Source organism: Delphinus delphis, chromosome 5 (assembly GCF_949987515.2).
Source record: "Delphinus delphis chromosome 5, mDelDel1.2, whole genome shotgun sequence".
Taxonomy (NCBI): Eukaryota; Metazoa; Chordata; class Mammalia; order Artiodactyla; family Delphinidae; genus Delphinus; species Delphinus delphis.
In genome coordinates this window covers 54,049,248-54,193,426 of record NC_082687.1, presented here as the reverse complement: position 1 = coordinate 54,193,426, position 144,179 = coordinate 54,049,248, and the positions used below count along the sequence as shown (strand labels likewise).

The 144,179-nt window shown below is 36.7% G+C and overlaps 2 protein-coding genes and 3 pseudogenes across 5 annotated transcripts; 2 read left to right on the top strand and 3 right to left on the bottom strand.

Annotated features, from left to right (window-relative positions):
• Positions 1 to 22,322: 22,322 nt before the first annotated feature.
• LOC132426266 (N-acylneuraminate-9-phosphatase pseudogene) lies at positions 22,323 to 23,077 on the bottom strand (annotated as a pseudogene).
• Positions 23,078 to 27,012: 3,935 nt separating this feature from the next.
• Positions 27,013 to 27,849, bottom strand: LOC132425431 (large ribosomal subunit protein uL1 pseudogene; annotated as a pseudogene).
• A 180-nt stretch (positions 27,850 to 28,029) lies between these two features.
• On the bottom strand, positions 28,030 to 117,996 carry CENPC (centromere protein C). Of its 4 annotated transcripts, none has more exons than XM_060012451.1 (19): positions 117,751 to 117,996; positions 112,879 to 112,925; positions 111,656 to 111,726; positions 110,639 to 110,733; positions 96,980 to 97,085; positions 86,129 to 86,414; positions 84,667 to 84,882; positions 80,816 to 81,306; positions 68,757 to 68,948; positions 62,943 to 63,204; positions 57,517 to 57,660; positions 56,293 to 56,375; positions 48,851 to 48,910; positions 38,770 to 38,874; positions 37,856 to 37,984; positions 37,181 to 37,276; positions 35,055 to 35,209; positions 29,589 to 29,679; positions 28,030 to 28,413 (listed from the first exon to the last, which is right to left on the bottom strand). In XM_060012451.1, exons 1-19 carry the CDS (start codon positions 117,766 to 117,768, stop codon positions 28,343 to 28,345), a joined length of 2,718 nt encoding a protein of 905 aa, XP_059868434.1. In that variant the 5' UTR covers positions 117,769 to 117,996; the 3' UTR covers positions 28,030 to 28,342. The 4 variants fall into 4 exon arrangements, 3 of the variants coding, with proteins under 3 accessions (XP_059868434.1, XP_059868433.1, XP_059868431.1); XM_060012448.1 differs by having other exon boundaries at positions 28,036 to 28,413; positions 80,696 to 81,306; XM_060012450.1 differs by lacking the exon at positions 48,851 to 48,910 and having other exon boundaries at positions 28,035 to 28,413; positions 80,696 to 81,306.
• On the top strand, positions 115,423 to 115,652 carry LOC138414084 (large ribosomal subunit protein eL39-like; annotated as a pseudogene).
• A 4,609-nt stretch (positions 117,997 to 122,605) lies between the features above and the next one.
• STAP1 (signal transducing adaptor family member 1) lies at positions 122,606 to 142,955 on the top strand. Its single transcript, XM_069540709.1, is given in 9 exon segments — positions 122,606 to 122,664; positions 127,452 to 127,588; positions 128,942 to 128,994; positions 131,030 to 131,090; positions 131,093 to 131,198; positions 136,848 to 136,949; positions 139,083 to 139,152; positions 141,401 to 141,497; positions 142,921 to 142,955. Coding segments are annotated over 9 exon segments (720 nt in total).
• Positions 142,956 to 144,179: the final 1,224 nt, after the last annotated feature.

The following is a 144,179-nucleotide window of genomic DNA, read 5'->3' as shown; positions in this document are numbered from 1 at the left end:
GCTCTAATCCAATATAACTGGTATCCTCATAAAAAGAAAAAATTTGGACACAGACACACACAGAGTAAAGACCACATGAAGACACAAGGAGAAGACAGCCATCTACAAGCCAAGAAATCAACCCTGCCAACACATTGATCTTGGACTTTTAGACTCCAGAACCATGAGAAAATAAATTCATCTTGTTTAGGTCACCCAGTCTTGGTACTTGGTTACGACAGCCCTAGCAAACTAATACATTTATCATTCACTTCTTGTACGTCACAGTGAAATCTGATCATATTCAGAATTTTCCCTTTCCTTTTTGTTTTTTATAAATTTATTTTTACATTTGTTTTTATTTTTGGCTGCATTGGGTCTTCGTTGCTGCGTGCGGGCTTTCTCTGATTGCCATGAGCAGGGGCTACTCTTTGTTGCAGTGTGCGGGCTTCTTATTGCGGTGGCTTCTCTTTGTTGGGAAGCATGGGTTCTAGGTGCGTGGGCTTCAGTAATTGTGGCATGCGGGCTCAGTAGTTGTACCTTATGGGCTCTAGAGAGCAGGCTCAGTAGTTGTGGTGCACGGGCTTAGTTGCTCCACGGCATATGGGATCTTCCCAGACCAGGGATCGAACCCGTGTCCCCTGCACTGGCAGGTGGATTCTTAACCACTGTGCCACCAGGGAAGTCATCTTTTTCCTTAAGATCAAGAAAAAGCGTATCATTGTCCACCAACTACTTTCTGTGAATAAGCATTGTGTGGATTATAATGTAAACACAATCTGCTGGTACTTCATTGAGCCCAATTTCATTTCCAAAACAAAGGGAAATTTGCTGTAAAGAAAAATATACACCTCTGCCTTTCAGGATATAAAACACTAGCTTTGACTTTTTTTCCCCCTCAGTCTTTGTTCACTAAGATTAAAAAAATTCTTAGGTCTAATCTCATGCAGGGTCACCCTATTACATTACTTTGGGGGTTCAGAGAAAGGAGAGTTCACATCTGGCCAGGGAATGGGGAGTTTTAGGCGTGGCATTCAAATCAGGCCCCTAAAGGTGAGAAAGACAGGAAGGAATTAACAGGCAGTGTACTCTAGCTCAAAATATAAGATTAAGAAACTCAATGAAGGGACTTCCCTGGTGGTGCAGTGGTTAAGAATCCACCTCCCAAGGTAGGGGACATGGGTTCGATTTAGGGTTTCAACATATGAATTTGCGGGAGGTTCCCACATGCCGTGGAGCAGCTAGCCCATGCACCACAGCTGCTGAGCCTGCACTCTAGAGGCCCCGAGCACAACTACTGAGCCCGCGTGCCTAGAGCCTGTGCTCCACAAGAGAAGCCACCGCATTCAGAAGCCGGCACACTGCAACGAATAGTAGCCCCTGCTCTCTGCAACTAGAGAAAGTCCACACGTAGCAACAAAGACCCAACGCAGCCGAAAATAAATAAATTAAATAAATAAATTCTTTTTTTTAAAAAGAATATCAATGAAATCTGGAAAGTTTAGTGTCTAAACCAATGAACATTTCATTAAAGCATGTATATGTGTAGGGAAGTGGTGAGTAAAGGCTTAAAAAAAGTATTCTAGAAACCAGTCACTGAAGATTATTATAGAGCTAAAGAATTTGGATATTAGCCCAAAAGGCAAGTACATTTCCACAACCCACTTGGGTCATTTGTTAAAAATACAGTTTCCTGAGCCCTATTCACAAATAAATAAATCAGGATCTCTGCCAAATAAGCCTCCAGAATGCACACTTGCAGCTAGCTCCCCATGTATTGTTTGCCACACTAAAATTTGAGAACCACTGCATAAGTGGTTGGAAACTATTAAATGGTCCTGAAAATTTTTGAGCAAGGGAATCACCAAATTATGTCTATACTTTAGGATGACTAATCTAATGACAAAAGGTGGTATACATATAATAAAGGAAACATTATAGACAAGGCAGGAGATAGGTTTAGGAGGCTGAATCAAGAAACAATGAAGGCTGGGATAAGGGTGGATATAAAGGGCTCTATCTTGTCATATAAAACACAGGACAAAAGTAGAAATCTAGGATTTTATAACAATAATATCTAAGAGGATGAAAGAAAGGACACATCTAGGAAGACTAAGGTTGTAAGCCTAAGTAGCTTAGGTACTTAGAGGTAAGGTAGTCATAAGGAAAATCTTGCTGGGCATTTAACAATGGATTCAGACTGGGACATGTTGAGTTTGAGATCCTGGTAGGACACCCAGAGCAAGATATTCAACAGTTGGTCTGAACTATAGACTGGAGTCCAAGAGTGAAGTAAGAGCTCAAAACACAGATTCAATATTTTTCTGGATAGAGATGATAGTTGAAGCAATGTGGGTGGGTAACACTTGGCTGTTGTCTAGCCAACACAGGCCCTAGGGGAAAGTCACACAGAATCAGTGAACTTAATGAGAATAGAGAAGTTAGAAATTGAAATTGTATTACTAATGATATCGTTTCTTGCATTGTTAAGTTTATGATAGTTTATATTATGATCTGTAACTAAAATTACACCTCTGGGCCTTTTATATAGATTTATTTTAAAACTAAAAACAAACAGCCCTTAAAATGTAATTATAATGAATACCATAATTTTCAGTGTAGAATCAAGTAGCATAATAGCCAAAGAAATGTGTGACTTGAGGCATATTGATCCTTACTATCCCCAGTATCTTCTGTGTTCATCTTTGCAATTTTTTTTTTCAGGAGTACATTCTCAGTTTTCTTCATATGATGTCCATTGCTCATAAACTTTTTGAGTGTTTTCATCTTGACAGTCTATCTTACCTTCACTTGATTGTGTGGCTGGATATAGATTTTAAGTTCAAAAATCCTTTTATCTCAGACTTGGAAGGAATTCCCTTTGTCTTACACTTCCCAGTATTGCTGATGAACTGTCTGAAGCTGATTCTTGTTCTTTTGTAAGGATCTTTTTTTAATTTCTCTCTGAAAGCTTTTAGGATTTCCTTTTTATCCTTAAGAGTTCAGAAAGTGTTATCAAAATGTTCCTAGATGTTATCTTTAAAAATTTCTTTCTCCTTGGCTCTTAGAGGATTCTTTCAATCTGAAGACTCTTCAGCTCAAGAAAATTGTCTTTATTGTTGTTTTTCTCCTTTCCACTGGTCTGTTCCTTCCTTACGGAATTTCTATTAATGCTGTACTTTCTGAATCTATCTACTATGTCCCTTAACTTGTCAATCATATTTCTCATCTCTTTATTTTATTATTTATCTCTATCTTTCAAATTGCCACTTGCTTTTTCAACCATGTCCTTTCTAGTATTTATCACATCTACTGAATGTTTAAATTTCTAGTAACTGTCTTATCCTCTGATTGCTTCTTTTTTTTTTTCTTTCACTGATAGCCATGTTTTTGTTTTATGGATTGAATTTCTTCTTTTGTACTTCTAAAGACACTAACTGGATTTTTTTTTTTTTTTACTTTTAAAAATATTTTCTTCTCTTATCTGAATTGTTTGTCTCTTCCAAGATGGTTGTTGTGTTAGTTCATCCTGATCTATCTTTTTCAGGCTATATTTTTTTCCTCCTTGTACAGGTTTCTTCTGCAGTTTGGTTCTTCTATCTCCCTAAAAATCCTTTCATTTGAAGATGAGGGTGGGTTTCACATAAGGGCATGGCATTTGTCAATAGGCAGGCTTCTCTGTAGGGTGGATACCCTGGGAACCAACCAACAGGGAGACAGGGCTGCCATTTGACAAAATAAGTACATAAAGTATTCTAGCATTTTATACCCATGGATGCAGCTGCCTGTCCTTTAAACTTTCCTCTGTATCTATTTTTGAGGACCTGAGCTCTGTTCTACTTCTTTCTCAGGGTACAGTACCCAAACCAGGAACCTGTTCAAGAATTTGCTCCATAATATTGATATACTGTACCTGGCATTTAATAGAAACAATGAAATTACCTTGCTGATTATTATTACTATTATTATTACTATGACAATTTTTAGAGTAGTTATAGATTTACAGAAAAATGAAATGGAAAGTACAGAGAATTTCCATATGCCCCCTTCCCTCCTAATACACCAGCGTTTCCTCTATTATTAACATTTTGCATTAGTGAGGTATTTTTGTTACCATTGATGAACCATTACCTTGCTTTTCTTTCTTTTTTTATAAATTTATTTATTTTATTTATTTATTTTTGGCTGTGTTGGGTCTTCACTGCTGCATGCGGGCTTTCTCCAGTTGTGGTGAGCGGGGACTACTCTTCGTTGCAGTGCGTGGGCTTCTCATTGCAGTGGCTTCTCATTGCAGAGCACGGGCTCTAGGCACACAGGCTTCAGTAGTTGTGGCACGCGGGCTCAGTAGTTGTGGCTCACGGGCTCTAGAGCACAGGCTCAGTAGTTGCGGCGCACGGGCTTAGTTGCTCCACAGCATGTAGGATCTTCCTGGACCAGGGATCAAACCTGTGTCCCCTGCATTGGCAGGCGGATTCTCAACCACTGCACCACCAGGGAAGCCCCAACCTTGCATTTTTTTATTGAGGTATAATTGACATGTAACAATATATTAGTTTCAGGTGTACAATATAATGATTTGATATTTGTATATATTGCAAAATGATCTCCACGATAAGTCTGGTAAACATCTCTGTCACCATACATAGTTACAATTTTCTTTTCTTGTGTTGAGAACTTTAAGATTTACTCTCTTAGAAACTTTCAAATGTACAATACAGTATTATTAACTATAGTCACCATTCTGCACATTAGCTCCCCAGGACTTATTTATTTTATAACTGGAAGTTTTTACCTTTTGACCCCCTTCACCCATTTCACCCGCCCCCACACGCCCCACCTCTGGCAACTACCAATCTATTCTCTGTATCTATGGGCTTTGTTTTTGTTTTAGATTTGTTTTTGATTCCACATATTAATTATTCCCTGCTTTGCATATAGGCATCATGTCTTCTCTGATTCAGACCTTCAATACATAATGATTATGTATATTATAATATATACATAGAGATTATATCTATATTATATATTATGTATATTAGATTATATATTATATAGATACATACATTCTTTAAAAATTATAAATAATATATATACTGAATTTATTTTGCTTTATTATAAATGTAAATTTAGCATAAAATAATATTGATATTATAACAATAATTAATAATGTGTCCTTGAGCTTACACATTCTAATGTCCTTTCTGCTCACAATAAAAGTTAGTAAATCATTAAGTCCTTTGGATCCAGGGGCATGATAAGTACCAACTTAAGCCAAGAGAATGGGTCTAATAGGTCAAATCAAAGATAATTTTACTGAGAAAGTAGCTGTTGTGCACTTACTAGATGCCTAGGCATAAGATGGACATTATTGGAAGATACAAAGAATTGTAAAGAATCATCCTTATTTTGGCACATGTATGGGCTATTTTCCTAATCAAATGTAAGCTTCTTATAGGAGGTTACTGGGTCTTATATATCATTTGTATTTCACAGTTCTAAGCATTAGGCAATAAACCACTAAGCACCTGTTTGTACACAGTTTTCCATTAGAAATGGCATATTCTACCAGTCCTTAGAATGGCTTTCCTTAGTTGTGAATCAACTGCAAATAATCACAAAACATTTGAAATTTAAACTAATTAGAACTACTAATTAGGAAAGAAAGTAAACTGAAAGAACATTTGGATTGCACTTTATAATGTGCAAAATTCAAATCAAAGTAAGTAGAAAAAAAGAATCTGTTACTTTTTTGACATTGTCTTGGCAATGACTTCTTGGATATGACACCAAAAGCATACATAATAAAAGCAAAAATAAACAAGCTGGACTACCTCAAACTAAAAATCTTCTGCATAGCAAACAAAACAATCAACAGAATGAAAAGGTAATCTACAGAATGGGAGAAAATATTTTCAAACCATATGCCTGATAAGAGGTTAAGATTCAAAATATCTAAAGAACTCATACAGCTCAATAGCAAAAAAAAGGGCAAAGGACTTGAGAAGACAAATGGCCAACAAGTATATGAAGATCCTCAATGTCACTAATCATCAGGAAAATACAAATCAAAATCACAATGAACTAGCACCTCTCACCTCTTAGAATGGCTGTTATCAAAAAACAAAAGACGACAAGTGTTGACAACAACGTGGAGAAATTGGAACCCTTCTACACTATTGGTAGGAATGTAAGATGGTGCAGCTGCTATGGAAAACGATATAAACTCTCCTCTCATCCAAATTAACCTGGAGTGTCCTATCAACTTATGGTGGTTTAAACTTAAGAAGCAAGGCACTGCAACACCTGATAAGTCATAGGTATTTTAAAGAGGCTCAGATTAATGAATTTATCTAATCTATTGTTATGTGGCAGAAAAAAATGCTGAGGAAAAAGAAAATAATAAATGTAAAAGGCTGTAAAGGATGTAAAAGACAGAGCCAAAGGAGAATATATTTCGCATGGGTTGCCAATAGTAAAAGCAACATTGAGACAAAGGGGTTGAGAAAATAAAGGGAAAAATAAGGACAAGTTGTTTTTACATTGCGAACTAGGGAATGGTTTTATAAAACAGCATTTGGCAGTTTTACAAAGTAAGCATAGTTATAACATACAACCCTGGCATCACATTCCTAGGTATTTGACCAACTGAGTTGAAAACTTATGTTCACACAAAACCTGCACACAAATGTTTATATTAGCTTTATTCATAATTGCCAAAAATTGGCAGCAACCAAATGCCCTTCAGTATGTGAATGGATAAACAAACATGGATGCATCCATACAATGGAGTTTTGTTTACAAGTAAAAAAAAATGTATCTATCAAGCCACCAAAAGGCATGTAGGATTCTTAAATGCCTATTTCTAAGTGAAATGAGCCAGTCTAAAAAGTGCTAAAAAAGTGCTAAAAAATAAAAACAAACCAACAACAAAAAAACCCATAAAATAAAACTCACAAAGATGTCAAAGAGACACAGGAACAACCTGAAGGATCTCCAAGAGCTGAAGCTAGAGTAATTTGAGCAATAAAATAAAGTAATATTTGGTTATAACCTAAAGTATAAAATAAATATCCATTGAGTCCATACAGATATATTTGAATAAATGAATAAACATGAGAGAAGGGACAAATCTCCCATGAAGAGGAATTCCAAGTAATTTATGTAGGTATTCCACCCTCAAGGAAGGGAGCATTAACTCCCCACTTCTTAAGTACGGGCAGCCTAGTTACATCACTCCAGAGATTACAGTATGGAAAGGGAAAAAAGGAACTTCATCTCAGAGAAACACGACATAGGCTACCTCAGCCTGGTGATTAGGTCAACATCAACAGTGGTAAGTCATGTTGAGAGTATGACTTGAAATTATATGATGAAAATGGCATTTTACCTCTGTGTTCTTCCTCCCAAAAACCCATAACTTCAGTATAACCATGAGAAAAATATCAGAGAAACTTCAAGAGGCATTCTACAAAATGTCTTACTAGTACTCCTCAAAACTGTCAGGTTCATCAAAAACAAGGAATGTCTGAGAAACTATCACTGTCATGAGGAGCTTTAAGAAAATCTTACAACTAAATGTAATGTGATACCCTAGAAGGGACCTTTGAAAACAAAAAGGACATTAGGTTAAAATTAAGGAAATCTTAATAAAATTTAGATATTAGTTAATAATAATGCATCAACATTGTTTCATTAATTGTAACAAATACACCAAAATAATAAAGGAAACTCAGTGTGAAGTGAGCACAGAGAACTCTCTGTACTATCTTCATAACTTTCCTGTAAACTGAAAACTTCTAAAATTTTAAAAGTTTATTGAAAAACAGTTAATAAAAGACTATTTCAAATTCCATTGGGCTGTAATACAAAGGGCTCACATTCTTCTCACATGGAAGTTTGATTACTTACACTAAACAAAGAACTATCAGCTTTTGAGACACTGGAGGCAAAGGGAATATGGAATGGCTATTGGAGGAGGAAAGTCAAAAAAAATCAGTCATATCCTAATCTCCAGTTGCAGAATCAAGGACAGAATATTTCTTCCTTAATGTATCATTCATGAATTTCATATTAACTGTCATCCCCTCTCTCTGCACTTTTTACCTTCAAAGTACATATATTTGATGCCCTGTTGGTAATTAACATTACCACTTAATCCTTGAATTGCAGAATATTGAGATAGGGTCACTATAGCACTGAAGGAAGAATTGAGATCACCTAATTAGACTGTGTTCCTTTGGAGAGGAAGAGTGTACTTATATTATGAACAATTACATTGATTGGAATAACTTTGGAAGTTTACATCTAGGAAGATGGATATACTTGCCTATTAGGAGCCAAAAATTAGGTTGTAGTGCACATATATTTGAGTTTTAGCTATTTCCTTGATTTCCAAAAGCCCAAGTAATTGTGGTCTCTCTGCCACTGGGTGTGGTCTTGGCAGTTTTGAGCATTCAATGGAAGCTTATGAGAGAGTTGAAGGTAAGATGGATGGAGTAGCAGCAATGGTGGCAGTGGTGGTGGGAGCAGTAGAAGCATCAGTAGTGGAAGAGATTTTATTTAGCTCCATGCTTAGTCCAGGTATTATCCTTTACTGACCCTAGTTCACCAACTCTATTATTTCCAAGCACTATCATCTACCGCTACCCTTCTAATCAATTCCTCTTCTGTTTTATGAGAGTTTCCATTTCTTTTTTTTATTATTATTATTTTTTTATTTTTTTGGCTGTGTCGGATCTTAGTTATGGCACGCGGGCTCTTCGTTGCCGCGCACAGGCTTCTCTCTAGTTGTGGCACACAGGCTTCTCTCTAGTGTGGCATGTGGGTTTCCTCTCCTCTAGTTGTGGCGCATGGGCTCCAGAGCACATGGGCTCTGTAGTTTGCGGCACACGGGCTCTCTAGTTGAGGTTCGCGAGCTCAGTAGTTGTGGTGCACAGGCTAAGATGCCCTGTGGCATGTGGGATCTTAGTTCCCCGACTAGGGATCAAATCTGTGACCCCTGCATTGGAAGGCGGATTCTTTACCACTAGACCACCAGCAAAGTCCCTCCATTTCTTTTAACAAAAAATATATTTTCTATGTTGTTGTAAAATAAATAAAGATGAATGATATATATAGATGTAATTATATGTACATCATATACACATGTATGAATATATATGGAAAAAAAGAAGGCACAAGAAACATCAAGGAAAGTTATTTAGCTGCAATATGAGTTTTGCATGCGAGTATATTGCATTTTTTTCTAAACCCTAAATATATGTGCTTGTTACATAGCAGATCCTTCTTCTTTTTCCCTTTATCCATCCAGTATCACTTGTCTGTCTGGATTGTGTGCCAGTGTTCCACAGCCCATCCCTGCCAGAAAGGCATTTGCAGAGATATAAGTTGTCAGCTCTGGGTGCCTCTAAGTATGTGCCTTTCCTCTAAAAATTCTATTTTCAGTTGACAGTATAGCACTTTCATCTTGTTTCCTTTCTGAATTAAAGGGGAAAAGAAGACCTAGATAATCTCAGTTGACATAACCTGTGCTGCTTAACAAATTAGTTCTCAGGAAAATTAATGATGCATCCAGCCATAGGCAAGCTATTTGGATTCCTCCTTTTCCTACAGTGATAAAATAAATGAACAATGGATGTTTTCTAAGCAGCAGCTGACAAATTTATTTGTTTGCAGAACACAGACTTTAAAACACTTACTCATGAGGTCCCATTTCCAACATTAGTATCCATATCAACATAGGTTGGTCAAGGTTCAACTAAGTTTAATATTCAGAAGAGATGGCTCATTCACACACATCCATGATAGCTGTTAACACCAAGGAACTATTACTATCTTATGTCTAAAACTAGCATAATGTCCTCTCAAGTAAAGCACTGGTGGTAATGTCTTTCACAGACTGATCCAATAAAAATAGAAGAAAAAAAAAAGTTAAAATCAAGAATCAGAATTCTTTTCTAATATTTCTTTCCTTTTCTTTCTACTTTATGTTATAGTTAAGGTACTGCATTTTAAAATTATGTATATTATAGACTATATTATAAATTTTGTTTCAAGGTATTAAAGGAGCAAAACAAAATATTTGTTATGGAAATGGGGCTTTCGGTCTTTACAGTTTTTTTTCAGATTTACTGAGGTATAATTGACAAATAAAAATGGTATACATTTAAAATATACAACTTGATGTTTTGATAGACTTAATACATTGTGAAATGATCTCTGTAATTAACTAACAAACATATCTATCATCTCATATAGTTACCATTATCTTTTTTGTGAGAACACTTAAAATCTACCCGCTTAGCAAATTTCCAGTATACAATACAGTATTGTTAACTATAGTCACCATACTGTACATTATCTCTTTAGAAGGAAGGAGGAAGGATGGAGAGAGGCTGGGGGAGGGGAGGAGAAGTGACAGAGACTGTGTGTGCCCCACAAAGCCTAAAATATTTACCATCTGACCCTTTACAGAAAAAGTCTGCCTATACTCTCCTTGTTATAAAGTTTCTGATTTCCTTCAATAAAGTTGTTTCTAGACTACTTCATTTACTCCTACTCAGCAGTTTCAGTTTACAATCCTGGAATTTCTTGAAGCTATTTATTTTCATTAATTTGGTTCATATCATAAAAATTATGAGTAAGAATTGCTAGAACATACTCTAACATCAGAGAGGTGATACTTTTACTAATGTAAAATTCTCTTAAAGAGAAGAAAAAGCTAAATGTTGAAGAAATAAAGAACAGAACACATGTAAAAAATAACATCATTACCAGTTGCTCAAAAAAATGAAATGCTTACATGAAAATCTAACACAACATGTACATGACTTGTATGCTGAACATACACAATGCTAATAAAATAAATAAAAAACATCTAAATAGATGGAGATACAGTGTTCATGGACTGAAAGACTCAACATAGTAAAGATGTCATATTTCCCCCAAACGATGTAAGGTTTAATACAATTGGCATCAAAATCTCAGAAAAATTATTTGTTGATATAGACACTTTTATTCCAAATATATATATGAAAAGGCAAAGGAACTAGAATAGCTAAAATCATTCTGAGAAAGAAGAACAAAATGGGAAGAGCCACTCTATCTGATTTCAAGACTTATTATGTAGATATATTAACAAAGACCATGTGGTATTAACAGAGGGGTAGATACAATGGATCAATGACACAGAATACAGAACCCAGATCCATACAAATATGCTGAACTGATCTTTGACAAAGGTGCAAAAGCAATCCAATGGAAGAAGGATAGCCCTTTCAAAAATGGTGCTGGAGCAATTGGATATCTACAGTCAAAAAAATGAATTTTGACCTAAACCTTAAACGTAAAATGTAAAACTATAAAACTTTTAGAAGATAACATAGGAGAAAATCTTTCGGAGCTAAGGATTGGTCAAGAGTTTGTGTGAGGAGTGACATTAGCATACAGTGTGATAAAATAGGAAGTCCCCATTCATAGTCTCTCTCAGCAACAATATTTTGGCAGCCATCCATAGGAAAAAATAAGTGGCTTTGTGGGAGCTTTGAGATCTGGGTAGGAGATTATGAAACCCCAATGGAATCCAAGACCAAAGACGGCTGTCTTGCGAAGTCACACCCAGGTCCAGGTGGTAGACTTGCTCACCATGGTCCTGGCTACAGCCAAAACTGCCCTGACCCCTGCAGACCCAGCTACAGCCCTGTTTGGACTTGTTCCTGACACCAACCCATGCCCACGATAAGAGGCCCACCAATCTTGGTCCCGGCTGTGGACCCTGAAGCAAGTGGACACTGAAACAGTCAGTGACCAGGCTCCAGCACCTCTTAGCCATGGTCCTGCCTAGGGACCAAGTGGGAGACAAGAGTATCAATGCCCCAAGGCAGGTCCTCCAACACTGGTTCAACTGAAAATCCTGAAACAGCCCTGTAACTCAGCTTCAGCCTTTCTCAGCCACAGGACTAAAGAAATTGAGGAAGATACAAATAAATGGAAAGATATCCCTTGTTCATGGATTGGAAGAATTAATATTGTTAAGATGTCCATACTACCCGAAGCTATCGACAGATACAATGAAATCCCTCTCAAAATTTCAATGGCATTTTTCACAGAAATAGAAAAAATGCTAAAATTCATATGAAACCACAAAAGTCCCCAAGTACCCAAAACAATCTGGAAAAAGATGATCAAATCTGGAGGCATCATACTTCCTGATTTTAAACTGTCTTACAAAGCTATACTAATCAAAAGAGTATGGTATTGGCATAAAATAGACACATAATCCAATACAACAGAATAGAGAGCCATGCATATACACTAAACTAATCTTTAACAAGGACCCCAAAAATGCACAATGGGAAAAAAGTAGTCTGTCCAATAAAGGGTGTTGGGAAAGCTGGATATCCATATGCAGAAGAATGAAGTTGGAACCTTATCTTACATCATACACAAACATTAATTCAAAATGAATTAAAGACTTAAGTGTAAGACCTGAAACTCTAAACTTTTAGAAGAAACATAGGGGAAAAGCTCCTTGACATTGGTTTTAGTAATGATTTTTTTGGATTTGACAGCAAAAGCACAGGAAAAAAGCAAAAATAATTAAGTGTGATTACACCAACCTAAAAAGCTTCTGTACCATAGAGGAAAAATTCAACAAAATAAAAAGGTAACCTATGGAAAGGGAAAAAATAAATCTTATACTTGAAAAGAGATTTATGTCCAAAATATATAAAGCACTCATACAATTCAATAGCAAAACAAAAAGAAAAGAAAATTTAAATTAAAAAATAACCCAATTAAAAAATGGGCAAAGCACTACAATGGACATCTTTCCAAAGAAGACATACAAATGGCCAACAGATATATGAAAATGTTTTCAACATCACTAATCATCTGGGAAATGCAAATCAAAACCACAATGAGTTATTACCTCACATCTGTTAGGAGAGCTATTATCAAAATGATAAAAGGTAACAAGTGTTGGCAAGGGTGTGGAGAAAAGGCAATCCTTGTGCACTGTTGGCGGGAATGTGAAGAGGTACTGCCTTTATGGAAAACAGAATGGAGCGTTCAAATAATTAAAAATAGAATTACCATATGATCCAGCAATCCCTCTTCTGAGTATATATCCAAAGGAAATGAAATCAGGATCTCAAAGTGAAATCTGCATTCCGATGGTCTTTGCAGCATATTTCCCAATAACCAAGATAAGAACCTAAGGATCCTTGCTGGATTAATGGACAAAAAAATTATAAATTGAGAAATAAATATATATATGTGTGTATATATATATATATGAATATTATTCAGCCATAAAAAAGAATAAAATCCTGCTATCTGCAACAACATGAATGAACCTTGGGGACATTATGCTAAGAGAAATAAACCAGACACAGAAAGACAAATACTGTATGATCTCAGTTACAAGTTGAATCTTTAAAAAAAAAAAAGTTAAATTCATAGAACTATAGAATGGTTGTTGCCAGGAGCTGGGGGTGGGGTAAAGAGGGAGATGATGGTCAAAGTGTTACAAACTGTCAGTAATAAGATGAGTAAATTCTGGGGATCTAATGTATAGCATGGTGATTATAGCTAATAATATGGTATTGTATACTTGAAATTTGCTAAGAGAGTAGATCTTAAGTGTTCTCACCACATACAGGCAAAATATTAACTGTGTGAGGTAATGGATGTGTTAATTAACTTAATTGCGGTAATCATTTCACAATGTATGCTTATATTAAATTATCATGTTGTATACCTTAAAAAATAAAATAGTTTGCTTGACACTGAAAGCATGATCTATAAAGAAAAAAATCCATAAATCAGACTTTATCAAGATTTAAAACCGTGCTCTTCAAAAGACCCTGTTAGATGATGAAAAAGCATGCCAGAGACTAGGAGAATATATTTGCAAACCATATATCCAAAAATGATTCATATCCAAAATAAACTTTTTATTCTTTTCCAGTTTTATTGAGATATAATTGACATACAACATTGTATTAGTTTTAGGTGGATATATTTTTTAAATAATCAAAACTCAACATTTAAAAAAATCCAAATAGAAAATGGTCAAAAGACAAGAAGAGACATTTCACTGAAAAGGATACATGGGTGGCAAATAACATATGAAAAGATTTTCAACATCACTAGTGAAATGCAAATAAAGATTATGATGAGATATCCCCACTTATCTATTAGAAGAACTGAAAAAAAACTGACAATAGCAAATGCTGGTAAGGATGCGAAGAAATGGATATTTCATATGTTGATTGTGAGAATGTAAAACAGTAAACCAATCTAGAAAACAGTTTAGCAGATTGACGTGGTAGAAATACCATATGTATTTCTGTGCATTTACCCCAAAGAAATGAAAACCTACATTTACAGAACAACCTATACATAATGTTCATATTATCTTTATTTGTGGTACATCCATACCAAGGAATACTACTAAGCAATAAAAAGAAATGAGCTAATGATATACACAACTTGAATGGATTTCAAGGGCATTATGCTAAGTAAGAAAAAGCCAAAGGTCATATACTATATGATTCCATTGATATAACGGTCTCTAAGTGACAAAATTGTAGAGATGGAGAATAAAGTAGTGCAGGAGGTTAAGATTAGGGGAGTGAAGGGAAGGGGAATCTATGTGATTATAAAGAGGCAGCATGCAGGAAAGCTTTGTGGTGATAGTTCTATATCTTGACTGCAGTGGTGCTTACACAAATTTACACATGATAAAATGACATGCAACCACACACATACACATTATACCCAGGCAAATTTCCTATTTTGGGCATTGTACTATAGTTACATAATATGTAACCATTGAGGGAAACTGGATGAAAGGTACATCCATTCATCAAGTAAATGGATAAAACTTGGAATACTACTTGACAATTAAAATGAACTATTACAAGCATCATCAAACTTTTGTGGTGATTGCCATGATGGATGTCTATTGAATTTGCTCTCCCTCACCAAATATAAACTAGCGAAATATAAAAAGTAACTATGTGCGGGCCTTGGAGAACAGTGCAGGGCTGTGATTCTTGAAAGGCATAAGGTTAGCTCCAAAGTCACCTAGTTTTATGTGCTTTTCAAAACTGGATACAGGATAGAGTTCAAACAGAGCAGAAGTCTCGCTGGGCAGAAAAAACAGATTATAATTTGGGGCTGTTGAGACAGCTGGAATTGTGGAGCAGGATATCAGAGAAGAGAAACCTGTATTGAAAACAGAGCTCCAGAAATATGCATGGGGTACCCAAGAGCAATGCTGTGCAATAGAACTTTCTGCAATGATGGAAATACATATATCTGTGCTGTCCATTATGGTAGCCACCAGCACTGTGTGGCTATTGAGCCACTGTAATGTGGCAAGTACATCTAAGGAACTAAATATTTTATTTTGTTTAAATTTAAATGTCTACAGCATGTGGTTTCTGGCTATTGTATTAGCCATCACAGACCCAGAGTTTGGATGAGTAACTGGCTGCAAATGTGCAGAGCAAAGTTCTGTGAGGCCTTTCTGTGCCTGGCTTATTTTACTTAGCATAACATAGTCCAGGTTCACCTACATTATCACAAATGGCAGCATCTTCTTTTTAAAGACTGAGTAATATTCTATTGTATATACTGTATAGGACATCTCTTTGTCAGAAGAGATCTGATTAATATGTCCATTCATTAAAAAATCTTTTCTAAATATTAGAGTCATTAATCAAAATAATTCAACAGAGAACTACGGTAAAAGGTACATCTATATTACTTTCCTTGGGCTATGGTAACAAAATAGTACAAACTAAGTGGCTTAAAACAAGAAAAATGTATTGTCTCACAATTCTGGAGGCTCACAGTCTGAAGTCAAAGTGTAGGCAGGGCCATGCCCTCTCTGAAACCTGTAGGTTTCACAGTAATGCTTCTGCTTAGAACCCATCATTCTTAAAAGGAGAGTCAGTGTGAAAGATCATTAGAGAATAACTAAGGCTTTCTTCTTAATGTTACCAGATGTACTAAAAATATGTAGAACACTAAAGAGTTTTAGGGGAGAAAATAGTTAAATATCAGAAACGAACTGCTGGCAGCTATTCCTGAAGTTATTTTAAATATCCTCATATGAACCAGAAAATTTTCATTCCATTTGTCAGAATTATAATTCAACAGTGTGCTTTAAATTTTGCTCTTATTTTAAAAATCAATGCAAATGTATTACTTTTCATGTGAAACTTCCTAGGCCATTTTCCACTATATTCCTCAATGTCTCCAAAAGAAGTTATAGAGCTTGGTATATGAATAAATTTTTTAATCATTAGAGAAACTGGTATACTTACTTTCCCAAGTTAAGAGTTATATGACTGGATGTATTTCCATCTTTACTTAGACTGGACAGAATTTTGCTCAGTCATCTGCAATGGCTTGATATTTTTTTAAGTGAAGCATTTATTTTATTGATATAATTTACAGTCAAATGCATAAGTACAGTTCAATGAGTTTTGGACAAGTACATCTTACCTAAGTACTTACCTAAGTAACCCACAGAATTTTTGTCACTCCTATTCTGTTCAAGTCTTTTCCTATCAACCCCACTTCCATCCCTTGGGCCACTATTCTATTTATCGCTGTAGATAGGTTTTATTTGTTCTAGAACTTTATACATATGGACTCATAAAATCTTTCACTCAGCACAATGGCTAATATTCATGCACCATGGTATGTCTATCAGTTGTTCATTCATGTTTTATTGTTGAGTGGTATTCCATATGAATATATCACTTTATTTTCCTCTGGATGGACATTTGGGTTGTTTTCTGTTTTGAGCTATTATGAATAGCTGCTGTGAATACTCTTGTCAAGTTTATAAATGGACATATGCTTTTATTTCTCTTGGGTTGATACCAATGATGGAATCGCTAGGTTAAAGTATATGGTTAATGTTATGATAAACTGCCAAACACTTTTCCAAAGTCATTTTATCATTTTACACTCCCACCAGCAAATTGTGTGAATTGCATTTGCTTCACACCCTTGTTGACATTTGGTGTTATCAGTCTTTAATTTTAGCCATTCCAAGTAGGTTTGAAATATCTGTTTATGAAGATAAGCTTTATTTTATGTTATGTTTAGCTCTTTTGTTTTATGTTATATGATCCATCTCGAATTAGTTTCTTTTTTATAGTGTCAGGTTGGGGTCAAGATCAATTTTTATCCTATATGGACATCCAGTTGTCTTTATTAAAAAGACTCTGTGAGTCTTCTAATTTTGTTCAAGATTTTCAAGACTGTTTTGCCAATTGTATTGTAGGTTCTTTGAATTTGCATAAAAATTTTAGAATTAGCTTCTCAATATCTACTATATAAATAGCCTGCTGGGATGTTGATTGGGATTGCATTGATCTTTAGGTCAATTTAGGAAGAATTCTCATCTAAACCAGCATTATGTACACTTCAGTGAACATGATATATCTCTTCATTTATTTAGGTCTTATATTTCTCTTGGTCTTATTTTATAATTTCAAAATAGAGATGTTGTTCATCTTTTGTTAAATTTATTGGTAAGCACTGCATGTTTTTGATGCTATGGTAAATTATATTATTTCTCTAATTTCATTTTTCAAGGGTTTTTTTTGCTGATATCTAGAAGTACAAGTGATTTTTATATATTTAACTTTTATTCTATGACCTTGCTAAATTCACTAGTTATCACTTTTTTTTAAGATTGCTTAAGATTTTCTATGAATGTATTCTATATATACCATCACACCTGTGAATACAGACATTTCGACTTTTCCTTTCAATCTTTATGCTTTATATTTCTTTTTCTTGACTTACTGTACTGGCTAGGACATCCTGCAAAGTATTGAATAGAAACAGTAAGAATAGCCATCCTGCTTTGTGGCCAACGTTAATGGCATTCATTTCACCTTAAAGTACAATGTTGGCTGTAAACTTAAAAAAAAATTCCTTTATTAGACTGAGGAAGTTCTTTGCATTTCTGGTTTGCTGAGTTCTCTTTTTAAAATCAAGAATCTATTTATCTGTGTCTATTAAAACGATCATATGGTTTTCTCACTTATAATTCACCACTTGGTGAAGTACATTTTTTTCAAATTTTGATCTCCCTTGCATTTCTGGAATAAAGCCCACTTTGTCATGATGTACTATTCTATTTATATATTGCTGTATTCAATCTCTTGATATTTTAAGGATTTTTTGTGTATCTAGGTCTCTGAGGGAATATTTATGTTTTCTTTTTTTTTTTATTACAACATTGTCAAGTGGTGGTATCAAGGTATACACGCCTTATAAAATGAGTTCAAAACTATCCATTCTTCTGGTAATCTCTGGAAGAGTTTATAAAACATTGATAGTACTTCCTTCTCAAATGGTAGAAAGACATACCAGTAACATCATCCAGGCCTGGAGTTTGCTTTATGGGAAGATTTTTAATTATGGTTTTAACTTCTTTAATAAGTATCACAGTATTCAGATTTCTTATCTCTTTAGTTTTGATAAATTTAGTTTTGAATTTGCCTATATCTAAATGTTCAACTTGATTTGCATAAAGTTTATAATATTTTCTCCTTCAACAATTTTCTTGAGATTTGACATAAAACATGCTTAAGTTAATACAAAAATGTTTAGTACAGTATCTGGAGCACAAATTATGCTATATAATAATTTTTCTTGTTCATTCTTGCTAAGCTTTTATCAGTTTTGTTGTTCTTTCAAAATGATTAACTTTTGGTTTCACTTATTTTTCTCTATTGTCTTTTTGTTTCTAATATTTCACTGATTTTTGATCTGGTCTTTATAATTTACTCTGTTCTGCATACTTTGGTGTTATTTGCTCTTCTTTATCTAGCTTCTTAAGCTGGATGCTTAGATTATTGTAAAATTTCTTCCTTTCTAATTCAACCATTTAAAGCTGCACCTTAATAAGCCATTTTTGTTTTTGCCTAATTTAAGCCATTTTCTAATGTCTTAAATAACCCATTGGTTATTTTGAAGTGTCTCATAAACTCCAACTATTTGAGGGTTCCCCAAATTTGTTTCTCTGTGTTGATTACTAATTCAGAGATTTGCTAAGTTTTTCCACAATTTTAGCCTTTGACAGCCGTGTGGTTTCTATTGCAATTTCTCAGTTCTGCTGTTGAAACATGAAAGCAGCCATAGACAATAGGTAAATGAATAAGTGTGGTTATGTTTCAGTAAAACTTTATATACAAAATGCAGTGAGCTGGATTCAGCCTGTAGGTGTTGTCATCCCCCTATGTGGACACTTTGTACACTTCAATACTTTAACATTTATCTAGATTGTTTGATAATCCACAGTATGATCTTGGAGAATGTTCCATGTGTATTAGAAACAAATATGTTGTCTGTTGTTGGGTAGAATATTCTATATCTATTAGAAAGAGCTGGTTGATTGTATTGTTTAAGTCTTCTATATTCTTACTGATTTTCTGTGTAGTTTTTCTTTCCATTATTGATAGAAATATTGATAAGTCATTCTGTTGAATATCTATTTCTTTTTTAAATCTGCCAATTTTGACTTCATGTATTTTGAGACTGTATTGTTAGGTTCATATTCATTTACTGTTGTTATATTTTATTGCTGTATTGACCCTTTTATCATTATGAAATATCACGTTGTAATATTTTCATATTAATGTCTATTTCTCTGATATTACTATAGCCACTTAAGCTGTCTTTTATTTACTGTTTGTCTGGTACAGGCATACCGCAGAGATATGGTAGGTTCAGTTCCAGACCACCACAATGAAGCAAATTTACAATAAAGCGAGAATGTAAGTCACATGAAATTTTTGGTTTCCCAGTGCATATAAAAGTCATGTTTTCACCATACTATAGTATATTAAGTGTGCAATAAATAGCATTATGTTTCTTAAAAATGTACATACCTTAGTTTAAAAACAAATCTGTTGGGAAAATAATGCTGGTAGACTTACTCAACAAAAGGTTGTCACGAACCTTCAATTTGTAAAAAAATGTAACATGCAAAGCACAGTAAAGTGAAGTGCAATAAAACACGGTACACCAGTAGATCTTTTTCTGTCATGTTGCATTCAACCTATTGTGTCTTTGAATTAAAAATGGCTATTATACATACTTGGATCTTGAATTTTAAAAATCCAGTCTAACAATCATTGCCTTTTGATTGGAGTGTTTAATCCAGTCGCATTTAATGTAAATATTGGTAAGATTGGATTCATATCTCCCATTTTCCTTTTTCTTTTCTATATGTCTCATGGGGTTTTGTTGTTATTCCTTTATTCTTCCCTGCCTTATTTTGGGTTAGACAATCTTTTTAGTGTACCATTTTAAATATTCTGAATTTGTATCTTTTTTTTCCTGTTACATCATTTTTTTTAAGAAATATTATTCTAAAAAAATTAATAGTAGGTCTATTCCAAGGTTTCTTAATATCTTCTGTGACAACCCACTCAGAAGGCAGAAAACCACAAAGTTCTTCACTAAGAAACGGTGCAAATGGAATGTAATATTGCATTACTGCACTGTCTAGAATACAAACTGAAGACAAGGAAACTCAATTCTTTCATTCCTCCCCAGATCACTTTTGCTGAAGAACTGCTCACTTAACATCCTAGGTGTTCTTGTGTTGAGATCTGCTCCTATTATCTTGGAGCAATGAACCTTCTCAGGGAGCATAATGAATATGCCATGCCTAGACCTGTCCTGTGGGAGAGCTGAAAGGACAAGCCCTCAGCATCACACATCAGTCCACTAGAGAAATCATGCACAAAACTATTTTTCTGCAAGATTCTCTGACTCAACAATTTTAAAAACAGCTACAATATAATTGAGATCACATGGGCACTGCACCTAGTAGAGCTATACACAAACATTCCCTGTTCACACACATTCAGCTTCAGAGTGACAACACCCTAGACAGTCAAAGGCACAATCACATTTTTAAAAATTAAGAATGAGAAGTAAGCACAACAGGCATATGCACAATGGCAGAGAATCCTGTTCTTGGTAGGATACTTGAAGGAACCATAGCTATCTCAACAATCTAACATTTTACATTAGTAGTTTCCCATACAACAGTTAAAAAAAACAAAAACCCTACCAAAAAACAATCCAAACATTATTTCTTTTTTCTTTAATTAACCATAGTACTCTAAGTTTCGTTGGTGATATCATGAGACTTTCTAGCTAATGTTCTTGAGAAATTTTTCTAATTGCAAGATGCCTCACTATGGAGTCATTAATTAGTAAGCTCAAAGCAAACCCTGAAATGGATATAGAAATTTGTGAAACAATCACATAGTTCCCAAAATTTGAAAAACAGATTTAAGGCAGATGGTAACACCAAAAAGAGCCAGTCAAGTATTAAAAGGCACTCTGGAAATGGTTCATAGCAAAACCTAATTTTCTATTGGTTTTCATCATATGGGTGAAACTATTCAGTCAGTAGGCAACAGATGGGGTGCAGCATGATTAGGCCTCACCAAGGCAATTCCCCTCTGATGTGGCCACAGAAGGAAAATGACTTCTGGTGCCATGTGGCTTGTACTCATCCACAGCAAGACAGACTAGTCCCTCAAACCGCTTGTGTACCTGGGAAAAGATAGTAACAGTACTACCATAAAAGGTAAAGACTAACAGGAACCTATAAGCTCACTCTGGAAAAATGGGAAAATGTAATGGAAAAGGAGCACCATATGCTGATTTTTACTGGAGGAATTTATTGGTCATGTACACACCATAGGAAAATTACACTACCCCAAAGGTAATGTAGAAAAATTAAATTCATAAGTATACATTCGAAGTAGGCAAAAATATGGTACATGTTTTAAAAACAGAAAATACAAAAATAATTTCACTATGAAATATGTTTTGATTTGCATGTGACTTGGTACTTCATATTAACCAGGTCCAACTGCTCTAATAAATCTCTATTATACATATTTTAGAATATCTATTTTTAAAAAATATCTTTTTAAGCCAAAACATAAAATCTACATTTGTGCATCCATATATGTTATCCTCCTTAGTATCTTCATAGATCCAAGATGCTAAAAGATTAATAACATAACTTTTTAAAAAAAATTTCAAGCCACAGATTAACAAATATACTTCAAGTTTTCTGGATTACACTACTAAAAGCAACTTGTATTAATGTACACTGGATTTTCAGATATAAATACCAGTCAATGGTTGGTTGGTCATTACACGACAAGTATAACTATTCTTAGAACTGGGTCATAGTATACAGAATGCCTTAACTTTTCTTAGTTCAAACCCTGTAATTTGACGCTAAAATTCATAAGCATAACCCTTTCTGTGCTTTAAGCTGACACACTGACTTTGTAGTCTACACTTTGTAAGAGAGCAGGTAACTCTAGCACAGAAGAAACTATATAATGTGGCATGGGGGATGACTTCAATGGCTCCATTCCATTTTTATCTTTCCAGACTGTTGCCTTCAGCCCTGCATTGAGGTCTTCTTGAATATCAGTTTCTAGTGTGTCACCAACCATCACACAGTCCCCAGGCTCTACTCCAAGGAGATCACAGGAGTAATAAAATATGGAAGGTGCTGGCTTCTCCACTTTCTGCTCTCCATCTACAACATTAGCATCAAAATAGGACAGACAGGCACAAGCCTCGATCTCCCTCTGGGTCTGTCTCCATTTGTTAATAAAAGTAGGCAGACATCCTTTTGAAGTTCAGTAAACATGGCTTTGACATCTGCTAGTGTCATATGCTGTAAATATGTAGATTTCCACAGAAAATAACATCCTTCAGTCAGTTTCCTATTGGCTGCACCACCTTTGGTTTCCTGGATTGCTTCCACCCAGTGTAAAGTCCTGAGGTCAGTAATGCATGTATTAGAAGGATGAAAACATTCCTTGCTGAGTTTAATTTGAACTTTGTCACAGATGACTTCAGCCTCTTCTTTGAAATGGTATTTTGATTGTAAGAGCTTTATCACCTCCAACATGCCCTTCCGACTCACCCTGGGCATGTTGATGAGTATGCTGTCCAGGTCGAAGAAGACAGCTCACACCTGGCTCAGCCCCCATGCCACTGTTGCCTGCATGGCGCACCAACTCCTGAATTTGTATCTTTTATTACTTTAATGGCTGCTGTAGATATTTCTATATTCATGTTAAATTTATCCTAGTTTCTGTCAGGTCACCGCTAACTTCATTTTGGTAAAAATATAGCAACTTTGCATCTATGTAGCTTCATTTCTTTTCCCCTTTTAATCTGTGCTATTGTTGTGTAGATTATAATATGCATATATTTGACTGTGTATTTATATATCCCAACAAGTTGGTGTTACAATTATTGCTTTGAATTATCTTCTTTTCAATTAAGAGAAAACATATAACCAATCTTTTATATTTAATACCTTTGGTACTCTTCATTCCGCCCTGTGTATCTAACTTATCATCGGGTGTGTTTCTTTTCAGCCTTAAGAACTTCAGTGTTTCTTACAGGTTAGGTCTATTAGCAACAAATTCTTTCAATTTTTTTTATACCTGAGAATATTTTCATTTTAACTTCATTTCTGAATGAATGTTCCACCTGATATACAATTCTGGGTTTAGTTTCTTTTGTTCCAGCACTTTGACTGTGTCATTCTGTTATCTTCTATCCTCCACCATTTCTGATAAGAAGTCCATTGTTAAACATATTATTGTTCCCTTCTATGTGATGAGTCATTTTCTCTGGCTCCTTTGACGAGTTGTCTTTTATCATTTTGACTATGTTGTTTCTAGTTATGGTGCTCTTTTTACTTACCCTACTAGTGATTTGGTGAGCTATTTGCATCTAAATGTTAATGTTTTTAATCAACTTTCAGAAGTTTGGAGATATTGTTCAAAAATTTTGTCTCCTCTTCTCTTTCTCTCCTCTCCTTTGCCAACTCCCTTTATACATGTTGGAATGCTTGTCATTGTATCACAGGTCTTTAGGGTTCTTCTGCTCATTTTTTCAATCTTTTAAAATTCTTTGTATACTTTCTATTGATATATCTTCAAATAAATGATCTCTGCTACCTCAAATTTGCTGTTGAGTCCATCTAATAATTTTTATTTTTAATTCAGTCACACTTTTTAACTCTAGAATTCAAATTTGGTTATTTTTTATAGTCTATATTTCTCTATAGATTATATATATATATTTTTTTTCTGCTCATTTTTAACATTTTTACCTTTAATTCTTTGAGCTTGTCTATTAATTCCTGGCTGGTCTTTGCTAATCTAACATCTAGGCCCATACAGACTCAGTTTCCATTAGCTGCTGATTTTTTCCTTAGTACATTTCACACTTTTCTATTTCTTTGCATGTGTAATAATTTTTGGCTGAAAACTGGACATTTTAGGTAATTTATTATAGCAACTCTAGACTGTGTTTTACATCTAAGGAGTGTTTTTTATTTTATCATCTTGCCCATACTCAAACTGTGGAATCTATTGGCCTGTGATGTAGAGCTATTGGCTGTCTCTGCTCATTTTTTCAAATTCTTTATTTCAATTTTTATCCTGGCTCCCCAGGGGTAGCCTCTGTCTCTGAATAGCTTAATAGTCAGCTAATGACTTGGACAGAAGTTAACATCACACACTTTGAGTCTATAAGACTTCTACCCTCTGCTAACTGTTCTCTGTGTGAGATGGGAGATATATTCAACATTGCAGCCAGTTCTCAAGTCTCCCTTGGCTTTCACTTTTTGCCATGCTCTCTCAAGTCCACCCTGTGCATGCATCATTTCTGAGTTAGACTGGGATGCTTGGTGTACAGCATGTTTTGATATACTTAGTGGAATGATTACTACAGTCAAGCTAATTAGCATACCCATCTCCTCACAGTTTTCCGTGTGTGTGTGTGTGTGTGTGTGTGTGTGTGTGTGTGTGTGTGTGTTGTATGTGGTGCAAGCACTTGAAATCTACTCTTAGCAAATTTCCAGTATACACTAGAGTATTAACTATAGTCATCATGTTGTACATTAGGACTCTAGAACTTACTCATTCTACATAACTACAACTTTCTACCCTCTGAGCAACCATCTCCCCATTTTCTCCACACACACCACCCCCCCCCCGCCCCTGGTAACCACTGCTCTATTCTCTGCTTCTATGAATGTGATTTTAGACATCATATATAACTGAGATCATTTTCCAAAAAAGACATACAAAGGGCCAGCAGGTAAATGAAAAGATGCTCATCATCACTAATCATCAAGGAAATGCAAATCAAAACCACAATGGCTTATCACCTCAAATCTGTTAGAAAGGCTAGTATCAAAAGGGTAAAAGATAACAAGTGCTAGTGAAGATGTGAAGAAATGGAAACTCTTTTACACTGTTGGTGGAAATATAAAGTGGTACAGCCTTAATAGAAAACAGTATGGAAGTTCCTCAAAAAATTAAAAATAGAACTACCATACAATTCAGTAATCCCTCTTTTGCACATATATCCAAAGGAAATGAAATCAGTACCTAGAAGAGATATCTGCACTCCTATGTTCATTACAGCATAACTCACAAGAGCCAAGATAAGGAAAAATTCTTGAAGGCAATTAAAAGTGCTACTCTGGTGAACATATGAATGATAAGAAAGTGAAAGAGCCTTACTGACATGATAAAAGTTTTAGTGTTCTGGACGGAAGATCAAACCAGCCACAGTATCCTCTTAAGACAAAGCCTAAACCAGAGCAAGGCTCTAACACTCTTCAATTCTATGAAGGTTGAGAGAGGTAAGGAAGCTGCAGAAGTCTGAAGCCAGCAGAGGTTGATTCATGAAGTTTAAGGAAAGAAACTGCCTCCATAACATAAAAGTGCAAGGTGAAGCAAGTACTGATGTAGAAGCTGCAGCAAGTTATCCAGAAGATCTAGCTAATTCATGAAGGTGGCTACATTAAGCCAACAGATTTTCAGTGTAGACAAAAGAGACTTATGTTGAGAAAAATGCCATCTAAGACTCATACCTAGAGAGGAGAAGTCAGTGTCTAGCTTTAGTTTCAGAGGACAGGCTGACTCTCTTTAGAGAGCTGGTGACTTTAAGTTGAAGCCAATGCTCATTTACCATTCCAAAAATCCTAGGGCCCTTAAGAATTATGCTAAATTTACTCTTCTTGTACTCTATATACAAATGGAACAACAAAGCCTGGATGACAGCACATCTCTTTACAACATGGTTTTCTGAGTATTTTAAGCCCACTGTTGAGAACTACTGCTCAGAAAAAGATGATTCCTTTCAAAATACCACAGCTCACTGACAACACACCTGGTCACCCAAGAGCTCTACTGGACATGCACAATGAGATTAATGTTGTTTTCATGCCTCCTAACACAACATCCATTCTGAAGCCCATGGATCAAGGAGTAATTTTGACTTTCAAGTCTATTAGTTAAGAAATATAGTTCAGGAGGCTATAGCTGCCATAGATAGTGATTCCTCTGATGGATGTGAGGAAAGTAATTCAAAAACCTTCTGGAAAGGATTCAACATTCTAGATGCCATTAAGAACATTCATGATTTGTGGGAAGAGGTCAAAATATAGACATGAACACAGGAGTCTGGAAGAAGTTGATTACAACCCTAATGGATGACTTTGAGTGGTTCAAGACTACAGTGAAGGAACTTAAGATGTGTGGAAATAGTAAGAGAACTAGAATCAGAAGTGGAGTCTGAAGATGTGACAATTGCTACAATACCCTAAGAAAACTTTAACAGATCAGGCGTTGCTTCTTAAGGATGAACAAAGAAAGCTGTTTCTTGAAATGGAATTTATACCTGGTGAAGATGTTGGAATGACTGTAGAAATGACAAGACTGTTGAAATAATGACATAGGATTTAGAATTTTATAGTTGATAAAGCAGCAGCAGGGTTTGAGAGGGCTGACTCCAATTTTGAAAGAAGTTCTACTGTACTTAAAATGCTATCAAACAGCAATGCATGCTACAGAGAAATCATTTGTGAAAGGAAGTCAATAGATGCAGCAGTTGATCATTATTGTCTTTTTTTTTTTTTTTTTTAATGGTGGCAGTATGGTTTATCAAGCTGTACCTTAGTATAGGTGCTGGGGCTTGCCCATGGTGCTCTTAATGTACAAAGCCTGTACGTTCTGCCAATTTTTCTTGAGCAATGACACCAGGAAGTTAACAGCTAAGTGGATGTTGTACACAAGCTCATCATCTGTCATCTTCATGTGGGCAACAGCCTCTGTCAGATACAGCACCTCCTTCATCTGGAACTTGATCATGGACTTCATCTCATCAACTCTGGCCACCATGTTCTCATTGGGGGTCAGCAAGGGAACTTGCCAGCATTATTAAGGCCTGGGCCCAGGATTCATGGGATCTCCTTGATCACAGACTCTGGAGCCAAAAAGGCATCATACTTCTTGGCCATCTTCTTGACAAGTTTCTTATTCTTGTTGAGTTTCTTCAACACCTCAATGCCCATGTGGGAGATTATCCACAGCCTTGGCCTCATCACAATGCTGCTGGTCCCCCGAAACACATATGGAGAACTTGGGGCGGAGAGTGGACTTAAGCCTGATGGTGCTGAGAAGGGTTTGTCCTTCTGAGGTCATAGTTCTTCAGGCTGATCTTTAGCTCCACCATCTCCAAAACCTTTTGGCGCTTGCACTGGTTCCTGTGTAGGACTTTCCGCACTGCCTCGTACAGGGTGGCACAGGAGACTTTGCTACTCATGGTGCCTCACACCGCAATAACCAGAAAAAAGCTATTGTCTTTTTTTAAATTGCCACAGCCACCCCAACCTTCAGCAACCTCCACCCTGATCAGTCAGCAGCCATCAACCTCAAGGCAAGACCCTCCACCAGCAAAAAGATTATGACTCACTGAAGGTATCAATGATGGTTAGCATTTTTTAGCAATAAAGTATTTCTTAAATGAAGTTATATGCATTAATTTTTAGACATAAAGCTACTGCACACCTAACAGATGACAGTATAGTGTAAACGTAACTTTTATATGCACTGGGAAATCAAAAAATTCGTGACTCACTTTATTGCAATATTCACTTTATTGTGGTGGTCTGGAATCAAACCCACAACCTCTCCAAAGTATGCCTGTATATCACTGGAAGCAGTGATTTTGGTGTTTCATGTTATTAAAATACTATGAATATGGGTATCACTACAGGCTATGTGTATATTCGTGGAAAAATTAGAAGATAAATATGGAAGTTTGAAATGTTTATTGAAACAAGTACACAACACTGAATATTTTAAAATATTACAAATAATTACAACATCTCACTACACAATGTGTTTTATATGTATGTATGTAAATATATATATACACACATATTTAAACTTTGCTTCATCTTTCAACTTTTTATCTGTGTAAAAAGAAGAACACTTTCCTCATTCAGGAGATTTCTGATGTTGTAATAATTACCTAGAAATAAAGTGATAAGAAAATTAAAAATTATTTCCATAGGAATCATTCCCTTTTGATTAAATGTTTAGTCATCACTAAGACCTATTACGGTATATAGAGGCAAATTTTTAAAAAAAATCATGTAACAACAAATAACTCTTATTTAATTCCATGAACTGAAAAATCCAAGGATCATCTGTGATCCAGATAAAGCTTAAAACAATGTAAATTTCACATCATTTTGATAATGAGTGCAAAAACAAATTAGACAAGGGTGCAGATAGGAAAAAAAAATCTCCCTCTGAACCCAATCATGTTTTGGGGTGTTTTTTTTTGGTTTTTTTAATTGAAGTATATGTGATTTACAATGTTATATTAGTTTCAGGTATACAACAGTGATTCAATTATTTTTATAGATTATACTCCATTTAAAGTTATTATAAAATATTTTCTATATTCCCTGTGCTATACATTACATCCTTGTATCTTATTTATTTTATACCTTGTAGTCTGTACCTCTATTCCTCTTCCCCTATCTTGCCCCTTCCCTCTACCCCTCTCCCCACTGGTAACCACTAGTTTGCTCTCTGTATCTATGAGTCTGATTCTGTTTTGTTATATTCATTTGTTTGTGTTCACAACAGTGTTGGCACATACAAAGGACTATATAAATATAGCTATTATTATTGTCTCCTTTCATTAGAATGTAAGCTCCATGAGGGCAGGGATTTTTTTTATGTATCCCACACCCTTAGAGCAATGCTTGGTAGACTCTCAATCACATTTGTTGAATGAATGAATGAATGAACAAATTAAAATTCCTATCTCCAAAGACTTGTGCTCCAATAGCTGATGAAGCACACTATTCTGTATGTTTAAAATAACCAACTAAAAACTGTTTGACTACATAATATCTTTGAGATAACATAGGGGAATAATTTTCTTTCTACTCTGGATACAACGTATCTTCTATTTTTATATTCAGCAATTAGCAACTCATTCAATTTTCATGTACCGAAACACTGATATACTTATCTAATAAAAAAAATTAAAAGAAAATATGCACCAAATTTCTTTGGCATCAATCACATCATGCTTCATTTTGACCACTGTGGCTTCCATTTTCATGGTGCTCATGAGCAACTATATAAGTATTCAACTATACAAAAGAAAAGGTTTTTAATTATTCTTACCTGAAGGAACATAGAATGAATCCCCAGTTGTTATTACATAAGGTGTTTCGTGTAAGGTACATAAAAGGTCACCAAAGTTAACATAAAAAATCTGTAAAATTAAAAATTAAAATCTCATTTCAAATTGTAACACCACAACAAATACACTCCAAAGAAACTTAAAAGTAAATGTGGTAGGCAGAATAACGGCTCTCCAAAGCTATCAATGCTCTAATCTCCAGAATTTGTTATGTCACATGGCAAAGGAGACCTCGAGATGGTGAGATTATCCTGGATTACCTAAATGGGCCCAATCTAATTACATAAACCTTACTTGAAAGTGGGCAATTTTCCTACTGGAAGCAGACGAGAGATGAAGCAGAGAAGTCAGAGAAATTTGAAGCATGAAAAGGGCTTTCACTGTTGCTAGCACTGAAGATAAGAGAGCCATAAGCCAAGGAGTATAGACTATTTCTAGACACCCCAGCCAACAGCCAGTGAGGAAACAGGAACCTCAGCCCTACAGCCACGTGAAACTTAATTCTGCCAACAACCTGAATGAATTTGAAACACTCATTCTAAAAGCCTTCAGAGAGGAATACAGATCTCACAACACCTTGATTCCAGCCTAGTGATACTCTAATCAGAGTACTCAGCCAAGCCCACCTGATTTCTAACCTACGTAACTGTGAGATAATAAATGAGAGTTGTTTAAATTTGTGGTAATTTGTTAAAGCAGTAATAGAAAACTAGTACAGGAAAACATTTCTTTTGTTCTTCCTTACTATTTACCAGTTTATGAAAATTCAGAACCATTGTAAAGAATATCACTTAGCTATACTAGAAAAATAGCTAGGTTTTATGTACACCTCTTTAAAGGTTACATGCTTGGTATATGTAACTTAATCTGACTGACGAATCAAAGAGAGAACAAAAAGCAAAAAAAAAAATACATTTAAACAAGCATCAACATTAAGTAAGAGGGTAAATATAGTGCTCAGTCATACAGGCTTCCATATTCAAACACAGCAAATTTTACATTTTATATATAGATAGCACCTGGCAATGACCTATTTTTTTGACAACTAAATACAAAATGTAGGGCCTTCAAACTCTGAGATTCAAATTCTGAGATTCAGCCATCAAGAATATTTTGCCTCAGAGAAATATGCCTTCTCCTTTTCTTCTTACCAGTTTTGTAAAATGAGCCTAAAATACCAGAAAAATGAGAGCAGCTAGCACTTATCCAGCACTTACCCCATGCCAGCCACTGTTTTAAGCACTTCATTTTTACTCATTTAATATATGCATCTACCAATGAGACAGTACTATTTTAATAGCTTTTCACAGATGAAGAAAATGAGGCACAGAGAAGTGTAACTTTCCAAGGTCACAATGTAAATGGAAAAGCTGGAATTTGAACTCAGGTACTTTGATTCCAGAATCCATGTTCTTAGCCACTACAATATACTCTCTCAATGGAACACTCTTAAAGTGGTTCTAAAGGTATTTTTATAATTTAATAAAAGAAATATATTTATTACATCCAAAAAAATTTGCCTAAAAAAAGGAACACACACACTACCCAGAAAGTCAAGCATGTATTTATAGATGTTTTTTCCTTATCTATTCAGTTTGGCTCTCTATGCACACCTCTCCCCATTTCTGCAAACATCTTACTAAGAATGCTTTTGAAATACACAAAAATAGAATGATGACCTCCCACAAATAAATACTGAACCCTGATACCCTGCTCTTTTCAAAGTCTGATTCCCCCATTCCATATTATTTTGAAATAAATGCCCAGCATCATAAACCATCTGTAAATATTTCAATGTGTACTGAAAGACCAAAGTCCTTTTTTAAAACATGACAACACTGTTGTCACACATAAAAATTAATGAATATTTAGTGTTAAATGCCCAGTCAATATTCAAATTTCCAGTTGTCTCTTCAGTGTCTTACTTTTAAGGGTTTGTTTGAATTGGGATCCAAGTAAGAGTCACATATGGTCAGTGCTTGATCTAGCTTTTAAAGCACTCAATCTATTGAGTGGTTATCAATTTGGGGGTGATTTTGTCCCTCAGGGGACAACTGGCAATGTCTGGGAACATGTGTAATTCTCACAACTAGAGGGGTACTACTGGAATCTAGTGCGTAGAGGCCAGGGTTGCTTCTAAACCTCTTACAATGCACAGGATAGCCTCCCTACAACAAAGAATTATTGAGTCCAAAATGTCAATAGTGCCACAGTTGAGGACCCTGATCTCTATACATTCCACGTGGTTGTCTTTTTTATTCCTTGCACCTTATTTATTGAAGAAATCAAGCAGCAAAATTTGTTTTAAAAATCTTTACACAGCTGGATTTTGCTTATTACAACGCCAGGTTGTCATCTAAAAAGTCTGCCATTCTTTATTTCCTGTAAATTGGTGGTTAGATCTAAGGACTTAACTTCAGGTGGTTGTGTGTGGGTTTTGTTTTGTTTTTTTTTAAAGAAGGTGGGGAAGGCAAGACTACCTCATAGACAGTGTTGTATTCTTCCATCAGGAGACACATAATGTCTGGTTGTGTTCTTTTTAGATGTTAGTAGACAATGATGCTAGAACCAATAGTTTATTGGGTGTTGTAAAATGGTAATAGTCCATTCTAACATTCATTCTTCATTTATTAATTGGACTATTTCTCAAAAGGATAAACTTCCCCATATCTATTATTTGATTACCTAGTAGTACAGTTTATATGAGAACAGCAGAATAAATGTTTAATTATTTTCCTTACCATATTTGTCAAAGTGAGTTGGCTTCCTAGAATTCTCCGACAGTGATGAATTAAGTTTTTCTTTTTGTAGTAGCCTTACAAATTCATGGATTTAGATATAATTTATGTGTATCAATCCAGTGAAGTTATTCTTATTGATACGCAAGTTTTCATCTTTGTCCAGAGACAGCATCTTCAAGTTGGATCCTGAGACCTTATGACCCAATCCTAATGGTCTTTGATAGTCTGCTATCAGGTATGATAAATATTCCAAGCTCAGTCCCAGGCCTGGAATCAGACATTTCTCTAAGGAACTCTGGTTCCTTTAAGTGTGTTGCTATCACTTTTTTGATTTTTTACCTCTGGAACAATTACTGTCTAGTTTTTCATATAGTTCTACCTTTTGATTTATTTGGGTTTTTTCTCTCTTCTGGTTTTTGACTGGTCTTCCACATCACTTAACTTTAATATTTTCCATTTCTTTTTTTTCTAAAAACATTAATTAATTAATTAATTAATTAATTTGGCTGCATTGGGTCTTAGTTGCAGCATGTGGGATCCTTCACTGCAGTGCGCAGGCTCTTTGTTGCAATGCGCGGGCTTCTCTCTAGCTGTGGCGCATGGGCTTAGTTGCCCCACGGCATGTGGGATCTTAGCTCCCCAACCAGGGATTGAACCTACATCTGCTGCATTGGAATGCAGATTCTTAACCACTGGACCACCAGGGAAGTCCCAATATTTCCCATTTCTTAATACCCTTTTCTTTTCTAGGAGAGCTCCACAACAAACTCCCATAGTTAATTTGTTCATTCTTCTGTGGTTTGAATTTAACAAATCTACCACTGCTACTTTCTCTCTTACTCATTATCTAGACCTGAGTTTGAAAGAAAGAGTTAATGGCTTATGCTGGTTCTCCATCTTGCCCTTTTGTTTCTCAAAAGCATATATTTAAAAGTGTGCTTCATTTTTTAAAAATGTAAAAATACTCCCCTTGTTATTTAAAAAGAACCTTTAAGTCTAGTTTTCATTATAAAAACTTAAAGGCAATATTTAGAAGAAACAAAACTAAACTATAATCACCTACTGACATGTTATTTTCTATAGTTCCTTCAAGGTTCTGTCATTTTCATTTTTAATTTCTACTCAGAAAAAAATAAAAAGAATTTTCTACTTTTCAGTTTCCTTAAATATTTATCCTAAAGGTGTTCCTATATGGTTATTCTGCAAAATAATATACTTAAATTAATATAAAAATGTTTAGTATAGCACCTGGAACATGTAAGTGCTATATAACTGATTATCATATATAATGGTTTACCTCATTACTAAGTCAAAATATAATATAACCATTTTTTTCCTGCAGCACACATTTCAGCGATTTCCAATTTTTGCAATTACTGTCTATGTTAAAATAAAGAGCTACATATGTTCAAACACTTCCAAACATTTACTATTCAATATTCCTTTTTTAAAGGAATAAAGGCATTATAGCTTAATGGGTAACTACAGTTAGTTCAATGATGACATTTCATAATGCTTATTTTCATTATTAATTGTTCCTTAATGATTGTACAGGGATTATCTATTACTTTAGTTAGTTTAATATGTTATATTTACTCTTTTAATACCACCTGGAGATCTATGACATTTTAAGATTGGATTAAAGAATATTTTTAAATACTTTAGATCTGGATTCTACATACTATGTAGCAATAAATTATTCTTTTACTCTCATGTGTATCTTTTCCTTTCTCTGCCTTGATTTGCCCTTCTTAGTTAATAAAACTGAAGGGTCCTAATGCTCTTTCTGTTTCTCCTTTGTGGGCTTTCATTTTATCAGTAAAAAGAACTGTTTTGAACCATGATTTCACAGGTTCCTGAAATGTTACTTACTGAAAGATGTACCTCAGATGTAACATGTTTTAAATGCTGGTATAATATTAAATCTTCTTTAAATCTGGTGATTTTCAAAATCTTTCATTTTCAAATTCAAAATGCAAAAATTATCTGATATAAATACATGTTATAGGGGTGTGTGTCTCCAGTGAGAAAGAGACAGAGAGACAGACTCAGAGAAGAGAGACTCACCTTGAGTCTCATTATGACTTCAGCCAATAATACTGCTATATACAGTAATATATTCTTTAATACTTACTGAAGCAACTAGCTCCCAGTCCTCAATCTCCTGTTACACTTAATCTCAATAATCCCCTCCAGATCTAAAATTCTAATGATTTGTTTGCAAAACTAATTTTAAGGATTCTTTTTTTTTTTTTATTTTGCGGTACGCAGGCCTCACTGTTGTGGCCTCTCCCTTTGTGGAGCACAGGCTCTGGACGTGCAGGCTCAGCGGCCATGGCTCATGGGCCTAGCCGCTCCATGGCATGTGGGATCTTCCCGGACTGGGGCACGAACCCGTGTCCCCTGCATCAGCAGGCGGACTCTCAACCAATGTGCCACCAGGGAAGCCCTCAAGAATTCTTTTAAGTAAAGACGATTCCCTAAACTTCTGAATCTCAAGCCTACACTGCTATGCACAAAACAAGTACTTTTAAACAGCCATTGGTTGACTGACTTTAAACAGATGAAAAAAACTAAAAAATTATCTGTGCACTATAGTAATCATATATCATTTCTGAGGAAATAGCATTTTTAACGCTTCATCAAGTCCAACAAATCAGAGTTGTGCCAAGAGCAAAACATAAATATATGGAAAAATACACTCACCAATGTGTCTAGGCCTACATGCTGCTTTCCCTTTTCTTGATGTGGTCCTAATATCAATTTTCCAGTAGAAAAAAATGGTGTATCCAATGTTTTATATACTTTCAACTCACCATGTTCAACACAAAATTGGTATGTATCTCGTGGCCTTACAAGATCTAAGGGAAAAAAAATAATGTAAGTACAAAGTAATAGCAATGACATTTCTCTGATACAGCATATACACACATATATAGACATAAACCTGCCTTAGAAAGATAGATGTGATTAATATCACTGACTCTGGGGCTAGAATGCCACAGGTCAGATCCTATCTCTGTCTTACAAGCTGTGTGAACTTAGCCAAGTTGCTTATCCTCTCTATTTGTGCCTACATTTTCTTTTCTATAAAATGGGGTAATAATACTCCATCTATGTTAGAGCTGTGAATATCAAATGACTTAAAGTGTGTAAAGTATTTAAAACACTGGCACAAAGTAAGCATTAGGTAAGTCTTGGCTATTAATAATAACAATGGTAGTATTACTATTTTTCCCATAATAACTCAGACAGAAAACAAAATCAGCTAAGAGATAAGAAAGGATTCCTATCTTTAAAAAGTTTAACATAGCCACAATACAAATGTATCATTATCATGTCAATAAATTCCTTTGTGCTTGCTTGACTGATTATTAAATAACAAGATTTTTATTTATTTATCAGGTAAAGCCTCTAAGTAACTGGAGTTCTAACTGTAGCTCACAAATTACTATATCACTTTTTTTTTTTTTTTTCCGGTACGTGGGCCTCTCTCACTGTTGTGGCCTCTCCCGTTGGCGGAGCACAGGCTCCGGACGCGCAGGCTCAGCGGCCATGGCTCACGGGCCTAGCCGCTCTGCGGCATGTGGGATCTTCCCAGACCGGGGCACGAACCCATGTCCCCTGCATCGGCAGGTGGACTCTCAACCACTGTGCCACCAGGGAAGCCCTACTATATCACTTTTTAATTTCCCTTTTACTTACAACCTTTTCCAGACCTGTAATTAATATATTTTTCTATCATCAGCTTCTGACTGTACTCCCACAGACTACAGGATATAGAAAATACATAGGCTCAAGAAACAAAAACTTATGAATTCTTGACAACACACAACTTTTTTAACCTGATACAGTATAGCAATGTTTTCAGTTAAGACACTTCACTAAACAAAATTCTCTGTGCTTCTACCTCTGTTGCCAAATAAACAATCTGGAATATAGAAATAACTTTGCTACTTAAGATATCAAATGGAACTTATGCCACAGTCAAAATTTTAAGTGTAAATACTGCCTCTCTGGTTTGAGATATCTGTCCTCTGACTTGGGATAAATAGTCCCAAGTACTCACTAGTACAGTCATAACAGTTGTTAAAATATTTAAATATTTCCTGTGTGTATATATTCCCTGGTTGGTAAATAGCTGAGTGTCCCCTACTTAACCCCACCACTCTATAGCCCATCCCTTGGGACCGCCCATGTTGTCCTAGACACTAAATGTTTAATGCCTATTAAGTACAGGAGGAGGCTTCTAGGACCCTGTACCAGCCTTAAGGTTCAGCATGGCATTTGTTTGGCTGACTGATGCCCTTGCTAGTCATCTCCAAAAAAGGTTTTATACCCCAGATACCAATATTGGCATCTCACAGCACCAAAGGCTGTCTAAATTCTGCCATAATCCCCATCCAGTCTCACAGTAAGAGTGTATCCAGGAGTCTGCCAGTTAACTTGCTAGATTTCCCCATGAACAGCCCCAGTAAGAGTGTATCCGGGAGTCTGCCAGTTAACTTGCTAGAGTTCCCCATGAACAGCCCCTGTCCGCTTGTGTCCTCATGGTGAAAGAAGGCCTGGACCCTAATGGCGGAGACAACACTCCTGATGGTAGCACTTGTATCACAGAGGACAAATGCATGGTACTATATGTACCCTGGAGGTTGTCTGCCATCAGTTCCCCTAGTGTAGTCCTCATACAGGCTGCTTATTTGAATTAGACTCTCTACTAGACTTTAGCTCTGAAAGATCTGGGGAGAGAAAGGGAAAGCAGACAAGCCAGACTTCAGTTTGTCCTTATTAGTTGTTAAATTAAGTATTCTCAATATCAACCCTGATCTTACCCATAAGAATAATCTCTCGTGTTTCTGGGTCCTTTACCCTCGTTGGCTGCAAAGGATCTCCCAGAGGTATATTCAGATTTTCCACGAATTTATTCTCTGCAAAAGAAATACCACTGAAATCTTACTTAAAATTCTTTTCCATTAAAAAAAATCTAGTATGAAATACAGCTATGGACAAGTTGTAAATGAAAATTGCCAGAGGCATATCTTTTTCCTGTTTATCAATGACCGCTTTGATAAACAAAAATTCAAAAATCACAATGATTTACCACAGAAGCAAACATCCTAAACTTCTTATTTTCTGACAACTTTTGAATTCTTGCATCATCAAGAAGTTAAATGGTGTTTTGCATATTCTCTAAGAGAGCTGAAGTATACAATACACTTTAAAAAGAATTCTTTAACATGTTTATTTTAACCATAATTCGAGCACAGAAAAGATAAGCTTCATTTGACAGGTCAATTTACTCAGGTGGAAATGTTTTACACTCTGCTATTAATGATTTTTTTAAAAGAATAAAATTAGTTTACTTTCAAAATCTGAAAAAAAGTGGACATTAAAAAGATAATTTACCCTGAAGTAGTAGTATATCTGAAGCTTTTAGAGATATATTTCAAAATTTGCAAAGAGCTACTTCTCAAAGCACTTTTATAAAATAAGGAATAAGTTCATACTTCTTTCATCATTATCAAGACAGATCCTTTTCCTATTAACTATTGTATTGACTCTTCCCAAGTTTCCTTTTGCTTTCCTTTTAGATGATACTTTGTCTGGGGACAGTATTCCACCAATCACAAATCCTCCTGAAATTTAACCAAAAAAAAAAAGGTAAATTATCATACCTGGCAAAGTGAAAATCTTGAAACAAAACTCATTAAATTAATACAGCACATTTCCTTTCAAAGTATGAAAGAATACATTAGTTTTACCACACTCTACAGTTAAAAATTCAAACAACACAAATAGCAACCAATTTCACTTGTCTCTATCCTAAATCTAGAAGCACTGATGAAACATGACTGAATGATCTCTGTTGCTTGAAATCAAGTCATCAGTGGAAGTGTAAAAAACAAAGAACACAAAGATCAGCAATGAACTATTTATAGTAATCCACATGTCAGTTTAGTCCTTTGACTCAGAAATATACACCAAAAGAAAGGAAATAACTTCACGATAACACTCACTATACTTTCTTTCCCACCCTCTACAATTTTTGTAGAAAAATATAAGAAAATAGAATGAGAATAATAATGAGGAATACTTAATCTTTGACAGTTATAATTTTCTCATGTTCTGATCTAATGCTTCATTTTATGCAATTAAAAACCTTGCTAGGTAGTATAAAAATAATAACACTCTATCAAGCCACATGCTCACCTCAAATTGCTACCAAAAAGAAAACAAATCAGCATCTCTACAGTAATCAGAGAAATCTGGACTTGAATCTATTGTCACATTTTTGGAGGATGATGATTAAATAAGGTAATGTATGTAAATACATAAGACAGCACTTGGCATGTAATGTACCTAAATAAATTGTAGCAATTATCATTATTATTATTTTGAGACACTAAAGCATAAATTTTACCAGATGGCCTTCCTTGATAATCTATTCGCTCCCCTCTCCAATATTCCAAAGGTTTGGATCGTGTTCTCATGGTCCTGCGAACATTTGGTGTGTTGGAGGGCAATACTGTAAAAAGACATCAGACAAAAAATGCACATATATGTTTAGTTGCATGATACTCTGCAGTGAAAAGACTGATATTACTTTCTAGAACACAAATGCTTTTAGACAAAACACTAGAAAAACAAATTTTAAGACATATTTGTGTTATTAAAGAAATGCCAAGCTACTAGATTGGAAAAGATTTAAAAACATGGTAACATTCACGGTTAATGATGTTAAAGGTACACCGGAATTCTCATATATTGTAGGTAGAAATGTAAACTGATTGATGACAATTTGACAATACCTATAATTGTAATACTGTGTGACGTAGAAATTTCATCTTTAGAAAATGAGTTTGCAAAATATTCACAAAAATGGGCAAAGATATAGGTGTTAAGTACATTCATGGTAGTACTGTTCATAATAGAAACAGAAAAGAAAAAGCAAAAAGCAAACTGAAAACCACCTAAATGCTCCACAATAGGAAGTTTATAAATCAGGGGTGGTTATGTATACATGTGTTTGTGTGTATACACACATATCTATTCGTTTTATGTGAACAAGGCAAAGTTCTATATACTAAGTTTGTTGGCTACATAATCAACTTCCTATGTTCTTACTTACTTCTGGTTTGCTGGAGTTGTCCAATTCTGAAAGTGGTTTAACAAAATCTCCCAGTCTAACTGTATTGTTTAAATTAAAATCTCCTTGCTTTTCCATAGTTTTTTTCCTTTACACATTTTAGTTGCTAGGTTGTTTGGTACATAGTAGTTTATGATTTTTCTATCTTCTTCATAAAGTGCTAATTTTATTATTACAAGTCCTTCATCATGTTCAGCACTTTTAACCTTAAATTTCAATTCACCTAATATTAAAAAATATACTAGTTTCTTTCTGTTTATATTAGCCTACTTAATTCTTTGATAATCTTCTATTTTAAAACCTGTTTTAAGTATTTCTTATAAACACATAGGTAAGTTTGTTTTGTTTAACCAAATCTGATAGTCTCTATCTTACTAGAGGAATTCAATCCATTCACACTTATTTAGTATAACAAGTAATACACATCTATTTATTTCTTCCATTTTACTTTATATTTACAGGTTATTTTACATCAGTGATTCTCTTTTTCCCTCATTCTCACTGGTTTGGTCAGAATACCATTTCTTCCTCCATACCTCAAACCTTGGTCATTTCAAAGTTTACTGTGCTTTTTCACTCTAATATTGGTTACCTTCCCATTCCTGACACTCAACAGTCATACTCATTTCTCCATCATTACATTAAAAACTATATCCCCGGGGCTTCCCAGGTGGTGCAGTGGTTGAGAGTCCGCCTGCCGATGCAGGGGAGACGGGTTCGTGCCCCGGTCCGGGAAGATCTTACATGCCGCGGAACGGCTGGACCCGTGAGCCATGGTTGCTGAGCCTGCGTGTCTGGAGCCTGTGCTCCGCAACGGGAGAGGCCACAACAGTGAGAGGCCTGCATACAGCAAAAAAACAACAACAAAAAACTATATCCCCTACCAAGATGTTATCGTCTCCTTTTTCTCATTTAGTAAAATGAAACTTTTACACTACTTTTATTACCCCTCTTCCACTCCTACTCTCCTCCCCACCACACCAAGTTTTGTTAAGATAGTGTGGATTTCAAGCTATCACTGCAAAAATCCCCAATCATATTAGCATTTAGTAGTAGACACATCCTAAGGTGTGAGCAATGAGACACACCTTTATATAATCCCCTTCCCTGGGATACATGTGGAACCTATGACACACTCAACACAATATGGCAAAAGCAATGGGAAGTCACTTCTGTGATTACATCATGATCATACATATAAGACACTACCAGAAGGAGAGAAAAATTCTTCCTTGCTCACTTTGGAGAAGCAAGCTGCCATACTGTGAAGGGTCTATGAAAAGGGTCATGTGACAAGGAACTGCAGGTGACCCCTAGAAGTCGAGACTAGTGGCCCATGGCTCACAGCCACCAAGGAAACATGTACCTCAGTCCTACAATTCCAAGGAACTGAATTCTGCTAACAACTACATGAGCTTGTGGTGGTTAACAGGACCTCGAGCCTCAGGTAAGATCATGGCCCAGGCTGAGACGTTGGACTGAAGCCTGTGAAACCCTTGAACAGAGGACCCAGCTAATTTGTGCCTGAGCTCCTGACCCACGGAAACCAAGGGATAATAATGTGTGTTGTCTAAACAACTAAATTTGTAGTAATTTGGTACACAGCAGCAGAAAACAAATATACATTGTTTAAATTTAACCACATATATTCAGAATCATTCCTCAGCAGTGTTTCCTCTCTTTGAACTCATTTTTTACTTATATGATAGTTGGTTAGATTACCTTACATGGATATTTTACATAGAGGAAGCTGAACTTAATCTTGCACTATCTGCAAAATAAATTCAGTTATCAGAAAGAAAGATATCGTGGCTAGTTAAAACAAAGGACTGTAATGCATTTTTTTTTTTTACCATCTTTATTGGAGTATAACTGCTTTACAACGTTGTGTTAGTACCTACTGTATAACAAGGTGAATAAGCTATATGTATACATATATCCCCATATCCCCTCCATCTTGCGCCTCCCTCCCATCCTCGCTATCCCACCCATCGAGGTGGTCGCAAAGCACTGAGCTGATCTCCCTGTGCTATGCAGCTGCTTCCCACTAGCTATCTATTTTACATTTCGTAGTGTATATATGTCAATGTTACTCTCTCACTTCGTCCCAGCTTACCCTTCTCCCCTCCCCGTGACCTCAAGTCCATTCTCTACATCTGCGTCATTATTCCTGTCCTGCCCCTAGGTTCATCAGAAGCATATTTTTTTTTTAGATTCCATATATGTGTGTTAGCATACGGTATTTGTTTTTCTCTTTCTGACTTACTTCACTCTGTATGACAGACTCTAAGTCCATCCAACTCACTACAAGTAACTCAATTTCATTTCTTTTTATGGCTGAGTAATATTCCGTTGTGTGTGTGTGTGTGTGTGTGTGTGTGTGTGTGTGTGTGTGTATATATATATATATGCCACGTCTTCTTTATCTATTCATTTCTTTATGGACACTTAGGTTGCTGCCATGTTCTGGCTATTGTAAATAGTGCAGCAATGAACACTGTGGTACATGACTCTTTGAATTGTGGTTTTCTCAGGTATATGACCAGTAGTGGGACTGCTGGGTCATATGGTAGTTCTATTTTTAGTTTTTTAAGGAACCTCCATTCTGTTCTCCATAGTGGCTGTATCAATTTACATTCCCACCAACAATGCAAGAGGGTTCCCTTTTCTCCACAACCTCTCCAGCATTTATTGTTTGTAGATTTTGTGATGATGGCCATTCTGACTGGTGTGAAGTGATACCTTATTGTAGTTTTGATTTGCATTTCTCTTATGATTAGTGATGTTGGGCATATTTCCATGTGTTTGTTGGCAATCTGTATATCTTCTTTAGAGAAATATCCATTTAGGTTTTCTGCCCACTTTTGGACTGGGTTTTTTATTGATATGGAGCTACATGAGCTGCTTGTATATTTTGGAGATTAATCCTTTGTCAGTTGCTTCATTTGCACATATTTTCTCCCATTCTTAGGACTGTCTTTTCGTCTGGTTTATGGTTTCCTTTGCTGTGCAAAAGTTTTTAAGTTACATTAGGTCCAATTGTTTATTTTTGTTTTCATTCCCTTTACTCTAGGAGGTGGGTCAAAAAGGATCTTGCTGTGATTTATCTCATGGAGTGTTCTGCCTATGTTTTCCTCTAAGAGTTTTACAGTGTCTGGCCTTACATTTAGGCCTTTAATCCATTTTGAGTTTATTTTTGGGTATGGTGTTAGGGAGTGTTCTAATGTCATTCTTTTACATGTAGCTATCCAGTTTTCCCAGCACCACTTATTGAAGAGGCTGTCTTTTCTCCATTGTATATTCTTGCCTCCTTTATCAAAGAAAAGGTGACCATATGTGCATGGCTTTATCTCTGGGCTTTCTATCCTGTTCCATTGATCTATATTTCTGTTTTTTTTGCCAGTACCATACTGCCTTGATTACTGTAGCTTTGTAGTACAGTCTGAAGTCCAGGAGCCTGATTCCTCCAGCTCTGTTTTTCTTTCTCAAGATTGCTTTGGCTATTCGGGGTCTTTTGTGTTTCCATACAAATTGTGAAATATTTTGTTCTGGTTCTGTGAAAAATGCCATTGGTAGTTTCACAGGGATTGCACTGAATCTGTAGATTGCTTTGGGTAGTATAGTCATTTTCACAATGTTGATTCTTCCAACCCAAGAACATGATATATCTCTCCATCTGTTTGTATCATCTTTAATTTCTTTCATTAGTGTCTAGTATTTTTCTGTATACAGGTCTTTTGTATCCTTAGGTAGGTTGATACCTAGGTATTTTATTCTTTTCGTTGCAATGGTAAATTGGAGTGTTTCCTTAAGTTCTCCTTCAGATTTTTCATCATTAGTGTTTAGGAATACAGGAGATTTCTGTGCATTAATATTGTATCTTGCTACTCTACCAAATACATTGATTAGCTCTAGTAGTTTTCTGGTAGCATCTTTAGGATTCTCTATGGATAGTATCATATCATCTGCAAACAATGACAGTTTTACTACTTCTTTTCCGCTTTGGATTCCTTTTATTTCTTTTTCTTCTCTGATGGCTGTGGCTAAGGCTTCGAAAACTATGTTGAATACTAGCGGTGAGAGTGGGCAACCTTGTCTTGTTCCTGATCTTAGAGGACATGGTTTCAGTTTTTCACCATTGAGAACGATGTTGACTGTGGATTTGTCATATATAGCTTTCACTATGTTGAGGTAGGTTCCCTCTATGCCAACTTTCTGGAGAGTTTTTTCATAAATTGGTGTTGAATTTTGTCAAAAGCATTTTCTGCATCTATTGAGATTATTATATGGTTTTTAATCCCTCAATTTGTTAATATGGTGTATCATTATTAATTGATTTGCGTATACTTAAGAATCCTTGCATTCCTGGGGTAAACCCCACTTGATCATGGTGTATGAACCTTTTAATGTGCTGTTGGATTCTGTTTGCTAATATTTTGTTGAGGATTTTTGCATCTATGTTCATCAGAGATACTCGCCTGTAGTTTTCTTTTTTTGTGACATCTTTGTCTGGGTTTGGCTTCAGGGTGATGGTAGCTTCGTAGAATGAGTTTGGGAGTAATCCTCCTTCTGCTATATTTTCGAAGAGTTTGAGAAGGATGAGTGTTAGCTCTTATCTAAATGTTTGACAGAATTTGCCTGTGAATCCATCTGGTCCTGGGCTGTTTATTGGAAGACTGTTAATCACAGTTTCAATTTCAGTGTTTGTGATTGGTCTGTTTATATTTTCTATTTCTTCCTGGTTCAGTCTCAGAAGGTTGTACTTTTCTAAGAATGTGTCCATTTCTTCCAAGTTGTCCATTTTATTGACATAGAGTTGCTTGTAGTCTAATCTCTCATGATCCTTTGTATTTCTGCACTGTCAGTTGTTACTTCTCCGTTTTCATTCCTAATTCTGTTGATTTGAGTCTTCTCCCTTTTTTCTTTATAAGTCTGGCTAATGGTTTATCTATTTTGTTTATCTTCTCAAAGAACCAGCTTTTAGTTTTATTGATCTTTGCTATTGTTTCCTTCATTTCTTTTTCACTTATTTCTGATCTTATCTTTATGAATTGTTTCCTACTGCTAACTTTGGGTTTTCTTGTCCTTCTTTCTCTAATTGCTTTAGGTGTAAGGTTAGGTTGCTTATTTGAGATTTTTCTTGTTTCTTAAGGTAGGATTGTTTTGGTATAAACTTCCCTCGTAGAACTGCTTTTACTGCATCCCACAGGTTTTGGGTCATCGTGTTTCCGTTATCATTTGTTTCTAGGTATTTTTTGATTTCCTCTTTGATTTCTTCAGTGACCTCTTGGTTATTCAGTAGCGTATTGTTTAGCCTCCATGTGTTTGTATATTTTACAGTCTTTTTCCTGTAAATGATATCTAGTCTCATAGCGTTGTGATCAGAAAAGATACTTGATACAATTTCAGTTTTCTTAAATTTACCAAGGCTTGATTTGTGACGCAACATATGGTCTATCCTGCAGAATGTTCCATGAGCACTTGAGAAGAAAGTGTATTCTGTTGTTTTTGGATGGCATGTCCTATAAATATCAATTAAGTCCATCTTGTTTAATGCGTCATTTAAAGCTTGTGTTTATTTATTTTCATTTTGGATGATCTGTCTATTGGTGAAAGTGGGGTGTTAAAGTCCCCTACTATGATTGTGTTACTGTCAATTTCCCCTTTTATGGCTGTTAGCATTTGCCTTATGTATTGAGGAGCTCCTATGTTGGGTGCATATATTGTTACAATTGTTGTATCTTCTTCTTGGATTGATCCCTTGATCATTCTGTAGTGTCCTTCTTTGTCTCCTGTAATAGTCTTTATTTTGTCTGATAGGAGAATTGCTACTCCAGCTATCTTTTGATTTCCATTTGCATGGAATATCTTTTTGCATCCCCTCACTTTCAGTCTGTACGTGTCCCTAGGTCTGAAGTGGGTATCTTGTAGACAGCATATATACGGGTCTTGTTTTTATATCCATTCAGCCAGTCTGTGTCTTTTGGTGGGAGCTTTTAGTCCATTTACATTTAAGATAATTATCAATATGTATGTTCCTATGACCATTTTCTTAATTGTTGTTGGTTTGTTTTTGTAGTTCTTTTCCTTCTCTTGTGTTTCCTGCCTAGAGAAGTTCCTTTAGCATTTGCTGTAAATCTGGTTTGGTGGTGCTGAATTCCCATAACTTTTGCTTATCTGTAAAGGTTTTAATTTCTCCATCGAATCTCAATTAGATCCTTGCTGGGTAGAGTAATCTTGGTTGCAGGTTTTTCCCTTTCATCACTTTAAATATGTCCTGCCACTCCCTTCAGGCTTGCAGAGTTTCTGCTGAAAGATCAGCTGTTAACCTTATGTGGATTCCCTTGTATGTTACTTGTTGCTTTTCCCTTGCTGCTTTTAATACTTTTTCTTTGTATTTAATTTTTGATAGTTTGATTAATATGTGTCTTGGTGTGTTTCTCTTTGGGTTTATCTTGTATGGTACTCTCTGTGCTTCCTGGACTTGATTGTCTATTTCCTTTCCCATGTTTGGGAAGTTTTTGGCTATAATCTCTTCAAATATTTTCTCAGACCCTTTTTCTTTCTCTTCTTCTTCTGGGACCCCTATAATTTGAATGTTGGTGCGTTTAATGTTGTCCCAGAGGTCTCTGACTGTCCTCAATTCTTTTCATTCTTTTTTCTTTATTATGCTCCCTGACAGTTATTTCTACCATTTTATTTTCTAGCTCACTTGTCTGTTCTTCTGCCTCAGTTATTCTGCTATTGATTCCTTCTACAGTATTTTTAATTTCAGTAATTGTGTTGTTCATCACTGTTTGTTTGCTTTTTAGTTCTTCCAGATCCTTGTTAAATGTTTCTTGTATTTTCTCCATTCTGTTTCCAAGATTTTGGATCATCTTTACTATCATTACTCTGAATTCTTTTTCAGATAGACTGCCTATTTCCTCTTCATTTGTTTGGTTTGGTGGGTTTTTACCTTGCTCCTTCATCTGTAACATATTTTTTTGTCCTTTTTTTTTTTTTTTGATGGGTGGTGCTGTATTCCTGTCTTACTGGTTGTTTGGCCTGAGACGTCCAGCACTGGAGTTTGCAGGCACTTGGATAGAGCCAGGTCTTGGTCCTGAGATGAGGACCTCCAGGAGGCCTCACTCCGATTGATATTCTGTGGGGGCTGAGGTTCTCTGTTAGTCCAGCGGTTTGGACTCGCAGCTCCCACCACAGGAGCTCGGGCACGACCTTTGGCCTGATGACTAAGATCCCACAAGCTTCGTGGCGCATAAAAAAAAGAAAAAGAAAGAAAGAGAAAAGGAGCAGTACAATATCAAAGAATAAAAAACAAAATAGGTCTTCCCTGGTGTCGCAGTGGTTGAGAGTCCGCCTGCCGATGCAGGGGACATGGGTTCGTGCCCCGGCCCGGGAAGATCCCACATGCCACGGAGCCGCTTGGCCCATGAGCCATGGCCGCTGGGCCTGTGCATCCGGAGCCTGTGCTCTGCAACGGGAGAGGCCACAACAGTGAGAGGCCCACGTACCGCAAAAAAATAAATAAATAAAAAATAAAATTAGAAAGATAAAAAATATATCAGGAAAAATAAAAGTATAATAGAAACAACCAGTCACTGGGGGTTCATCCTGTCCCCTTAGGTGTCCGTGGTCCCCCACCAGTGCCTGGTAGGTGCCCTAGTTGTGAGGAGACATGAATTCCACATGCTCCTAGTATGCCATCTTGACTATGCCTGCCTCTGTAATACATTTCTGAAAGGCTATATATATTATTTTATTCTTCCAGAGTTGCATACGTGAGTCGTGGGAGTCAGGTTTTGTTGGGTTTTTTTTTCTCCGTTATATGTAACTTTTCTGTCTGGAAGCTTTCTTCTATCCTTGAAATTCAGGAATTTTATTCACTTATGTCTAGAGATGTATCTTTTTCATTAATTCTCTCTGGCAGTTGGTAAACTTTCTCAAATTGCAGATCAAGCCTATCTTTACTCCAGGGAAGTTTTAGTTCTTTTTTTTGTTTGTTTGTTTTTTGTTTGTTTTTTGCGGTACGCAGGCCTCTCACTGTTGTGGCCTCTCCCGTTGCGGAGCACAGGCTCCGGACACCCAGGCTCAGCGGCCATGGCTCACGGGCCCAGCCGCTCCGCGGCATGTGGGATCTTCCTGGACTGGGGCACAAACCCGCGTCCTCTGCATCGGCAGGCGGACTCCCAACCACTGCGCCACCAGGGAAGCCCACAGAAGTTTTAACTAGTACTTTCTTTAACTGTTTTCATTCCTCCATCTGTTTCTTTTTTCTGGAAATCCTGTTATTTGTATGTTTTATCTGCTGTCTCCCTGTTATTTCCACTGCATATTTTTTTCTTCATTGTTTCCATCTTTTTTTATATTTCTGTTCTGATGAATTTCTTCAATGTCAATACCAGCTACTAATTCAGCTCTCAACAGAAAATATATTTACTTTCAGTTCATGTACTGACTTTTTAAACTGAAAAATTATGCTTTAGCAACCAGAAAGCCTTCTATGATATAACTAGATCTCTGACAGTACTCATATTTCCTTCATTGTTAAAATTGTTATCCATCTACTACAATGGTTCTAGCACACCAGAAGCTGCCTACTGTTGCTAGGCATAATTCTTGATTTTCCTCTCTTGGGTTGCTGGAGCCCCTGCTCAGGGACACTTTTATTTCTCTTTGCCTACTCTGACTCTAGGCATATTCCACTCCAAGACAAGCATTAAGCACCGAGAAGTATAGCAGCCTCTCTTCACATGGGCCTACAAAATACTAACTGACAAGATGTGAGGTTTTGGTTGAAGCAATTAGAAAAAGCTTCATTCCTACAGGTTCTCTTCAGGTACAAGTGTAGAAGCCTCAAGTATAGGGGGAGAGATAAAAAGCCACTCCAGTTCCACAAAGGTGAGAGGTCCCATGAATCTTGACCAGCAAATATCTCTTTGAAAACCATAGTTTTAATCCTCATGTGAGCCTCTCCATGGATTCCTTAGCTCCCAGCTTACTTATCCTAGTTACTGCTTTGTTTAGGTGTGAACTGGAGAAAACGGGAGAAGTTGTCAGGGATGCCATCTACCTAGCAGTTACATTTTATAGAATTCTCCACCCTAGCTTCTTAGCTTATCAGCTCCGTACTACAGAGCAATGAGTGAGAGGATTACAGGCTTCATAAATGGACAATAAAGAAACTCAGTGGCCTGTGATGATTTATCATGAAATTCATTAAAACTAAATACAGGTTTTACTTTCTCTGACAATTAATCCACATAATATTTTCCCCCTGCCTGAGAAAAAATTAAGTTACATTTAGAAATAAAGGTTTTATAATATGAAAATATTAAGAGAAAAGTAATCTTACCTAATTTGTGATGCACCTTGTTCTCTGGTGTTGAGTTAGACCTTTTTACTCTTGAATCATCTGCAAATTGCAGAAGCAATATCATGAGCAATGGCCACTAATTTCATGTTGAGTTAAAGTGTGCTACTCGGTCAACTTCAGTATAAATATTTTAAAATAAAATTCAACCTGAAAATACATCTTTTTTCTTAGAAAATAACAGTTGTTTACTTGGATGCATACTCCTTTTTTTTTATAACATCTTTATTGGAGTATAATTTCTTTACAATATTGTGTTAGTTTCTGGTATATAACGAAGTGAATCAGCTATATGCATACATATATCCCCATATCCCCTCCCTCTTGTGTCTGCCTCCCACCCTCCTTATCCCACCCATCTAGGTGGTCGCAAAGCACTGAGCTGATCTCCCTGTGCTATGCAGCTGATTCCCACTAGCTATCTATTTTACATTTTGTAGTGCATATATGTCAGTGTTACTCTCTCATTTCATCCCAGCTTACCCTTCTCCCTCCCTGTGTCCTCAAGTCCATTCTCTACGTCTGTGTCTTTATTCCTGTCCTGCCCCTAGGTTTATCAGAACAATTTTTGTTTTTTTTTAGATTCCATGTATATGTGTTAGCATACGGTATTTATTTCTCTCTTTCTGACTTACTTCACTCTGTAGGACAGACTCTAGGTCCATCCACCTCACTACAAATAACTCAATTTTGTTTCTTTTTATGGCTGAGTAATATTCCATTGTATACATGTGCCACATCTTCTTTATCCATTCATCTGTCAACCTGACAATACATTTTATTACTCCCTTTGCTTTTCACTGCTGAGAAATGAAGGCTAGTGAAAAAGAGTATAATATGTCTCTAGATTTTGCTACAGTGATATATCTTAAGACGATAACAGTTACAAGTAACAAAAAACAAACAGGTTTTCTATTGCTTGTAGACTTTAAGTGAAATAAGCCACTGGGTGGATAAAAATGCAAGGAGTGATAATGAATAATTACTCTGTTAATAAAGTAATCTATGATTCTTAAAGTTGTAAATAGTGCAACCATACCGAATTTACTTAGCAGTGTGACAATCAGGTCAAGAGTTCTAAACTTTAGTGTGATAAATAGCATCTAAACGTAACAACCATCAATTATTTCCCTTCCTATGCACAAACGCTGTTCTTTATCAAGAGGCAAAGTTTAATTGCCTTCTCCTTGAATCACCACTGGCCTTAGTGAGTTGCTTGACTAATGGAATGCACAGAAATGACATTCTGGGACTTTGAAAGCTAATTCCTCAGAAGACATGCAGGTGCCACCTGGATCTCTTGGAACTTCAGTCTGAGGAAAGACAGCCATCATTATGAAGACTGATTACCCCAAGACTGCCATGCTGTGAGGAAACCCAAGATAACCAAGTGGAAAGGCCATGTGGAGAAAAAGAGATGTTGGCCAGCCCCCAATTATTTCAGCCACCCTGGCAAGGTACCAAATATATGAGTAAATAAGTCACCATGGATTTCCAGTCCAGCTGATATTTCAAGAGACTCCAGTCCCAGCAGCTTGCATCTAACTACAAATGCATGAGAGCCAAAATGAGAATTGCCCAGCTAATAAACTAAGTCAACCCACAGAACCATAAGAGATAAATCGACTGTTGTATTACGCCACTAAGTTTGGGATGTTAAGTTATGCAGCAATATGAAACTAGAATACTTAATATCCATGAACCATCTTAGATTTTTAATACAATTTTGTGTGTAATATACATTTCCTGAAAAGCAGGTCTAAGTTTTCATTACATTCTCAGCTAAAGAGTAGAAGGTTTCTTTTTTGGGATCATGAAAGTGTTCTAAAATTTACTGTGGTGATAATTATAAACTACTGAATTATATACTATAAATGCGTTAATTGTATGGTATGTGAAGTACATCCCAATAAAGCTATTCCAAAAAAAAAAAAAAATATATATATATATATATATATACAATTTCCCTTGTACTTCCCACTATAACAAGTAGAGGATTAGTCGTTCTTGGAAATTTTCCTATAGCAGTGGGCTCTGGAGGCAACTGTGGGAGACAAGAGAAGGAACAAAGCAAATGAATAAATATACTGAGGATAATGGGAGCCAGGCTTCTCACTATCCTTGAGAAAGGGTTTATTAAAATGGAAAAGGGAGGGCTTCCCTGGTGGCGCAGTGGTTGAGAGTCCACCTGCCGATGCAGGGGACACGGATTCATGCCCCAGTCTGGGAAGATCCCACGTGCCGTGGAGCGGCTGGGCCCATGAGCCATGGCTGCTGAGCCTGCGCGTCTGGAGCCTGTGCTCCACAACGGGAGAGGACACAGCAGTGAGAAGGCTGCGTACCACAAAAACAAAACAAAACAAAAATGGAAAAGGCAAAGTCAAACATGCTGGACTGGAGTTGGAGGTACTGATGTGAACTCATGGTTTCTAAACACAGAAACACCTCAGAGATATTGAGAGTTTGGTTCCAGACCACTGCAATAAAACAAATTTGGCAATAAAGTGAGTCACATGAATATTTTTGTTTCCCAATACATATAAAAGTTATGTTTACACTATAATGTAGTCTATTAAGTGTGCAAAAGCATTATGCCTAAAAATCAATGTATCTTAAATACTTTATTGCTAAAAAATGCTACATATCATCTGTGCCTTCTGCAAGTCGTAATGTTTTTTTTACAGTAGTAACAAAGTTCACTGATCACAGATTACCATAATATAATAATAATGAAATATTGTGTTAATTACCAAAATGTGACACAGAGATACTAAGTGAGCAAATGCCATTGGAAAATGGTGCCAATTGACTTGTTTGATCAGGGCTGCCTGCTGCAAAACTTCAATTTGTAAAAAATGCAAAATCTGTGACACACATTAAAGCAAAGAGCAATAAAGCAAGGGATGCCTGAATAAATACAGAAAGAAGATACAGATGCTTGTGTATGTACAGTGCACATATATATGTATGTGTGTGTTTATCTATTTCCTATCTCAGTCCACTGAGAGAACCTAAAAGCTGTGATATCCCAGTAACAATGAGTACACCAAGCACCCGGATCTAAGTTTCTAAATGTCATCCCTCCACTAGGTTCCTTTGGAGAAATAACTGATTCCAGAGTAGAGGCAGGGGAAGGAGTCTGGAACATCTTCTGCCAAAAAATAAGACAGTATTCAAAAAATGACAGAAACATGACAACAGGTCTCAGGAACCAGTTGAAAGGATGTCTCCTCCTGGACAAATTTGGCACAATTTGAGTACCAGAATAAATGATAAAGATTATAACCCACTGAATAAAATAGGAACCCAGTAGTAGTCCATAATAATATAAATAAATGAATAATGAATAAATAAATGGGGAAGGAGTAAGTAAAACTATTTCTTATAGGATGCCAACTAACAGAGAAGAAATTAGGGAAATAGAAAATAGTAATTTGGTACCACTATTAGCGGATTCAGGTGGGAATATTCAAAAGATGCTAATATTGGTGCAGAGGTTTGAAAAGGGACAAGTTACTAAAATAGGATATCGTTCCACAAAATACTTATCAATTACCAAAGAGAAAAACCCTGAGTGGAGAAACCTGGCAGACAATAACTTGAAGAGGTGATGAAGATTAAAATCACTAGTAGAGGGGCTTCCCTGGTGACGCAGTGGTTAAGAATCCACCTGCCAATGCAGGGGACACCGGTTCGAGCTCTGGTCTGGGAAGATCCCACATGCTGCGAGGCAACTAAGCCTGTGTGCCACAACTACTGAAGCCCGCACACCTAGAGCCCGTGCTCTGCAACAAGAGAAGCCACTGCAATGAGAAGGCTGCACACCACAATGAACAGTAGCTTCCACTCACTGCAACTAGAGAAAGCTAGCACGCAGCAACAAAGACCCAACACAGCCAAAAATAAATAAATAAATTTATTTTAAAATTAAATAAATAAATAAGTAAAATCACTAGTAGAAGATGAGTCAGCACTGTTTGCCTCCTAATGTGATGCACAAAGAACACAGCCATTTCTGTAGTATTTCTGTTAAATATGCATGGCTCATATCTGATCATGAGGAAATATTAGAGACACCCAGGCTGAAGGTCATTCTAAAGAATGAAAAGCTCTTTAAAAAAGTGTCAAGGTCAGGAAAGTTAGAAGACGACTGAAGAACTATTCCTTATTGAAAGAAACTGAAGGGACATGAGACCCAAACACAGTCCATGATCCTAGATTGGATCCTGAACCAGAGAGAAAAAGGAACACTGATGGAACTGCTGGTGAAATCTGCATGGAGTCAGTGAAGGAAGACTAGTGTTATATTAATGCTGATTTCCTGACGTGGATGGATGAAGAGTGATTATGTTCTTGTCTTGCATCATGTCTGCACATACTCACACAATAATATGTATGCGACTTGCACTTGAACAGTCCAAAAAAAAGACTAATAAACATGTATAAATATTTATGTAGAGATGGCAGGGAGGGAAATGAAACAAATATTGTAAAATGTTGGAAATTATGGGAACTGGATGAAGGGGATATGGTATTTGAGTAAATTTAAAATTATTTCCCAGAAGAGTATAAAACAAAACAAAGCCAAACACAGAGACAACTCCAGAATTTCAAAGACTAACAAAGCCTAATAAGCATGAAAATGGAAGAAACAGGTTATTTACAAAGGAAAAAAGAAGTAAGGCTGGCTTACAATATCTATTCATAAGCATTAGCTATCATGAGATAAAAGAGCAATAGCCAAATAGTTTAAAGGACAAAAAGACTGTGACTAAAAAGACTTTTACTATTTGACTAGTTGTTCACTGTGATAAAAAAGAAAGTTCCTGAGTCCTTGCTAGCATGTGTGAGACTTATCTACCAACTTTACAAAGAAGTAACAAAGCATATCTGTTAAACATTTATTAAAGGAAAAAAATACTGACAGAGCAAGTCAAAAATAAAAATTCAATCATGCTGTTTGAAGCCACTCTGCTTTAGTTTGGTAAAAAAAAAAAAGGTTAAGTAAAAGGAAGAAAAGAAATATAAGAAACAAAAACAAACCAAAAGAAAGCAGGGAGTCACAATGTTAATATTAGACAAAAAAAGACTACAAAGTAAAAGCATTGTAACATGATCAAGGTAAATTTGACCAAAACAGGTACATTCCATATGCAAACTTACATGCTCAGTAAGAGTGCTGAAATGTACATAGTAAAGACTGCAGGAAATAGGAGAGACAGACCACTGCAAAGCAAACACTTTACCGTCAACTCTGGCGATCCTTAACAGACCTCACAAATGATAAGGATACAAATCATAAGAATAATATGAAACACAGAATGTCCAAATCTAAGATCCTGTTCTTTTCCCCCAAATCTGCCCTTCTCTAGTAGTTTCCAAATCAAGAAATGACAACGCCATTCTTCCAGGTGCTCAGGCCAAAAACTTTAAAGTCCATTATCCTTGACACCTCACTTTCTTTTACACCTTACATCCCATCCATCAGGAAATCATGTTGACTCTACCATCAAAAACACCTAAAATCCTACTACTGCTCTCCACCTTCCACTGCTAACCCCCTAGTCCAAGCTACCACCTCACAAGGGGATTACTAATGTCTCACCAACTGGTCTCCCTGCTTCCAACCTTACACCTGCCCCCTTCAAACTTATCAGTCCACCCCTAATGTGTATTCTACAGCAGCCGCAATTATTCTGTTTATAGGTTAGTCATGTCTCTCTTCTGCTCAAAATCCTCCAATGGCTTCCCACCTCTCTCAGTAAAGCCCGAAATCCTTATAGTAGCCTTTAACATGCTATATGATCTTTCATTCTTGTTAGCTCTGTGACATCATCTCCTACTACCCTCTCCCTCTCTTCCTCAACTCCAGCCTTCCCAGTCTCCTTGGTGTTTCTTGATCAAAACCTTTGCCCTTATCTTCCCTCTGCATGAGGCACTATTTCTCCACAGAGCTGCATGATTTGATTTCTCACGTTTCTCGTATCTTTGCTCAAATTATCACTTCTTCAGTAAGACCTTTTCTGCCCATCTATCTAAAAATGTAACTCGCATTTCCCACCCTAAAAATCACTGCTTTATTTTTCTACTCTCAACATCCAACAAATCACAAGTTTTGATATCTTTTTCCCTTAGAAGAATGCATAGTAAGTATTCCATAATATTCCATAAATATTTAAGAATTTCGTAAATATGCAAAGTATATTAAAAATATATATCCACTTACATTAACAAAATGAGTGTATATATATTTTTAATCCATATCTGTACACAAAAAGTAATATTCTCTTTTTCAAGCATCCATAGAAGAAGTACAAAATTCTTCCATGAATTTTATGTGTTCTAAGCATACTCTAGAACACAAAGAAAATTCAAAGAATTAATAATACAGGGCAAAGTTATCAAGAACAATGAAATGAAACTATAAATTATTAACAAAAGAACAAAACAAAACACAACTTCTTAGGATTACAGCCAACACTGCATAACGAACATATACCAGGTATTAAAACTAAGCAAAGAATGTGTATTCATCTTTGTATCAATCTATGGGATTAGAATTGATATTGCCAGTTTACAAATAAGCAAGTTGAAGCTAAGAACACTGAAATTTCTTACTCAAGATAACATAGCTAATAAGTGGTAAAGCTAGATTCAATCCCAGGTTCCTGACTCTGGAGACCAAACTCTTGACTAATGTACTCTTTTAAATAACACCTGGGTCAAAGAAAAATCACCACTATAATTCAGAGTGTACAACAATAAGAACGCTCTATTAAAAAAAAAAAAAAATCTTTCACTTTAAACTAAAACTATACTCCAGAAAATTCAGCTTTTTCTTTACCAAATAAAAAGCAGAAAAATAAATATAAAAAGCATTCCACTTAGAGAAAAATAATAAAGTAAATCTAAACAAAAAGGGGAAGAACCAATTTAAATGGAAAAAGAATTAGTGAATTAGGAAAGAAAAACAGTATAAGAGATTATATTTCAAGCACATTCTTCAGGGACATAAAAAATTATAAATCTCTCTATTAAGAGGCATTTTAAAAACTTCAACACTTAGCTTCAGTAATCATCAATATATGTCTAATCTTGCTTCATTTATACCCTTAACAGCTTTAAAATACTGCAGTATGTGTCTTAAGTGCCAATTATATTATTATGTCCTACTTCAAAGAAAGGACTGTCATTCATCTCTCTCATTCTTTCTCCCTCTCTCTCTTCTCCCTCCCTCCCTCTCTCACCCAGGTATAAGGTCTTAGAAATCTCTAACCATAAAGTAAGGTTCTTAAGGGTAGGTACTCAATACATATTTGCCACAAAAATGTCACTGGTGATAATTTAAATAAAACACAGCACACCTTACTTCACATGCATAACACTATAAAAATCAAGACAGTAGAAAATAAATCATAACTTACTCAAACTTTCCTGAACTTCATTATCATCCACATCTGAATTATTCATTCCAGACGTTAAATAATTCTTGAGCCTAGAAGGTCCACTTAAGAAAAAAAGGTAAACCACAAAATTTGTGCATTTATATCTATCTAATATATCTACCTTAATGGTCATTTTTATCCTAAAACTGCCAAAGGTTTTTTGCTTATAAAATATTAACAGTATACTTATTTGCTGCATAAAACAAAAAATCCACAATTTAATACCACATTTGACTTGTCAAACATGATAATACTGAATTTTATAACCTTTTAAACTAACTCATGAATCAGAGTTACAAATTTAAGTCAACTCAAATAACACTCTTTGATAAAAATCAAATCATAAGAAATAAAATTATAAATAAATCAGCTTATCTTAATTTTTTTTAAAACTACAGGCAAAAACAAGCAATTTAAAATATAGTTCAGAAGCTGTTCAGAGATGATTCAGTTTATCCCAGTCCTAGATCCTCTTCCACCTATTATGAGCCCAAGACAGGCCTAGTGGTCACAGGCTCCCAAAGAGTAAAGAAATCTTAGCCATCCCTTCAAAGTCTGAGAATCTGCTATAATTTACCATTCTTTCATTTTGAAAAAGGGTGTATGACTTCAGATATTAGGAGACTAGGTTAATCTGGTTTGCTCACTGAGTATGCTCTCTTTAAACTTACATCCACAAATTCTTAGATGACACCCCTTTCAAAAGGTACAGCCTAATTCTAACTCCCCTCTTCTGAGTGTGGTATGGACTTAGTGACTTGTTTCTAGTGAACAGAATAAAGTGGAAGACTTCAAAGACTAGGTCATCAAAAGACACTATGGCCTCCATGATAGTCACACTTTCTCTTGGATCACCTGCTTTGTGGGAAGCCAGCTAGCTACCATACTGAATACCCTTATGGAGAGAGCCACATGACAAGAAACTGTGGCCTCTAGCTACCTTATAAGTGGATCCTCCAAGTTCTAGTCAAGCCTTCATAGGACTGCAAATCAGATAGATATCTTGACTGCTATAACTCATGAGATTCCCTGAGCCAGAACTAGCCAGCTAATTCTCTCCCAGATTTCTACCCACAAAAACTGTGAAATAATGTTTGCAAGGCACTAACAAAATTAATATTAAGCTTTGAGAGTAATTTGTTACACAGCAATTGGTAACAAATACAGTGAGTAAATCCTATTATCCTTAGAACACATGCATACCTTCCTTCCAAAACTGAAGTCCCAGGCTCTCTAGAATCCAAGTTTGACTCTGCTCGTGTCTTGCGTGTATATCCACTGATCTGAGACTTTTGATGAACATTTTGTGCAGCCATACTATCTTGATTCTTTGAGCTTCCTGTACCTCTATGAAAATGAAAAGTTTGTAATTTTTTACATTTCTTCAAAAAGTATTTCTTCTAGAAACATTACACAAGGTGGGTAGCCAATATAACATTGGCTATAACAAATATCAGATAACCTTGTTTAGGTCCTAAAACTTACAACTAGTCCAGGAAGGAAATTTGACTTTAGAACCTACCAAGAGTTCTAATTTGAAAAATTCTGATAAAAGAAACGGTACAGACCTGGCCTAACTGAGATAGACATGATGATAGGAGGGCACTGGGAGACATTAACTACAGGCAGCTTATGATGTATACTACACAGTTAAATCTATCATAGTTTTTGTTGAAAATCCACAAACAACTGAAATTGTTTTATATGATACCTCTACTCAGCCTACTAAGGAACAGCAGAGTGTCCAGAGGGACCTAGGCTCATCTCTTTGGTAGCTGCCAGCTAACTAGCTTACCCCAAATATATGCAAACAAGATACATTATTCCTAGACTGCATAATTCTCTCTCCACTCTCACATCTTACAAGTCCTATGTTTTAATTTGTTTCTTGACTCAGTCTACCAGCCTATTCTTATCATTTGTGAAAAAAAAGTCTTTAGTTATGTTTGCAACATAACTAAAGAGCATCCAAACTTCTGAGTATTCTTTGATAGTTTATTTCTGGAGTTTCTAGTCTCCCTCTAGGTCCTACCTTCAGAGTCAAAAGAAAAAAAAAAAGGATTATTAGAGAATACTATAAACAACTGTATGCCAACAAATTAGATAACCTAGATGGAATGGACAAATTCCTAGAAACACACAAATTACCAAAACTGATTCAAGAGAAAAATAAACAACTTCAAAAGACTTAGAAAAAGAGAATAAATCAGTAATCAAAAAACTACCCAGAAAGAAAAGCCCAGGCCCAGATGGTTTCACCAATGAATTCTTACCGTCATTCAAAGACTTAATACAAATTCTTCACAAACTCTTCCAAAAAAGAAAGGAGCACTTTCCAACTCATTTTATGAAGTCAGTGTTACCCTGATAACAAAACTAGACAAAGACATCACAAGAAAACTACAGCCAAAAAAAAAAAAAACCCAAAACAAAACAAAAAACCCTCAAAAAAACTAGCAACATTCTATCAACAACAAAAAAAATGTATCACACAATCACCTCAGTAGATGCAAAAAAAAAAAAAAAAAAGCATTTGACAAAATGTATCTTTTCACTACAAAAACACTCAACAAACTAGGAATAAAAAGGAACTTCCTCAACCTGATAAAAGGACATCTATGAAAAACCCACAGCTAATAACATACTGAATGGTGAAAGACTCAATGCTTTCCCCCTAAGATTAAGGACAAGATAAGGAAGTCTGCTATTGTCACTTCTACTTAGCATAGTACTAAAGATTTCAGCCAGGACAATAGTGCAAGAAAAAGAAAGAAAAAGCATCCAGATTGGAGAGGGAGAAATAAAATTATCACTATTCACAAATGACATGATCTTGCACTTAGAAAGTCTCACAAAATCTACTAAAAAGCTCTCAGAACTAATACATGAGTTCAACAAGATTGCAGGATAAAGATCAAAATACAAAGATCAATTGTATGTCCATACATTTGCAATGATCAATCCAAAAATAAAATTTAAAAAGCAATTCCATTCACAACAGCATCAAAAGGGATACTTAGGGGGGATGAACTTAACAAAAGAAGTGTAAAACATATTCTGAAAATACTGCTGAGAAAAATTAAAGATCTAAATAATAGGACAAACACCCCTGTTCAAGGATCAATAGACACTGATAAGATGGAAATATTCCTCAAACCAATAGATTCAACGCAATCCATTTCAGAATTCTGACATCTTTGCAGAAATTGACATACTGATTCTAAAACTTATATGGAATTGCAAGGGACTTAGAACAGCCAAAACATTCGTGAAAAAGAAAAATCACACTTCCTGACTTCAAAACTTACCTCTAAGCAATGGTAATCAAGACAGTGTGGTTCTAGAACAACAGCTGATATATAGACAACAAGAAAATTGAGAATCCAGAAATAAGCCTATACATCTATGGTCAGCTGATTTTCAAAAATGGTGCTAAGACCATTTGACAAACAGTTATGGGAAAACTGGATAGTCACATGCAAAAGAATGAAGTTGGACTTTTCACAGCATATACAAAAATTAACTCAAAATGGATCAAAGAATTAAATTTAAGAGCTAAAACTACAAAACTCTTAGGAAAAAAACATGGGAGTAAATCTTCATGAACTTGGACTGGGCAAAGGATTCTTAGATATGACACCAAAAGTACAAGCAACAATGGACGAAACAGATCAATGGGACTTTACCAAAATTAAAAACCTTTGTGCTTCAAAGGACACCATCAAGAAAGTGAGACAAGCCAAAGAATGAGACAGAAGATTATCAAATATCATTTATTTGATGAGACTTGTATCTAGAATATATTAAAACCTCATACAATTCAATTTAAAAAAAAGACAATCCCAAAAAAATCAGGCAAAGGATCTGAGTAAATCTTTCTCTAAAGATTGGCAAACGGCCAATAAGCACATGAAAAGATGCTCAACATCATTAGTCTTCACAGAAATGAAAATCAAAACCATAATGAGATGCTATTTCATACCAACTAGGATGGCTAGAATCAAAAAATCAGATAATAACAAATGCTGACAAGGATGTGGAGACACTGGAAACCTTAAACACTGCTGGTAGGAATATAAAATGGCGCAGATGCTTTGGAAAACAGTCTTGCAGCTCCTCAAAGGATTAATGTAAAGTTACCATATGACCCAGCAATTCCATTTGTACACAAATGTTTATACCAGCATTATTCACAATAGCCAAAAGGTAGAAACAACCCAAATGTCCAGCAATGGATGAATGATAAACAAAACATAATGTAACAAAATGAAATAGCACTCATAAAAAGGGATGTATTACTGATACATGGTACAACATGGATAAAACTTGAAAATACACAAACTGAAAGAAGTCAATGCAAAAAAACTCGTACTATATGATTTCACTCATATGAAAGTCTAGGATAGAGAAATCTGTAGACAGTAGGTTAGTGGTTCCGTAGAGTTGCTGGGGAGGGGAACAGGGAGATGATAGCTAAAGGACCCTAATGATGAAAATGTTCTAAAATTGACTATTTTGACGGTTTGCACTATCAGTGAATACAATAAAAACCAATGAATTCTACACATGTCATGAGTGAACTATATATGAGTTATACCTCAATAAAGCTGTTAAAAAATCTAATGTAGTAAACTTCTGTTCCAAATGGCTATAGAAATAATATAAAAATTAAGTGCTTATACAAATTTTAAAAAGCTTAGAGAAATTCAAAGATTTCTAGAGGGTAATTGCTTCTTACACTTTAAATGCACTAGCTATTTAAGATTTTTTTTTTTTTCCTAAACGCTTTGAGAGGGGAATAAGGGTGTTAGCTTGTAGTTTAATTAATGACCATGGTTACTAGGTTATAAGAAGCAAAAAATATCACTTTATTCAAGTTAAAATTTTAATATCTGTTACTTGTATAAAGGAGAAGTTCACGTAATATTTTTTCCACGTAATATTTCTAATCAGGAAGACTCCTTAGACAAATTAGACATATTCATATTTTAATGTAATAATGTCTCTTTTTTTTTGCCTTTCCTAAATACGGAACAATAATACTGTTAACATGCTTTTTAAATCTATATTATCTTTGAGGTTTCCATGAGAGCCACTGAGTAACCACAAAGATTTATCTTCCCACCTTATGGCAAGTAGAATACCAAAATAATTACATATTTGATCTTTTATTTATAGTAACTAGCTTAATGACTATACAGGTTAACTAAACAAATGTCTCAAAGATCTTCCTTTCTATGAATCCAGATACCCAACAGGCTTTCTTAAGTAGATACTGTAGCAACTATCAACTTTGGATATTTCTCATTAGACTAACTCCTTCTCACTGTGCATAAGATAAGATTTGTTTTAGGGGTACTAGCTCAAATTCAGAAACTCAACATAAAAACTCAATTTTTATACCTTAGTATTTCTCTCAACCCATAGCTAAGGCTTATCTGCTTTGTTTAATAAAACAGTTATTTATCATTATTAATACATTCAAGTAAAAACAGTTAGACTAATAAAAGACCTACATATCCAATGACACACTATTTAACCTAAGTGTACCTTCTTCATATGTAAAAAGAGAGCTAACACCTGTCCTATCGACCTCTTAAGATTCTTAATGAAAATCAAATGATATTAAGGAACAAGCTAATATAAATATGGAAGTCTGATATAAGACAGAGAGGGCATTACAAATCAGTGGGGGGAAATTCACTACTCAATGAACTGTTTAGATAGTATGCACTATAATGACATACACTAATGTATTTTAGAGCACTCTATCATTTATTTCAATACATCCCCACCACCTGCAGTTTCTCACACATAATATGTATTATTTTTTTAATGAATGAATGAGTGAATGCTCTATCAAAAAGCAAAAATGCGTAAGAACAATACTTACCTCAGTACGTTGTCAGGACTGATGAGAATTTATTGAAAGCATCTAGTGAATACTTGATACATAGTAAGCACTAAAATATGTTAACTAATCATCTTATGGGGATAGAATTAAGATGTATTCCTGATTATTGTAATTACATTAACCTCATTTAAAAGAAAGCAACTCAAATGATACACTTAAAAGTGATTAAGAGGGCTTCCCTGGTGGCGCAGTGGTTGAGAGTCCGCCTGCCTGATGCAGGGGACACGGGCTCGTGCCCCGGTCCGGGAAGATCCCACATGCCGCGGAGCAGCTGGGCCCATGAGCCACGGCTGCTGAGCCTGCATGTCCGGAGCCTGTGCTCCGCAACGGGAGAGGCCACAACAGTGAGAGGCCCGCATACCGCAAAAAAAAAAAAAAAAAAAGTGAGTAACATGATAAATTTTACGTTATATGTTTTTATCACAATTTTAATAAAGGGACTGTTAGGCGACAATAATGCTTACCTTATTAAATTTATCACTCACACCCCATGTGCTATATATTATTCCCCATTTTAATATGAGGAAACATTCAGAGTACTATTTTGCCTGAGGTGTCACCCAGCTAATGGCAGAGCGTGGATTTACTAGCAGGTCTGTCAGACTGCAGACTCCTTTATGTAACATTGCCTCTATATAAATGATTAAATAACATAGACAAATTATTAAATGCCAAACAAAAATAGCTGCATTGTACACATAAGAGACATTATTACCTAGAAGGATTAAGGTTTTTCTTCTCAGCTGGGTCTGCCTCACCACTTTCCGATGACTCATTCTGGGAACAACCAGAATCTTTAGCATTTAAAACCTTCTGTGTTCTTGAGCTGCCTTCATCAGTTCTCTTCTGCCTTTTAAATGGAATAGTTTTTTTCCCAGTATTCTTAGATGATTGGTTTGTTTTTTCAGCAGGTTTTTGTTTACTGTTATGATACAATGACAATTCACTTCTTACTGAAGAATTGCTAGAAAAAGGACCTAAAGGATTAAATGATAACCTAAAGTTAGTATAATGTTTGATTATTTGGCTCACTAAAATACCAACATGATTTATATTTTACATGTAAACACATACACACCCCAATCTCATAGGCTGTATTTGTTTTCTTTTTTTTTAAGATTTTTTTTGATGTGGACCATTTTTAAAGTCTTTATTGAATTTGTTACAATATTGCTTCTGTTTTATGTTTTGTTTTTTTTGGCCCCGAGGCATGTGGAATCTTAGCTCCCCGACCAGGGATCAAACCCGCACCCCCTACGCTGGAAGACAAAGTCTCAACCACTGGACTGCCAGGGAAGTCCCTCATAGGCTATATTTGTTTTCAAGTTAAATTCATAAACTATGCAGCTCCTCAATTTATAGATACACGTACCAAACCTTTTAAATTTATCACGAGTTTCCAAAACCATCCTCTCTGGCTCTGCCCACTACTCTTCTAGTCATCCTTAAGATCCTGGTATTTCCCCAAGGTCCCAGCTTCAACTTCTCACTCTATGTACCTTCTCTGAGGGACCTATCAACCCATAACTTTAATTACTATCTACATGCTGATATCTACAATATTCACCTATCACTCTCCCCCAAATCTGCCACTCTGGTTTTATTTCCTATCTTAATGAAAAGTATAACTAACTACCCAGATGCCTAAATCAGAAATCTGAGTCATCCAAGACTCCTGTCCCTATCCACAAGCAATCCCTAAATCCTGTCATTTTACTGTTTTTTTTTTAAATGTCTCTCAAATCCTCTTCTTTTAAGCTCTGCTGCCTGTCATTAGCAGGGCCTTCCCCGCCCCCCCACCCAGTACGCAGGCCTCTCACTGTTGTGGCCTCTCCCGTTGCGGAGCACAGGCTCCGGACGCGCAGGCTCAGTGGCCACGGCTAACGGGCCCAGCCGCTCCGCAGCATGTGGGATCTTCCCGGACCGGGGCACGAACCCGTGTCCCCTGCATCAGCAGGCGGACTCTCAACTACTGCGCGCCACCAGGGAAGCCCTAGCAGGGACTTTTATCATTTCTTATCTGGATCATTAAAACAGCCTCTTAACTGATCTCCTTTCTCTAGGCTTGCCATTCTTCAATCCATCCTTCACACTGCTTCAAGGGATCATCCTTGGAAAACACAAACTGAATCATTACAATCCTGGTTAAAATCTTTTCGTGATTACCTATAGCTTAAGGATCAAGTCTAAATATTTTAAATTCTAACTTATTACTACATCTAGAGTGCTTATTTCATTAATCGTAACTCTCAGCACTCTCCTCCAAACAGACAAATCAAAAAAAAAGGCAGTAGTCACTTAGCTGACTCCTAATCCAATCTTCAGGAAGCCTTCTCTAATTCCCAAGGCTAAATTAGGTAGTTTTCTCTGTCCTTTGACAATGTTTATCATACATCTGATTGTTTACTTATCATTCTCTTCCAGCAGACTGGCAATCCTTAAGACCAAGATTGATGTTTTACCTATCTTTATATTCCTCATGTCTAACAGCAAGGGCAGGATTATGGTGAAGCAAGAGTAGCCTAGGGTAGAAAAAAATTTTTTCCCAGTTTTACTGGGAAAAAATTGACATATTAACACTGTACAAGTTTAAGGTACAGAATACAGTAATTAATATATGTATATATTGCAAAATGATTATCAGAGAGTATATCTTAAAAGTTCTCATAAGGAAAAAATAAAAATTCTAACTAGGGTGGAAAATTTAAAAAGGTGTTTACTCCAAGTCACTCACACAACCCTTAGGCCAAGTGTCTCTTTAAATTTCCCATTCTAGGTTGCTCATTTGCCTCATCTAGACCTTGCCCAGCCTAACACCATTCCTGCCTCACAGTGGAAACTCAATAAATGTTTCTTGACATATATGAAAAAGCAGGAGGGTCACATGTACACTACAGGCAGTAGATCAAGAGTCAAGAAATCTGGGTTCCATTATTTTCCAATTCTAGCACAAAGGTCTATAACCTTAGGGGGAACTTATGTTGCTTTTCTATGCTTCAGACTTCGTTTCTTCTTCCATCAGATGAAGGAGTTTGGTGATCTGTAAGCATTCCTCCACTTCTGTGACTCCCTACTTGATCAGCAACCCAACATGTCTCAGGACTGATACGTTTCAGGTCTTTTTTTGGTAAATTTTGGAGTTCCAGCATACTTATTCAAGCTCTGTAAGACTTTTATTAATCCATATATTTACATGTTCATTGACCATAGTAGTTTCCAGCAACGTGGGTCAAAAAGATGAGTTCTCCATAGGAGTAACAGTAGTAGTTAACATTTTAATACTAAGTATATGCCATTTAATACTTATAACAACTTAATGAGGTGGAAGTATTGGTAATCACATTTTACAGAGTGAGAAACTGAAAAAAGTAATCTCAAAGAGGAGGAATCATAATTTGAACTCAGATCTAACTCAAAAATCCAAGAAGAGCTGCAACAGAATAAACATTTCTTACTGGATTACAATTCAGTAATTCGTAGCAACAAGACCTCACAGATACAGTGCCACATATGTACTCGTCTCTCACTTACTGATTTAAATGCCCCACTCGATAGTATCTACATATGTAAATGTTACCTTACGATATACCAATCTTTCCATGATCATCTCCTTTAAAAAATTCTACCAAAACAATAATTGTTTCATATTATACAGAAAAGAGCTGGCATAGCAGGTCTAAGAATGCTATCCTTTGAAAGGCCTGCTTGCAAAGTTAGCCCTTAGCCCTTGGGTAGCGTGTAGGCACTTGAATTTCAGGAGGGCTCCCATCATTTCATAACTGGTAAATGTGGTTTAGTGTGCCTAAACTGCTTGTGCAAAAAATATGGTTTATGACGAATACTTGCTTTTCCTTCAGGGAGCCTGTAATTTTAGGACACGCTAGGCAGAGGGTGCCTAGGTGACCATCGCCAATAAAATCTTGGGCACTAAATCTCTAATGAGCTTCCTTGATAAACACTTTACAAACCTGTCAAAACTAGCTAGAGGAACTAAGTGCCTCCTGTATGAATGCACTGGGAGAAGACTCTTGGAAGCTTGCACACGATTTCCTTCAGACTGTCCATGTAACTTTTCTCTGCTGATTTTGCTTTGTATCCTATCACTACAAGGTAACTTCAGACATCCATTATCACCTTTCCCACTTCACTTTTACCTGATGACCCTGCTTACTATTCCACTGAGAAAACAAAAATGTTCAGAAGAGTACATCTTCACTGTGTGGCTGAACTACACTGACTCCATTTTGTCAGTTCCTTCTTAGTCCCACAGTACCATCCCCTTCCCCTCAGTGTGACTGAGCTTTAGCCTCCTCAAAAGGAATATGCCCAAGCCAGATATGTTCCCTATCAACTTTTATCCTTGCCTTAATCTGATATGAAAACTGGAAGAATGCCTTTACTGACTCAGATGGTTAAATGAGACCCTCGGAGGGGAGGAAAAGCCCTGGTTCCTATCTGTGCAGATGTGCTTCTCCCTAGTAGTCAGAATCTATTTTTAGCTCTGGCTCCTTTAAATCTCCCTGTACCCCTTCTGGCTGTGCGGAGTGCAGCTGCAAATGCCTCTAGATCATCAACCACCTGATCCTGCCTTTACAACCAAAATAAACTTCATAATTGTACTTTATGGAGTTGCCTGGTTTTTCAGTCTCAAAGTTCCTTCTCAGTTTGGAGGATATTATTCAATGTCTCCACTGCCCAACATTTACCTTCGCACCATCAACTCTACCAACCTATTTCTAAGTGCTGCCATATACCCTGCCTTTCCTCTTTTATATGATATACTGTCCTTGCTCCTGTCTAGAGCTAACCCTTTTACTATGGACTGGACCACACCCTACCCCTTGCCTACACAAGGACTGTGATCCTATATTTATCCTCTACCTTTCTACAAGGTCGTTTTCATGAGTAGATAAGCTGATGTAGTAGTATCTTGCATATTAAGAGAGAGACACCTTCCCTTGACCCCACATCTGCTATGTCCCTTTATCTTACTGTCTTTCCTACCTCACTTCCTACACTCCCTTGAACCCCACCTCCAATCAGGCTTTTGGTCTCATCATTCTACAGAAACAATTTTTATCAAGGTGACCAACAACCTCCATGTTGCCGAAACCGTATTGTCAATTCTTAGCTCTCATCTAATTCAGGCCATGAGCAGTATTTAAAATAGTTCATCACCCAATAGTTAAAATGCTTTCATTACTTCACTTCTATAACCCTAAGTTCTCCTCATTTTCCTTTAACCTCACTAACTGCTCCTTTTCAGTCCTTTTGATGGATCTTCCTTTCTCTTCCCTACTCCTAACATTGGAGTCTCCCAGGACTCAATTATTAGCTTTCTTTCTTCTCCAAGTATAGTCTATTACTAGATGATTTCAAGTAGTCCTGAAGTTTTAATGATCACCTCTATATTGATAACTCCCTAATTATAGGTCCTCCCAGATCTTTCCCCCCAACTTTAGACTCATTTTATCAAGCTATCTCCTCAATATATCTACTTCGATATCTAATTAACATATTACAACGTAAAATCTTGATATCCTTCCCAAATCTGCTTCTCTCATATCTTTCCTCATCTCAGTAAACCTTTCCTCACCGCAGCAAACAGTAGATCCATTCTTCTGCTTGTCCAGGCAGAAAAATCTGAATCATCCTTGAAGCCAGCTCTCACTCCAATTCATCAGTACTTTCTGTGACTTACCTTCAAAAATATCCTGAATCCAACCATTTCCATTCTCTTCCCTCCAACCTCCTCCTAACTACTCTCCATGCTTCCATTTTTGCCCAGTCCTAGTTCCCTCCCTACACTGCAGTAATAATAATCCTTTTAAAAGATAAGTCAATCAGGTCACTTTATTGCTTAAAATTGTCCAGCAGCTTCCCAATACACTTTGTCTAAACTCATTATCACAGCCTGCTTCTCTGACTTCATCTGCCCTGGCTTACTCTCTTCTTCAGCCATACTGACTTTTTGACATTCCTCAAGCTTTTCCAGCATGGTCCATCAGTACTTTTATTATACTAATACTGTTACCTTGGTCTGGAATGCTCCACACCAAATTATTTACATGGCTCCCTCCTTCACTTTATTCATATATGTGCTCTGAAAGATCCTAATCAACTCTTACTGCTACCTTTTACAAAAACAATATTCTGCTCCATTCTCCTATCTACTCCCAGCTCTGCCATTTACTTCCCAACTCTAATCTTTATGTGCCTTGTTTTTCTCAATTACCCATCACTGAATGAATTATATATCTATATTGTTGATCTTCCTCCAGTAGAATGTAAGTCCTAGAAGAGCAGCAATTTTTCATTTCTGGTTTTATTCTTCCACAGCTGTATCCCTATATCTAGAATACTGTATATGATAAAGCCTCATAAATATCTTTATAATTAATTGATTTAATATTTCTATTGATAATCCAATTTAAATTTTTCCTCATGAGAGTTTTCTCAAGAGAATGGGAGTATAAATCAAACATAGAGGCTCTTATAGAATGAACATAATTTAAATAAAAATACTTACTCTGCTCTGATTTTACCACCCACCAATTAGATGGATGTCTGGAAATTCTTCGACTTCTTGTGACAGTTGAAGTCAATTCTTCAGGTACAATTTTGTTCTTCTTGGACCCATCTGAAAAACGCTTCTTTTTGTGTTCCTTATCTTTTTTCTGATTCTCTGCATGAGGAACATTGGTGCTACCTTTCTTGCTTCCTAAAATAAAGAATAAAAACAATTCAAAATCTACTGCACCAAAGAATATTCAGAAAACCAGAGCAGATTATAAAAAAAACCTCTCAATTACAGGAACTTCTTAAATTTATTCTGTGGGCTTTTCATCTCTATTTTTTAAAAGTCACATGTTCTCAATAAAATCTACAACTTTCTCTCAGTTAAATGCAAACTTTTCACATCGCATGATAACTAACATATACTCCTGAATCAAAAAAAAAAAGTATACTCTGAAAAGGAAAAATGAAATATATGACTCCTTCCACTACTAAAGTCCCCTGTAAAAAAAGGTTAACTACTGCTTTTCTTTTTTAAAATAATTCATGATTTTTGTCAATCTAATTCATGGAAGAGAATATTTTAAGGAAGTTTTCAATAAAGAGATCTTTCCTATATGAAGGAAAAAAGATTGTTTCTTTAAACAGAATTTAAAGAGGAAAAAGAATTTTTAAAACAACGAATATGGCAAGCAATAAAAAGCTAATGAAAAGGTTTGGCATCAATAGTAACTTCATTTTACTACACAAGCAGGTAGATAAGAAAAGATCTAAGAAAAGGGACAGATAAATTCTAGTTTTGTTTTTGAGACTGACAACCAGGAAGAAGGGGAAATCAGAGAAATAGAAGCTATTTTAATACAAATATTACATCTAAAAGATGTACAACCACCAAAATGAGTTTAAAAATGGAAATTTTCTTTTTTTCAGAAGATTTAGAACATTAGATGTTAGTAGATGTAATGAAAAATTTTCTTGACCAATGAGTAGATCAAGACTAGGATTTTTGAGTTTCTGACACAAAGATTTCTATGAGATCCAAAGAAGGAGTTAAAATCATAGCAAGTAGGAAACTCACAGAGTAAATGAACTGCATAAAAGTATATAAGACCAGGGGCAGTGGCCAAGATGGTGGAGTAGGAAGACCCTGAGCTCACCTCCTCCCACAGGCACACTAAAATTACAACTATTTACAGAGCAACTATTGATGAGAACAATGTGAAGGCTAGCAGAAAAGACCTCCCACAACAAAAGATATAAAGAAGGAACCACAATAAGACAGGTAGAGATAAGACAGAGTCAAGACCCAGGGTGGGCAACCTACAAACAGGAGGATAATTACAATTGCATGGTTCTTTCCAGGTAGCCACAGGTCTTAGTCCCACACTGGGCTCCCCTGACTAGGGTTCCTGTACCAGGAAGACAAGCCCCCCAAAATGTTTGGCTTTGAAGGCCAGTGAGGCTTACTTTCACAAGAACCTGAGGGCTACAGGAAATACATACTCCACTCTTAACAGGCAAAGGCACTGTAATTAAAATGGCAAAATCTCAAATACTCCAAGGCCCAGGGCAGAAGCAGTAATTTGAAAGAAGCCTGTGTCAGAATCACCCGCTGATCTTGGAGACCCTCCCAGAGAGGCAGGAGGCAAATGGAGCTCACCCTGGGGACACAGACACTCGTTGCAGTCATTTTGGTGAACTTGTTATATCACAAGGACACTGCTGTCGGCAAGCACAATTTTGGAATCCTCTCTCTAGCTTATTAGTGCCAGAACCCAGATCCTCCCACCCGCTGGTTGGCACCGGTCCTGGGATGCCCGAGGCCAAGAAGCTAGCCTAGTGGGGACCCAGCCTTACTCACCAGTGAGCCAGCGCTATCCCCTGGACTCCTGGGACCCCACAGCCAACCACCAGGATTCAGCCCTACCCACCATCAGGCTGACACCAGCTCAAGGAATACCAGGGCTCTACAGCCAAATATCCCAGGACCCAGCTCTGCTCACCAGTGAATGTACACCAGCACCAGGACACCCTGGGCCTCATAGCCACCCATGTCAGGAACAGGTCCTGCCCACCAGCAGACAACATCAACCCCAGGAACCACCTCCCCAGGCCACAGCCCCACACACCAGCAGGCCAACAGTAGCTCCAAGACCGCCAGCACCACACCCAGCCACCCCAGGACCTGGCTCCGCCCACCAGCAGCCAGCAGCCTCCACATTATGCAGGGCCAGAAAACCAACCAGATGGGGGCAAGCCTGCCTACCAGTGCACCCACAGTAATCAATCTGCCACAACTGAAGGGCCAACTCAGCCCACACAGGGCACCCCTAGAGCATATAGCTTTGATGACCAGAGGGCAGGTCACTGCTGGGCACCCACTGGACATCTCATAAGGAAGGCCACTTCCCCAAGATTGGAACTGTAACCAACTTACTAAACACATAGAAATAAAAAGAGAATTAGGCAAAATGAGGTGACAGAGGAATATGTTCCAAACAAAGGAACAAGATAAAGCCCTAGAAGAACTAAATGAAATGAAGTTAACCCTTTACCCAATAAAAAGTTCAAGATAATGATCTTAATAAAGATGCTCAAAGAACTAGGGAGAACGGATGAACACAGTGAGAAATTAGAAGTTTCTAACAAAGACTTAGAAATTATAAAGAAGAACCAAACAGAGCTGAAGAAATACAATAACTAAAACTAAAAATACACTGGAAGGAATCAACAGCAGATTAGATGCTACAGAGGTATGGATCAGTGAACTGGAAGACAGAGTAGTGGAAATCATTCAAGCTGAAGAGAAAAAATAAAAAGAAATGAGGACAGTTTAAGAGACATGTGGGACAACAACATCAAGTGTACTACCACTCACATTATAAAGGTCCCAGAAAAAGAGAGAGAAAAGGGGCGCAGAACATATTTGAAGACATAATAACTGAAAAGTTCCCTAATGAGGTAAAAGAAACAAATGGTCAGGTTCAGGAAGCACAGAGAGTCCCAAACCAGATCAACCCAAAGAAGACCACAGTAATACACAATGAAATTAAAATGGCATATGACCCAGCAATCCCACTCCTGGGCATACACCCAAACAATTATAGTTTAATTAGAAAAGATACATGAACCCCTATGTTCATAGCAGCACTATTTACAATAGCCAAGGCATGGAAACAACCTAAATGTTCACTGAAAGATGAATGGATAAAGAACATGTTATATGTATACAGAATAGAATATTAGTCATAAAAAAGAATGAAATAATGCCATCTGCAGCAACATGGATGGACCTAGAGATTATCATACTAAGTGAAGTCAGAAAGAGAAAGACAAATACTATATGATATCACTCCTATGTGAATCTAAAATACAACACAAATGAACATATCTATGAAACAGAAATAGACTCACAGACATAGAGAACAGACTTGTGGCTGACAAGAGGGAGGGGGAGTGGGGAAGGAAGGACTGGGAGCTTGGGATTAGCAGATGCAAACTATTACACATAGGATGGATAAACAAGGTCCTACTGTATAGCACAGGGAACTATATTCAATATCCTGTGATAAACCATAATAGAAAAGAATATGAAAAGAATGTATATATGTATAACTGACTCACTTTGCTGTACAGCAGAAATTAACACAACACTGTAAATCAACTATACGTCAATAAATTTTTTAGAAAAACAAGTTAAAATGGCCAAAAAAAAGAAAGATTAAAAAGAGAATATTAAGAGCAGCAAGGGAAAAGCAACTAGTTACATACAAGGGCACTTCCATAAGGCTACTGGCTGACTTTTCAGCAGAAATTCTGCAGGCCAGAAGGGAGTAGCACAATATATTTAAAGTGACAAAAGGGAAAAAACCTACAAACAAGATTATCTGGCAAGGCTATCATTCAGATTTGAAAGAGAGATCAAAAGTTTTATCGACAAGCAAAATCTAAAAGAGTTCAGCACCATGAAACCAGGTTTATAAAAAGTGTTAAAGGGACTTTAAGTAGAAAAGGCCACAACTAGGAATATAAAAATCATGAAAGGAAAAATCTCATTGGTAAAGGCAATTATACAGGAAAGGTAGTAGATCAACCACTTATAAACTTAGTAGAAAGGTTAAAGGACAATAGTAGTAAGTCGTCTATATCCATAACGTAGTTATGGGATAGTAGTTAAAGGATAAATAAAACATGATATATATACGATGTCAAAAAATTTTAAGCACGGTAAATACGGCGTAAAATGCAGGGTTGTTAAAATGCATTCAAACTTAAGAGATCAGCCACTTAAAATAATCATGTAATACATATAGATTGCTATATATAAATTCCATGTTAACCACAAGCCAAAAAGCCATAACAGACATATACACAAAAAGGAAAAAAGAATCCAAACATAACACTAAAGGTAGACATCAAATCACAAGGGAAGAGAGCAAAAGAAGGAACAAAAAATAACTACAAAACTATTAACAAAATGGTAACAAATAAATAACTATTAATAATTAAGTGTAAATAGACTAAATGCTCCAGTCAAAAGAAATAAGACTGAAAAATAAGACCCATATAGATGCTACCTACAAGAGACTCACTTCAGATCTAAAGACACACACAGACTGAAAGTGAGGGAATGGAAAAAGGTGTTCCATGCAAATCAAAAGGAAGCTGGGGTAGCAATACTTACTTCAGACAAAACAGACTTTAAAACAAAAACTCTAACAAGAAACAAAGGACATTATATAATGGTTAAGGGATCAATCCAAGGAGAAGATATAACAATTGTAAATATATATGCATCCAACATTGGAGCACTTAAATATATAAAGCAAATACTAACAGATATAAAGGGAGAAACTGATAGTAAAAATAAGAGTAGGCAAGTGTAAACCCCACTTACATCAATGGACAGATCATCCAGACAGAAAATCAACAAGAAAACACTGGCCTTAAACGACATATTAAATCGGATGGAATTAAAAGATATATACAGAACATTCCATCCAAATTTTGCGTGCCCATGGAACATTCTGCAGGATGGATCACACGGTAGGCCACAAAACAAGTCTCAGTAAACGTAAGAAGACTGCAATCATATTAAGCAACATTTCTGACCACAGCACTATGAGACTAGAAAACAAGTATAAAAACACAAACATGTGGAGGGGATATGGAAGAAAAGAAATAGGGGAGGGAAACTAAGAGGTACAAAGTTCCAGCTGCAAATAAATGAGTCATGGGTATGAAACATATGGTGTTGGAATATAATCAATAACTATGTAACATCTTTGTATGGTGACAGATCTTAACTAGATGTGTCATGGCAATCAGCTTGAAATGTATAGAAATACTGAATCACTATGTTGTGTGACAAGAACTAACACAGTGTTGTAGTCAATTATACTTCAAAAACAAATAATCTCATAGAAAAATACATCAGATCTGTGGTTATCAGAGGTTGTAGGGGTGGAAGGAAAATTGTATGAAGGCAATCAAAAGGTACAAACTTCCAATTATAACAAATAATTACTAGAAATGTAATGTACAACATGATAAATATAATTAATACTGCTGTACATTATGTATGACAGTTGTTAAGAGAATAAATCCAAAGAGTTCTCATCACAAGGAAAATAATTTTTTTCCACTTCCTTAATTCTATATCTGTATGAAATGACAGATGTTCACTAAGCTTACTGTGGTAATCATTTCATGATGTATGTAAGTGAAATCATTATGCTGTATACTTTAAACTTATATAGTGTTGTATGTCAATGATATCTCAATAAAACTGGAAGAAAAAAAACAGAAAACAGTATATAAGGCCAACAGAGTAGGCATATATAACCACATAATTAAGTATTAAATTATACAGAATAAAAAGAAGAAAGGACAGCATAATAGGGGTTGAAATCTGGACATACAAGACTAGAGCTATCACTAAGAAGGTAAATTTGGGGAACTAATTCAGACAGAGTTGATATCTAATGCAAAGAAAAAATGTTCTCAAGGTATGAATGTAAAGGAAGAACAGAAGGAAAACTATTAAACTTGGGAAATATAGAGACCGTCATCAAAATTTATAGATGAAATGAGAAAAAGTAATCAATAAAAAGATACAGAAGGAAATCAAACAAAGAACATGGAGAACCAGAATATTACAGTATCAGAAGTTAGCTGGTGCTCAATTAGGCTAGAATGAAAACTACATCTTAGTCGTCTTTATTACCTATAACATATAACATTATGTCTGGTACACAGGCTCTCAATAAATACGCATTAAAATAATGAATTCAGGTTGAAGCCTATATTTCACTAGGCAGTGATACTGGCAAAACTGCTACCCAGCATGAGCTATTTTAGATACTATCTAAACTTTGATACTCAAAATGTGGTTCACAAAAAAAAAAATGTGGTTCACAAACCAGCTATACTAGCATCACCTGGAATAGACTGTTTACAAATACAGAATCTTGGGTCCCACCCCAGACCTACTAAATCAGTTTATTAATCTGTATTTTAACAAGACCCTCAGTGAATTCAAATGCACATGCAAATATGAAAAGTACTGTTCTAGGTGCTTTAGTCATTCTCCCAGTTAAATTTGACTGGGGAGTAGAGGGATAAAGGATAAAATGAACCAAATTCTGTCATGAATTTGAATCTCTAAGGAGAGCAGTATCACTCTCTGATTCTACTTTAACAATAAGTTACAGGATTTGGCAGTACTTTAAATTTGGGATAAAATACTGATAAAAGAGAACTGATTCATGCTTATAAGGTATATTCACCTTAATTATACTGAACCAGGCACAAAAATTTTAATTAAAAAAAGAAAATAATCTATTTTACCAATATTATGCTTAATAGTATCAACCAATACTTTCGAAGTGATGATAATGGAAGACATTAGAAGAGTTACCACAAAGTAAACCTTGTCAGTAAATAAGATCTTTTAGGGAGTAGATATAGAAAATAATAAAGAGTCAATTTACAAAACACTAAAGCAAGAATGAGAACTTTCAACATGGTTGACAGTGATTAGTAGTTTAAGGAATTATTTGTACAACAGCAAGAATCCTCACTGATGAGCATCATTTTCCAGCCCCTCTCCAATCTCATCTCTCTTCTCCAACTTCTTTTCTTCTATTTCTTCCCTTCTTGTTCCTCCCTTACGCTTCTCAAAAATATCCTCAGGAACTGCTCTAACAAGTGAGAGGTGCTTATGATGACAGAGATTATTGTCCATGTTCATGAATTGACTCAAACACTAATGTGAATAATGATTTAAAGCAAAAGAATGTGAGGGGGAAAATGTTATCATCAAAGATTTATTCAGACAGTGATATAGGAAAAAAAAAATCTTACAAAGTAAAAAACAAACCAATTAAGAACATCATTTCAGAATCCAGTTCCAGATCAGGAAAGGTTAAAAACTGAATGACAACAAATTTAGAAAACTAATAAAAAAGGAACACATACAGAAAATAAAGCTGATATATGAAACAGCTGGTAATGTGAAGAGAGGTGACTTAGAACTGAGGAGACATATGTCATAAGCAGGGAAACAACCAGAAAAGAGGTGACTACTTTAGAAAATTTTGTATATTTATATGTACAGGAATAGGATTCTGAAGGTGGGCATTTTTAAATAAACACCGCAAAAATATTCATTCAAAATAGAGTAATACTTCTGTCACTGTTGATAATATATTCCAGTGACCCACAGAAATGCTAAGGCTAAGATACAGGGGCTATTTTAGGAATAGGACAGATATAGTCCCTGTTCTCATGGAGCTCTCAGTCCAGACTCTAGAGTACAAGACAAATTCAGCAAGTAATTATATGTCTGAAAATGAAGAGTGCTATTAGAGCAAATATAGGAACATACCAGGTTGAGGGATAATTATCAAGTAAAGTGATATTTAAATCGAGTACAAAGTTTGGTAAGGAACCCAGAGTATATTTAGGAAAAATTTTCTAAGTAAAAGGAAGAGGGCTTCCCTGGTGGCACAGTGGTTAAGAATCCGCCTGCCAATGCAGGGGACACGGGTTCGAGCCCTGGTCTGGGAAGGTCCCACATGCCACGGAGCAACTAAACCCGTGCGCCAGCACTACTGAGCCTGCACTCTAGACCCCGCGAGCCACAACTACTGAAGCCCATGCACCTAGAGCCCGTGCTCCGCAACAAGAAGCCACAGCAGTGAGAAGCCCATGCACCGCAACAAAGAGTAGCCCCCGTTCGCCGCAACTAGAGAAAGCGTGTGCGCAGCAACAAAGACCCAGTGCAGCCAAAAATAAATAAATTAATTAATTTAAAAAAAAAAAAAGGAAGGGCATATTTAAAGGCCCACTTGTGAAAGTGGTCTGTTCATGGAACTGGAAAAATTTCATTATAAAGCAACCCAGGAGATGAATCTGGAGAGGAAGAGAAAAGTGAGAGGGTATACGCATAAACTGCTACAATACTCTAAGAAATAAATTACTCTAGTTTCGCTAAGGGGAGTAGCAGGAGGAATGGAGAGAAATAACAGATTTGAAAGCTACTTAAGAAGAAGTCAAAAGACTTACTGACTTATATGGTTTGCTAGGTAAAGAAAACAGGAGCTAAAGATGAATCAGATTTCTTTCTTGAGCTAATAGATTTATTATGGCTCCATTTATGAAGATACTGAAAATGAGAGGAGGAAGAAGTTTGGAGGAAGTTAGTTTCCAGCATGTTCAGCTTGAGAAGCCTGTGAGACAACAAAAGTAGAAAAGTTAATTTGCTCAATCCAGGTCATCAGTTTAGGCATTACGAGAGTATGTCAAGTGCTTGTGAACTAAAGGAAAATTATCCTCAGAGTAAAATATCTTTGGAATTAAATTATCTCAATATTTTTAGTCTTTGAAAACTGATGTGGTTGGCAGAATAACAGCCTCCTAAAGATGCACCCACCCTAATCACAAAATCTGTGAAAATATTATCTTACGTGGCAAGAGACTGTAGAGATATGATTAAGGTTATAAACCTTAAAATAGTGAGATTATGCTGGATTATCCAGGTTGGCCCAATCTAATGACATGTATCCCTAAAAGCTGTTGTAAGAGGGAGAGAGATGGGATGATGGAAGAGAGGCAAGAGAAATTTGAAACAATAAAAAGGCTGGCATTGCGGGTTTTGAGGATGTGAAAGGGGAGCCATAATTTAAGGAACATAGGTGATTTCAAGGAGGTAGAAAAAGCAAGGAAACAGATCCTCTCCTAGAACCACCAAAAAGGAACAAAAAACCTTGTCAACACCTGGATTTTGCCCCAGTAAATTCCATTTCAGACTCCTGACTCACAGAACAGTAAGATAATAAATGTGTGCTGTTTTAAGCCACTAAGTATGTAGTAAGTTGTTATGAGAGCAAAAGAAAATTAATACAGAATGCTATATTCACTAATGAACCTAGATAAGAAAAATTTAATATACATGAAAATTAGTGTACAATATATAGCAAGTACTCAGTAAGTCTTTAACAATAGTTTCAGAGAGTATCTTGCAAGTACACTTTCTTGATGTAATGTTTTTTCCTAAGAAATTATAGATAAATCAAAATTTTGTACCTTCAAATTTTGTGAATTCATATTCTACTTAAAGAACTAGTAAGAAAACTGCTTTCTTGTAATGTTAACTATCACCTTCAGTTTAGTCAGATTCTCCATGTTGTATTTCCTTAAAATGAACAACTGCTAACAAGAAACTGAAATAAGCAAAAAAAATAAAGAATAATTCCAATAAAAAAGATGTGGTGCATGTCTGACATTTATAAGAGGGCCACAAAATAGGTCACTTTTCCTTCTATTCTAAGCAGAATTTTTCAAATATGCAAAGGCACATACAGGCAAAATTGAAGTCTGACAACTATTATTTCAGGTGATATAAAGTCTATGTTATAGACTATACAAAAAGAAAGCTAAAATAACTGAGTGGTAACTATATTAAAGTGGAATTTTTTAAATTAAAAACTAGCTTAAATATTGTGCTTTAATATACTCTCTCTTCCCTCTATATACACAACAGAGTATAGTATATTTAGAACCTGCAGGCGCAAAAACATTTTTGGTCAAGAAAATTTCCCCATTAAATAACAGTTTTTCCATTTGAACACCAAAAACGTTTTCACTTATTTCAAAACTTCTTGATACAGCTGAGAAAATATGGGCTCTATGTTGGGACAGATCCTGGACCAAACGAAGCAACCAACAAGAGATTAATCTCCAAAATATACAAACACTTCATGAAGCTCAGTATCAAAAAAACAAACAACTTCAATCAAAAAATGGGCAGAAGATCTAAACAGACGTTTCTCCAAGGAAGATATACAGATGGCCAAGAGGCACATGAAAAGATGTTCAACACTGTTAATTATTAGAGAAATGCAAATCAAAACTACAATGAGGTATCACCTCCCACCAGTCTGAATGGCCATCATCAAAAAGTCTACAAATAGCAAATGCTGGAGAGGGTGTGGAGGAAAAGGAACCCTCCTACCCTGTTAGTGGGAATGTAAATTGGTGCAGCCACTGTGGAGTACAGTATGGAAGTTCCTTAAAAAACTAAAGAGAGCAATTATACTCCGATAAAGATGCTAAAAAAAAACTAAAGATAGCGTTACCATATGATCTGCAATCCCACTCTTGGGCATATATCCAGAGAAAACTGTAATTGGAAAAGATACATGCACCCCAATGTTCACTGCAGCACTATTTACTATAGCCAAGACATGGAAGCAACCTAAATGTCCATCCACAAATGAATGGATAAAGAAGGTGTGATGTATAATGTGTGTGTGTGGTGTGTGTGTGTGTATATATATACACTATGGAATATTACTCAGCCATAAAAAAAGAATGAAACAATGCCATTTGCAGCAACATGGATAGACCTAGAGAATATCATACTCAGCGAAGTAAGCCAGACAAAGACAAATATCATATAATGTCCCTTATATGTGGATCTACCAAAAAAAAAAAGATACAAATGAACTTATTTTCAAAACAGAAATAGACTCACAGACATACAAAACAAACTTATGGTTACCAAAGGGGAAAGGTGGGGGGAAGGGCAGATAAATTAGGAGTTTGGAAATTAACATATACACACTACTATATATGAAATAGATAACCAACAAGTACCTATTATATAGCACAGGGAACTATACTCAATATTTTGTAATAACCTATAAGGGAAAAGAACATGAAAAAGAATATATGTGTGTGTGTGTGTGTGTGCGCATGTATAACTGATTCACTTTGCTGTACATCTGAAACACAACTATACTTCAATTAAAAAAAGTGATACAAAAAGCACAAATTGATCTTTTCTTCATGATAGTGTCACCATTACAAATCTCAATCACTATACAGTGATGACATAAGGAGAGTGGCCATATTTCAGGTTTGACAGGACAATCCCAGTTTATGCTTACTGTCCTGACATCCTCTCCCATTCTCAAACGTCCCAGTTTGGATAATAAATAAATAATGAGTAAATAATGGAATAGAAGAGTATTAACTTTTATCTACAAGAACTAGCCCCACTAGCTTAATTTTTCCCCAATTTATATTTTAATAAGCCTCAAGAATATATAATGCTGTCTTATTTGTGTTCTGGTAACTACCTGGTTTACTAAGCCTTTCTTTACCTTTTACTTTTCCCTTTATATATGCTGCCATTTTAGAAGCTACACAAAAGTCAAGTGACCTGGAGTTGACCTGGAGTTGAATTATATGTAAAATAAAGAGATTCTAGAAAAGAGTTTGTAGGCTTTTGAGGCTCTGTATAGATTTACGTTTACTTTGCCTACTTCCCAAAGCTAAATAGGAGTATCACAAAAACACAAAGTGGTAGAATAATATTCTACCACTTTACATAACATATAAATACTCACGTTGTACGTATTTATACATATAAATATAAATACTTACCCAGAGGTAGCAACTGTTTTTTGGAAGTGTGAACACTTATCTCTTCACCCTCATCCATATTTCGGTCTGAATTTCTTTGGAACCTGTCTTGGGCAGTATGTGATATATTTATATTTTTACCTTTAGATTGTTCCATGTCAACTTGTTCTTCAACTACACTGGCCTTAAATTTTGTTCCCCGTTTTTGTTTTATAGTCCTTTTGTTTCCAGATGATTTTTTTGCATTCTCAGAATACATTTCATATTTTGAAGATTTACAATTATTTTCCATTTCATCTATCAAAGCACAACTCCCACCCAGTATTTTTTGTTCAGAGGACTGAGATTTCTCTACTGGGTGAGCTTTACCAGGATGTTTGCCACTTTTCAAACTTGTAGATGATACACTGTCATGTTTTTCTCTTGACTTCTTCCTTTGAAGGAGTACAGTGCTCTCAGCAGGAGATACTGTGCATTGTTTCAGAGGCCCAGTCTTTCTTGGTATAGTAATCCATGGTTGATTGGCAAAACTTTTATCTGATTCATCAATTATAAATTCATCTTCTAATAACTTCATATTATTTGCAGGAGATAAATGAGGTGGAGCAGTTGCTATATGCCTAACAACAGAACTAAAACAGAATGTTACAATAAATAATAGCTCAAAAAGTAAAGCTTTTACCTTTGCTTTAAAGAGCAGTTCACATGTCCCCTCAATTTTTCCTTCCCCATTAAAATCCTTCCTGGGACTTCCCTGGTGGTCCAGTGGTTAAGGATCCGCCTTTCAACGCAGGGGATGTGGGTTCGATCCCTGGTCAGGAAACTAACATCTCACATGCCATGGGGCAACTAAGCCTGCAGGCCACAACTACTGAACCCATGTGCTGCAACTACTGAGACCGCACGCCACAACTAGAGAGAAGCCCATGCACCACAATGAGGAGCCCGTGCACCACAACGGAAGATCCCGTGTGCCACAACTAAGACCCAACGCAGCCAAATATAAGTAAATAAATATTTTTTTTAAAAACCCTTCCCTCCTTTTACATTTCTATAATATCTGAGCATACTCATTTATTACACTAATGGGATCATAGAAATTTAGAGCTGGAAGGAATCTCTACTGCATCAACTAATTTGACATTCCCCTATTCATTACATACATTAAACAGATAAAACCCAGAGATGTATAAATATAGCCCAGATACATTGACTTACAGTACAAAAATGCATGCCATTATTATATATAATGTTATATTTTGTTTATATAGATGTTTCTTGGGGCCTGAATCCCTTAACATCCCTTAACAAGATTATTTCTGAGATACCTTCTAGTCTAATAGTCTAATAAAACACTACAAAATTACAGACTAAATTATATGATGTAAAAATTCACTCCAAGTTGGATAATTCACACATTTTCATAGTGTTTTAATACTGTAAGCAGAGTATAGAAATAAATGAAGTGTATCTAGAAAGGTAAGCACACTGGGCTTACACAGCATCTCTTCCAATTAGTTGGAAAAATTTTCTAAAGAAGGATGGAATTATTCAAAAGATGGTAATCTGATGGAGTCATTTTGCATTTCCCTCCTTTTTATGACAACAGCTTTGAGCAAACCACATATTGGAGTGAATATGCAAAATTAAACACCTAGGGTAAACATCCAAATTCCAAAGCCAGCATATACACTCCTGTTTCTGCCTTTTTCACCTGAGTAAGGATGCTTAACTATTTTTATACACAGTAGAAGAAAAGCAAGAATGGAAGAACTGGATTATCATGTCTAGTTTTTTTTCTCATTTTTAAGATATAAAAAAAGATTATAAAATGAAAATGCCTTCTCTACTTCCCTAATCTCAAACCCCTGATAAAACCTTATAATGTAAAAAATTTATACACATATATGCTAAGAAATATACTGTCTTCTAATAGGTAGACTTACAAGTTTATATAATTAGAAAACTCTAAAAAATCTAATAAAAAAGCGAAGTCAATATAAATAGACCACATAATATATAAATAGAAGACCATGTTTAAACAGAAATATTATTTTTCAGCACTTAAAGAAAAAGCCAATCTGATATAAATGTTTAATTTGCTTTATTGTATGTTATCTGTAATATCTATTAATTCTATATATTAAAGAAGTAATGCTAAGTATTTAAAAATAAAGCCTTCTGAAACCAGCCAACAAGAACTCTCTAAATCCACTCCTCTATTAAAGAGACTTCCATAACTTCAAGGTTATTCAAGCCAAAGCTATCCTTAGGAAACAACTTTGACACTTACTATAGATCAAATGTTTATATCCTTCAAAAATTCACAAATTGAAACCTAATCCCCAACGTGATGGTATTTGAGGGTGGGGACTTTACGAAGTGATCAGGTCATTAGGGTGGAATGGCTCATGAATGAATTAGTATCTTTATAAAAGAGACCCCAGAAAGCCCCCTCACTACCTTCTACCATTTAAGGTTATAGCAATAAGATAGACATCCATGAACCAGGAAGCAAGCCTCGCCAGACAGTGAATCTACCTGAGCCTTGATCTTGGACTTCCCAGCCTCCAGCACTGTGAAATGTAAATTTCTGGGCTAGGTGGAAAAAATCAAGAAAGACTCTGCAGCATTTGAGTTGGATCTTGAAGAATGGATATGATTTGGTCATGAGGAAATACAAGAAAGACAATCATAAGGAAGAGCATAAGCACAGAAACGGAGCAGGAAAGCACAAGTAATAGTGAGTAGTTACATCTGGCTACAGCAATTAAACATACACTTTACTCGCTAGTTTTTCAAAAAAAAAACACAGCACATTAAAAAATACTTAATTACTTTTTTGGACATAGATATAATTAGCCCCTAAGTGTAACATATTTCTATCAGATTATGGGGACAACATCCATACAAGGGATAAAGGATGCCACATATATATATGTGTATATATATACTGCATATACACACACACACACACACACACACACACACACACACACACACACAGAGAGAAAGGCGAGGGGAGAGGGAAGAAGACTGGAGGGGTAGGGGGAGGGAGGAGTCAACTATGGAACACAGACTGAACCAAAGAGGAATTTCATTCACTCAATATGTTTTTTATAAAACCTTCCTAATATATTCACTAGCATTCTGATAGATCTCACAGAAAATACAAAAGAAACTAAACTCCTGGAAAGAAGGGCTTATGTCTTAACCTACTAAGAAAGATATATAAAATAGCTAAACTATAATACAAGGCAAGGAACTATTTTAAAAAACACTGGAGTGGGACTTGGAAAAAATCAGAAGCCTACAACCATGGACCTTAGAATAAAATATAAATTGGCATACGACAAGGGGAAAAGGTACGCCAAAGCCAGGACAACTGCAAATATGTATGACAAGTTGGTAGAAACAGTTCACTAGTGACAGTGAAGGCCTTAAATACTAGCTGACAAATCTCAAGTTATTCTGTAGACCAGTGCTTCTCAACCCTAGCTGCTATTAATTCTAGTTAACTCTAATGTGCAGCCAGTTAAGAATCACTGTATGGATATTGTAGAACCACTGAAGGTTTTTAAGTAAGCAAAAACAGATTAAAACTTATTTTAGGACTATCCTTTTACTAACACAATCAAAAGAAATAGAAAAAATATTTAAAACACTTAACAGTGAAATACAGGCACCTTGACATAATTTTATTTCTAAATACTGTCTTTATTCTTTGATCTCATACGTACTAGAAAGTGCTGATGAACAGAAGCAATGAAAGCTGAATAAACCTTTCTTTCACATCTAATTTAATATCCCTTAAATGATGGCTTTGGAATTAATTTACTGGTAAGAAACTACTCTCTCCTTATGGGTTAGACATAATTTCAATTAAAAATTGTGTCAATTAAGATTAACTTCTAGTTAAATATCACTAAGAATCCTTAGATACTGTTCAAAGAATGTGAAAGAAAAATGTGGACCATTTCTTAATAACTCACCTGGATTCACCTTTTCTTTTTACAGTTTCTAAAAACAATGTTGAAAAACTCTTTCTAGCTTGTGGTTGATCTTCACATTCTGAATCTTGTATTCTTTTTTGAGATGTTCCTAACTGTTTCCTCTCTTGTGGTCCTTCTGAAACTTTATCCTCTATTTCTGATACTTTATTCGTTACTTCTACTTTCTTCAAATCATCTTTATCTTCAAAGTTTAACCTAAAAGGTTAAAAGGAAGACATGATGAATGTTCCCACCATTTGTTGAGTTATAAGTATTCCTGAACTCCCTTACAGTAACAATACAACTGCTTACAAAATTTTCCAGTGGGCCTTTATTTAAAAATTATAAATGCTGCTGTGTTTCTCTTACACAACATACACAAGGCAAATTGCTCAGAAAAATTAAATTTTGTATTTGTTGATAGAAAAAAATAAGAGAGAAAAAGAATGGCTAAATCATATAACAAAGAAATGTGTAGCTTAGAACACTAGTTCTCAAACATTTAATATGAATTTGAATCATCTGGAGAATCTTATTAAAATGTAGATTCTGATTCAGTAGGTCTAGCATAGGGTTTGAGATTCTATATTTCTAACAGGCTTCCAGATAATGCCACTGCTCTCGATTCTGAGCTGCAGATCACACTGTGAATAGCAAAATCTTAGAATGTACTTAACTCCTCAGCTCCAAGAATCACACAAGACCCTAGAAAGATATTACACTCATGGCAGAGGTTCCCAATACCAAAGGACCTTGAACAATCTATTTTGCTTCTTAAAGGCCAAAGGGAAAGCCCCAAGAAATGGATGTGGGTTTACCACAACTCATCCTCAACAAAACTTACTCTTTGCTACCCTGAGATGACCTGATATATACCTACCCTTATAATTAAAAATAACATAGAGAAAATACAAATTGTTTCTCTTAGGAAGTTATAGAAAACTTATTATAAGGAAAAAAAAACATCCTGTGATAAACCATAAAGGAAAAGAATATGAAAAAGAACGTATATATATGTATAACTGAGTCACAATGCTGTACAGCAGTAATTAACGCAACATTGTAATTCAACTATACTTCAATAAAAAACATTTTTTAAAAAGAAAAATATCTGAATATAACAAAATATTCACATATGTCAAATCTGAATATGTGAGTGCCTATTGTTATCTTCTGTATGTCTACAGTATTTTAAAATAAAAATCTTAAAGAAAAAAGAAAAAAACATGCTTTTCCAAAGACCACAGAAAAATTTACCCCCAAACGTCTCTGATGAACACTTTAAGGCCTTCCATATTAAATATAAACTGAATATATACTGAATGTATATGTTTTTCTCAAAACATGTTAATATTCCTCAATACTTACTATAAAATACCTAAAAGACTAAATTACTCACTTTTTAACATAAGATAAAATAGTTATAGTAAGATTAATATCTTTTAAATAAACAAAAATTCACCTTTTTTTGGTTTTATGAGAAATCTCTGTACTTGAAGGCAGCATATTTACTGAATTTTCAGAAGTATAGGTCTCTCTCTTTTGGGCAACAGATGGAATAGTCTTTTGCAATGAAGATGCTTTTGCATCCAGATGATCAGAAGGTAAGCCAATAGATAAGTAAAATTCCTCATCAGCTTCATTGTGATGATCTTTTAGTTTTTTACTTGACATTTTTCTCGAGTCAGATGTATTGTTAGAATGAACATCAGTTGCCAAAATTTCCTGATGAACCTCATGGGCCTGAACTAGAAGAAAATTACATGAAGATATTGAAAACTCTTTAAATAATAATACTAGAACGAAATGTGCTTTTTAAAATATGGCAACAATTTCATTAGAAAGTTTCCAGAAGACTCACAGGTCATTAAGTTTATAATCAAAGATCTAGGATTAAAATACACAAGTACTTTAAGAGTTCTAATTTATGAAATTAATAAACTGAAAGGTGTATTTGGTCCATGCTCCACAGTTCTAAAATGAATAAAATCCTCAAACAGAGAAAATTCACAGTTAATATTATTGATATAGTAAATTTATTCAAGATTTGAATATAGTCAAACTCAGAGAAGGAGAGATTTGAATAATGGTTGCCAGTGACTGGGAGAAGGGAGAAATTCGCAGTTGTTAATTAACAGGTGTAAAGTTTCAGTTATTCAAGATAAATAAGTTTTAGAGATCTAGAGTACAACATTGTGCCTATACATAACAATACTCTATTGTACACTTAAAAATCTGTTGAGAGGGAAGATCTCATGTAAAAATGTTCTTACTGGGACTTCCCAGGTGGTGCAGTGATTAAGAGTCCACCTGCCAACGCAGGGGACACAGGTTCGAGCCCTGGTCTAGGAAGATTCCCACATGCCGCAGAGCAACTAAACAAACCCATGTGCCACAACTACTGAGCCTGCACTCTAGAGCCCACAAGCCACAACTATTGAGGCCGTGTGCCACAACTCCTGAGCCCGCATGCCGCAACTACTGAAGCCCGTGCACTCTAGGGCCCATGCACCACAACTACTGAACCAACGTGCTGCAACTACTGAAGCCCACATGCCTAGAGCCCATGCTCTGCAACAAGAGAAGCCACCGCAATGAGCACACTGCAATGAAGAGTAGCCCCCGCCTGCCGCAACTAGAGAAAGCCCGTGCGCGGCAACAAAGACCCAATGCAGCCAAAAATAAATAAAATTTTTAAAAATAAATAAAATAAAATGTTCTTACCACAATAAAATAAAAATTCTTTCAAAGATTTAAATAAATCTTTACATAGCTAAAATAAGTAACAGGTAATCCTAGAGAAATTATGAGATTCAATCTTTAGGTTAAGAGTTGGGTAAACTAGGGCAGCTAGATGATCACACTTTTATACATATACATACACATATACATATAGAACAGATACATATATAGTTATATAAAATATATGTATATATAGGGAGAATATATACACATACCTCTTTATATCTATACAAAGAGAATATATATTATACACATATATCTTTATAGCTATATAAAGAGAAATATATATTCTCTTAACCCTTAACCTTCAAATATCAAAGAAAAAGTAGAATGGCTGGGTAGTACTCATACTGATTCATACTCTCAAAAAGAAAAGATTAAAAATTTAAAATAAGCCAAAATGGCTTTTGGTTCTGGAACAAAATTACATAGACTCACTTTCTCCTGCTTCTCCCTTTAAGTACAACTTAAACAAACAATAACAACAGAACTCTGAAAGCTGGAAGAAGGTGTATTTGCTAGGAACCTCAAGCCTTAAGCAACAACGGATAATGTGGTGAATCCCCTGTAGCATCAGAAAATGAAACAAACCAAAATACCACTGCTAGAACTCTATAAACACTTAAATGTCATTGGAAATAAACTCCACAAAAATAGGCAAGAGCCTTCACATTAAACCAAAACAGGGCAACTATAACAAGACTGAAATACAGTGAAGAGTCCCTTAACATAATAACCAAAATGTTGAGGATACAATCAAAATGATTCATCATAATAAAAATTTTTAAAAAAGAAAAAACACTATCTGAAGAAGAAAATACGATCAATGGATGCAAATGGACAATATGAATCAGATGCTGGAATTATTTAACAAGAATTTATTTAAACCAACCACCATAAAAATGTCTTAATGTTCAATTATAAATTCTCTTGAAACAAATGAAAAGACAGAAACTCTCAAAGAAACAGGAGTTACAAAAGAGACCCAGCTTTTGGATCTTAGCCATTATAGCTGTGTAGTGGTATCTAACTGTTGTTTTAATTTAAAATTCCCTAATGACGATAATGATGAACAAATCCACAATGAGATACTACTTCACACCCATTAGGATGGGAAGGGGGGAAGGGAGGGAGGGAGGGAGGGAAGGAGAAAATAACAAGTTAACAAGTGTTGGTGAGTATACAGAAAAACTGGAACCCTTGCGCACAGCTGGTGGGAATGTAAAATGATGCAGCCACTATGGAAGATAGCTTGGTCGCTCCTCAAGAAATTAAAAATGCAATTACCATATGATCTAATAATTCCTTTTTTGCCTATATATCCAAAAAGATTGAAAGCAGGGGCTGCAAGAGGTACTTGTACATCTGTGCTCACAGCAACATTATTCACAAAAGACAAAAGGTGGAAACCACCTAAATGTCCATCAATGGATAAATGGACAAAACAAAATATGGTATACATACAGTGAAATATTATTCAGCTTTATAAAGGAAATCCTGACACACACTACAACCTGGCTGACACTTGAGGACATTATGCTAAGTGAAATAAGCCAGTTGCAAAAGGACAAAAGCTGAACAATTCCACTCATATGAGGTATTTAGAGTAGTCAAATTCAGAAACAGAATGTAGAAGTGTGGTTACCAGCGGCTGGGGGTAGGGGGAGATTGTTTAATGGGTTCAGTTTTACAAGATGAATAAGTTCTGTGGATGGATGGTGGTGACAGTTGGACAACCTGACTGTCCTTAGTGCCAAGAACTGTACTTTTTTAAAATCATTTTTTTAATTTTTTAAAATCATTTTTTAAAAGGAATAAAGAGCACAGTGATGTATGTGTAAATATAAACACTGACTGATTAAAACAAAAATAAAGTCTTATAGACATAAAAGATATCAAAATACATAGCAGAATTAAAATAGAGGATAACAGGAATAAAATATATGACAACAGTGTATCAGTTGGGAATTAGGGAGTTGTTCTAGTTACTCTGTCTGCATAATAAGTAACTCCATGCCTTGGCTGCATAAAACCACCATATATTATGTTCACTTATTCTGTGGGGCCGGAATTTGGCAGGGCACAAGCAGGGATGACTTGTCTCTACTCCATGAAGTCTGGGGCCTGGAACGATTTGAAAGCTTGCTTACTCACATGTCTAACATCTGAAGCTGGCAGCAGGCCGAAGAAATATTGCTGTCTATGTATGTCTGCAAGTAGGCTAGTTTGGGCTTCCTCACAGCATGATGTCTGGGTTATGAGGTAGAGTGTATCCTAAGAGGGAAATAAGGAGAAAGGGAGGGAGCCAAGCAGAAGCCCTTTATGTCCTAACCTTGGAAGTCACACAGTTATCACATATACCACATTCTATGATATATGATGTGATATGATATATGATATGATATATGACATGATACATACAAACAACCTCACTTACGGGGGTGAGGAAAAATGCTGACCTAAGTAAGGTTAGAAATGGAGTCTGTAAAACTAAAAGCTAAAGAAATTGTACATAACATTGTCATACTAAGTGAAGTAAGTCAGACAGACAAAGACAAATATTATATGATATCACTTATATGTGAAATCTGAAAAATAAAACAAAACACAAACAGACTCACAGACACAAAACAAACTTATGGTTACCGAAGAGGAAGGAGGGAGAGGGATAAATTAGGAGTACGGGATTAACAGATACACATTGTCATATATAAAATAGATAAACAACCAAGGATTTATTGTGTAGCACAGGACTATATTCAGTATCTTATAATAACCTATAATGAAAAAGAATCAAGAAAAAAGTATATGTATGTATACATATATATATATAACCAAATCACTTTTGCTGTACACCTGAAACTAACACAATATTGTAAATTAAGTACAATAAAGAAATTGTACATAAGCACTGTACTCCAGTAGATAAAATTGTTTTCCATGGGTTTAAGTCAACAATTCTGATACTGTTATACATGTATATAGGAACAAAAAGTTAAGTAGGTAGATGGTGAAAGGTAAGTGCCAAGTTTCTTACACACAGAGTGGACGTTTACAGATAAGCAAGGCTAAGAAGCAAGAATAACCCATGTGGTAATAAATTACAGTTGGAAACATCAATATGAATTCATGTTTAACTTAATACAGATACAGTTACACAGAAAAATATTTATAGATATGTGTATATATACCAGTTACCATACACACATATATTTCCTTGCTCTGTCAGTTGAGACAGTCTTGAAGCATTAATGCCCCAGGAGAAACAGCACACCTAGCACCCAGATCTTGGTTCCTAATACCATCCTCCAGTAAAAGGAACCACTGGCTCCTTGGAGAAATGGCTGATTCTAGGGTAAGTTGGGCCTGGAGCATCCTGTAGTTCCAGAAGGTAAGGAAATGTTAAAAACAACAGCAATAACAACAAAAATGGGGTCCATCAAAGGGGCATAGGAGCCAGTGAAAGAGCTTTCTAATGGCCAAAGCTGGAACAGTTTGAGTAACAAATTTAATAAAATAGTACTGGATTATAAACTAAAGTATAAAATAAAGTTTCTACCTCAAAAACTAAAAAAAGGAGCAAAATAAACCCAAACCAAGGACAAGAATGGAGAAAATAAGAGCAGAAATCAATGAAACTAAAAACAGGAAAACACAAAAACTTACTGAAACAGGAAGCTAGTTCTTTTAAAACAGTGAATAAAAATGATAATCCTGTAACAAAATTAACAAAGGCAAAAAGACAAGACACAAATCAACAATATCCAGAATAAAACGGTGTATCACAACAGATCCTGCAGCCATTAAAAGGATAACAAAGTGGGGCTTCCCTGGTGGGCAGTGGTTGAGAGTCCGCCTGCCAATGCAGGGGACACGGGTTCGTGCCCCGGTCCGGGAAGATCCCACATGCCGCGGAGTGGCTAGGCCCGTGAGCCATGGCCGCTGAGCCTGCGCGTCCAGAGCCTGTGCTTCGCAACGGGAGAGGCCACAACAGTGAGAAGCCCGTGTACCACAAAAAAAAAAAAAAAAAAAAAAAAAGGATAACAAAGTAATACTATGTACAACTTTATGCCGATAAACTCAACCACTTAGAAGAAATGGACCAATTCTTCAAAAACAATAAACAATCAAAAATGTGCCAAGATAAAATAAATAACCTAAATAGTCCTATAACTATTAGAGAATTGAATTTGTAACTTAAAAGCTCTTGAAAAAGAAATGTCACAGACCAGATGATATCACTGGAGAATATTATACCAAAAAATCAGAGAATTAAAATTAATTTTACATAAGCCCTTCTAGGAATCAGAAGGGAGAATAATTTCCAACTCATTTTATAAGGTTGGTGAGCATTACCTTGATACCAAAACCATACAAATACAGCATAAAAAAGAAAACTACAGACCACTATCTCTCATTAATTTAGATGCAAAAAGTTCTCAAAATTTTAGCAAACTGCATCAAACAATGTATAAAAATTAGTAATACAACATAATTGACATTTATGGTCAACTGCACTCAACAATGGAATACTTGTTTTTCAAATGCCCATGAAGCATTCATAAAGGCAGACAATATCTTGGGTCATAAAACAAATAAAACAAATCTTCACAAATTTTAAAGAACTAAAATGAAATGACATAGTGTATATATGCTATGCCATAAAGAAATCAAGACTAGAAATCACTAAGGGAAAGACAACAGGAAAGTCCAGTACATTCATTTAGCATAATGTTTCTAAGGTTCTTCCATGTTGTAGCATGTATCAGAACTTCATTCCTTTTTATGGTTGAATAATATTCCACTCTACACATGTACCACATGTTGTTTGTCCATTCACTCGTTCATGGGACACTTTGGTTGCTTCCACCTTTTGGGTATTATGAATCATACTGCTATGAACATTGGGGTGTAAGTATCTGTTTGAGTTCCTGTTTTCAATTCTTTTGAATATAAACCTAGAAGTAGAAATGCTACTTAATACCTAATTTTTTGAGGAACCACCAAACTTTTTCCACTGGCTGCATAATGCATGTGGGTTTCTATAAATTCCACATCCTCAACATCTTTTATTTAAAAAGTAATAATATCCATCCTAATATGTATAAAGTGGTATCTCCGTGGGGTTTTGATTTGCATTTTCCCTAATGACTAACAATGTTGAACAACTTTTCATGTAGTTGTTATCAGCTTGCCAGATGCATAGCAAGCCAAAATGCTGAGACAACAAGGTTTGCAGCAAAGAGAGGGTTTATTTGCAAGGCAGCCAAGCAAGATGATCTGAGGTGTGGGGAGCTTGGGGAAAGGTGACTGAAAAAAAGTTGCAATAATCATCACTCTGCACAGGTCTCTGCACGGTCAAAAGGTTACTGGAGTGGACCCTTAAGCATAACCAGTTGAAGGATGGTTCTATTCAGTCTTAACCAGCTCAGCACAAACTAGATGCAGCTGACCTGAAGTTCCCAGAAAACAACTCAGGCAAATACCTTGTTCAGGTTACAAGCCACTTGAAGGACATGCAAGTCTGAAACCAAACTCAATTAGTGAAGGCAGGTAAAACACATTCATTGGCCAACTGGACAAATGTCTATTCAAGTCCTCTTCTCTTTTCAGTTGGGATGTTTATTTTTGTTGTTGTTGAGTTACAGGAAGTCTTTATGTATTCTGGATATAAATCCCTTATTACAGGGGTCCCCAACCCCCAGGCCACAGACCAGTAATGGTCCATGGCCTGTTAGGAACTGGGCCACACAGCAGGAGGTGAGCATTAGGTGAATGAGCAAAGCTTCACCTGTATTTACAGCTGCTCCCCATTGCTAGCATTACCACCTGAGCCCCACCTCCTGTCAGATCATCGGTGGCATTAGATTCTCATAGGAGCACGAACCCTACTGTGAACTGCACATGCAAGGGATCTAGCTTGCATGCTCCTTATGAGAATCTAATGTGAGGTAGAACAGAGGTGGTGACTCTAGCGCTGGGGAGCAGATGCAAATACAGATTATCATTAGCAGAGAGGTCTGACTGCACAGAGACCATAATAAATCAATTGCTTGCAGACTCATATCAAAACCCTATCAGTGACTGGCAAGTGAAAACAAGCTCAGGGCTCCCACTGATGCTGCATTATGGTGAGTTGTATAATTATTTCACTGGATCTTACAATGTAATAATAATAGAAATAAAGTGCACAATAAAGGTAATGTGCTTGAATCACACCAAAACCACCCGCCCCCCCCCACCCCCAGTCCATGGAAAAATTGTCTTCCACAAAACCGCTCCATGGTGCCAAAAAGGTTGGAGACCACTGCCTTATGAGATATACTATATGCAATTATTTTCCCCCATTTTGTGGGTTATCCTTTCATGCTATTGACAGTACCCTTCACACAATTTTGAAGGATGTAAATATATGACATATTTGTTCTTAAGTAGAAAACCTAAATGACGCAAAAATATGAATTTTCACAAAATTACTATACAAATTAAATGCAACTTTAGTTAACATCACAACAAAATTTTATTGGAAACTGAATACACAAAATTCATAGAAATTAAAAAGGTCTAAGAATGGCAGAAGAGTGGCATGTATCAGAAGTATATATATAAATAGATACCTTTATATCAGCATGTGCTATAAAACTACAATTAGTAAAACAGTATTGTGTTGACATTAAGAATAAACAAATGGACCAAAATTCAAAAGTATATTGAATGATATATGAGATTTAATACATGATAAAAGTAGCACATTCATATGAGAATGGATTATGTAATTAATAAAAGGAACTAGCACAACTGACCATAAGGAAGAAAATAAAATTATAACATTATGCCACATTATACACCAAAGCACATTCCAGATGGATTAAGAATTTAAATTAAAAAGAAAAAAAGATGTTAAGATGAAAATGTAAGATATTACATATACCATTAGGACAAAACAGACCTTTTAACCAAAACAGGAAACTCAAAAGCTATTGAAAAAAACAAACACACACACATTTGACAATTAAAATAAAAAACGTTATCCATCATATAAGATACTATAACCAAAATCTGTAATAGTCTAGGGATCATTTGGAAAAATATCTGATAAATAACAGATAAATTACACAAATTACAGATAAACAGTTACAGATACTCAATTTAAAGATCTCCCATAAACTAGAAAAAACAAATGGGCAAAGGATATGAAAAGATAAAAAGGTATTTCAAATAGCCAGTAAACTTATGAAAAGGTGTTCAAACTCAGTGGTAATCACTAAAGTAACATTGAGATCATGTAATAGTGATCAAATTGGCAAAAAGTTCAATAGAATAGTAAATACTCTATCAGGTGAAAGGTACTTTCTTACATTGCTGGTATAAAAGGAAATTGTAAAAGCCTCTTCTGAAAGCACGCGTGCACGCACAAACATGTTTATATATGTGTTCGTTCAGGAGCACCAATGAAGATATGGAAGGATTCAAGGCTACCTCAGCAGGATGAGGGGAGTAATGATTAGTAGCTTTTTCTTTTAAATCTTTGACTCACCCCAAATGAAGGACTTTTCTAATTTGAAAAATGCAAATAAAACTTTAAAAACTGGCAGCACATATAAATGACTTAAGGAAATGCAACAGAGAGAAAAAACACTGACCACATATATTCAAATATCAAATCATTATGTTGTATTCCTGAAACTAATATTACGTAAATTATACCTTAGTTAAAAAAAAAAATGCTCAAGGAGCCCATGGAGAGGCCCACATGGGAGGAAATTAAGGCTTCCTGCCGGCAACCAGACCCACATGAGTGTCATCTTGGAAATTCATCCTTAGCCTCAGTCAAGCCTTCAGATGACTGCAACCCTGGCCATCATCTTGACTACCACCTCATGAGATTACAAGCCAGCACCACCTAACTAAGCTGCTTCTGAATTCCTGACCCACAGAAACTGTATGAGATGATAAATATTAAAAAAAAAAAAAGAAGAAAAGAAAAATCTACTTGAAAACTCTTAAAGCTATGGTCCCTATAATAATTCTTAGTTAATGTCTCTTACCACATCTTATGAACAATGCTCCTACCACTAAAACAAAAACACACATAATAATCAGATAAAACTTATTATTCCGCAAATCAAAACAACGAGGTACCACCTCACACCGGTCGGAATGGCCATCATTAAAAAGTCTACAAATAATAAATGCTGGAGAGGGTGTGGAGAAACGGGAACGCTCTTACACTGTTGGTAGGAATGTAAATTGGTGCAGCCACTATAGAAAACAGTATGAAGGTTCCTCAAAACACTAAAAATAGGGTTTCCCTGGTGGCGCAGTGGTTGAGAGTCCACCTGCCGATGCAGGGAACACGGGTTCGTGCCCCGGTCCAGGAAGATCCCACATGGCGCAGAGCGGCTGGGCCCATGAGCCATGGCTGCTGAGCCTACACATCCAGAGCCTGCACCTCTGGAGCCTGTGCTCCACAACAGGAGAGGCCACAACAGTGAGAGGCCCGTGTACCGCAAAAAAAAAAACAACTAAAAACAGAGTTGCCAAATGATCCAGCAATCCCACTCCTGGTCATATACCCAGATAAAACGATAATTCAAAAAGATACTTGCACCCCTTTGTTCATAGCAGCACTATTTACAATAGCCAAGACATGGAAACAACCTAAATGTCCACAGTTGGATGAATGGATAAAGATGTGGCACATATATACAATGGAATATTACTCAGCCATTAAAAAGAAAGAAGTAATGCCACTTGCAGCAACATGGATAGACCTAGAGATTATCAGACTAAATGAAGTAAGTCAGAAAGACAAATACCATATATCACTTATATATGGAATCTAAAATACAACACAAATGAACATATCTATGAAACAAAAATGAACTCACAGATATAAAGAACACACTTGTGGTTGCTGAGGGGAAGTGGGGGGGGAAGGATTGGGAGCTTGGGATTAGCAGATGCAAACTATTATATATAGGACGGATAAACAACAAGGTCCTACTATATAGCACAGGGAACTATATTCAGTATCCTATGATAAACCATAATGGAAAAGAATATATATGTATAACTGAGTCACTCTGCTGTGTAGCAGAAATTAAACACAACATTGTAAATCAACTATATTTCAATAAAATTAAAAATAAAACTTATTCATGTTTTTTTTTTTAAAAAAATACACTGACAGTGGACTTGAGAGGGACTCAGAAACAACTTCATCCATTTCACAATTCTGTCTAGGCTGACCCTGACCTTGTGACTCAAGCCGACACATGTGCTACCTTCAGCATTTCTCTTTTCTTTTTTTTTTTTTTTTTTTTTGCGGTACGCGGGCCTCTCACTGTTGTGGCCTCTCCTGTTGCGGAGCACAGGCTCCGGACGCGCAGGCCCAGCGGCCATGGCTCACGGGCCCAGCCACTCCGCGGCATGTGGGGTCTTCCCAGACCAGGGCACGAACCCGTGTCCCCTGCATCAGCAGGCGGACTCTCAACCACTGCGCCACCAAGGGAGCCCCTAACTCTTTAAATATATCTAGGCAAATATCACCCATGGGGATGCTACCAACCTGATTTGTTGACAGCTTCACTTGGTTCCACAATTAACTGCAGAGGGGCTTCTTTCTTCCTTGAAGAAACTGTACCTGACTTTGGATGTGATTTCTGGCACTGAGTCTAAAAGAGATACAACATTAGATCTATTCTATTAAATTACCAATTTTGATTAAACACATTTGTTCTTAAATTGAAAAAAGAAAGTATTTTTAAAAACAATAAACCAGCTGGTAAAGCTGCATACTTAACTCCTTAGAAACCAATTTCATAGTAAAGCTGAAATTTCATATAACCTATCACAGAAGCAATGTTGCTCTGAACAACTTTTAAAAACCTAATCTGCCAGAAGACTGGATAAATAAATTACCGTATAGTCATATATCACAATATCACAAATACAACAGTGAAAGGAATAAACTACAGCATACATGAATGATTATGTTAAACAAAAAGAAAGTCACACAAGTATATAATCTCATTTACGTTAAGTTCAGAATAGATGCAAAAACATGTAAAACACTAAATATATATAGTATTTAGAAATTCACTCTATGCAGGAAAGAGTTAATGCACCAGGCCTGATCACTTAAAAACCTGCTTACAGGACTAGCCCTTGGCTGGCACACAGAGTCTTGGCTTTCAGAATGTTTCCTCCATTACCAACTGGTTATGCCAGCCTGCCTAGACTGTTTGTATAAACAATGTGATTTATGGTGAACACCTTCCTTCTTTCCTTCAGACAATACAGAATTTTGGTGGGCAGAGGGGACCAATATAACCAGCTCCCAATAAAAACAGGCTAAATCTCAAAAGGCTTCCCAGGGCAGAAAGACTGTACATGTTTTATAGCATTTTACTGCTGGATGCAAAGAGTGCACTCTGTGTGGCCCCTTTGGAGAGCCTGACATGGATTCCACCATACTCTGCCTGATGCGTACTTTTCTCTTACTGATCTGGCTGTGTATCCTGACTATACGCCTATAACAAATCTCAGTCATGAGTACAACTAACTACAAGTGGAGTCTCATGAGTCCTATCTAGTGAAGCACCCAACATGTGAATGGTAGCAGGACCTGTCTTAAGTAGTGAAAGAAATATTGACACAAATGTCAGCACACATGCACGTGTGGTAAAGCTATAAAGCAAAAGATGGGAATGATGAACATGAAATTCAACACAGTGGTTACCTCTGTGCAGGAAGGAGAGGCAAAAAATAAGATCACAAAGGGGCACACAGGTGCTTCAAAGGTACTGGTATTTCTAACATTGAGAAATGGGCACATGGGTATTCATTTATGTTATTTTTAATACCTTATGTACATAACGTGCTTTCTTTTGAAAATTTGAAATATATCAAGTCATAAATTTTTTAATTCTAGAAAAGAGAAATCTCATTCACACATTACAAGTGGGAAAGTAAACTAATAGACCATTCTGAAGAATAAATTGACAATACTTAACAATTTCGTTTTAGAAGTACATATCCTAGAGAAATTCAATTTACAAATGCAAACAAGGAGACATAAACAAAGGTGTTCACTACATCATTATTATAATGAATAGAGGGAAAAAAATCTAAAAATCTACCAATAGGGAAATATGTAAATAATGGAGCCACTACATTGCTAGTTCAGCGGATACACTATGGAACTCAATTACGTAAAGTAACAAAAGCAAGTTTTCATTATATTCTACTCCCTTTTGAAACCTCACCAAGGATTTTTTTTAATGCATTCTTTTTTTTTTAAATTTATTTAATTTATTTATTTTTGTCGGCATTGGGTCTTTGCTGCTGTGCGCAGGCTTTCTCTAGTTGTGGCGAGCGGGGGTTACTCTTCGTTGCAGTGTGCAGGCTCCTCATTGAAGTGGTTCTCCTGTTGTGGAGCACGGACTCTAGGCGCACAGGCTTCAGTAGTTGTGGCACATGGGCTCAGTAGTTGTGGCTCGTGGGATCTAGAGTACAGGTTCAGTAGCTGTGGCACACAGGCTTAGCTGCTCCATGGCATGTGGGATCTTCCCAGACCAGGGATCAAACTCGTGCCCCCTGCATTGGCAGGCAGATTCTTAAGCAATGCATCACCAGGGAAGTCCCACTAAGGATTTTTTTAAATGTATAAACCCAGAAGGATGAAGAGAAAGAGAAGGGAGTAGATGAGAGACATCAATAAACTCTTTTAGGTTGGAAAGCAGAGTAGTAGCAACTGAGCAGCCCAGAAAGACCAGAAACATGCTAACAATGAAGTAAGCCCAGAAGCTGACAGATTTATGTTTAAGGAGAAACCCCGAAGTTCAGTTTTTCAAGGTACAATGACCTCTAAAAGAGGGGCTCCAGGTAGGGCCTGCAAACAGAAGAGTTGTTAAAGGATGTATGGGGGGAGCAGAGTCAAGATGGCGGAGTAGGAGGACATGGAATTCGTGTCTCCACACAGCTAGAGCATCTACCAGGCACCAGTGGGGGACCTCAGACACCTATGGGGACAGGAGGAACCCCCAAGTGACCAGGTGGGACACGTGGGGAGGAAAAGTAGAGGCAATACGGGACCAGTGCTCCTGAGGGGTGGCCGGGGGAGGCGAGGAGTTCCCATGTTCAGGAGGGGCCCACCCATGGCGAGGGGATTGGCAGGACAGGGAGAGACCTTCAGGGGATTGGGGAATCAGAGAGGAACCAGCTAGTCTGCTGGGGTCCCAGGCCAAAACCCCTACACTCAAGGTCCCCTCAGGCACTTTCTTTTTTTTTTTTTTTTTTTGCGGTACGCGGGCCTCTCACTGTTGTGGCCTCTTCTGTTGCGGAGCACAGGCTCCGGATGTGCAGGCTCAGTGGTCATGGCTCATGGGCCTAGCCGCTCCGCCGCATGTGGCATCTTCCCGTACCGGGGCACAAACCCGTGTCCCCTGCATCGGCAGGCGGACCCGCAACCACTGTGCCACCAGGGAAGCCCCCCTCAGGGACTTTTCCAGCCCCATGGGTCTTGAACCTAGGTCCTGCCACCCCACAGCAAAGGCCTTCTCTGGTTTGTTTGGATTTTTCTTTTTTTTTTTTTTCCTGTTCTGGTTCTGTTTTACCTTGTTGTTGTTTCATTTATATATATATTTTCTAATGAATTTTTACTTTTCTAATTTTATTTTATTTTTTATTCTTTGTTATACTTTTGCCTTTTGTTTTTGTTTTGTTTTGTTTTTCTGCCACACGGTGCAGCTTGTAGGATCTTGGCTCCCAAGCTGGGGGTCAGGCATGAGCTCCTGTTGTGGGAACGCGGAGTCCAAACTGCTAGACTAACAGAGAACCTCATACCCCAAGGAATATTAATCAGAGTGAGGTTTCCCAGAGGTCCTCATCTTAGCACCAAGACCCAGCTCCACCCAACTGCTTGCAAGCTCCAGTGCCGACGCCTCAGGCCAAACAACCTGTAAGACAGGAACACAGCCCCACCCACCAAAAAAATAAAAAGATGAGACAACAAAAAAATATGTTACAGATGAAGAAGCAAGGTAAAAACCTACAAGACCAAATAAATGAAGAAGAAATAGGCAACCAACCTGAAAAAGAATTCAGAGTAATGATGGTAAAGATGTTCCAAAATCTCAGAAATAGAATGGAGGCATGGATCGAGAAAATACAAGAAATATATAACAAAGACCTAGAAGAACTAAAAAACAAACAGTGATGAACATCACAATAACTAGAATGAAAAATACTCTAGAAGGAATCAATAGCAGAATACCTGAGGCGGAAGAACAAATAAGTGAGCTGAAAGAGAATAGTGGAAATAACTGCCGAAGAGCAGAATAAAGAGAAAAGAAAGAAGAGAATTGAGAACGGTCTCCGAGACCTCTGGGACAACATTAAATGCACCAATATCTGAATTATAGGGGTCCCAGAAGAAGAAAAGAAAGAGAAAGGGTCAGAAAAAATATTTGAAGAGATTATAGTTAAAAACTTCCCTAACATGGGAAAGGAAATAGCCACCCAAGTCCAGGAAGCACAGAGAGTCCTATACAGGATAAACCCTAGGAGAAACACACCAAGACACATATTAATCAAACTAACAAAAATTAAATTCAAAGCAAAAATACTAAAAGCAGCAAGGGTAAAGCAACAAATAACATACAAAGGAATCCCCATACAGTTATCATCTTATTTTTCAGCAGAAACTCTGCAGGCCAGAAGGGAGTGGCAGGATATATTTCAAGGGATAAAAGGAAAAATCCTACAACCAAGATTACTCTACCCAGCAAGGATCTCATTCAGATTTGATGGACAAATCAAAATGTTTACAGATAAGCAAAAGTTAAGAGAATTCAGCACCACCAAACCAGCTTTGTGACAAATGTGAAAGGAACTTCTCTAGGCGGAAAAGAAAAAGACCCACAAAAACAAACCAAGACAATTAAGAAAATGGTAATAGGAACATAGGTATCAATAATTACCTTGAATGTAAATGGATTAAATGCTCCGACCAAAATACACAGACTGGCTGAATGGATACAAAAACAAGACCCATATATATGCTGTCTACAAGAAACCCACTTCAGATCTAGGGACACATACAGACTGAAAGTGAGGGGATGAAAAAAGACATTCCATGAATATGGAAGTCAAAAGAAAGCTGGAGTAGCAATACTCATGTAAGACAAAACAGACTTTAAAATGAAGACTGTTACAAGAGATAAGGAAGGACACTACATAATGATCAAGAGATCAATCCAAGAAGATATAACAATTATAAGTATTTATGTACCCAACATAAACATAAGGCAAATGCTAGCAGCCATAAAAGGGGAAAACAACAGTAACACAATAATAGTGGGGGACTTAAAACACCCCACTCACACCAGAGGACAGATCGTCCAGACAGAAAACAAGTAATGAAATACCAGCTTTAAATGACACAATAGACCAGACAGGTTTAATTGAAATTTACAGGACATTCCACCCAAAAGCAGCAGAATACACTTTCTTCTCAAGTGCACATGGAACATTCTCCAGGATAGATCACATCTTGGGTCACAAATCAAGCCTTGCGTTATTTAAGAAAACTGAAATCGTATCAAGCATCTTTTCCGACCACACGGCTATGAGATTAGAAATCAATTACAGGAAAAAAAACTGTAAAAAAAAAAAAAAATACATATGGAAGCTAAACAGTGTGCTGCTAAATAACCAAGAGATCACTGAAGAAATCAAAGAGGAAATAAAAAATACATAGAAACAAATGACAATGAAAACACAACGGCCCCAAACCTATGGGACACAGCAAAAGCAGTTCCAAGAGGGAAGTTTATACCAATTCAATGTCACCTCAAGAAACAAAAAAACTCTCAAATAAATGATCTAATCTTACACCTAAAGCAAAAAGAGAAAGAAGAACAAAGAAATCCCAAAATTAGTAGAAGGAAAGAAGCCATAAAGATCAGACCAGAAATAAATGAAACAGAAATGAAGAAAATAATAGCAAAGATCAATGAAACTAAAGTTGGTTCTTTGAGAAGATAAACAAAATTGATAAACCCTTAGCCAGGATCATCAAGAAAAAAAGGGAGAGAACTCAAATCAATAAAATTAGAAATGAGGGACTTCTCTGGTGGCACAGTGGTTAAGAATCATGCCTGCCAACGCAGGGGACACGGGTACAAGCCCTGGTGCAGGAAGATCCCACATGCCGCGGAGCAACTAAGCCCGTGCGCCACAACTACTGAGCCTGCACTCCAGAGCCCATGAGCCACAACTACTGAGCCCATGAATCACAACTACTAAAGCCACTCACTCTAGGGCCTGTGCTTCACAACAAAAGAAGCCATAGCAATGAGAAGCATGCGCAGCACAACGAAGAGTAGCCCCCGCTCACCAAAACTAGAGAAAGCTCACGTGCAGCAACGAAGACCCAATGCAGACAAAAATAAATTAATTAAATAAATTTGTAGAAAAGAAAAGTTAGAAATTAAAAAGGAGCAATTACAACTGACATCACAGAAATACAAAGAATCATAAGACACTACTACAAGGAACTATATGCCAATAAAATGGAAAACCCAGAAGAAATGAACAAATTCTTGGAAAGGTACAAACTTCCGAGACTGAACCAGGAAGAAATAGAAAATATAAACAGACCAATCACAAGTAATGAAATCTAAACTGTAACTAAAAATCTTCCAACAAACAAAAGTCCAGGACCAGATGGCTTCACAGTTGAATTCTACCAAGCGTTTAGAGAAGAGTTAACACCTATCATTCTCAAACTCTTCCAAAAAATTGCAGAGAGATGAACACTCCCAAACTCATTCTGTGAGGCCACCATCACCCTGATACCAAAACCAGACAAAGATATCACAAGAAAAGAAAATTACAGACCAATATCACTGCTGAACATAGACGCAAAAATCCTCAAAAAAATACTAGCAAACAGAATCTAACAACACATTAAAAGGATCATACACCATGACCAAGTAGGATTTATCCCAGGGATGCAAGGATTCTTCAATAAATGCAAATTAATCAATGTGATACACCACATTAACAAACTGAAGAATAAAAACCATATGGTCATCTCAATAGATGAAGAAAAAGCTTCTGACAAAATTCAACACCCATTTATGATAAAAACTCTCCAGAAAGTGGGCTTAGATGGAACCTACCTCTACATAATAAAGGCCATATACAACAAACCCACAGCAAACATCATTCTTAGTGGGGAAAAACTGAAAGCATTTCCTCTAACATCAGGAACAAGACAAGGATGTCCACTCTCACCACTATTATTCAACAGTTTTGGAAGTTTTAGCCACAGCAATCAGAGAAGAAAAAGAAATAAAAGGAATCCAAATTGGAAAAGAAGAAGTAAAACTGCCACTGTCTGCAGATGACATGATGCTATACATAGAGAATCCTAAAGATGCCACCAGAAAACTACTAGAGCTAATCAATGGATATGGTAAAGTTGCAGGATACAAAATTAATGCACAGAAATCTCTTGCATTCCTATACACTAACAACGAAAGATCAGAAAGAGAAATTAAGGAAACAATCCCATTCAGCATTGCAACAAAAAGAATAAAATAAAATACCTAGGAATACCTCCCTAAGGAGGCAAAAGACCTGTACACAGAAAACTGTAAAACACTGATGAAAGAAATCAACTGTAAAACACTGATGAAAGAAATCAAAGATGACACAAACAGATGGAGAGATATACCATGTTCTTGGATGGGAAGAATCAATACTGTGAAAATGACTATACTACACAAAGCAATCTACAGATTGAATGCAATCCCTATCAAATTACCAATGTCATTTTTCACAGAACTAGAACAAAAAATTTTTTAATTTGTATGGAAGCACAAAAGACCCCAAATAGCCAAAGCAATCTTGTGAAATAAAGATGGAGATGGAGGAATCAGGCTCCCTGACTTCAGACTGTACTACAAAGCTAGAGTCATCAAGACAGTATGGTACTGGCACAAAAACAGAAATACAGATCAATGGTACATGATAGAAAACCCAGAGATAAACCCACACACCTATGGTCAACTAACTTATGACAAAGGAGGCAAGAATATACAATGGAGAAAAGATAACCTCTTCAATAAGTGGTGTTGGGAAAACTGGACAGCTACATATAAAAGAATGAAATTAGAACACTCCCTAACACCATACACAAAAATAAAATCAAAATGGATTACAGACCTAAACGTTAAGGCCATACACTATAAAACTCTTAGATGAAATCAGAGGAAGAACATTCTATGACATAAATCACAGCAAGGTCCTTTTTGACCCACCTCCTAGAGTAATGAAAATAAAAACAAAAATAAACAAATGGGACCTAATTAAACTTAAAAGCTTTTACACAGCAAAGGAAACCATAAACAAGATGAAAAGACAACCCTCAGAATGAGAGAAAATATTTGCAATGAAACAACAGACAAAGGATTAATCTCCAAATTATACAAACAGCTCGGCCAGCTCAATATCAAAAAAAACACAATCCAATCAAAAAATGAGTGGAAGACCTAAATAGACATTTCTCAGAACAAGTTATACAGATAGTCAACAAACATATGAAAAGATGCTCAACATCACTAATCATTAAAGAAATGCACATCAAAACTATAATGAGGTATCATCTCACACTGGTCAGAATGGCCATCATCAAAAAATCTACAAACAATAAATGCTGGAAAGGGTGAGGAGAAAAGGGAACCCTCCTGCACTGCTGGTGGGAATGTAAATTGATACAGCCACTGTGGAGAACAGTATGGAGGTTCCTTAAAAACTAAAAATAGAACTACCATATGACCCAGCAATCCCACTACCGGGCATATACCCTGAGAAACCGTAATTCAGAAAGACACATGTACCCCAATGTTCACTGCAGCAATATTTACAATAGCCAGGTCATGGAAACAACCTAAATGTCTACTGACAGATGAATGGATAAAAGAAGATGTGGTGTATATATATATATACATATATATATTTCATTCCATTTTATGTATATATATATATGTATATATATACATATACATATATATGTACATATATATGTACATATATATATATACATATATATTTCATTCCATTTTATGTATATATATATGTATATATATACATATACATATATATGTACATATATATATGTACATATGTATATATATACATATATATATTTCATTCCATTTCATTCCTTTTTATGGCTGAGTAATATTCCATTATATATATATGTATATATAATGGAATATTACTCAGCCATAAAAGGGAATGAAACTGGGTCATCTGTGGATATGTGGATGGACCTAGAGTCTGTCATATAAAGTGAAGTAAGTCAGAAAGAGAAAAACAAATTTCATATATTAATGGATATATGTGGAATCTAGAAAAATAGTACAGATGAACCTATTTCCAGGGCAGGAATAGAGACGCAGATGTAGTGGATGGACGTGTGAACATAGAGGCGGAAGGGGAGGGTGGGATGAACTGGGAGATTAGATTTGATATAAAAACACTACCACGTGTAAAATAGATAGCTAGTGGGAACCTGCAGTAAGCACAGGGAGGACAGCTTGGTGCTCTGTGATGACCTAGAAGGGTGGGATGGTGGGGGATGCGAGGGAGGTCCAAGAGGCAGGGAATATATGTAGACATATAGCTGATTCACTGTGTTGTACAGCAGAAACTAACACAACATTGTAAAGCAATTATACTCCAACAGGAACTTGCCTGGTGGTGCAGTGGTTAAGAATCCACCTGCCAATGCAGGGGACACAGGTTCGAGCCCTGGTCCGGAAAAATTCCACATGCTGCAGAGCAGCTAAGCCCATGCACCACAACTACTGAGCCTGAGCTCTAGAGCCTGCGAGCCACAACTACTGAAGCCCATGCGCCTAAAGCCCATGCTCTGCAACAAGAAAAGCCACCGCAATGAGAAGCCTGCACACTGCAACCAAGAGTAGCCCCAGCTCGCCACAACTAGAGAAATCCCACGCACAGCAACGAAGACCCAACGCAGCCAAAAATAAAAATAATAAAATAAAATAAATAAAAATTTTAAAAATTATACTCCAATAAAAAAAATTTCTGTAATAAAATTTTTTTTTAATTTTTAAATGTAAGTATAGAAAGCAGTCAGTCACTGAGTCCCTCCTCTTCCTACCCAAATAGAAGATTAGATGTTTACTCCCTTGAGTTTTGAATCAGAGAGACTGTGAGCTCAAAGACATGAAATATAACTGAAGGTAAGAGTAACACATTGAAAACAGAAATATTAAGTGCAAGTATTCAAATTGCACCTTTCCCCTTGCTCACCTGGCTGAGAACACTCAGTTAGAATTAGACCCCTAAGCAGGAAAGAATTCTTTGTCAGAAAAACTTATCAAGTCAAGAGAAAAAAACCTGCAGATATTAACAACTGGACATCCACAATGATGTGGCCCAGACAAATCATACCATGGTGAAATCTACCAATGTACAACTCTAACTCTGCAAATACAGCTTCCAATCACCATTTTAGTTTTTCATCCTTAAAAGTGAGACCGATAAGGATCACTGGACCACTGGACATTTGACAAAAAGCTCTAGTGTAAAAGGTAATGAGCAAAGTAAGCAAGAAAGGTACTTGTATGAAACAGAAACTCTTAGAAGAAATATTAATTAAAAGAATTAGAAGAACCTAACACCGAGGAATATCATGAAATTTCAAATCAATAAAGACAGATGACAAGATCCTCAAAGCTTGCAAACATGAAAAAATAGTGGCTCACAAAGGATCAAGGAATCAGAGCAATATTCTCAACAACACAAGAAACTTTAAAAAAAATAGAGCATGTCTTTAGAAGTCTGAAAGAGAATCATTTCCAGCCTAGAATTCTATACACATAATTACCCATCATGAGGGTAAAGTCATGGTATTTTCAAACATTTAAGGTCTTAAATTCTCAGAATGCTACTAAAGGATGAGCCCCACCAAAAAAAAAAAAAAAGAAAGAGGGCAAGAAATATGAGCTACAGAACAGGACAAAAGAGAAGGGACTTCCCTGGATGATAAACGGAAATCACATTGACAACACTTACGTGACAGGCCTAAAGGTGGACAGAAACAAAAAATAGAGAAGAGAGATCTAGGAAGGATAGCTCCAGAAAAAAACTGAAAATGATAAATTACTTGATGTGTCTATATACACTGAGAAAACATTTATAACTCTGTCACAGAAATTGGTGATAAATTAGTCAGAGGTGCACAGAATATCAACAAATTTAAAAACCAAGACAACTAAATCAAGAGAAAACTAAGAGATAAGCAAATGGCTAAGCAAACTGTGGTATATCCATACCATGAAATACCACTCAGCAATAAAAAGAAACAAATTATTGATACACACAAAAACCTGGATGAATCGCCAGAGAATTATCCTGAGTGAAAAAGACAATTCCAAAAAGTTATATACTATATGATTCCATTTAAACAACATTCTTGAAATGACAAAACTGTAAAAATGAAGACTAGATTAGGGGTTTCAGGAGTTGAGGGAGTAAGGGTGAGAGAGAAGTAACTTGTTATAAAAGGATAAGAGGGATCCTATAGTGATGGAATTTTTCTGTAACCTGTCTGTATCAGTCAATATCCTGGTTGTAATGTTGTACTATAGTTTTGCAAGACGTTACCTTTAGAGGAAACTAGGTAAACCATACACAGTCCTGAACTCTACTATTTGTTACAACTGCTATAAATCTACAATTATCTCAAAACAAAAGGCTTGATTTTTTTAAAAAAAAGTAGAAGCTCCCAGTAATATCTCTCTATAGAGAAGGTTCTCCTTTTCTCCTTTTAAACAGATTGGATTGAAATGATTAGATCCTCACTCTCAAGGACTGAGCTGGGTCTGACATGACATTTTAGTAAGACTCAGTCCACTCGTAACCTGCCCTGTTCTTCAGAATGCCCTCTCCTGGGTTACTGAGAGCCTAGTGAGCCTATTTAGTCCTTAAAAATTGTGAGATATTCAGTTCAGCCCTTTAGAGGTTTTTGCTCAACTTTTTAGCCTCTGGCCTCAAATTGTTCAAAATGTGTCAAATGCCTATTGGTGGTGGGTCACTTTCCTGCAGTAGGACTTTACCTTCTTAGCACAGCAAGACTACATGTTTCAGTCCACCATTCTGGCCTAAAGTTCTTCACTACCTCAGAACTTACAAATGTTCTTTAAGGAAAAGTGGCTATCCATTTGAGGCACCTCCAGAATTCCAATTTGTCATGCCATCCCTGCACAAGTGACAAAATCTCTGCTTTCCCTCAGTGGACTCACACTGTCTGGACCAACCTAAAATCCTCAGCTTTTGCCCAAAATTAACAGATACTCTCAGGGAAGAAAATGACCAACAGTCATCAACTCATATTCTAAGGATTCCACCCTTTGAAATTTTAGTTCATCTAGTCCTTGTTGCTTCCACAGCTCCACATGTCTCTAAAAACATGATTTGTTTGCATTTTATTATTTTTTTTTAACCAGCTCTTCAGCAGGAGTGTTGACTTACTGCAATTTGTTACATCCTTCCTAAAAGTGGAACCTCTACCATAACCTTGATACCAAAGTCCAACAAGAACAGTTTGAAAAAAGAAAAAAAAAAAAAGACAATATTGTTCATGAACACAGATGAAAACATCTTAAATATTGGCAAACCTGGGACTTCCCTGGTGGCGCAGTGGTTGAGAATCTGCCTGCCAATGCAGGGGACACGGGTTCGAGACCTGGTCTGGGAAGAGCCCATGTGCCACGGAGCAACTGGGCCCGTGAGCCGTAACTACCGAGCCTGCGCGTCTGGAGCCTGTGCTCCGCAACAAGAGAGGCCGCGATAGTGAGAGGCCCGCGCACCACGATGAAGAGTGGCCCCCACTCGACGCAACTAGAGAAAGCCCTCGCACAGAAACGAAGACCCAACACAGCCAAAAATAAATAAATAAATAAATTTTAAAAATATTGGCAAACCAAATCAAAACAGGTTAATACTTTATGACCAAGTCAAGATTATCCCAGGAAACTTAGTTGATTTAACTTTCAAAAATCAGTATAATTTATCACAATAAAGAAGGTCTCTCAATTCTGACAGAAATGGATGTCTTCATTTCTTGGAACCAAAAGGCTCTATGTGTTTATTTGTTTATTCAAGTTTCTAGTGAATGTTATTTCTATAACTACAGGTATTCCTCAGAGATATTGCAGGGTTAGTTCCAGACCACCCCAATAAAGCGAGTACTGCAATAAAGCAAGTCACATGAATTTTTTGATTTCCCAGTGCATATAAAAGTTATGTTTACACTATACTGTAGTATATTAAGTGTGCAATAGCATTATGTCTAAAAAAAAGTACATACCTTAATTAAAAAATATTTAATGTTAACCATCATCTGAGAGTTCTGGAAGTCATAATTTTTTTGCAATGGTAACATCAAAGATCTCTGATCACAGATCACCATAACAAATATAATTATAATGAAAATGTCTGAAATATTGTAAGAATTACCAAAATATGACATAGAGACATGAAGCAAGCAAATACTGTCGGAATAATGGCGCTGACAGACTTGCTTGACACAGGGTTACCACAAACCTTCAATTTGTAAAAAATGCACTATCTGTGAAGGGCAATAAAGCAAAGCACAATAAAACAAGGTATGTCTATATACAATTCTTCTCTCTAATTAGTATTGTGCTTTTGAATAATTTGTCTTTAATCATTAGCTTCAAAAACTCTATTCCAAAGTTTGCTATTTTGTAGAGTTAGGTCAACCTATCCTCTTAAGATATATAATCAATAAAAGATTGATTCCCCTGTTTAGCAAATTGCCTTCAGTTTTCAGAAAATAACCAAACTTGCCAACCTGGATTAGGAACTTCAGTAGTTGCCCACTTTCCTAAAAACCTAATTTAGGCATCATTTAAGTAAGAGTAAAAAATAATTGTGTTAAAATTTGATAATTCTAATTCCCAGACCTCCAATTTCAAACACAGGAAAGGTCAGACCAAAATTTTCACAAAATATCTCAATTTTATATAAACTCAATGGGAATATAGGGTTCCTTTTTAAGAATAAGACTTACAAACAACTAAAATATATCTAACTATATATTGTGTATTGTTCACTCACTAAACTATTAAATTTGTACCAGTTCTCCTTTTTGACTTACCTCTTTACTTGGTGACTGAACACAAATGTCTTTTATTTTAGGTGTTGAATAAAGCACTGATTTTGTGGAATTTGTGCTAAAATCACTGGCAAGACCTAAAACAAGTTAAAACAAAACATGTATAAAATGTTTTGGTTACAATTAAAAGAAGCCCTGCATGATATGTGAAGAAGTCTTTTGACTCTTTTAAGCGCAATTAGTTTAACTTAAGTACAGACATCAATTCAATATTCAAATGTTCCTAGAAGGCATCAGGACTGAAAAAGACAAGCAAGATTCCTGAAGAAATATGTGCCAGTTCTTCTTTCAGAACTTGTAAAGAAAAGATACTTTTCCACTGTGTTTTTCTTTGGTTGGCCTATTCTTTTATTCCAATACCTTCTGACGCTGACCAGCACTAGGAAAAGTTTTTGCCATTATACTCTTTTCTTTAGAAAGGGGTGCAAATCACCAAACATTATCTCAAGCTCTCCAGTGATCCCAATAATTCTGCACATTTATTACCATTAATGAAATACTTTCTCTTGTGTATGATAATTATTTATGGAATTCCAGACTATAGGAATCTAGTGTGAACTAAAGGGAATAACAAATTATTCTCATTTTTGCCGGTATTATCTTCAGTATACTGGAAGGTATGTGAAGGACTGCATATGTACTCAAAATTCCTAGAAAGGGGCTTCCCTGGTGGCACAGTGGTTGAGAGTCCGCCTGCCGATGCAGGGGACACGGGTTTGTGCCCCGGTCCAGGAAGATCCCGCATGCCGCGGAGCGGCTGGGCCCGTGAGCCATGGCCACTGAGCCTGCGAGTCTGGAGCCTGTGCTCCGCAACGGGAGGGGCCACAGCAGTGAGAGACCCGCGTACCGGGGGGAAAAAAAAAAAAAAAAAAAAAATTCCTGGGAAAATATTTCATATATTGAAATGCTAGAACATATTTGCTGAATTTGGTATTAATGGACAAATTTACATTTTCATCCATCCCAACCCTCAAAGTCCATCTATAAATGAAACCTTACTTTTTTCTTCAAAACAGTCTAGTAAGATTTCCAGTATATTCTGGCCTTGCTCTGTATTAATGTCAGGTGCCCTAATAAGAAGGAAAGAAGGGAAAATGTTAACATATCATCTCCAAAAGATATTTGCTACTTATTAACATCTACCTTGAAAATTCCATATCTCCTTATTATAAAATCTTAATTTTTACTTAATGGGAAAAATATCACCTTTATTATCTGAGGATAAAACAAGTATTCGACAGTCCAAGAGTTCCCAGAAAAGTATGTGAAGTAGTATGTCATTGTCTACATTAACAATTATATACCCTGACTAAATAGCCACGTCTAAAGCTGTTTTAGACTACTGCTCTATTTAACAAGAACATAAACTTTTTTGAACATATTCAATCAATCCTGAAATGCTTCTTTAATAAAGACTCTATGGTCACAAGTCCTATCAGCTCCAAGTAACACAGTCTTCCCTCCAAGATCTCAAATGCACTTCTATTCAATACCTTTAATCTTAAGGAGCTAATGAATCAGTATAAATTTTTTAATTAAAATTTGTATTGAGACAATTGTAGATTCACATGCAGTTGTAAGAAATAATATAGAAGAGGTCCCTTGATCACTTTATCCAGTTTCCTGCAATGGTAACATTTCACAAAGCCGTATAGTATACTATCACAACCAGGATACTGATGTTGACAGAATCCACCAATCTTATTCAGATTTCTCCAGTTCTACATGTACTCATATGCGTGTTTATGTTTGTGTATATAGTTAGTTCTATACACTTTATTACATTTGAAGGTTCAGATATGACCACCATAGTCAAAATACTGAACAGTTCCATCACCACAAAGATCCTTCTATTGCCCTTTTAGAACCACACCCACCTTTTCTTTTAGCCCCATGGAATAAACTGCATCTTTCTATTATTTCCATTCAATCCACTCTAGAGTGCTTTCCCCATAGCTGTCATTTAGTCAGAATTGAAACTGCCTCTTCCTGGTCCATCATTTATCAGGCGAATTTCTTTTCTCACCTCCATTAAGTCACTGAACTGCCTGCGTTAATATTTCTCTGTTAATATAAAATAACTAAGATGACTATACTTAACCAGTGGGTACATAAATCATTATTTTAGTCAGAGGTAATAGTTCTTCCTTTCTTCATTTAAAAATTCCACTTTCCAAAGATGCAAATAAAAATCATCTTAAAAGTTTAAGTACACAAATCACCTGGAAGGTCGGCAAAATCTTCTTCTATAGTCATTTTTGAGATGATCCTGAAAGAAAAGTAAATCATCAATCTGGTGAAAGTTTAAGTTCTTTATTCACTCATTCAGCAAGTATTTGCTGACTGCCTATTGTAATACTATAAAGAGGAATATCTTCTGGATCAAGTGAAAAAGAACTTGTTTCATATCCACTGTTTCCAAATGTTTGTTTATACTATTTCCTTACTTTGGATTTATTCCATCTTCTTCCTCCTCTCCTTCCTCCTCCTCCACCTCCCCCCATACCTCTTCCATCATCAAAATCATACTATCTGGGCTTCCAGTAATTCAAGTTGGTTGACCAACAATATCTATTTATCTCCTTTTCCTGCAAGGAGATCCCTCTGAAGTAATAGTAAAGGACTAAACTGGCATAAAACGACAATGAAAAAAGAGAATGGGGGGGCTTCCCTGGTGGCGCAGTGGTTCAGAGTCCACCTGCCGATGCAGGGGACACAGGTTTGTGCCCTGGTCCGGGAAGATCCCACATGCCGCGGAGCGGCTGGGCCCGTGAGCCATGGCCGCTGAGCCTGCGCGTCCAGAGCCTGTGTTCCACAACGGGAGAGGCCACGACAGTGAGAGGCCCGCATACCGCAAAAATAAATAAATAAATAAATAAATAAGAGAATGGAAGAAAGGGCCATCTGTGGACAAACAAATATAACAGATTTCTGGAAGATGGAAAACAAATGAAACATGATAACTGATGAAACAGAAGAAAAGCAGCAGCCTAAAGTAAGCTCAGAGGATATTGTCCTGGATGAGGAGTGAATGGCCAGCATAAGATAAATACCTAGGAAGTTAAGAATGAAATATCAGAAAAACTGAGGATAAAAAGATGCTAGAATGTTTCCAAAAAGAGAAAAGAGGTAACCCCAACAAAGAAGCAGCCCCAATAAATGGAAGCAACAGGAAAAATAAAACACATAGACATGCTGAAATTGGAGGTGGAGAGCATATTTGTGATACTTTGGGTCCTATCTTTTAATTGTAAAATCTATAAAGTTAAATTTTCTAGTTGAAAATTTTGTGGTAACAGGAAGAATAGTATGCTTTTTAAAATAAATAAATTGCTACCAATACAAAATGTTTAGTAAGCTGCACTCTTCCTTGGCCCAATGGGATATAAATGACCCCACCCCATGTGAACACTCTCTTTACCCCACTCATGCTCTGACATCCTGAGCTGAGCCTCGCTCCTGACTCTACTAAGGCTCCTACACACAACTTTGGACCACTGTAGTTTCCCACACACGGTGACTGCTGCCACCTTGCTTCACTTTTGAATTGAATTATTCAGAAAGATGAAGACCTCTATTAGATTTTAAGAAACTAGAGCAGAAACTTTGTTTTAAGCTAGCTTATATTCTTCCCAGAGCCTTGCCGAGTGCATTGTATACCACACAAACACCATTTTCTGTTATCTTTTTGATATGCCAAATAAATAAGACCAAAAATTTATGAGATAAAAGTGTCTTTCTTTAAAGAAGGTGAGAGTGTTTCACACAGCCTGTTATCTTCAGGAGGTACCTAAGGAGCAAAAGATTAAATCTATTTTATAGATAGCAAACTAAGGAACAAAGACATCTAACACATCTGCATTTTATCACAAGTCATTTGATGGAAAATTAACTCAAGCACTTAGGTCTCTCATCAGTACTCAGCATTCTGAAACACTTAAGTAAAACCCTGAGAATGTTAGTTAACTCCCTTCCAAGGCCTCATTTAAGGTCACTCTTCTCCTAATTTAATAAATAAAATGATAGAGTCATCATATTTGCCCACTAAATGTTTTTGAACATTAAATAACACCTGTAAAGTACTCTGTTCCTCTTTTAAATAGAAAAATTTTAAGGCTAAGACAGTTCTTTCCTTCAGCAAATATGAAATCGAGCATCTACTACAAGGCCAAATGCTATTTAGGCACACTAGAAAACAAGTGGTGAATAAGACAAAAGAGATCTCTTAATTCTAAATTAGAAGTTAGAACACAAAATTTTTTGATTTTCAAAATAAATACACATTCAAAAACTTGCAACTTCAACTCATTTTTCACTCAATTTCAATTTTAGTTTCTTCCATTCACTGTGAGATTATTTTTCTCAAAGAAAATAATATACAATACAGCAGGGTTTCTCAACCCTAGCACTAATGACATTTGGGGCTGACTCTCTTTGTTGTGAGGGCCTGTCCTGTGCATTGGGAGGATGCTTGCAGCATCCCTGGCCTCCACCTAGATGCTCTTAGCACCCCCTCATCGATGCTTTCTCAGGACAACCACCAATTTTTCCAGACAACACAAAACGTCTCCTACAGGGCAAAATCACACCCAGTTAGAAACCACTTAAGTACAGGAATGACTGAGGATAATCTTTCAACTCCCTTCTCCCCTTGTCTTTCAAATGAGTTATGACGCAAAGTCAGATGTTAGAACTAAAAGGCTCAAGACAACTCTAAGGTTATGATAGGTATTTTAAAAGTGGACTGTGGGAATTTGCTCCTAGCCATGTCTTCTCACCAGACTTTAAGGATCAAGTGATTCCTGGCCAAGGAACAAAAGCAGAATCATCCCATGCCCCAATGGATCTGAATGAAAACTGGTAATAAAATCAGGTACAACTCCAAGAGAAAACACCGGAGAAGAACCAAGCTGGGTCTATAAGGAGCCCTGCACATGAGGTGGCACACATATTTATGCTGTGTCAAGGGCACTTGCATCTTACCATATCACTCTGAAGAATCACTACTATCTGAACAGCTGGATGTGTTTTATCGGGAAAATGATTTTTCTCTTTGTGTCAGTGTGTCTGCACTAGTGCTCTGGTGAGAACTTTTGTTGTAAAATAAAAGTGAACTTTGGTCAAAAGAATGAGAACACAGCAGAGTGGACCAGCAGCTGCTCTTCCAGCTTTAGTTTTGTCTCTCTCTCTCCTCCTCAGTCTGAGAAAACAAGTGCAATACCCCGGGAGAAGGAAAGAGAACTTTGAAATAAGGAGACACAAGGGCAATGATTACAGAAGGTTGACTGGAGGCATGAAAAGCAGGGAAAGCAGTCAATGTGAGAACTAAGACAAGCTTCAACCAGTCTAAGCTTCCCATATTCTGAAGGGCATCATCTTAAAGATAGGGGAAATTCATAACAGAAAGGCAGAGATCACAGTGAGAAAATAAGTTGTTTATTAACAATATCATTAATATTATTATTATTAATCATAGATTTTAAACACATACCAACACTGATACAAATAAAACACAGATCATGGTTTAAAAAAAAAGAGATAAAGAATGAGAAGACAAGCCACAGACCAAGAGAAGATAGTTGCAAAAGGCACATCTGATAAGGACTGTTATCCAAAATATAAAAAAGCACTTAAAACTCAACAAAAAGAAAACCCAATTAAAAAATAACTGGTTCAAAGACCTTAACAGACACCTCATTTAAGAAGATACACAGATGACAAATAAGCAAAAGAAAAGATGCTCCACATCATATGTCAAGCAGTAATGCAAGTTAAAACCAGATACCACTACCCATCTGGTTGTGTGACCAAACTTGGAACAATGACAACTGTAAAAGTGGAACAACGGGAACTCTCATTTTGGAAGACAAAACAGTACAGCCACTTTGGAGGACAGCTTGGTGGTTTCTTACAAAAGTAAATGTACTCTTACCATATGACCCAGCAATCATGCATTTTTCTTTAGTCAACAGTACGAGAGGGTGGTATAGGAGTACTTTTTACTATGAGCACCTGCATTGTTTACATTATATATAACTGTCAACTGAAAAAAAATGGGCAACTTAAAATTTGCGAGTTAAGTTTTATTCGGGGACCTTACTGAGGACTACAGCCCAGTAGACAGGCTCTCAGCGAGCTCTGAGGAACTGCTCCAAAGAGGTAAGGGGGGGACCAGGATATATAGGAGTTTGGGCTAGGAAAAAAAAGGTAGTCAAACATCAAAATCAGACACCTCAAGTTAATGATTTTTAGTGCTTCTCTATAAATGGGAAGATGCAAGAGTCTGGGCTCATTGAAGTTATTCCTTATATAAGTCTCGTAACTATCTAGGGCCAGCTTCCTGTTTTTCTCCATCCTTAATTCCCCTTAGGCACACCCTGCAGGCAGCTGCAGTTGCTGGTGGCTTGAAGGTGGGTAACATTCGTTATTTACTGAAATGGCAGGTAACAGTTTTTCTCCACAATACATCTTTTTATGCATACAAGCATCCATATATAACTTCATTATAAATGGGAATATCTTATTCATCCATGCTGAAGATCTTAAAAGGGGAGATAAAGTAGAAAACACAAGTTTAGGATAGGGGCTGCTAAGGGTTGTATAAAGTATGGTAACCATAAGCGAAGTCTGAAATATAGAACAGTGAATACCAAGGGAGTCCAGAAATAGGCCAAAAAAAGAGCTCCCGCCCCCTTCAGCCATTCACAGCTTGCACTTTTTAACTAGTAGCTGCCTCACAGAAAACTATCTGTCAATAACAGACGCCTCTCTACACTAGCAACTCTGAAGCAAAGGCACACTTTCAAGGCGTTTCAATACTTCTAAGGACAGAAAATTATTTGGAGGACTAGGAACTGGAGTTAGGCTAAAAAGTAGAAATCGCAAGATTCTCTGAAGAGAAAGACGCCGTCACGCCCGGGATTACAAAAAGACTTGAGGAAACACGACAAGTAAATTAACTCTAGCTATCGGCACCCGATCACTCCCGAGCTCAAAAAACTCGCGCGGCTTCCCCACTGAAACCCCCCAGAAGCCACAACACCTGCCCAAAGCTTCACTCTCCCAGCCTCGCGGGGTCCGCGGCCTGCACTTACCAGCCCCCACGCGGCCATGTTCCGGCCCGGCTCAGCCCGCGCAGGGGTTGGGGGCGGAAGTTCACACGGGCCGCAGCTCCGGGCAGCCCAGCGAGGACGGAGTCACCCGAAGAGCAGCCAGGCGGAAACCCAGTAGCACCTTAAGCGAAAAAGGCGGTAGATGGCGGGAACTAAGGAGCCACGATCCAGCGAGCGCGCCCGGGAGCGCGCCCACTCGCGCGCATCCAACTACGCAATTTAAAATGGGCTGCACATGCGCAGAATGGGCCCTTCGACTCCAAACGAAGAAAGCCGTTAGGGGCCCGCCCCCTCACTGGTACTCTCCCACAGTCCGGCCTTCCTCCTCCCAAGAGCCCCGCCCCATCACGTCGTAGCCCTTCCCCCATCTCACGTGACTCCTAGTCCCTTACTCCCACAGTTTCATAGTCTCTCTCTCTCTCCCTCTCTCCTCTCTCTCTCTCTGTCTCTCTCTCTCTCTCTCTCTCTCTCTCTCCTCTCTCTCTCCTCTCTCTCTCTCTCTCTCCCCCCCTCCCTCCCTCCCTCTCTCTCTCTCCCTCTCCCTCCCTCTCTCTCCCCCTCCCTCCCTCCCTCCCTCTCTCTCTCTCCCTCTCCCTCTCCTCTCTCCCTCTCCCCCCTCCCTCTCCCTCTCCCCCCTCCCTCCCCCGTCTCTCTCTCCCTCACTACCACAGCTTCATTCTTTCCCTCTCCCTCTCTGTCTCTCTCCCTGTCTCTCTCTCCTTCCCACGCAGAGAAGGTGTAAAACTTCCTGACGGTTCTCTTATAAAGTAAAAAGTAATACTTGGAAGGATAAGAGGCAGAAGACGTTTGAAGAGTAATGTTTTACTGTGTAGGGTCGTCACCCACACCCCAGCCGGTTTATGCATCATCTCTGAAAGCAATAATGGTACAGTAAAAATGGTGATGGATGAGGTATTCTTTTTTCCAAATATGTGGGTAATGTGGGTAATATTTTTGTGAGGCATTGCCAACAAAATGATCTGTGTAAGTATATATCATTTAAGTGTGACGTCCTGAAAGGAGTCCTAAATCAGGAGTCTTGAAACCTGCTCAGTGGACTAGCTATGTCATGTAGGACAAGCTCTGGCACCGTTCTGGCAGTTTCCTTAATTACATAATAGGAAAGTTAAGTTAGATGCTCTGAAGACTAGACCTGACCATTTTATGATTCTAAGAAGCTATGACCTATTTTTATGATTTAATAAAAATTTTCAAGGGAATTTACATCAGAAAATGGGTTACTTTCTTCTCGGGCAAGGGAGACAAAAGCAAAAATAAATAAATGGGACCAAATCAAGCTAAAAACTTTTGCACAGCGAAGGAAATTATAAACTAAATGAAAAGGCCACCTACTGATTGGGAGAAGTTATTTACAAGTGATATATGCAATAAGGGGTAAATATCCAAAATGTACAAAGAACTCATACAACTCAACATCTAAGAAACAACCCAATTAAAAAATGAGCAGAGGAATTGAATACACATTTTTCCGAAGAAGCCATACAGATGGCTAATAGGCACATTAAAAGATGCTCAACATTACTAATCATCAGGGAAGTGCAAATCAAAACCGTAAGGAGATATCACTTCAAGATATCACTTGCAGACAAACTGCAAGCACATGTCAGAATGGCTGTTATCAAAAAGACAACAAAAATCATGTGTTGGCAAAGATGTGGAGAAAAGGGAACTCTTGTGCACTGTTGGTGGGACTGTAAATTGGTACAGCCACTATGGAAAACAGAATGGATATTCCTCAAAAAATTAAAAATAGAACTATCATATGATCCAGCAATTCCACTCCTGGGTATTTAATCCAAGGAAAACAAAAACACTAATTCAAAAAGATTTATGCATCTCAATATTCATAGCAGCATTGTTTACAATAGCATTGTTTACATTGTTTACATAGCAGCATTGTTTACAAGATATGGAAGCTGCCTAAGTGCCCATCGACAGATGAATGAATGAAGAAGATGGCATATATATATATTTATATACTTATATAAATAATGGAATACTACTGGACCATAAAAAGGAATGAAATTTTACCATTTCCAACAACAGGGATGGACCTAGAGGGTATTATGCTATATGAAGTAAGTCAGACAAGAGAAAGACAAATGCTGTATGATTTCACTTATATGTGGAATCTAAGAAACAAAACAAATGAGCAAACTTAAGACATAAAAAGTTATAGATACAGAGAACAAAGAGGTGGTTGCCAGAGGGGAGGGGTGTGGGAGGAGGAGAGAAATAAGTGACGAAGATTCAGAGGTACAAACTTCAGTTGCAAAGTAAATGTCACAGGTATGAAATGTACAGTGTAGGGAATATAGTCAATAACTAGGTAATAAAAATGCATTACTTATTGAATAAATTCATTAACCAAGAGTTGAGCAAATAAATTTTTTAAAACTTGCAATGCTTTAACAAATGTTATCACCTGCTAAGACCTTTTTTCTTTTTTCTTTTTTTTTTTTTTTTTGTAGGAAAGAGGGATGGAGAATTAACTCTGAAATCAGACAAGCCCGAGTTCCACACTCCTCCACTAATTCTGCCATAATGGGCAAGTTAATTAAACTATAAGTTTCTCAACTGTCTTGTCTGTAAAATGGGAACAACGTTAAAGTTGTTGAGATATGGATTAATTCCTTTTAAGATCTAGTTGAAATGCGTAGAACATAGTGAGAATTCAATAAATAATGCTATTGGTGTTATCAATATTATGGAGATTTTTATACTTGGTCTAGGAGAAGTTTTGCCAACCAGACTACATTATTTAATTTGGTCTCACATTTGGAATAGTTAATAATATACACTATCGTTTACTGAGTGCATACTGTATGGCAAGTTCTGTCATAAATGCTCTCCATGAAGTAACTTATTTAATTCTGAGAACATTCCTATGAGAAAAGAGGACTAATATCCACATTTTACAGACAACAGAACTGGGACAGTCTTTAAGTAACTTGCCCAAGGTCACACTACCATTAAACAGCGGAGCTGGGGATGAACCCCAGCATTCTGACTCCAGAACTGAGCACTTAATCACTATACTCTCAGTGAGAAATTTTAGCAAGCATAGTCATAGATGTAAAGTTCCACGTGTAAAATTATATCCCCCAGCTTCCACTGGAAACAGTAACTCTCAGAGGTATTTTGAGAAACTTGAAATGAAATGACATACTGGTATAGAATGCAGGGGTATGTAGATAATGAACTGGTCTGTTCTAGAGAGAAATTGGAGCTGCACCCTTATGAAAATAAAAAGTTATGCAGATTCCACAGTTCCCAAACTTTTCAGTTCCCTCTGCATCTGTCTTAGTATTTACTAGCCCCTCCATAATTTTAGCATCCTAAAATAGGGTTGCTAGTTGATGGAGTAATGTTTATAAAACCCAGATTTGTCATTACAGGCCCCTCCCCTCCAAAAAAAACATTAAGATCAATCCCTATGAATTGCCATGACAGCTGACTAAAATCTTGAAGTTTTCCATCACAACTACTTATCTATGTAAGGGGTGTGCGTGTGTGTGTGTGTGTGTGTGTGTGTGTGTTTATGTATCCATGGAACTATGTGTATTAGATGTGTATATGGAGAAAAAGGTATACAGAAATTTAGCTTGAAAGAGAAGTAGAAACTTTTAGTTACTTATGATTTTATGTTGCAGATAATTTCAAATTTGTAATTGTTAAAATTATCTTAAAGAATAGACCTTAAAAATGACACTCCAAAAATCAATTTGTTCTAGAAATTATAACATAGTTGCAATTACAACTTAAAATTTTCTTTATTCATAATGGACCCAAACTGGCAACGTGCCCATCAACTGGTGAATGAATAAATAAATTGCAATGCATCCATACTGTGGAATACTCCTCAGCAGTAAAAACAAACTACTGAGGCACACAGCAACACAGATGAATCTCAGTACATACTGAGGGACTTCCTTGGTGGTCCAGTGGTTAAGACTGTGAGCTCCCAATGATAAAGAAAATGTGGTACATATATACAATGGAATATCACTCAGCCATAAAAAGGAATGAAATTGGGTCATTTGTAGAGACGTGGATGGATCTAGAGACTGTCATACAGAGTGAAGTGAGTCAGAAAGAGAAAAACAAATATCGTATATTAACGCACATATGTGGAACCTAGAAAAAGGGTACAGATGAACCAGTTTGCAGGGCAGAAATAGAGACACAGATGTAGAGGACAAACATATGGACACCAAGGGGGGAAAGCAGCGGGTGGGGGTGGGGGTGTGATGAATTGGGAGATTGGGATTTACATGTATACACTGATGTGTATAAAATTGATAACTAATAAGAACCTGCTGTATAAAAAAAATTTTTTTTAATTAAAATTAAAAAAAAAGAGTGCTCTCCTAATGCAGGGGACCCGGGTTTGATCCCTGGTCAGGGAACTAGACCCCGCATGCCAAAACCAAGAGCAGGCATGCCACAACTGAGACCCAGCACAGCCAAATAAATAAATATTAAAAAAAAAAAAATCGGGCTTCCCTGGTGGCGCAGTGGTTGAGAGGACACGGGTTCGTGCCCGGTCCGGGAAGATCCCACATGCCGCGGAGCGGCTAGGCCCGTGAGCCACGGCCGCTGGGCCTGTGCGTCCGGAGCCTGTGCTCCGCAACGGGATAGGCCACAACAGTGAGAGGCCCGCATACCGCAAAAAAAAAAAAAAAAAAAAAAAAAAAATCATGCTAAGTGAAAGAAGCCAGACATCAAAGGCCATCTGCTGTATGAGTCCCTGTACATGACTATATAAAACTATATGAACAGAAATGAGATCACTGGTTACCAGAGGATGGATGTCATGGCGGAAGAAGACCCTGACTGCAAAAAGCCAGGAGGGAACTTTCTGCAGTGGTGGAAGTAACTTATGTCTTGCTTATGGTGGTGGTTACCTGACTATATGTATTTGTCAAAACTCTTAGAACTGTGCTCCTCAAAAAATGGTAACTTTTGCTGTAAATTATACCTCAATTAACTTGACTTGAAAAATTAAGAACATGAGAGAGACAGAGAGAGAGAAAAACATAGCAACCAAATGCAATGTGTGAGTTTTGATCAGAGTCTGGTTCAGATCAAAGAAGCTATACAGAGCTTTAAGCAACAGTGGAAAACTAAAATATCGATTATCGCATGACAGGGTTGTAAATTTTCTTAGATATTATAATGCTATTGTTGATGTAAGAGAATGTCCTTACTCTTCATGTTCTTACTCCATCTGTTAAGTACAGTCACTTTAGTAGCCCTTTCTGACAAAATTATTCTCGGATTCAAAGGTTCTACTGGACTGTAATTGCCAAGTTAATAAAGTATGCTTGCAATATGCAGATACGTGGCGGCAACGTTCACAAAAAACAAACAAACAAACAAAACAAAAAACAATGTTATGCACAGGGTCTTAAAGGTCTGCACTGAGTTGGTAATTTTAAAGTGCTGTATAAACTGACCAGTGTTAAGTTTCCTAAGTTACCTTGACACCAACCATTTGATTCTTAGTTGCAATTATACTTTATTATATATACATTGTTTCTCTTAACAGGAACACGGGGGACAACAAATCTCTATTCTTTAAGTCTCCATTCTGTAGCCTCTAGTTTACTTCTAGTCAATGTAATTCTTATCTCATAAAAAGGAGCTTTTGTAATTTAAAACATACTTACATTTTCAAAAGTTTGATATAGTTCTGCATTATAATTTTAACCTTGCAAAGACTTAAATTACTTTGATAGTACTGGGCAAAAATTTAAATAATGTACCTTCATACTTATTGACCTGGAAATGTGCTCTGGATACATTATTTGAAAAATGCAGTTTATCAAGTATCATTACAGTATTTACATGATTACATAAATATATACAAATAGAGAAAAAGTGCCAAAAAAGTGATTGGTACCCATCCAAACAGTGCTAATGGTATGGATGGTGAAATAACATGTGATTTTCATTGTTTCTCTATTTTGTCTGAGACGTATATAAGTTTTCCACTTATAATTAGAAAAAAATAAGAAATTATTTTAAGCTAAGTATGCACAGGAAATGATATATAAGATATTTGTAAATTCAAGTGCCTATAGAAATTTGTAAACAATAAAATGCCAAAACTGTAGCTTGCTGGCAATACCTAACAGAAAGAGATTTACAAGATGAAAGAAATAGGAAGACAAACTGCAAGCAAAGATGTGAGGCAGAAATGATGTGCTGTTGACACAGAAAATCTGTGAGATATTGTAAAGGTGCTTATGTTTGCAAAATGGAACTAGATTATGGAGCACCTCCAATGTTAGGATAACTTTTCACCTCTTCCTATAGACATTGGAAAACTGTATTGATCTGGGGGTAAGTTACATAAATTCATGATAGCTAATTTAGGCATTTGTCTGCTTACATAATTGTTGGGGGGGATGGAGAAATAATGTATTTGGGGCTTTCAGGAATGATTCCCAAAGATACACTGCAGAACTGACCCACCAAGAGCCAGCTGCATGAAGCAAACTGAAAACTGGGAAGTTGGTCCTAATGCTGAAGTCTGCAGAACCATATTGACATGGCATAATCAGAAAGCCACCATAATTACTAAACTGCCATGTCAAGAAAGCCACCACAGATAAGAAGCCTCCTGAGCAAGAAGCCTCCTTACTGCTTCTGGCTTCAGAAGCACACTGTACTTCACACCGATCATTATCAGAAAACCACTGTTCCATGCCTTGACTATCAACACCCATGAAACTAGTGATCAGACACTGGGACTTCTTATAACATTGCCACAGAAAAATCAGATGCCTACAGACCGTAATCGCCTATAGAAAAACCAAAGGCTGGGAAAGAATGAATTCTGTCTCTCCTCCGCCTTGCCAACATTGAATGCATACCCTCTCTAACTGCAAAGAAGTCTGGAAAATGTAGCTTTTAGCTTTTCAGTCTTTGTGGTAAAGAATGACACACTAGAAGGGGTTGGAATGGAGGTAAGGCACCAACCTACAGTTAATAAGTTTAGCGAGTTAAACCACTCTGACAGCTACTAATGTCACTTCGCTGGCTAACAGTGATTCTTTACCTTTCTTTTTTTTTCGGTCCCAAAAGACCTAGCAGAAACATTTTCTGAGTAATAATGACTCACTATGGCACAAAGTTTTCACATAATCATTAAAATTAAAGCTGTGTTTTCACTTATGGATTGTAAACATAAATGTATACAGTTCACATATCTTCAAAATTTACTGCAATGAATTGTGATGCAAATGACAAATCGTCAATAAACATTAAGTAAAACAAAGGTCAGAAATTTAGAAGTACTGGAAAGGGATTGGAGGCTCCTATTCATGTTTACTGATTGAATCAAATGGATAGTAAAGTATTTTAGAGATCCTTAAATATTATTAAAAATGTACATTCATTCACTTTAATTGTATTATAACATAGATGGCTCAAAAGAGCACTGAGATTTTGATTTTATATGAGTTAATCCATTATACTTTACTCAAAGTTTTCAGTTATATTTTTCATATATCCTGATGTATAGCAAATTCCTGTGACACAGATGCTGATGATGGCTATAATAGTTGGATTTTGGTGTATTTTCAAGAATTTGATAATAACATGATTGTTATACATGGCAACAAAAGAATCATATGTCAACCAATGTTCACATATATCAGAAAAAAGAAACTCCTGTCACAGTGGAGGCTAAGAACTCTCCAAATTAGAATCATAAAACTTTTCAGCTGGAAGTTATTCACTTAATAAATGGTTACTGCAATCTACTTCTTATCAACCTTGACTTCAACACAACCCCTGTATTTGAAAAACTCCATTTCCTATTGATGCAGAGGCTATACCAATAACTAAAATACAATGGGGCAAACACTGTAATTAAAAATGCATAAAATGCTATGGGAATGCAGGGTGAGAGTGATAAACATTCCTCTTGGGAATGGGGAAGGCTTCAGGAAATCTTCATAGAGAAGGATATATTCAATCTGGGTCTTCAAGGATAAGTAGGGAGTTGTATTAACAAGAAGGAAGAGTACTGAAGCAAGGTGTACAGTGATTGGAAAGGTATGAGGTGATGGGAAAGACCATGAGGTATTAAGACAACTGGGAGTAACCAAATTTACTAGAAGAGAGAGTATTTTTAAGGAGTCTCGATTTAAAAGGGCCCTATTACAAATGACCTTGTGATGCTTGAGCACATTGTTAGTGCTCAATAAATATTTAGTGCTGATGAAAAAATAAAAGAATGAATCTGAAAGCACTGAGAATTCATTAAAATGTTTGAAACCGGGGAATAACTTGATTACACTACATTGTAAATGATTCAGAGAGAAAAAGAGTGGAAAGTAAGAGGCTGCTTGGAAAGAAGCCTATTGCAGCTCTTCAGACAAGAAGTGAAGAAGCTGTTGTCCCAGAGAAGTTAACTGGTTTGTTCAAGGTCTAGAGCTGGTTACTAGCAAAATTGGCTTCTCTCCCTCTGCCCAAACACTTTTTCTACTACATTTTCTTACCTATAAATTCATCATTCACCACCTAAAACTTGAGATCTCTATAAGAGGATTTCTATTGTAATGGTGCAGTGGTACAATGATGTTGGAAGTTGTGGACAGGTCTAACTGGACAATAATATTTTAGCAGGATTTTTGCCATTTTGTAGGTTTGGGGCTGGGGGGAGACATAATTTGAACATTGGTATATTAAGGATTAATTGACTTGCAAATTGACAAACCAAAGCAACTTACAGTGGCTGTTGAACTGGTTTTCCGTTAATTTGGTTCATTTATTTGTATTTTTATTTATTTTTTGGCCATGCCATGTGACTTACCAGATCCTAGTTCCCTGACCAGGGATTGAATGCGTGCCCTCAGCAGTGAAAGCATGATCTCAAAAAACGCTAAATTCCACACAGGCAGAGATCTGTTTGTTAAACTCACCACTGTATACCCAGCACCTATATAGGAAAAGATTTTTTTCTTGAATTGGCATTGAAAGTGAGCCAAGGAAAGTCAACCAACAACTACAACATAAAGAGAATAACTTGCAACTGAATAAGATGTAGTTGGATTTACCTTGAAAGCAGTGGTCATAAAGCTTTAGTGTACCAGGAATCACTTGTATGTAGGAAATATAAGGCCACATCCCCAAACCAGGGCCTCTGAATCTGCATTTTAAGCAAGCTCCCTGGATGATTCTGATGTGGTGATTTAGAGCACAGGATTGGAATCAAATGCCTAGATTTGAACTCTAGCTGTTGTAGTTTCTTAGGACAGGGCCGAAAGTAAGCTCATCACACGAGATGAATTGTGCCAAAGCACAGCAGTAGAGGGCTGCCGCTCACTCAGGCAAAACAGCGCCGTCTGTCTTGCTGTGGTAACTTTTATTAAAGCATTATCTAGGTTTACACTTTAAGACTTGTTTTCTTAACATTTCAGAAGTGCCAAAGCAGCAACCTATGTTTTTATTAGTTATACAAGCAATAATTGGCTTTCGTGAGCACCTGCCGTGCTTCGTCCTTGAGCGCAAGAACAGCACAAAGTTCCCACCATTATTTTGATTATACTGAACTAGCACAAGGACATCTCCTTGCGTTTCCACCACTCTGTTTATACTGAGGACATCTCATGGATCAGTGCCCAAAGCACTCAATGCTTCTTTTGCAGGTCCCCGGTTTGCCGGGGGGGCACTCGAAGCATTCAGAACTGTTCACAACTCTGGCTTATTCGCATGCCCCCGGTTTGCCGGGGGGGCTCAAAGCAATCAGGACTGTTTGCAGTTCTGGCTTATTCGCCAGCCCCCAGTTTGCTGGGGGGTGCTCATGGGTCACGTCTCCTTTCCATGTCCTCAGTTATCCCACTACAAGCTGTTTTATTTGTTAGTGTGTAATTGTAGACAATTTACTTACCCTCTTTATTGCCTTGGTTTCTTCACCCATAAGTCTTTACTCAGATGTAACCCTCTTACTGAGGCCTACCTAGGCCACTTTATTAAAATTGCAACTCTTTTCCCCTCCCCAAACCCTTAATGGCATTCCCAATCTCTTTTAACTCTTCTCTACATTTTCTCATTTATTTCCATCTGACACTATAACATTTACTCACTATTATGTTTATTATTTATTGCCCCTTGCTAGACCCTAAACCCTATGAGAATAAGTATTTTTGTTTTATTCTCTGATGTAAACCAGTACATAGAATAGTGCCCAGAACTTAAAGACACTCAGTGAGTATCTGCTAAATGAATAAATCTATAAAATGAAATTTTAAAAAGAGTACTTTTTGCAAAATTGTCATGATTAAATCAGCTAATATATGTGAAGCGCTTAGAACAGTGCCACTTGTAAGCACTTAATAAATGTTGGCTATATTAGTAATATTTAGAGCTAAGAATTGGAAGTTTTTAAGGTAACTTACTAACTACTAAGGTAATGGGAAGTAACTACATTGGTCCTACCTGGTTGCCTCAAACTTAAAGCCAGTTAGTGTTAAATACCAATGGTGGGGGGCTTCCCTGGTGGCGCAGTGGTTGAGAGTCCGCCTGCTGATGCAGGACGGGTTCGTGCCCTGGTCTGGGAGGATCCTACATGCCGTGGAGCGGCTGGGCCCGTGAGCCATGCCTGCTCGTCCGGAGCCTGTGCTCCGCAACGGGAGAGGCCACAATGGTGAGAGGCCCGCATACCGCAAAAAAAAAAGAAAAAGAAAAAAATACCAATGGGGCGAGTAACCATGAATTGACATACTAAAGAAATAAGTGTGCTAACATTTAAATTTTTTCGAGCTAATATGTAAAATTTTACTTGTTTAATAAGCAAACAGATTAAAGCTATGTACTTCCTACAAAAGAAATTATTGAAATATTTCATAACAAATACACATTAATAATTCTAAGCACAAAGAAAAATGAATTATTTCTTCCTTTTAACTGATTGTAAGTGGTTTAAAAATACAACTGACTTTTTAAAGCAATGTGCTTCAATAGAAGAATATGCATTTTGTCAATCTTGCTGGGTTTTGATGGCTTACACTATTTTGAGACTTATAAAACAATCATATGAAATTCTAAAGTTACTTGAAGTTAATAAAAGTATTAGTGTTCATAGTCATTCATGTCTTTTCTTTTTTTTGTCTTTATCTGTTTTTGTCTATATCTTTAGACAGCACAGAAAGTGGGGAAGAATGGAGAGGCTTCATTCTCACAATAACAGAGGTAGGAAGGACATTATTTTTTGTTTTTTTTGTTTTTGTTAACTACCATTATTTTAAATAACTACCATTATTTTAAATAAAACTACTGTAGCAACTGTCTAATAAACATGAAGTACTTTGATAACTAACAAGCTCCCTAAGGAGCACCATGTTTTCTAATACTCTTAGAGGACATGAAAACTTCCAATGTTTGTTAGGGTCAGTTAAATACAGACTTTATCCAAAGCTAGTTTCTAAGTAAAGGCCTTGCATTCACATGAAATAAGGACTGCACTTTACCAAGATGATGGATGCTGGTTCTTTCTCTCAGCCAAAAACAAGTAAAAGTTTGAGGGTCAACTACCATGTAGGAAAGTCATAGGAAGGTAGAAGAGTGGGCCCGTTAGATATGTGAAAGGCATATTGACTTAAGGGGAGGGAGAAACACATTCCCTCCCTCTGTTGTGGAAAGGCATCATCGTGTGTTTGGCCTGGCACTTCTTACACTTACCAAGTGTATGTGATTAGGTGTCAAGGAATACACTAAAACCACCGGAAAAAACTTGGGGTGCATCTTCCTAGAACACTAATTATACTTGACATTTTGGCCAAAAAGATTTGTTCTTAGTTTTTTCCTTGAGGTAAGGATAAAAAGCATTATTTTTTAAATTATAATGTACATAGATATGGTACAGAATTAAAATAAAATTCATGTGAATTATCAAAAGATAACAATTTGCCTCTAATGTTGTGCTCTATAAATATTGTCTTTTACTATGTTCCCAGATCACTCTGTATATACATTTATACCATGCTGTTGTTAGGGCAACTTTAGTAGAAGTTTGAGAAACACAGACTATAGTTCAAAGTGCAGAGACATTGCTTTTGAATTAATTAAACTGGAGTTTGAGTCCTGGTTCCACAACTTTCTAGCTATGTGACTCTGGACTAGTTATTTAATCTTTCTGAGCCTGTTTTTTAAATTTGTAAAGTAGGGATAACAATACCTATCTTGTAGCATTGCTGTGAGGATTTGCAATAGCATAATGCTTGGGGCATAATAGGTAACTAATAAGGAACAGCTGCTTCATTAGTTTTTCCTCATTCTATTATTTTTTTCAGGATTGGTATATAAGGGAAATAGACTTACTGATTATTAGTTATGCAGAAGGATAGTCTCAAATTTCATATATATACACACATGTGATAAAATATAAACAATAATAGGAATTAATAAGATAATGTGTAAATAGAAAATGAAGTTCTAGTGTTTTCTTCCCAGACTCCAAAGGACTTTCTTATACACCCCCTGGAAAGCGTGCACCCCACTCTGGAGATCAAGATGATATTCAGACACAGCTGCCTCAAAATATAGGCTAGGTTGTGTCACATGAAGAAAAATATTTTACCATTTAGATTATAACTTCTAAGAGTACATAGCTGGTCATAATGAAGTCTAAATTAGGGGTATGAATATAGATCAGGAGAATATAGGTGACTTAATCCAAACACATTTCTAGAAAAGATTTTTTAAAAATTTAATAGAGCAGTATCATAATCCTAATGTGTGAGTGAAAATTCAAAATACAAACACAAACACACGAAAATATAGACCTCTCATTGCTGATTCTCAGTCATTTAAAGAACAGTTCCATCTTGACCCCATGTTGCCATATGGTTGGTGGAGCTTATTCCAGGTTATCTGTGGGACAGCCGGGCAACTTGCAGGCACTCCAGGACTTCCCTGGCAGTGAGATCCAGCGAGCTCAGAATAAAAAATGAGAGGTTTGATGTTACTTGAATCAGCTTGTGGTGCCAGGTGAGTATACTTAGCTTTGGACCAGATCAAAAGGAATGTTTCTTTCTAGTCAGGCGCCCTGTGCAGGTTCTAGCTGGTTTAGAGGCAGTTCTAAAATACCAAGATCCTCTATTCATGATACAATCCATCCATGTCTGTCAGGTAACAGAAGCTCCTTAGGACCAGAACAGGCTCATCTTTGCTAAAACCAGTTACTCTGCTGTCTTTCTTGTTTGCCTATGGTTTTAATTGGTTTCAGCTGTCAGTTCCCCTACATGTGTCACTCCTTCCTGGGCAAGTAATTAGACTGCATGAAGCCTTAGGGAAAAGAAAAGGAGAATTGAGACAGAGCGGACACTGAGTTCATTTCCTGAAAAAGGGAAGGAACCAATTGAAGATTATGTGGATGTATTGAACCCTATGCCAGCGTAAGTGCACCATGAACTTCAGTTTACTTATTAGATTGTTAAAATTAATTTCTAATTATCAAGGAGAGTTAGTCACTGGACTCGTTAAACCAGGGACAATAAGTTGTCTTGTGGATATACAGTATATCTATGAGTACATGTCACATTTCCTCTATGTCATATCACAAAATGCAAAATGCAGATTTGAACCAAGCCTCTTACCACACAGGAAATCTCCCTCCACCCACACCTTTAGATTAAATAGATTTTTTCCAAAGAACAAACCTAAATAAAACTGCTATGTAGAAGGAAGGAAAGAGGTTTTTTCACCATGCAACTCTATGATTGACTGAGTTTCTACCAGGAAATTATACCAAAGATTTAAAATACCTGAATGCTTTATTCAATTGATCAATCAGTGATTAGTCTTGGGCTCGTACTTTGAGGAAGACATGTGTAAAGTGGTAAGGTGTTGTTGGAAATGAAGAGGCACAGAACATCCTGAAGTCAGCAACAGGCTACATTTGTTTTTTAACTCTTATATTGTTGAAAAATGTGACTAAGACTGTGAACCCTGGAATGTTCATCTTCTTGTCAATGAAACTTGTCCTGGTACCATCTTTGATATCAGGTTCTGATGTGTATTCTTTCTGTACTATAATCAATGAAACCTGCTAGCCATCACTCAGCTGAAACCAGGGACAACTGATGGACTGATAGGTTAAAAGGCATCTAGACTGCTTTTTCTTTTTCTTTTTTTCTCAATAAAAAAGTAATGCATATTTATTAGATAAATGAAAGAAAATTAAAATTATTCCTTGTCCCACCACTCAGAGATATTCTCTTTCAACATCTTGGTGTACTGTATATACTGCCAAATTTTTTTCTGCTGAAAAAATAGACTTTTCATTGACTATAATATTTACTATAAAATAAGAAGTGCAGGGGTTTCCCAGGTGGCGCAGTGGTTGGGAGTCCGCCTGCTGATGCAGGGGACACGGGTTCATGCCCCGGTCCGGGAACATCCCACATGCCGCGGAGCGGCTGGGCCCGTGAGCCATGGCCGCTGAGCCTGTGCGTCCAGAGCCTGCGCGTCCGGAGCCTGTGCTCTGCAATGGAAGAGGCCACAACAGTGAGAGGCCCGTGTACCACAAAAAAAAGAAAGAAAGAAAAAGTCATGTATATGATGATAAGGTCTATGGAAGTAATAAAGCAGGATGAGGGAGATGGGAACTCTCAGAGGTGATATAGAGAGAAATTTTTTCTAGTTGCTGTTGTTGTTTATTTAATATAGAGTGGTCAAGGAAATCCTCCTTTGTTAACTGACATTTAGGCAGAGACCTGAAGGAAGTGAGGGAACAAACCATACCAATATGTAGGACAAGAGCATTCCAGGCAACCAGTGCATAAGGCTAGAGGTAGGAGAAGGCTTGGGTTGTTCACAAACAAGAGGCCAGGGACTTCCCTGGTGGCGCAGTGGTTAAGAACCCGCCTGCCAATGCAGGGGACATGGGTTTGAGCCCTGGTCCCGGAGGATCCCACATGCCGCGGAGCAGCTAAGCCCGTGTGCTACAACTACTGAGACTGCGCTCTGAGAAGCCCACACACCGCAACGAAGAGTAGCACCTGCTCTCTGCAACTAGAGAATGCCCACACGCAGCAATGAAGACCCAACACAGCCAATAAATAAATCAATAAATAATTTTTAAAAAATAAGAAAAAAAACACTTGGAGTTTAAAAAAGAACAACAACAACACAAGAGGTCACTGGGACTACAGTGGAGTGAGCAAGGAGAAAGGGTTAGGAGATGAGATTCCAGAAGTGGGGGTAGGGCTGACAGCTCTAAGCCCTACAGGTCATTGTAGGGAAAAGAGTTATACTGTGAATGATAATGAGAGGCCGTTGGCCTCTGATGAATAAAGAAGTGACATAATCTGACTTTTCTATAAAAAGAATCACTTAGGAGCCTCTTGTTAAGGTTAATAATTTCTTTCTAGTGAAATGGTTTACCTTTGATAAAGTCAGTAACATTTACATGCAAAAGTTGATTTTTCTGTGTAGCGATGGTGATTGTATCTTTTAAAGTCTACTCCTTCCCTCAGAGTCTATAAAAACTTGCATTTCAATAGGGACTCTGGCTTAGTTAACATTTTTACAACTGATAATATAATTGAAATATAGTGATTTTTGTCCTAAATGAAAATATTCAGTACATGATTATCTTTCATATAAGAGCTTAAACAGAACTTTGATTCTTGAATTTGCCATTCTTTCTGTGGATAATATTCTATTTTTTTTTTAAGCTATAACACATCTGTCTAGGAATCTAGCTACTGATCCATATATAAATATCAATAATTCTAAATAGATTAAATATGAAGACACTGGCAAGTGAATAAAGGCAGTAAAAAGAAAATAGTCACTTATAGGACAAAATTAAAATTATGGCATGTGGCTGCAATGCTAGTATGAGCTACAACCCAAGAAGCTTCATTCACTTGCCAATTACTTCATATATACAGAGACTTGTCTTTATACACTAGCCATGTGGCAAGAATGTTAGATGGTAAATTAGATCCTGAGTCTGTGTGAAGTAAGAGAATCTGTGTGTGTGTGTTTGTGTGTGTGTATGTGTGTGTATTTTTCCACAATGAATATCTATGTCAGCTTAATCATCTTGTGGTTTCATTTTTTTTTTCTGTTTATTATAGGCTAACATTTGGAATTAAGGGTTTTTCAACTAATATGATAGAATATCATGGATTATTCATGATAATTTACTTGATTTATAATTTAATTGGCTACCTTGAAACAAATCCAAAACAAATAAAAGTTATGACTGGCATTAAATATCAGTGAGCTTATAAGAACTCCTGGGAGAAAAGTGAAATTTTCTATTTAGTATATCCTGGTAAAGGAGTCTGTCCTTTTTTGGGTTTAGGAAATTGAATATCACATAAAATACAGAATGTCTTTTAACTGTTTACTTCCACTTTAAAAAATAAGAGGATACAAAACTGAATTCAAATTTATTCCACATAACATCCCATTTTACAAAATTCGAAAATGAAGCCTGTGGAGGGCAGCAGCCTGCCCAAAGTCACACAGCTGAACCCAGGTCCATGGCGAGGTGGCTCCTGGGCCCGCCTCTTACCTGAGGAGCATCTGATCAGGGCAGTGACTGGATGGAGCCGGTCTCAGCTAGGAGCTGGCTCGAGGGCGGCGGTAGGGGTCGGGGTGGGAGACAGGTACCCTGAGCCTCTGGCCCTTCTCCACCAGCAGTCCACGAACTTGGCATAGAGCCTAGAGGAATTGTTAGCGTCAGATCTGAAGCTGAGACTGCCGTGTTTCAAATCCTCCCTGAGACAAACCAAACACTCCATATCTGCCCGCCTCCCGCCATACGCATTCCCCACCCCCAACCACTGTCCTGGGAAGGTACACACTTTAGGTTACTTTCTCCTTTTTCTACATATGTTTGTCCCACAGTTATTGTATAGCATTGTTTTATGTTTTTAAGTTTTATGGAAGTGATATATTGTACTCACCAACCCACAACTTCATGTTTACCCTGAGGACATGCTTTTGGATTAGTCCATATTGTTACCTGGAGATCTTGTCCTCTTGTGTGTCAATATTTAACTCTTCTTTAATGCCCTTCAATAACGTTTTACATATTTTTTAATAAAGTACTGCATATCTTTTGGGTTTTATTCTGAGCCACCTTAAGGTTTTGTAAATGAAATTTTAAAAAATTTTAATAATTCTTAATTAGCAAAAAAAAATTATCTCACAAAATTTTTTTTTAAAGATCTTTATTGGAGTATAATTGCTTTACAATGGTGTGTTATCAGCTATACATATACATATATCCCCATATTTCCTCCCTCTTGCGTCTCCCACCCTCCCTATCCCACCCCTCTAGGTGGTCACAAAGCACGGAGCTGATCTCCCTGTGCTATGCAGCTCTCACAGATTTTTTAAAAAAGAAATTTAATCTAACTGATTGAAAGTTAAATTAGATCACACAAGGAAGTGACTTTTTTCTTTCATACTTTTCTTGGTTGGATTGTTTGATCCATTTGCATGTGAACCCTGTGCTACTGTTCTGCATGAAATAAACAAAATCCTGAGATCTAATGGCTCTTTAAAGACTGTATATTTCCTGCACAATAGCAGCAAGATCTCTTTTAAGGTGGTCTAAATTAGTCCAACTTTTGATTTGCATTTTCCGCACGAGTGAGCTATGAGAAATAACAGTGTTTTCTGTTGTAAATATGGGTTGTGACCAAATGCAATGAGTTTCTATACTTAGGATATAGATCTAATGTCACAGTGTTTATTCATATTGTATTTAAGTTATATTTAACCTCATTAGAGTCTGGCAAAGGAGTTCATATCAAAATTACATGTCTATTTTTAGTAAACATACTTCCAGTTTAAATTCACATAGAAATTCATGCTTGTACAGCTAACAGTCATAAAAGTTTATGACATTTCATAAAACTGATCATCCCTCCACTCTCAAGAAACGTTTATATTTAGAAAGCAAGGAGTGAGGTAGAGTGGTCAAACTAGAGCATTCTAACACTGGAGTCAGTATGTGCTTATTTAGGCTTTGGGGAATAGTTTATATCTGAAAGTGGCTAGGAAAAACTTTAACTGTTTTTGCACAAATATTCCTTATGAGCCAGATGTATCTATGATGTTAAGGATTATCATTATGTGTTCTCTAATGCCTCAAAATAGGTCTTTTGAAATGCCTGGATTTAATATATTCTGTTTAACAGGTCACAATTTTAAAGAATAGCAGTTGTAGAGAGTAGTAGAAGTTTAGCTGGTTAGACTGTATTGCAGTAGTCTGTAAAGACTTTGGCAGAAATCTAGACTATTAGGAAGCACCTGTGTTACCCACAAAACCAATTCACTCTCTTACAGGTTGTAGGAGAAATGTTCAGCCATGCAAGTTTAGACCAGTGTGCCTGGTAAAACACTAGCTAAAAAGGACAAGTTGGTTTACAAAGCAGTACTTGAAAGTAAAATTATCTCCATCTGTTAACAAATCAACTGTGGGAGAAAAGATTTTAGTTCTCAGGAAGAAGCAAAAGTCCTTCAATGGCAAATTATCAGGTGACTCCTCTCTTGATGCAAAATATCATCCACTTTTACCCAGTCCAGTGGTGTGTGAATTCATAAGACATAAAGCTATTCTTACAACAAACTTCATAATTTGGTTTTGTTTTCTTAAAATTGTTATGAGTACGTGGCAAGCTAGAAGTATAAACACTTTGGAAAGCCATTAGCCAAGAAAGCAATAGAAAATATTTACCCAAAATTCATTCCTCTGCAAAAACTGGGGTCAGGAGCTAAGAACAGTATTTATAACCATATTTAAGGCCACATATATCTTTTTAAAGACAGGTTACTTCTTTTTTGAGGTTGTAATCAGGAAACCTCAATATAGCAAATTTTATCAATCTAGTTTTTTCCCCGTCTTTATTCCTTTGGAAAAAAAATATGAAAGAAAAACACAGGTCTGAAATGAGAGTCAAAACCTAAGTGACTTCAATGGAATTTTTTTTCTACCTTATTTTCTGCCTTAGCACTTAGTCCTATTAGTCAAAAGTTCCAAGAGACTCTGTTAACTATTGCTGCTTTTCCTCCCACAGCTTTGCCATGGATGATGATGATGATGATGATGATGATGATGATATGATGGCTATTATTAACAATCACTGTCCCCACTTATGGGGTACATTTGTGGGTGCTCTGTTAAGTGCTTGACAAACATTTCCTTCAGGCACAATAAAAACTGAGACAGACAGTATTTTCCATGTTTTACAAGTGAAGAAACTGAGAATTACAGAAACTACTAAGTTAAAAAAATGCATTTAAAAAGTAGTAAAAAATAGTTATAATTTACTGTCTACATGTGACAGACATTGTACAATAGTAAGGATTTTTCACACATTTATTCACAACAGCACTGTGAAACAGGCATCACCATTTCCATTTTATAGGTGAAGAAATGAGGCTCAGAGAGTTCATACAACAGAACCAGAATTTGAACCTAGATCTTTCTGGTTATAAAGGTCATGCCTTTCAAGCTTTCTATCAGTCTTCCAAGGAATAATAATCACTTATGTCATAGGAATAAAAGAATTCTAATGGAAATTGGTGAGAGTTTTCAAGAGTATGATTATAAAGGTCTTTTCATGTAGAGACAAAGACAAGGCCAGAGCCAGCCACCCCAAAAGAGGGTACTTGTAGGATTTCCTCCATCCGAAGTTTTCCTTCACCAGCCGGTGACTGATTCCTGAAGGTTCAGCACTAGGAAATTATTTTTGGTTTTCTTTAGGAGGGAAGAGGGTTGGTTAGGTTTTATCCCATGTTTTGAGAATAAAGCTCTATAGTGATTGGAAAAAATTATTAGCTGTTTTCCAATGTGACATCCAATTAAGAGATTTGGATATCACAGTAGATGATGAAAGAGTCCCTTAAGGAGAATTGTAGTTCAGTCCCAGAGGAATGTGACCTGGAAATGGAGAGAGGAGTGATGAAAAAGAACGTGGGAGGCCTTGTAGACAAACTTAACCTGATAAACAATTTTTCTCAGGCAGCTTCTGTAAACTGGACAGATGTTGAATTAGTTTGTCTTTCAAGCAATGGAGGCGTAATAAATGCTATTAACTTTTCAACATTAGAAAAAGTCTTGGTCCTGACACTACTGCCATATGAATCAAGGCAAACATACTGATTTCTGCTCTCAGTATAGATTAGTTCTAGCAAACAGCACTATTAGATGGGTTCCTAATATTTTTTTAAAATAAATAAATTTATTTATTTATTTATTTTGGCTGTGTTGGGTCTTTGTTGCTGCACACGGGCTTTCTCTAGTTTTGGCGAGTGTGGGCTACTCTTCGTTGCAGTGTGTAGGCTTCTCATTGTGGTGGCTTATCTTGTTGCAGAGCGCGGGCTCTAGGCATGTGGGCTTCAGTAGTTGTGGTGTGTGGGCTTCAGTAGTTGTGGCGTGTGGGCTTCAGTAGTTGTGGCTCACGGGCTCTAGAGCACAGGCCCAGTAGTTGTGGTGCACGGGCTTAGTTGCCCGCAGCATGTGGGATCTTCCCGGACCAGGGCTTGAAGCTGTGTACCCTGCATTGGCAGGTGGATCTTTAACCACTGTGCCACGAGGGAAGTCCCCCAAATATTTTTTAAAATTCAGTTTTATAAATATTTACTGTGTGCCTAATGCTGGAGTACAAAAGTGAATTGAATGTGCTCCTTATTCTTAAGCAGTTCTAGTAAAAAAGTACCGTATCTCTAGGGTGCTAATAATTTAGTGCTATGTCACTACATAAAAGGAAGACATTAGGATTCACCTACTATACTTACATTCTCACCTATATGTTTGTATAATACTTAACACCTACCATGTCCATATCTCTAAGTCAGCCCTGAAGTTGGCAGATTATCTACGGTGGTATATGGCTAGCAGGAAGAACAGCTATTGAGGGCATTCTGATAGGAATAGTGATGAAGAAAGTAATTTGCTTTCAGTAATTCTTTCTACTTCCCTTTTAATATAGAGAATATAGATTTGACGTATACATACCTACATAGGATTTTATAATATTGTCTACTTTATAAATTACTGGCATTTAAAAAACGTTTCTGCCTGAAAGATTTTCAGTTCTTGATTCCTTTTTTCATCTCATTCTTTCTCATGCATCCACTCAATGACCCAGGTTTCCTATATCCCTAGTGTATAAACCCCCAAAAAGAGACATAGAAAACTAGAGTAATGGGAACATAGTTTTACTGTACAGGTGATATTTTATACTCACTTTATTTTGATTTGACCCAATAGTATACTTAAATGAAGATGAACTTTCTTTTTTTTTTAGCCTGCCAAGAATCAAGCACTACAAAGTGATGAGTGTAGGAAAAAACTACACTATTGAATTGGAAAAACCTGTAAGTAACTATTTCCTTTTTGTTGATTAATTTTCTCCTGCTTCCTCCCAAACCTACCTTATAGAATTCAAAGTAAGTTGGGAAAGCAGACTCCTTGCCTAGGAACATAGTGCTGGCGAAAAACAGCCATGTTAACGGGTCCTGAAGGTAGCAGACATCCAGGGTGAGAAATGAGATGCAAGAGCAGGTGGGGGAGGCAGAGTAGATCATCTGCTATCAATTCTTCCCACTTCTTTCTTTCTCTGAAGATCTTTATCAATATAATTATCTCAGGGAGAGAAAAATATTTTTGTTAAGCATCTATTTTACATCTTCTAATTAGAAGTATACAAGTATTCCAATGTGCTTACTTATAAATTTATTTTATTTATTTATTTATTTTTGGCTGCGTTTGGTCTTCGTTGTTGTGCGCAGGCTTTCTCTAGTTGCAGAGAGCGGGGGCTACTTTTCGTTGCGGTGCACAGGCTTCTCATTGCAGTGGCTTCTCTTGTTGCGGAGCACGGGCTCTAGGAGCGCTGGCTTCAGTAGTTGTGGCTCACAGGCTCTAGAGCGCAGGCTCAGTAGTTGTGGCGCATGGGTTTAGTTGCTTCGTGGCATGTGGGATCTTCCCGGACCAGGGCTCAAACCTGTGTCCCCTGCATTGGCAGGTGGATTCCTAACCACCAGGGAAGCCCCCAATGTTCTTATTTCTAATGGGAAAAAAAATCTTTAAATGCCTGGTCCTTTAATACCCACCATGCAGAAGTTCAGAAATTACCCTCTTGATAGTACCAAGTAGTGAAGAAAGGATTTCTTCCTTGTATTCAACCCCTCTCCTACCCCAACTGACTTGTAGTTATAACCATTCGATACTATGTTAGGCACAGAGCCAAATACTTCACACACGCCATCTAATTTAATCTTTATCATTACCCTGAGGTAACACCTATTATACAGGTGGAAAAACTGGTATTTACACTGGTTTCAGCCAATGACAATGAAGTAATGTGGCCTGTGGTCCGGGATGCTGGGGAAAGGAAGCATCTGTAATGTCAGGCTGCAGTGGTGGGAAGACTGAGTCAGGAAAGTGCTATCACTTAAATGGATTCGATAGGTCTTGAAGATGTTTATGGTATCTTCTCTAAAATTGAGCTCCTAGTTCCTCTGCCTCTCCAGGCCCATTGTATTGATCAGAGAAAGGGAGTGTAGTGTTGAATTTCTTATGTTCTGGCCATAACCCTTAGAGTGCAGACCTTTACCAAGAGCAAGACAGCAGCTGCTTCATATACCCCACTTGCATCTTTGCCATAAATGCCTCCCAGAGATTGTCAGTTCTCATGTCCACGCCTGACTGGGCTTTTTCAGAAATTCTAATGAAGGAAACAGAGAATTAGATTGCTGAAGGATAATTCAAATAACCAAGTGACTGGAAGCAATGGTTGGGGAGGAAGAATGTGCCTCTGCAACAGGTGAACTGGGGCTCATTTATCTGTCATTAGCCCCAACAGTCCCCAGTGTACACAAAGTGAACAGCCTGGATTATTCTTTCACCTTTCATACTCCTCAATCCTACCCTTCAACCAGGTTGTCATTTTGTGAATTCTTTTTCCTCTTTAAGTTTACCAGGGATATTCAGGTTTAACCTGGTTTTACTTGCCAAAAAATATTGGCTTAGGGGGTAGCAAGACATTTTAGTTACTCCTAGCCAAGTAAATTAGCCTGTTACAATGAGATATTAAAACGCTAAGTTCTCTGGTTTTAAAGGGGTCTTTAGTTTCAAGCAGAAGAAAGTGGCTAACAAGCAAAAAAAAGAATTTAAGAACATAGGAAGCCCATAGAATGACTGGAAGGCTAGAAAACCTTCAGGGACTAGGAAGCAGTTACTTGTACTAAGCATCATCTGATTAGGAATCTGCTTTCTTGATCCTCAAGTTCAAATTTCAGGAAGGGAGCTTTTTTGGGCCTAACTTGAATCACATTCTCATACAGTAACTGGGAAAGAGCAGAGTAACTAATTATTGTCCACCAAACTGTATACAATAGGAAAGGGGTAATTTCTTTATAGGGAATTAGATACGGTTATAAAGGAGAAAGAAAATGCATGGGTAGGTAAAACCCTGGCCATTCAGTAAGCTATTGAAGTGAGGAATTGACACGATTTTCTGGAGGATAGGAAATACACAGTAATCTCCATTAGATTTCATTTGAGCTTTCTCTTACTCTATCTTTACACAGGTGACACTGACCTTCTCTTATTCTCTGTATACAGGTAACACTCCCAAATCTTTTCAGCGTCATTGATTATTTCGTGAAGGAGACTCGAGGAAATTTACGACCATTTATATATTCAACTGATGAAACCCTTGGTATGTTCTTCACTTCATTGCTATATTAAGAAAAGGAAAACAAAACAACAACAAAGAAACCTACATATGATTTGTAATACCAACCAGGTAGGATTATATAGTTTAGCCTTTAAATTTATCCATTTGGAAATCATTTTGTCACTGACCCTGTGAAAATAAGGGAAGTACCAATAAATCCTGGTGGATGGAGTATAGGCCCACTCTAGAGAAAAAAATCCTGAGGCATGTATTGTGACTATTAACTTCATTCCATCATTCTACTCAACTTTATCAAACAAATTTGATGAGAAGAAAGCCATACAGAGTCACAGAAACCAAACAGGGAATTTAAAGGTATGGTCTGTCAACAATGTCAGATGCTTGAGACATGAAAATGGATGCGGATTAAGGGGACACTATGGGGATTGGCCAGTAGGCAACAGATGAATTGAGAGTGCAGTCTTATTCCACTGTAAAGGCAGAAGGCAGAGTGCAAGATAACAAGTAGTGGGTGGGTAGTGAGGAACTACAGATGAAGATCGTAGTTAGGATTGGCTATGGGGCCCCTTGTTCATAAGTTATTAAGAATTTCAAAATAGTGGTAGCAGACCATTAAACCAAGCATGAGACCCAGTGCAAGTACACAGTTCACATGACCACAAAGCCCTGTTTGTAGTGCAGTTTTTGGCAAAGCAGGGCAGGCTGGATGTGACAGTTTCTTTCCATCCTTTGAAACAATCCCTGGTGCACATGGTCACTTGACAAGCTGTAAGCAGGAGAGAAAAAATATCTACAGATTATGAGGCAAAACAACTTGGTTTGGTTACCGCATCAGGGCATATCTGGAAAGTCTCACTAATTAAAAGGACGGCAAGCTTTAAAGGTCCAAGTTTTAAAACATGGGTATGACTCTTGTGATGCCAAATAATTTTAATAAACTTAGAGTCTGAAGGAACTTTAGAAAATTATCCAGTATAGTGTCCCATTCTGTATAGGAGTCACCTGCACACTCAATACAGAAAACGTCTCTAAGATGTGACCAGTTTGTAAATTCTTAATGACAGTCACCTCACTGATTTTTAACGCAGCACAGTTCACTTTTGGTCAGCTCTCATTTTAGATAATTATTTCTACTATTGAGTCTGAAACATTCTTCCTTTAACTTATACATATTAATACAACTTTTGGCTTTAAAACCATCAAATATTTAAAAACTGCCACCATGTCCCCCCTTAGTCTCACTTTGTCAACTACAGATTATTGGCCCCGTCAGCTCTCTCCCTCTCATCTTTGACCTTCTCTATCTTAAAATATAACCACAAAGGATGAACATGTTATTATGGATATGTCAGCATAATACATTGCCTGGGCTTTATGCAGGAAAATACCACCTAATAGAAATCTCTGGGAATGTGCTATTAATGTGCTTCTTTTTTTCCCCCAGAGATGAAAGGATTTCCTGTAACATCTCTAAAATAATTTTTTAAAAAAGGGGTGAGGGATCCAATATAATTTGCCTCCTCTATGGATGATATTGTGTCAGTTATCTAATGCTGTGTAACAAACCGCCCCTAAAGCATGGTGGTTAAATCAACAACCGTTTTATTTGCTCACGACTCTGCACATCAGCAGTTTGGATTGGATTCAGTTGGGCAGTTCTTCTGCTAGTCTCACTTGGTGTCATTCACAGGACTATAACCAGCTGGTGGCTTGACTGGAGCTGCATGGTCCAAGTTGGGCTCATTTGCACATCTGGTGCTGGTGGTCAGCTGGGGCTGGCTGAACCACTCTCTTCATGTGGTCTCTAATCCTGGAGGAGGTTAGCCCATGTTCTCTCACATGAGAACTCGGAGTAGTTAAGGAGGGAAGGGTAGCTGCATGTACTTGGGCTAGGAATTCTTAGTGTTGAGAACAAAGTATGGCCCTTTTGGAGCTTTTCATATAGAAGAAGCTGTGAACTGAATGATTCCAAGTGTGATGTATCTTATGTACAGGGGTTATTTTTCTTCCTTTCTTTTAAAAAATTACCTAATTTGTATAAATAAAATTCTCTTTTTGGTGTATAGTTCTATGAGTTTTGACAACTATCACCACAATTAAGACACAGAAAGTTGCATCATCTCAAAAAAAGCCCTATGTTCTTCGGTTTTAGTCAACCCTTCTTCTCACACACAATCCCCGGCAACCACTGATCTGTTTCCATTCCTATAGTTTAACATTTTTGCAGAATATCATATAAATGGAATCACAGTATGGAACCTTCTGAGACTGATTTCTTTCACTCATTATAATGTATAGATTCACACAAGTGTTGTGTATTAGAGCTCACTCTTTTTTATTTATAAATAGTCTTTTTCTGTAGGGAGGTACCAGTTTGTTTATCCATTCACCAATTTAAATATATTAGGGTTGTTTCCAGTTTTGTGAAATTATTAAGCTATATAAATATTCATATGCAGATTTTTGTGTGAAAGTAAGTGTTCATTGAACTTTGGTAAAATATCTAGGAATGAGATTACTGGATCATATAAGTATGTGTCTAACTTTTTATAAGAAACTGTAAAACTCTTCTCACAGGTGGTCCCACCTTTTTACATCTCTACCATCAATGTCTGAGAGCTCTGGTTGCATCCTTGCCAGCACTTCATATTATCTTTAAAAAAGTTATTCTGGACGCAGACATAGAGAATGGACTTGAGGACA

Coding starts and splice junctions, on each gene's coding strand:
- CENPC (XM_060012448.1), bottom strand. Junction 111,727..112,878: donor AGATTTTGCCGACCTTCCAG/GTGATTTGTGTA, acceptor CCTTCTTATTAG/GGCACCTGACATTAATACAG. Junction 84,883..86,128: donor TCTCATAAAACCAAAAAAAG/GTGAATTTTTGT, acceptor TTAACCTTTTAG/GTTAAACTTTGAAGATAAAG.